The sequence below is a fragment of the Mytilus californianus genome, unplaced genomic scaffold, assembly GCF_021869535.1.
Source record: "Mytilus californianus isolate M0D057914Y unplaced genomic scaffold, xbMytCali1.0.p SCAF_8, whole genome shotgun sequence".
Taxonomy (NCBI): Eukaryota; Metazoa; Mollusca; class Bivalvia; order Mytilida; family Mytilidae; genus Mytilus; species Mytilus californianus.
Window position 1 is genome coordinate 49569128 of NW_026262734.1, and position 122819 is coordinate 49691946.

Below are 122819 nucleotides of genomic sequence, written 5' to 3' on the forward strand. Positions count from 1 at the left end.
CCAGTCGTGGAAGCAGACAGCTACTATACTATCTAATGACAATCTATTTTATGCCATATATGTGTATTCATGTTCATGTTTCTAGTGCTGACATTTTATCTAGTACTTCGTTTTATGTTATCATGCCAGTCCTTGTCATAATTAATTTAATGTATGTTTGTTTAAAATGTTATTGTTATGCATACTCATGTTTATCTAAGGTTTTTATAGGTATTGATTTTATTTATAAGTGGGGCAGGAACATAAATATACAACGGGATTGCATCTTTTTTCATAAGTGGGGCGAGTTGGCATTACTGAATTCATCGTGGTTTATCTATTTGTCATGAGTGGGGCGAGTTGGCATACCTTATTTCAGCGGGATTTTAACCCTTTTCATAAGTTGGGCAAGTTATCCAACCTATTTTCAATGGGATTTTACCCTTTTTCATAAGTGGGGCGAGTTGGTAAACAAGAGTGGGGCGATTTTTTAGAAAGTGGGGCGAGTTGGTGAAAAAGTGGGGCGATTAGGTGTGGGGCGATTTGCCAGTGGGGCGATTTGTCATGGATTCTGTTTACTGTACTGTTAAACTGTACACTATAGCACTGCCAGTGGCGGATCCAAGGGGGGGGGGATGGCTTCCGGGGCTTGGAACCCCCCTTTTTTTTGACGATCAATGCATTTGAATGGGGACATAGAGTTGGAACCCCCCCTCTTTATCCTGGGTTAGGAACCAGAGACATATATACACATGTGTATATATGTCTCTGTTAGGAACCCCTCCCCCCTTTTATAAATGGCTGGATCCGCCCCTGACTGCTTCCCTCTGCCAGACGTGGATCAAGGATTTTGATAAGGGGGTGCAAACTATGCATAGTTTGAATGGGACATGTAAAAAGTCTAAGCATTGATTAACCATACATATATATGTTTAGCGCCTCGTATGTAGTATAACGTAGTATAACGAAATCCGAGATCTATATTTTAATTAGATTGTATTTACTGATGTGAGTAAGGGAATTTAGATAATGAAATTTAACAAAATCGGAGACCTAATAATGAGATAAGATAAACTGATTTTTTTATACCACCAGAAAAGTAAATCTATGTAAAATTCGGTCGTATGTGTTAATAAGAATTCAGATGATTAATAAAAATAATATGAAGAATTAATGAAGGGTATCCATTTATTTTGCCATTTCTTTCTATGTTAATCGAACATCATTAAAAACATTGCACCCGGGTGTCGCTGATAAGGGTAATCGGCCATTAGTGTCCTTCATTCTTGGGTATGTCGGAGCATGGAAGTATTATATTGACATATCAATATAATACTTCCATGGTCGGAGTATCCGTACAGATCGTCTTATCTTGGCGTACGATTTCAACACGGTCGTATCGGTGTCCCATTGATTATCGATAAAAGGAGCGATCACTTTTTGTCTGCGGAACTTGCGAACGATCTGTCGGTGCAAACCGAACGACTCTTGACTCTCCAACTATTTTCTGATCTTCGATTTTCCCAGAACGTATTTTTGTTCTTTGTGTACGGCTTTGTATAATTTATTCACACCAGTAAGCGATTCCGATTATTTCAGATCGTAATAAATCTGCTTTAAGTATACGTCATTGTATTGTTAGCTTATCGATTCATAAATGTTTCAATCATGTCGTATTTCCACTGAAGCTTTGCCAAATATCGGTCTTCCAGATAATCAGTCAATTGTTCACGGCTGTATGCGATTTTACTTAAAGCCACGTACACGTCGGATGGGTTTCCGAGCAAACAGTAAAAGAATATATGTCTTATCCATTTATTTATCCCTTAAGGTAAATCGGGTGTCTTTGATTGTAACAATGCAGGAAAAACCGGTCTAGATCTATCATGAAATGGGCAAATTTCGAGAGAAGAATGTAATTCATTTGTAAAATTTTCAACTAAATGAAAAAAATAATGTGTTTTATAATATTTTTACCACTGTTTCAAAAACAGAATATTTCTTCTTTGATTCAATTTTTTCAACTTTGCCATTTAAGGGGAGATAACTCAAATAAAGTTACTTTTATGAAGGAATGTGTTATAAATTTACCTATTTTGTTTATAGCAAGAAATCGAGTCTGGTGACCCCATTTTTTAATTTTTATTTTATGGAGTCACATCAGAGCTATCTTCTCATATTTTATCTTTAATTCTATGGTTAAGTTTTCTTTTAATCACACAAAATAGAAGTTTCCATGCATAATATATACAAAATCTGACAATTTTGTACAATCTGTAGCTTAAAGAGAAGCCCAGTGACCAATACGTTTTATTATATTTTTGAAAAAAGCACGATATAAACTACATTTTGACAAATTATTAAGAAATTCTATGGATTTAAATTTCGACCTCCCATCTACCTTAAGACATTCCGATTCTTATAGATACAGCTCAATTCCAAAATAACGGGGAAAATGTTGTCCAGATCGCACGTTCTTTTGATCCCCGAGATCATCGTTTTCCCGGCGAGTTGACACATGAAATGCATGCCATGGCGTCGGAACATGACGGCAGGAAAAGTTCTTATTGTTCGAAAATGAATTCCTTCGGTAAACGCCTTCGATCGATTCTATCGCTTAATTAATGGACGGCGGACGCAGTAACTATTCGGGTTCGAGTGAGACGAACGTCGTATCCAAACTTTTGTAATTTTCTGGCGTATTGTTGAAGACGATCTCGATCGTCTTGCATTGAAATACATTTCCCGTTGCAGTTGATTTTTCCGTAAGAAAACAGTAAGCAATTTCCTACTATGTTTCGATGTTGCCAGATGAGCGCAGCAAACACTCCAGGATCGTATCGTACGTTAGTTAATCTCTTGGTCAGGTGTCGTAGATCGATCGTACACCTCAAGTCTGCTTGTGCGACAACGTAAGTCAAGTGCATTCTAAACGATCTGCCAAGTTCAACGAAAGTGGAAAAAGCTATAGGACATCTCCTGATCAAAATCGACAACAGTTGTCAAACTTTCTTTTTCTCCGTGTTTTGATAAACAATGTCTTCGGTGTGTTCGACTGACTCGGAGAATATCTTTCTCTTGTAAATAATGGACAACAACAGGGGCGGATCCAGGAATTTGGAAAGGGGGGGCGAAGTATGTAAATCTTGCCGAGCGGAGCGAGGGAAAAAATTTGTTTGACCTTTTTTGGCTAAAAAACATAAAATAAGTGTAAAATGCACTTTTTTAACGCTTCCTGGCGTGGGGCATGTATATTTTATAGTTAAAGTGTAAGGGTTGGACATTTTTGATGCCGTATTTGATGTGGTACTTGTCAGTAAAAAATTGACATGGAAAATTCTCGTTTGTTGTATGTTTAGTTAGCATAACCTCACGGATTTCTTGTTGTAAACAAGATATACGCCGGGCTATTCAATGAAATTTACAATACGACCGACACGATTTTTATCCAAATGTTTGGTTGAAATGTTTCACCCAACAAGGGAAGTTAGGGGTTCCAAACAACCAAAGGCTACGAATGAGTCTGAAATGACAACGAATTTATGAATGACGGTCGACAAATGGAGACATAAAGGCCACACCCAGCAGGCAGGTTGCAGTCGGGCCTTGAAAAAAGTATTAATTTTATCAGTTCGACGAAACAGACATTCCGCTCAGAATTGGATTTACATGCAAACCCCCGGCCTCAAAAAAATTACGCCCGTTTTTCTATTCATCATGTTTATTTAATGCTAAATAATTCTGTTGGAAATTTTTGTTTCTTATAGCAAAAAAGTGGACAAGATTATTGTTTTTAATCCAGATACTGCCAGAATTTTTGTTTAAGGCAAAAATCAGGGTCAGAATTTTTTCTCTCAAATATCAGACTGCCCCCTCAAATCAAATGGTCCGTACCTTAGACTTTAAATCTATCTAGAGCTTATTGACTGGGGATCATTATTCAGCTATGTTAATAGGCTGGGGCGTGTGGGGTTAAACATGTTTTCGTAGGTAAATAATATTGCTGTGGAACTTTTTTTTCACGAGAGTGTAATAGAGTATTACTTTCTGTTTGGTGGAATTGTGAAATAGAAGTCAATAAATACGTTCTTGCTCAATCCTTTGTCGCTTTGAAGGTGTCATGCTTGTCATTCTAAGCCTAAGCAATGTGTTACTTTAATTTGAATTTCAAAATGACTGAGTGACGTTTTTCGACGCACTGGTCAACTCCACCGTAGCGAATCACATGATTTTGACATAATCAATAATATATTACAGTAAATACGAGCGAAACATATCTTTATAAGTAAAGAATTGTCGCATAAAATTAAATACGCGGGAAATGGCAAAGTTCACGAAGTCTAGTCTAATCATTTTACAAAAAAAAAAAAAAATAAAAAATGTGCAAGCAAAGGGGGGGGGGGGGGCGTACGCCCTCTACGCCCCCCTCTGGATCCGCCACTGAACAAGATCAACGGGTGTCTCGTCCAGCAGTCTGACGAACTTCTTTGGGATTTTATGTTTATCACGTGTGCCCATGGAGATGGTTTTAGATAGACTGAGTACATGACTTTGACAATCGTGGTATAAAAAGTAAATGAACGAACACGATTTGATGACCAACTCGACTTTTTCATTGGATGGTTGACAGTCATGTGTATAGTGTTCAGTAAGTCAGACTTAATTGATCGACAAAAAGGGACGAGAAAGGGATAGCAGAAGCTTTTCTTATTCTTATATTAAGATCTAATACATTCGAGAACCATGTGCAAGAATATGTCACATTTCCAAGCGAGATAACCCAATCTGTTTATATTGAACAGTAGATAATTAACGATAACTCTTAACTCCTTCCAATAGATGTCGTTGCATTTACTAATCTTGTTAAATACAACAGAGACTAGCCTGGGGTCCTGGCTAATCTTGTCACGTGCAGCTAGATCGGGCCGGGATGCCAGGCTAAACAGAGACATGTCTCTGATAAAAATTAATTAGCGTCTTCACGGGAGTTATAAATTACGATACTTGAGTTAGTGGTCTTTATAGCCAGTCAAGGTCGTTAAAAACTTCCATTTGTTGTGGTCTTTAAAAGGACTATGATCAAAACCTCGTCGAGATTATAAATCAATGTACGAAGGGGAAATTATTTTGTAAAATTAGGGAAAAAATCCATAATTTTTGTTAATTGATCTTGAATGACATTTTTTAACAAACATGTCATAAAACGTATCTCATGAGTTTTGATGTTCATATATCTTAAAAAATACCATCTAGGAGGTTATATGACATCCTTGTTACCAAGAAATTTAAAATTTTCATTTGTCCTTATGCAACAGAGCTGACAACGAAATTGGTACCGGACCGTAGCTTATTGCAGTTTAATCACCATTAGTAATGAAATAATTATACGGCATAATATCAGCTGTATTTTTTTATAAACATATTAACACCAACAAACACAAGTTCGTCTTGCTTATATACATTCATTCATTTCAGTACAATCATTCATTTATGCCTTGGACAAATAAGTTTGCTTTAAAATGATCCTATATATGTCTTTGAAGAAATTACTTACAAGCAAGTTGTTACATTTTTTAAATGTTTTATGTAAAAACGGCTTAACATATCTCAACCATCTTTAGTTAGGTAAGGCGTAAGCAGACAAAAAGGTTCAATAAATCAAATTTAGACAATTGGTGAAAATTAAAGATATACATTCTAAGACTAAATAATTGAAGAATAAGTCATTCAACAGTTAAAATAAATTTTTATTGATATTGATAAGTAGAGCTCTCTCTCTCTAACTGATAAGTGAAAATTTATCAATTGTAATAACTAAAGACATCATCATGAAGCGAGTTAGGTCGCAAGCGCTTTTATAGTGGGTCTCCCTTTTTATGTGTGTTTAGGAGTAATTCTTATTTGAAAGTTTTCTTTCATATTTCAACTTATTTTCACCCATCTAAAATTTTCTAACTGCTATCAGTGCGATTTGATACTAACAGTATTTATATCTGATGTCCCTCTGTCCTGATTTTCAACAGTGCAAGAAAGGTATAAAATTTGCCTGAATTAAGTCACGGATAAAAATTCACAGGACAATAAGGGACGACATCAAAAGTTCAATGTAGGATAAACAAACTTAATTCACGTAGTTTTTTTCACTGACCCTCACCCCCTCTTAACTTAATTTGGGAAAAATGGATTGACCAATAAATATACAGATATAAGTAAAATCGATGTCAAATAAACAAAACTTGCAGCCATTTTTACCACCCCCCCCCCCCCTCCAAACTATTTGAAATAAGTTTTTTATCCTACATTGAATTTTTGATGTCGTCCCTAAATCAAAGCTCATTTATGCGATTCATAGTTTGTCTTTGATAAATAAATCGCCTTTAAAAAAGTAATTTACATTGTTCATGAACAATTGATTATAAAAACTTGGGAAACATTTTTCTTGTTAGAGATTTTTTTCCAAACAGCAAACCGTGCATACATTCATTACCCGTACATATGTCACCAATTAACACAAGTTGTATTGTATCAGATTCAATTTAATAAAACAAACAGTGGCATCCTGTTGAGCATATATAAGACATCGTAATTGGAGATAAGAAAGACAATCAAGTGACAGGGTGCCTGCTGATAATAAAATTCATTTGACAATCTATCAATTTCGAACTTTTTTAATATACCACCTTTTCATTTTCTTTAAATATTATCGAAATACAAATGATGGAAAAATGTTTTACGGGTGAAAAAAATATTATTAAACAGCAAATCGTTTTTTATTATTTAAATGTAAATGTATACTTTATCATTTATCATTAAATACGTTTCACCAAATATGAATAAAAAATATCTTTATAGTCTCTACTATATGAAATTATACGAACTATGAACTATCATGAACAAGAACCCTTATAGTAAAACTCCATTATGTCCTTTGAACAGATGAGCTATCCCGACGAATACAATTTAATATAATTAAATATAATTTTATTTTGTATTCAATATTTATCGTTTCTATTTGAACAATAAAAAATAGCCACAGTGAACACTTTGAATTTGAACTTATTATGTATTATTTCATTTATTTAAGAATAACCGGAATTTAGTTTACATGTATTACAGTATGATCTCGCTAATGTACGTTGTTTTCGTATATTACATTTGTGTTGGTTATTTTTTTTCAAAGACAACTTTTCAAAACGCAGGAGACCTAAGAATTTCTTAATTTAAACTGACTTTTCTGACATCAAAATATAGCTTAATGACAGGAGTATTCAACCGTATGCGTTAATAGTATTTCCACCGCATATTAAGTGTGCTTCGATTTTTTTAGTTACTGCTGTCTCGTTTCTTTTGAGGTAATTCATCGATATTTACTGATGTGAGTAAGGGAATTTAGATAATGAAATTTCTAAAAATCATAGACCTAACAATGAGATAAGATAAACTGGATTTTTTAATACCGCCAGAAAGGTAAATCAATGCAGAATTCGGTCGTATGTGTTAGTAAGAATTCAGATGATTAATAAAAATAATATGAAGAATTAATGAAGGGTACCCATTTATTTTCCCATTACTTTCTATGTTAATCGAACATCATTAAAAACATTGCACCCCGGGTGTCGCTGATAAGGGTAATCGGCCATTAGTGTCCTTCATTCTTGGGTATGATAGGCAAATCGGATACATGAAAACTCGAAAAAAAACTCAGTTTCCTCGCAATTCTTTTTCTGTTAGTTTTTAAGTAAGCGAGTGAAAAAATATGTCTTGGGTTTTCATAATAAAAAAGATTAAAATAAGTCTTTATCTATTGTAATATAAGGAAAATATATAAATGAATCATATATTAATTGACTACTACATGTATAAACAGATCATACTGTATTGTTATAGAAAACAAAAAAGTCATGACAGTCATTTGTTCACCATTCTGTGAAATGATCCGGGTTGCATTCTGGACAGGTTAGAAATCCCAACTGATTCATGTGGCCCGATTTATAAGGGCACGGTACGACAGAAGATAATTCGGGAATAAAGTCGCCCATCATTCCGGCAGCCATTTTTTTGTATTCGGAAGGTCTCAAACAAATTCCATTCTTGGTGGGTACGACATCGGTCTGATTAGGCGGTAACCAGTATTGTCTTATATTTACACAAATGCTGTTTGCCTTGAAACTGCAATACACATTTCCTCACAGATGTGTCGAATAATCTTTCCTTTCATTTAACGCCTGGTCCGAAATCTCGAAATTATCCACCAACATTTTCCATCGGATCTTTCTTCTCTGTGGCCTGAACAAATCCATCGTTTCCTAACTGAATGTTATAACGTGCGTTCGATTGATAAATGGAGTTTTGGTGAAGGGACAATCGTGTTTTATAGATCGAGCCCTTATTTGCATTGGTTGTTTCTGGACATGACCATATTTGGATGTAACGCGTTTGGTGTGACTCATTGTTCTTATTTTGCGAGACATTCGCTTAGGCAATTTAAGGAATGACGCTATTCCATCCTATTTGAGAGATGTGTTCACCTAATAAGGTTAATGATGTCTATGACTCATACAAGGTGTGGCCCCCTTAAAAGGCGAGATTACTTCGTTACTTCTGGGCTGCGTCATCGGTAAATATCCGGTATGGACTTCCGGTGAAAATTATTTCTGATTTCTTGAACTTTAGAATGAGGGACATACCAACTGATGACCAAATACAAATTATGACCCTGATGACTATAGTGTATATAAAAATGGTGATGGATTTTACTATGGTGACGGATTACTGTACATAAAGATGACAGAATAATACTCATTTGAGGTTGTCCCAACGTGGACGGAAGAAGATTACCAGAAGAAGGTGACGTCACAAATAGGCGGGGAATGCCTTATATGCCTTATATGGGAGCGCCTTGGCGCCTTGAATTTTCGACTTGACTAAAACTCCACACATCCTACTTGTTGTATTACCAGGCAATTCGAAGCTATAACTTACCATCACAAACGACTTGCTGAGTACATGACAATACGACTAATATCGACGACGTAGCAAACATGATCATAATGTCACACTCGCAAGATATCGAAAGAAAATAGTTAGAAACTGAAGCTAAGACAAAGAGGAAAAGGAAACAACAAAACGTGTGATAAATCTTCAGATTGAAACACAACTCCCCTTAAATTTCTTGTGGAATTATGATTGATATACCCGACTTGAAAAAAACATAATCTTATTTTTTTATTTCAATGCGTTGTTAAACAGGGTAATTCTTTTCAATTGAGTTAGAAATATGTGAGCAACATAGATTCAGCGTCTACATAAGGACCTCAATCGTCATTTAGTCATTAAGAACATTTAGTATCCTTAATTTACACCAGACGATACAGTGTAATTGACCACACCAATCATCAACAATATCCGATTCCTACGTATTATTTTAGTGAGTGGTTGAATCTTAAATATCCCAGTGAACTTGAGACGAAGGATACTACCGAAACAAGAATCCTTTTCCTTTTCCCCGATATTTAATCAGATAAACAAATTCAAACTTGAATCTGTGACATACGTGATGATTTCAGTTTTCCAATTGTCAACTACCCATTTCCCAGTAGTAGCATACCATTATACATACCTCATTTGAAATGTCACGTTCGTTTACGTTCATACTTTACAGATTTCAAATAAGGGGTACGCTCCATACACAAAAACTGTTTTGTATAACAAAAATACCAAGGCAAATTCAAAAAGGGGAAGTTTATAAAAACTGACTAAATCAAACGTTATCAATCAGCGGAACAGTTTAAAAACAACTGCCATATTCCTGACTTGGTGGGTTAATATAAAAATAAGAAGATGTAGTGTGATTGCCAATTGAAACAATCATTCGTTTTTATTAAACCTGGTGTTATAGGTCGCTAAATCTCCCACTTGTATGACAGTTGTTTATAGCTCCGTTATATAGAAAAAATTGGGTGAGCAACCCAAATAGACATAATATGTTAATGTAACAATATTTGGGACAGCCAGACAAAGCTGTAAACATACACAAACATACAGCACAACTGACTAAAACATTCAAACAAACATACATATAAATCTTACAAAGACGCCAACAAAAAGGTGGTTTAGTAGATAGTAAATTTTACAAAAAGTTTTGACGCTGATAATAAAATGACAAAGACACCGATATGTCGTTGATAGTACATACCGTATATAGTGAATACTTTGTCGACAAACTAGAAATTAAGTAAATATGAGTACAAGGGAATACGAAAAAAACGACACAGTAAAAACCCTCTTGTGTCCGAATTACACCTGAGGACCCATCTGAACCAGGAACGCCCAAAATCAAAAACCCGATAGCGGGATACATAATATCGAGACGCGTCGAAAGTCATAAGAAAAGAAACATAATAAATAGTAGATGTCTAGGAATGAGTCGGAGGAGGCTATATCTGTGGTTTTTTTATTCTCTTAGTTCAGGAGGATGTGTTAATGGGACCCAATCCGAAAAGTTTGGATTGTTAATGGAAAGAACAATCAATATACCTGTATGTGAAATTGAACAGTCTAGCTTCTTTGATCTCCTTGTTTTTATAAGTGTTTGAAGAAAGTCCGACTCATATGAAACAAAGAAAAGGTCGGTCATGAGAGGTGCACAGTTTGTTTCCATAGGAATGCGGACAACCTGCTGGAAAATTCTACCTCTAAATTCAACAAATATGCTGTCAATGAGAAACTCAAGCATACTGAGTTCTTGTTCTTTGATGTAGCATGCTTTATATCCCAAAACTGTTGTTGCTTTTATACATTATACCATATAAAACACCAAGTGAAATAAGCTGCTAATGAAAAACAAAACAGATATCCACTGATTACACTACATGTCGTAATGTGCGTCACCAGCCAAGTAGTCAGCACTTTAGTTCTGACATGGAATAGCACTGATAACATTATTTCTGTATACTATTTATTTAATGTTGAAAAAGGTAAAATAACAAAAATACCGAACGCCAAGGAAAATTCAAAACGGAAAGTCCCTTATCAAATGGCAAAATCAAAAGCTCAAAAACATCAAACGAATGGAAAACAACTGTCATCACGAACTGAGCAAACTGTGAACTAGTATTTCTTATATTAATTGAAAACGCAATTCCCTCTCATGCACAACATGTACATTGAGTGTAACATCTTGGTGTAATTTTCTGACCGAACGACGAAGACAAACTGTGAATTTGTATTTCTGATATATTGGAGACGCAATAACGTTTAATTTACAATGAATGTAACTCGCAATAATCTTTCATTTACAATTAATGTAACCCGCATTAACCTTTCATTTGCAATGAATATAAAGTCTTGGTGTGTTTTTCTGACCGCAATGAGAAAATAAATTATGAATTCCTATTTCTGATATTGTAGACTCAATGACTTTGAATTTACATTGAATGTAACATCTTGGTGTGATTTTATGATCGCACTTAGAAAACAAACTGGCTTTGAACTAGCTGTCAGTAACACCGAGTATTCTCAGATCTACCCTTTGTGTCATTTTTGTGGGATGTATAAACTCCCTGCCACGTCCGGTCTGTGTTTTTGTTTGATTTTTTTCTACTTTGTATCAATCTGATGAGTTAAGCCTTTTTCAAATGTTTTGTTTATAGCTTCATCTGCTTTCTTAATTACTATAACATTTTTCCATTTTTCTGTCACCTGGTGCTGACTTGATTGCTGTTTGAAAACTGTGTTGGTTTTTCTCTGCAAGCACTATCTTAAGCTTGAGTATAGATATCATAGTGGTATTAAAACAAGCACAAATGAAAAAAAAAAGTCAAAAACAATCTTACTATTATGCTGCTATATTCCCCAACACATGCAGAGGACACGGAGGAAACGACACGAACACCAGAAGGTCCCTAGTGTTACTATGTCAAAAGTTTCATTTTCAAAATTTTCCTGGCGCCCAGAATATCAAATGGTCATTCCGTAATATAGCTGTCGTCGGATGTCGTCTGTCATAATATTATTTTTGTTTCAGTTCTCAGTTTTTCGTATACTATAATGATTTTTAGATTAAGCTTTACCGTTTCTATGTTGTATTTTAACATTTTATCTAAGGATTTTAACAGATTCTACGGAATGGGTTTTGTACATTGTTTGAGGCCGAACGATAACTTGTGCAATGCATATGTTAATATCATAGCATGTCCCTTAGACCTGAGATTACTATACCACAATGTGTGGTATAGTAATCTCAGTTTAGACGTGTACTGGTCTCATTAGCAATCATACCACATGTCTTTATTTTTATAATTACCAATAGACAAGCTTTACAGATGAGGATCCATGATTTTGAAAAAGGGGGACCAAAAACTAGACTGTGACAACGCTTAGAGTGGAACAGGTAAAAAGTATGCATAAACCATAAATATATAGCCCCATCAGAGGGACAGGCACCCTGGACCCCTAAGCTGATTCCCCTCTGGCTTTATAAATCACGGTGTCTAAAATAAGATGCGAATAAATTGAATGACAACTCACATGCAGGCAATAAGTCTTGTCCATGAACTTGTCTCTTAAAAATTTTATACCTATATATACCTTTATATATAATTGTTATATTAAGATCATGTACAAAAGTAATTTGCTTTCCAGAGAAAAAGTGCTTATGTGAAAACAGAAAACAAAATCTGCCACCAACATGATTCCAACATCGGACAATAATTATGTCTGCCAATCCCAAATTTCCCAAATAATCAAATAAAAAAAAAAAAAAAAAAAAAAAAAAAAATATTTCAATCATGAAAAGGAAAGAAGAAAGTAAGTTTTTTTTACTTATTTGGCTCTGTCAATTCAACAAAAATGAATAAGAAAATGTGGGATACCATTACCATTTAAACTTCAAAAGAAAGGATATCAAAAAAGAAAATTTATTAAAATTACAGTGAAGTTTGATACCATTGTATCACTGATCTGACCAAAGCTTTGAAATTTCTAGTTCAATTTTACCAGCGACATGTTATACAATATATGTATTAAAATTTTCAGATACTAGCAAGGTACTAAAATATTGGTCGGTTTTTGAATTTTGTTAATTTTCGCGCCACAAATTTCAAGGTTCCCGCGAGATTTGGTTCTGTTTACATATCCGGTTCCGCAGTTTGTTTACACATGAGACAGAAAAAACAAGGTATCTTGTAACTTTCAAAATTAAATCAAGTGACAGTCTCAGAATAAAATTTTGACAATAAATATTTTCGATTATCAAGTAGACCCAGTAGTTAAAACCAAAGATAACGAGCGAAAACAACAAGGGCTGAGATTTAATCTGAATAAGTCTTATTTATAAAAAATAAGATGTATACAATTTTGCCAGTAAGACAACTGTCCACCAGAGACCAAATGACGTAGAATTTAGCAGCTATAGGTATTCGTACGGCCTTCAACAATGAGCAAAACCCATAGCAAAGTGTGCTCTAAAACGCCCCTTAATGACCAAATACAATTTGTGTAAAACAATTCTAGAAAACTACATGTGTAATGCCTGTTTATGTACAAAACAACAAACGAAAAACAAATATCATATACAGAAACAAATGACAACCACTGGATTACAATGTGTCTGTCCCAAGACCAAGTCAAGACCTGGTGGCATACAGAATGTGACGGGGGTTAAAAATGTTTGCTGGCGCCAAACCCTACCCTTACCTGGGACATTGCCATAGTGGGGTAATAGTACAACATAAGAACAAATATAAAAATCAGTTGAAAAGGGCTTAACTCATCAGATAGATACAAAGCAGAATAACTAACAAAAACACAGACTGGATGTGGCAGCGAATTTATACATCCCTCTCAACAAAAAAGACACAAAGTACTTGCAGTTACTAATAGCTACTTTGAGGCAAATAACAACTAATAAAAAATTAATGTATCTAGGATTAATATGTCAATTCATACACATTTAGTATATATCTGAGGAAAATTAACTAAATAAAGTTCAGTTACCGGACTCCCTTTAGTAACCTACCCTGTTTCACTTTAAATAAAATGTACATTTAAGGACATTTTTCAATTTTGGTTAAGCAACATAAACATTGATACATTTTTGGTTAAGCACTGTTTGAATCCAGAACATTAATGAAAAAAAAATGTATAAATTATTTTAAAAAATATATGATTTACCTGGGACTATCATACTAGTCCCAGGATTTACCTACCTTTCACCCTTGCATGTACCCAGTAAGAGTATTCAATATATATACAGGAGGGATTGTGCCTGATATTCATATGATGAAGATCAGACATAATCTTTTAATCAGTTTAATTGAGGTCTGGAGCTGGCATGTCAGTAACTGCTAGTAGTCTGTTGTTATTTATGTATTATTGTCATTTTGTTTATTTTCTTTTGTTTCCTATTCTGACTGTTGTTATTTATGTATTATTGTCATTTTGTTTATTTTCTTTTGTTTCCTATTCTGACATCGGACTCGGACTTCTCTTATACTGAGTTTTACTGTACGTACTGTTGTGCGTTTGTTTTTTCTACATTGGCTAGAGGTATAGGGGAAGAGATCTCAAAAAACATGTCTAACCCCACCGCATTTTTGCACCTGTCCCAAGTCAGGAGCCTCTGGCCTTTGTTAGTCTTGTATCATTTTTATACGCCCGTTTACGGGACGTAATATGGTATACCGTTGTCTGTCTGTCTGTCCGTCGTCAACATGTCGGACATTAACTCAAAAATGCATTAACCAATTTGAATAAAACTTTGGTTAATTGTTTATATCTATTGGCGTGAGCTCCCTTTCGTTTTTTATAAATTTTAGATTTTACGTTTCTGAGTTATGGGGTTTTATTCATTAAAAAAAGGGGGATTTTCCAGTTTTCGGACAATAACTCAAGAATGCTTTCACCAACTTGCAAGAAATTGTGGTGAATTGTTTATATCTATTGACATGAGCTCCCTTTCAATTTTTATAAATTTTAGATTTTACTTTTCCAAGTTATGGGGTTTTATTCATTAAAAAAAAGGGAATTTTCCAGTTTTCAGACAATAACTCAAGAATGCTTTCATCAACTTGCAAGAAATTGCGGTGAATTGTTTATATCTATTGACATGAGCTCCCTTTTGATTTTTATATATTTTAGCATGTTTAGATTTTACGTTTCCGAGTTACAGGGTTTTATTCATAAAAAAAGGGGGATTTTCCAGTTTTCAGACAAAAAATCAAAAATGCTTTCAGCAGTTCTTATGAAACTTTGGTGAAATGTTTATATCTATTGATGTAAGCTCCGTTTAGAATTTTATAAATTTTTCATTTATCATTTCTGAGTTATGGGGTTTTATTCATTAAAAAGGGGGGATTTTCCAGTTTTCGGACAATAACTTCAGCAGTTCTTATGAAACTTTGGTGAATTGTTTATATCTATTGATGTAAGCTGCATTTAGAATTTTATAAATTTTTTATTTATCATTTCTGAGTTATGGGGCTTGAATATTGTGTCCATTTTTGCCCCAACTGTTCAGGGTTGGACCTCTGCGGGCGTATCCAGCTTCGCTCAGCGAAGCAGTTTATTAATTTTAGTTTCCTGTGTATAATTTGGAGTTTAGTATGACGTCAGTTATCACTGAACTAGTATACATATTTGTTTAGGGGCCAGCTGAAGGACGCCTTCGGGTGCGGGAGTTTCTCGCTGCATTGAAGACCCTTTGGTGGCCTTCGGCTGTTGTCTGCTCTATGGTCGGGTTGTTGTCTCTTTGACACATTCCCCATTTCCATTCTCAATTTTATGTTTATCTAGAAATTTGTTTTGCATGCACGTGTATAAAAATTGCGGTTTTTATCCAACACAATCATAGGTTTGAACGTTGTTTTCAATTTAGACTTGTATACATATTTATAGCTTACTGTTCCGTGTGAGCCAAGGCTCCATGTTGAAGACCGTACTTTGACCTATAATGGTTTACTTTTATAAATTTTGACTTGGATGGAGAGTTGTCTCATTGGCACTCATACCACATCTTTTTATACATGTATCTATTATGTATCTATAAAAATGTCTTGCACCAGTGTTTATTTCCATGAAACTTCAGGGACAATAGATAATGAATAGAAAAGAAAGCATGCCTGAAACCTGTGTAATGTATGAGGGAGATAGCTCTGCTTTAGGGAGACTTTTTAAGAATACTTTTGATTGAAAACAAAAATTAACTAGACCATTTTTTACATGTTAACATCTAAATATGATGATTTTTATACGACCGCAAAAAATTTTGTGGTCGTATATTGGTATGACGTTGGCGTCGTCGTCGTCGTCGTCGTCGTCGTCGTCGTCCGGCGTCGTCGTCGTCCGGCGTCGTCGTCCGAATACACATTGGTTTTCGCACTCTAACTTTAGTTTAAGTGAATGGATCTTTTTGAAATTTGACGATAAGGTTAAATACCACAAAAGGAAGGTTGGGATTGATTTTGGGGGTTATGGTACCAACAGTTAAGGAAAAAGGGGCCAAAAATAAGCATTTTCTAGTTTCCAGACAATAACTGTGGAACGGTGTATGGATCTCTCTGAAATTATACTACAAGTTTCCATACCACCAAGGATGGTTAGGATTTGCTTTGGGGGGTTATGGCTCAAACCGTTTAGGAATTAGGGGCAAAAAAGGGGGAAAAACAAGGTTGTCCTGGTTAATGGACAAATACTTTAGTACAAAACATAATTTAAAGCAGTGTAAGGGAGATAAATCAAATACATCATTGAAATTATCTCCCTTACACTGCTTTTAAATTATGTATAAAGTAATGGTTAAAGAACAATAAAGATAATTTAAAACAGTGTAAGGGAGGTAATCCAAATACAACGTTTTGGTTACTTCCCTTACACTGCTTTTAAATTATGTTTAAAGAAATGCATATTTATAAAGGAAGACCAGTAAAAATATCTGCACATGTTGCATCTTTTTTTTTTACAAAAAAATCCATATGAAAGATTTGACACTATATTTTTAATTCTATTATAAAATAGATTAAGTTAGCACTATGGTAAATTTAAATGGGTAATTATGGTTGCCAACTCCATTGGAAATTTGAATTGAGATTATGGCCATATCTTGAGGGAAAGAATTTTTGGGGGGAAAAAAAGGGGGGGGGGGGGATAAAAAGAAATTGTGGGGGGTCAATTTTTTCTCATTTCAGATTTCAGAAATTAAAAAGAATTATTCTTCAAATATTATTTTTTTTTCAAATTTCAAATATTGAAAAATTTCAAGAAGTAATCTTTAATTGCACAGTATGGCGCATTAGATTTGTAAAATCTTTGATCACATTTATTTATTTGTTATGCCGAATCTAACAGTGTATTTAGATTTTTAATTTTGGGTCCAGTTTTCAAATTGGTCTACATTAAGGTCCAAAGGGTCCAAAATTCAACTTTGTTTGATTTTAGCAAATATTGAATATATGAGGTTCTTTGATATGCTGAATCTAAACGTGTATTTAGATTTTTGATTTTTGGCCCAGTTTTCAAGTTGGTCCAAATTGGGGTCCAAAATTAAACTTTGTTTGATTTCAACAAAAATTGAATATATGAGGTTCTTTGATATGCTGAATCTAACCATGTATTTAGATTTTTTATTTGTGGACCCAAATTGGTTCATATTGAGGTCAAAAGGGTCCAAAATTTAACTTTGTTTGATTTCATCTAAAATTGAATTATTGGGGTTCTTTGATATTCCAAATCTAACCGTGTATTTAGATTTTTAATTTTGGGTCCTGTTTTTTAAATTGGTCTACATTAAGGTCCAAAGGGTCCAAAATTAAACTTAGTTTGATTTTAACAAAAATTGAATTCTTGGGGTTCTTTGATATGCTGAATCTAAACATGTGTTTAGATTTTTGATTATGGGCCCAGTTTTCAAGTTGGTCCAAGATAGGGTCCAGTTTTTAAACTTTGTTTGATTTCAACAAAAATTGAATATATGGGGTTCTTTGATATGCTGAATCTAAACATGTATTTAGATTTTTGATTATGGGCCCAGTTTTCAAGTTGGTCCAAATTGGGGTCCAAAATTAAACTTTGTTTGATTTCAACAAAAATTGAATATATGAGGTTCTTTGATATGCTGAATCTAACCATGTATTTAGATTTTTTATTTGTGGGCCCCGCTATCAAATTGGTTCATATTGAGGTCAAAAGGGTCCAAAATTAAACTTTGTTTGATTTCATCACAAATTGAATTATTGGGGTTCTTTGATATGCCAAATCTAACTGTGTTTTTAGATTTTTAATTTGGGTCCCGTTTTTTAAATTGGTCTTCATTGAGGTCCAAAGGGTCCAAAATTAAACTTAGTTTGATTTTAACAAAAATTGAATTCTTGGGGTTCTTTGATATGCTGAATCTAAACATGTGTTTAGATTTTTGATTATGGGCCCAGTTTTCAAGTTTGTCCAAGTTGGGGTCCAAAATTAAACTTTGTTTGATTTTAACAAAAATTGAATATATGGGGTTCTTTGATATGCTGAATCTAACCATGTATTTTGATTTTGGACATTGGACCATAATAGGTAAATTAAAAAAATTCAAGTTCTTAGACCACATTCTTTCTGTGTCAGAAACCTATGCTGTGTCAAATATTTAATAACAATCCAAATTCAGAGCTGTATCAAGCTTGAATGTTGTGTCCATACTTGCCCCAACTGTTCAGGGTTCGACCTCTGCGGTCGTATCAAGCTGCGCCCCAGCGAAGCATTTTATTATATATAATATAAAAGATATGGGAAAATGTAGACAACTGTGCAAGGCCCTTTAGTTAAGGTTGTTAAACAGCCCCATAGTAGCTCATTATTATTCATAATAACAATGAGCTAACTAAAACAAGTTTTCTTACAAGTTTTAAAATTATCATTATTAACTATTTCATAATGCCGAGGCAGTGCTCATTGACTTATATATATGACTAACAATGTAAAGTTCCTCAAAATGTTGCAAATTAGATAAATTTCCCTAAATAAATAAGTTCTATCCTTTTTTTTTTTTACCTCTTTCACTGTTTTGAGCATATTCTAACCAGACAATATGTATGACTGGAAGTTTGAAGGTCACTCAGAAAGCACCAATATAGATTGCTGCAATAAACAAATGATTTCCAGAAAATACCAGAAAGTTGTTATCTTTGCTTCAAAATACATGTAGTATTTACTACATGTATTGAGTAATTTGCGGTATTGACAGGAAATTAACAGTCCACATTGTAGATCCATCTTGGTGCGTGCAATGCCATGCATTCTGATATACTTTCGGAATTCCTGCCGTATTGATACATGTAGATGTTGTCTGTGTGGTCTGACAGGTCTCAACTCATCAGATAATGCTTAAAAACAGCATGAGAAGTAAAAAATACATGGACATGATGAAGATAGAGAAGATAGACAAAATTATTTTTCAAGGGTAGTTACAAATGTAATTAAATTTGTGACATTTTGAAGTCTGGTAAATATAAGTGATTTATTACTTTAAAAATTCATGCCATATTGATATCATACATGTAGTTGTTGTCTGTATGGTCTGCAGAGTTCTTGAATTTTTTTTTCCTGGTCAGTTGGTCCTTGATGAAAATCTGCTAATCCTCACTATTATTTCTACTGCAAAATACCAAAATTATGTTGGTCCTTGAAAAATTTTTGGTGGTTAAAACCTAAGGGCTAAGGACCACGACTTTTCTAGAAGTCTCTCAGGTGATCACAACTGGTCAGATAATGCTTAAAAAATAAAAACAACATGAGAAGTAAAAAGTAAATAAAAATAGAAAAGATAGAAAATATCATTACTAAAAAGTCATGCAGATATACATGTACATGTACCCCAGTATATTTAACCAGGTGTCTGATAGTAAAACTTTACTATTTTGCAGATATTTTGGTCTGGTACTGGATGTGATATTTGTGCGTCCTTAGGACCATTCAGGTTTCTTCCCCCAATTATATGGTGATATTTAAGGTTAAGAGTCAGACAAGGGTTGATTAGGGAAGTCAGACTGAGAGTACTAGGGCATTAGAGACACAGATTGAATTAGAAATCCAGGGTAATGGACAGAGGAAGAGAATGTTATAGATAGTGAGGCAGAAAGTAAAGTAGAGATTCATATGGATAGGGAGCAGGTTTTAGATTAGATTAGAAAATGGGTTATCCACAAATTTTCTTATTTAACAAAAATGCTTTTTTTTTGTTTCAGATCATGGAAGACAACTCTGTCTGAGAAGAAAATGAAATGGGTTCTGGTAAGTGGGTTATTTTGCATGTGTATGCAATTTCTCCATTACTTAAGCAAATAAACTCAAGGAAACCCAATAGGTGTTGACATGTACTGCTTTTTTAGCTTGTTTCAGCAACATGCAGTTTTCATTGATATTCCATGTGAAAAAAATCAGTCTCTGTTTTAACATTGAAAGTGTGTTTGCTCTTTATATCTTTATATATATGTACACTTACTGAAGTGAAACAAGACCTGACAACAATTAAAAAATTGTATAGACTATACAATTTTTTAATTGTTGTCAGGTGTTGTTTCACTTCAGTAATGAAACCAAATACATGGAAAGAAATTACATCTTATATTCTTACAAATTAGGCAATTGTATACCCCCTTGAATTGTCATATCATTTGCTTACTTGGATTAGTCCAACTCGGGTTAGTAGAGTATGTCCAGTTTCAATTGAACCCCCAAGTTTGACCTTTTGAACTTACCCCAGTTAACTTGACGTCAAGCCTGGGTGAGGCAGGTTTATATTTAGTATAGTTACAAAATAGTGACAAACAAGATCAGTAAAGAAGAGTATGATACAATATAATGTTATTTTACAAAACACAGCCAAAGAAAAGGGTCTGTTAAGTGAAATTTATTTTTTGTTGTATTTTGTATTAACAAATATTTTTGTGTGTAAATACTGTCAGTGATGTTTATCAGTAAAACAGAAAAAGTATGATTTCTGTAATTTGAGTTGCTAAGAGTAATATGTAAATGTATTACGAAAATCCATTCCCTTTACGATGGCGCAGGAGGGTTTTAAAAATGAATATAATGGCCTGAAAAAATACTTGTTAGTCATGAAGATTTCAGTAGAACTTATGATCAATTTCTGGTAAGAACTGAAAATAAATAAATGATTCAATTATGTTACAAATTTGAACTGATGATAAAGTTGTTACATTATAATTGTCGACATAAAAAAAAATGAAAATTGACAACCTCTGCTTTATTTTTAAATCTTCCATTTTGAGAGTCAACTCGAGTAGAGTTTTCACTTTGATTCGGCAAGGATGCACATTAGCACTGATTCAATAACTAGTCAACCCAAGATAGACAAAATCGAAGTACATATAAAAAAGAAGATATGGTATGATTGCCAATGAGACAACTCTCCACAAGAGACCAAATGACACAGAAATTATCAACTATAGGTCACAGTACGGCCTTCAACAATGAGCAAAGCCCATACCGCACAGTCATCTATAAAAGGCCCCGAAATGACAATGTAAAACCATTGAAACGAGAAAACTAACGGCTTAATTTATGTATAAAAAATGAACGAATAATAAATATGTAACACATAAACAAACGACAACCACGGAATTACAGGCTCCTGACTTGGGACAGGCACATACATACAGAATGTGGCAGGGTTAAACATGTTAGCGGGATCCCAACCCTCCCCCTAACCTGGGACAGTGGTGTAACGGTACAACATAAGAACGAACTATAAAAATCAGTTGAAAGAGGCTTAACTCATCAGATGGATAAAAATACAAATACTACAAATACATGTACATGTACAAGTGGATGTGGCCGGGTACTTGTACATCCAAACATGTAGGCCTAACAGGCTGGAAAGTTTAACCATGGTGTTTTGTAAATAATCTATACAGTCATTTTGGAATTTTTTTCGTGCAAAAATCTGTTCATTTTGGAATATTGTGGATTTAGGAAAACTTCTACATTTGTGGATATTTGATTTTGTGTATTTGCAAAGTCTGTATACAAGGCTTTAGAAATGTGTATTTGGTTAAACTTTTTAATTCTTGATTTACCTAAATCCACGAATTCCAAGAAAATTGGTATCTCACGAATAATAATGAATCCACAGTAATGTGGCATGATTGGTGGGAATTTATCTTTTAGAAAAGTCAAAACTACATGATCTGAATTGTTCCTTGTCCTGTTTTGACCAGATTCCTGTTTCTTGCATCCATTTAAGGCTTTAGAATTGCTTTTTATGACACATATATTTACACAAAGTAGTGTTCGTTTTCACATTTTTGATTTTTCTAGAAATACCTGTGCACTTAGAATTTTTTTGACTTTTACAGTTTGATTTCATTTATTGTGAGTAGATTGTCTTGGGAATCTTTTTTCACAAACATTTGAATTTTAATCGCAAATCTATGGTTTTTTGTGGTGCTAACTGTCTGAAAAAAAAAGGTATGAATTAACAGATTGTCTCTCTTTGTATTGCAGCAGTTATCATTTTAAAATGCATGTAATTAATTGTTTTACTCATACTAATTTAAATTAACTAATTTTTATTGATGTTTAAATTGTTTTAGAAAACACATGGATAAGTGAATCACTATTTAGTAAAATTTCACCAAAGATACTGATTGAATATATACATGTATACATAGCTTTTATGATTTAAGTCTTGAATTTCAAAAGCATCACTGTGAATCAGCAGATAGATAAATGTAAATTTAACTGATTTTTATGCATTCTTGCATGTGAATTTAGCATAGTAATATTTAATTTTCAGTCAAGCAAATAATGTGGGTATTCATGTGTCATAAGGATACATCAGAAACCCATGACTTTGGCATATTTTAACATTTACATTTAATTTGAGGACTTTGTCCATACAGTGGAAGAATCAAACACTAACTGGCTCTTCAGTTGTCAGTTTCATTAAAAATTATATTGAGTTCTGGAAAATGTTAAGTGTGATCATTGACAGCTAATAGCATTTATATATATTTTGAGGAAACTGATTTCGATCTTCATCCAAAAAACTTTCCAATTTCAAATATTTTTGATTTTTGGATGTACAGGTTACCTCATGAATGAAGCGATGAATGAAAAATTTGTTACTAAATTGAATAGATATGTTTTTATTTGTAAATATCATACCTGTTATATACAGTAAACTAGTCCAAAATGATTTTGGGAATTTTGGGTAAAATTGTTACCTGCATAGATTTTTTCTCATAGGTACTTGAGGTCAGGACAACCTCTATATAAATATCAGTGACTGCTGTGGAAAGTAAAAAAGGAATTGATAGTAATTAGTAAATACATGTTATTTCTAGTATAGTAATTAGTAAATACATGTTATTTCTAGTATAGTAATTAGTAAATACATGTTATTTCTAGTATATGTTTATATTAACATAACAAAACTCGAAAATAATTGAAATTAAAAGAAAACAAAAAATAACAGATTTTGGAGAAGGGAGAGGGTTAAACAAAAATTGTCCTGTCCCCAAGTAAAATCTTCTTTATAATTTCATAAAATTGAGAATGGAAATGGGGAATGTGTCAAAGAGACAACAACTCGACCATAGAGCAGACAACAGCCGAAGGCCACCAATGGGTCTTCAATGCAGCGAGAAACTCCCGCACCCGGAGGCGTCCTTCAGCTGGCCCCTAAACAAATATGTATACAAGTTCAGTGATAATGGACGTCATACTAAACTCCAAATTATACACAAGAAACTAAAATTAAAAATGATACAAGACTAACAAAGGCCTGCAAACATTGTATGCTCACAAAGATATAATTGAGGCTGCACAACTGTAATAGATTTTAGACAACAACAAAAAAGTTGTCTCCCCCTGTACTAAGTTAGTTTCCAGGCAAAATTGTCCTAATACATTTACAGGTGCTTGTCTTTGAAAAAAAAGTACATATGTATATAGTTAATTTTTTATCAGAGACAAGTGCCTGTGAATACATTCATTGCTTATGTACTCCCAAAATATCCATCTTTGTAATGTTAGTGATGAAACATCACTTAGTAACTTTCAAGTGCTATCCCGATTTCCCAAGAAAACTGTCTTTTCCGGAATTCTTGCCACAGCTCAATCCAGAGTTCCTGAAAAAGGTCCTTCCACCCCTCATAGATGTACCCTTGACTTTGTCCATCTGTATATTTGTTTGTATATCATATCGAATATTTTTAAGGATTTGTAATTCGTATGTAACTTGATCACATGTACATTTGTATTTACTCAGTTTGCACGCCAATACTGTTGTGTTTAGCTTTTTGTAGGTCAAAAACAGAATATTGCATAGGGCATACAGCATGTTACTAAAAATACATTCTAGAAATCACCAATTTTACATTGTTCACGCAATAGTCGTTGATTAATAATATAACAATTGTAGCCTTTGGTTGAGGTCAATAGATGATATATCAACCTATGAAGCATATATATCGACCTCCTACTTTGTCCTCAGTCAATATGCTTCTCTTAGGTCGATATAACCTTGTGTCGACCTCATACAAAGGCTATAATTGTATAATATATACATTTGTCTTAGTTTGGTTAAGTTAAGTTCTCAGAGACCTATGGTCATCTTTCATTTGTGACATTGCCATCCCACCCACTCCCAGTCCTGTTATAATGTGAAAGGCTACTTAAGAACATTATGATCACTACAGTCTATATTTTACATTCAGGTTTTCTAATTAGGTATTTTTATAAAAAAATCTATCATGTTACCTACTGTTTTTTTTTATTAATTTTTTGTGTCACTTAGACCTACATATCATGCTTTAGCAAATATGGTTATAGTTCATTGGAACCCTGTCTTACAGATAATCTGACATATCTTCTCGATTGTCCTTATTAGTTATTTGTGATTAAGATGTTTTTATACGACCGCAAAAAATTTTTGTGGTCGTATATTGGTATGACGTTGGCGTCGTCGTTGTGGTTGTCGTCGTCCGAAGACACATTAGTTTTCGCACTCTTAAAAGTGAATGGATCTCTTTGAAATTTTACCATAAGGTTCAATACCACAAAAGGAAGGTGGGGATTGATTAAATTGCGAGTCGGGGGTTATGGTACCAACAGTTAAGAAATTAGGGGCCAAAAAGGGGCCAAAAATAAGCATTTTGTAACTTCCAGACATAACTTGTGTGTAAGTGTATGGATCTCTCTGACATTGTACCAAAAGGTTCCATATCACAAAGGGAATGCTGGGATTGATTTTGGGGGTAATTGCCTCCAAGTTTTAGGAATTAGGGGCAAAAAACAAGCATTTTATAGTTTCATGACAATAACTTGTGTGTAAGTGTATGGATCTCTCTGACATTGTATCACAAGGTTCTATATCACAAAGGGAAAGCTGGAATTGAGTTTGGGGGTAATTGACCAAAAAGCTTAGGAAGAAGGGGCCAAAAAGGGGCTAAAAATAAGCATTTTTCTAGTTTCCAGACAATAACTTGTGTTCAAGTATATGGATCTCTCTGAAATTGTACCGCAAGGTACCATACCACAAAGGGAAGGCTGGGATTGATTTTGGGGGTAATTCCCTCAAAATTTTAGGAATTAGGGGCCATAAAAGGGCAAAAAACAAGCATTTTTCTAGTTTCAGGACAATAACTTGTGTGTAAGTGTATGGATCTTTATGAAATTGTACTGCAAGGTTCCATATCACAAAGGGAAAGCTGGGTTTGAGTTTTGGGGTAATTGCCCTAAATGTTTAGGAATTTGGGGCCAAAAAGGGGCAAAAAAACAAGCATTTTTCTAGTTTCCAGACAATAACTTTTGTTCCAAGTGTATGGATCTCTCTGAAATTGTACTGCAAGGTACCATACCACAGAGGGAAGGCTGGGATTGAGTTTTGGGGTGATGAATCATAAGGGGGTTCAAAAAATTGGGGGGGGGGGGATTATTTTTTCCTTTTTTTTCTTTAGAATTTTCCATTTTAAATTGGTTATTTCTGATTTATATATTAGGCAAATAATAATGATATGGTTTGAAAAGGTAAATTGAAAATTTTTAAGTTCTTAGACCACTTTCATTCTGTGTCATAAACCTATGCTGTGTCAAATATTTAATTACAATCCAAATTCAGTGCTGTATCAAGCTTGAATGTTGTGTCCATACTTGCCCCAACTGTTCAGGGTTCGACCTCTACGGTCGTATCAAGCTGCGCCCCAGCGGAGCATTTTATTTTATAATTCACCGACGATCTTTTCATCCAGGATCAGCTTTAAGTTTTGATTTAGGGTAATACTGTAAATTTAGAAATTATTGCGAGGTTTTTATTTATGCGAATATTGCGACTGGGTGACTATCGCAATAATAAGAACTCGCATTAAGATGTCTGTTACATATGCAGATTTTCATGATATCGCAATAATTAATCTCACATTTTTGTCCACTCTTGAAAAATCGCAATAATAAATGCATCAAGTTGAAACAATCAGTTTAATATCGATGTCAAATTAGGGTTTGACCCAAATTTCATTGTTCACTGTTAATGGAAATGTGATAGTGTTAGCTAGGCATGGTGTCTTATTGACGCACATTTTTGTTTAAGTAAATAATCTAAATTTTATATAGTGTAATGACACAAATGAATGAGAAGATCACACTCATTATCAAAAGCTTAATGTCTTTATTAAATTTTGAACATGTAAACAAGTCATGGATATCTGATTTGGTTGAATGATTTTGACTTACATGTATACACTATAACTTTACTGAACTGCACTGGTGTTTTGTGATTTTTTATTAATCTAAGTTTGTCTATAAGGAGACACACCACTAATGTTTGGCCCCATTGCTTTCTATATTAAAATTTTCAATTTCAAGCATTCATACATATAGCTCTGTTATCTCAAGTTCAAATAAAGTGACAGCCATTTCATGTCAAACCCCTACCTTAGCTTACAGTATTGTGCTGAAAAAATCAACATACCTTTATTTGCATATAATAGTGACCTTCTGCTGTTGTCTGTTCTATGGTCGGGTTGTTGTCTCTTTGACACATTCCCCATTTCCATTCTCAATTTTATTCATGACAAACTTTAAAACCTACAGGCCTGGAGCTCAATTTTTGGAAAAATTTTAGTTTGATTCTGATGGCTTGTAGAGATGATTTTTACAGGCCTGAAAGCAATTTTACAAGCCTGGGTTGCTGGGCCTGTAGTTAAGAATGAAGACTGTTATAAGAGTATACTGGCTCCCAAAACTTTAGGAAGTGTTTAAACAGGTACTTCAGATCTGAGGGACAAGCAAAATTTCCCCTCCTTTTTAAATTTCGTTCAATTTTTTATTATTCAAAATTATTAGTCAAAACGTGTTCTTCAATGATCACCAGTCATTCAGCTTTCATTTGATACCAAAATTACCAAAATATTCTACATATTTTAAAAGCTACCGAGTATGTGAGAACTATTTTGTTTTAATTAGTACTAATTCCTGGTATGGCCTTTCTGACCTAGCCAGAATAAGGGGTGTTACACCATAAGAACTGTTGAAGTGTCCATTAAGGGAAGATGTACATGTTAGTTTTTCAATGATTTGTTGGGCTTTTGGCTGCTTTTCAGAGACATCCAATCTAAATAATTTACAAATTAATCTTTTAAATGCTCTAGTTCTGATATGTGTCACATTTCAGAACGGGATTTGTATTAAAGGATTTACTTTTAAATGAGCCAAAATAAGCCAAGTATGATGCAAATTGAAATGATTTTTGTCTCGCCTTGACGGAGTCAAAAAGCGAGACATAATTTGCTGTTTCCGGCATCGGTGGCGGCATCAACAATGTATTAGTTTGTGATTAGGTCTAGTTCATGGTAAACCACTAGTGGTAGGTCAATGATATTTGGTATGCAGTTGTATTAGCATTGGCACATCTCATTACCATGGAGATTATTTGGCCCTGCCCCCTCAGTCATGGTCTATTTACTTTGAAACTTTTGCTTAGTTTACATGTATTAGTTTGTGATTAGATCAGTTTAAGATGAACTGCTGATTTTAAGTCATTGATATTTGGTATGCAAATTTATAGGCATTTGCAAGTATCGTTTCCATGGAGATTATATAGCCCCACCCCTGATCATGGTTCATTGACTTTGAAACTTTTACATAGTTTACAAGATAATGTTTGTGTTTAGGTTTGTTTAAAGGGAACGACTTATAATAAGTCAATGGTATTTGGTATGCAGTTGTATTAGCATTAGCACATCTCATTCCAAGGAGATTGTTTAGCCCTGTACCTTCAGTCATGGTTCATTGACTTTGAATATTTGCATTACATACATGTTAAAGTATTGCAATTTTAATTTCAACATTTGCATTATCAAAATTACAAAAAGGCGAGACATATCTCTGTGATAACAGTTTATTAATAGATTGAGTTGTGGATGTGATGCTATATATTTTTAGGAAAACATATGGTATTCCAAATATTTGTTTTACCAGGATGCTATACATGAAATTTGTGGGAAGAAAATTGGAAACCTTTGGAATCTGTTACCAGGGCATGACAAAATTGCTTTGTCCTTTTGCTATACTTATTGAAGAAAAAAAACAATTTGAATTTGACTTTTAGATTTCTTGGTTTTTTATACGCCCTTTTACGGGACGTATTATGGTATAGCGTTGACCGTCTATCCGTCTGTCAGTCTGTCTGTCCGTTGTCAACATGTCGGACATTAATTCAAAAACGCTTTAACCAATATGCATGAAACTTTGGTGAATTGTTAATATCTAAAGACGTGATCTCCTTTTCGTTTTTTATAAATTTCAGATTTACCGTTTTCGAGTTTTGGGGTTTTATTCATTAAAAAAGGGGTGATTTTCCAGTTTTCAGACAAGAACTCAAAAACAATTTCATCCAATTTGCAAGAAACTTTGGTGAATTGTTTATTTCTATCGACATGAGCTCCCTTTTGATTTTTATAAATTTTAGACTATTCATTTCCGATTTATGGGGTTTTATTCATTACAAAATGGGGGATTTGCCATTTTTTGGACAATAACTCAAAGCATTTTTTATGAAACTTTGGTAAATTGTTTATATCTATCTTTGTAAGCACATGAGCTCCCTTTTGATTTTTATAAATTTTCGATTTTACGTTTCCGAGTTCTAAGATTTTATTTTATTTATAGTCTGACAACAGATTTACTAAGTATTGCGCAATAGCACAGTGTATTGCACAACAGCAAGAAATCTTTAATTGAATATAAATTCAATTCATATAACCAATTTCAAGTTCTTTGACAGTACATTTATTCAGAAACCTATTATATGTCAAATATTTAATTACAATTCAGACCTGTATCAAGCTTGAATATTGTGTTCTTTTTCTTGCCCCAACTGTTCAGGGTTGGACCTCTGCAGGCGTATCCAGCTGCACTCAGCGAAGCACTTTATTTATGCCCCCGCCGTAAGCAACCGTCCTTTTGTCAGTCTTTCCGTCTGCCTGTCCTTCCTTCTCGTTTTTCATTTCCCCTCTCCAATTTGAGTTTTCCTCATCCAAATTTTATGAAACTCATACACAATGCTAAGAACCAAAACTAGCCGACAGAGTTTGAATTTGGGCTGTGATCAAGTCATTTAACGTTCTAGAGTAATGCCCCTTTTTAACTTGGAAAACTGCAAAGCTTGAGCGGGGCTTTCATGTCCATAGACACATTCTTCTTATATTTTGTTTTATTTTGCTCTCTCATTGACAAACATTCCACATATTTCACATGTCAAATCAGAAATTTACAAGTCTGATTGAAATCCAGATCATGTTTCCTTGCTTTTGATTACTTTGATCTGACGACACTCCCTCTTCTTTCTGTTTTGTAAACATATTAACCAATTAAGGGAATTATTTCTTGCAAGTGTTGGATGGTAACTGTGACAAAATGTTAGGATCCTGAAAAAGTCTTCAAAACAAAAACTAAAACAGAATCTAATGTGTCAGGTCCTTGTAAACAAAGCATTGACACAGGAATGTGTATTGTAATCAGATCGGAAATTAATCTGATGTTTTTGTTATTGTGAAAAATGCTACCAAATGAACTTGAAAGAATTAAAACTTGTATTTTAATTCCTGCTTGAAATTCTGTACTAGATCATGTACAGTTATAAGAATATGCATTATTTAATATTGAATTATGTTTGATTGTGGAAGATTCATGATCACAATTACATGAATTATACAAGAAGGCATTAAACTCTGAATTTATGGTAATGTTTTTATGGTTGAATATTTCTAGCTTTTGACTCGTTTTATAGGAATTGAAAAATTTTGTCTCTGCTATTCCATGCTGAAGAATATTCTGGAAAAATGAAAGGGTTTTTAGATTCACTTAATTCGATGGAAATTACATACCCCTGTGGAATGATGATACCATATCATTTCAGAACAATTAAACTATAGAGTTGATTTGAAGCAGAAAGCAATGATTGAGTAATTTGAAAGCCAAAACCAGTACAGCAAAACTATAAATGTAAATGACTTAAAGAAATAGTTGATTATTCAAAAACCCAACCTTGAACTAGGTGAAGGTTGATCTTTGAAAACAATGGTAAAAAGACGGAACTTGTAAATAAACTGATCAAAAGATATCATTCAGAAAACAGGCCTATAGATATAAACACATTAAATGTTAAGAATTTTTTACATTTCTTAATCTTACAAGTACATTACAAAATTTTCGGTCACATTCTTGCATGTATATATATTAAAGTGAGTAATTTGGTTGACAATTGAATAAAATTCTAATAAAAATAAACTGATATATATTGCCAGAATGGAAATTTGTTGAGAAGTTAATTCTTTTTAAACAAAACACTTTGTAATTTGAATAAATTCTTTAGTCCCAAAAGTGGTTGTAATTTGGATAAATTCTTCAGTCCCAACATGGGTTCAGTTTAGAGAGTTCTTTGTACTTCAACAATGTCATGATAAAATGTGTTTTCATCAGACAGTCATTTTAGATAATCATCTGATGATAAAACCAAGACAATTTTTGCTTAACCATCATTGGATAATCCATGTGTAATACAGTATATTAAAGAAAGCTAAGTGGTCTATGAACATGATGAAAGACAGTATATAAAAGTACAAATCACCTATATGATCAGATTTGTTGACAGTATATGGGTATTGCAAGTATACATCGAGAGACAGCCATTTGTATTTTTGTATTCAACTCTAATTTTATGTAGTGCATAAGAAAAGTACTTTTTAAAAACAAATATACCAGAATATTTCTAGCTTTTGATTTGTTTTCTAGAAATTGCAAAATTTTTTGTCTGCTTTTCCAATCTGAAGAATATTCTTGAAAAATGAAAGGGTTCTTAGATTTACTTAATTTGATGGAATTATAGATCCCAGTGGAATAGTTATAATATATCATTTCAGAACAATTAAACTACAGAGTTGATTTGAAGCAGAACGACAAAACCATGAGTACTGTACAGTTAACCAATAAATGTAAATGACTTTTAGAAATAATTGATTTTTCAAAAAACCCAACCTTGAACTAGGTGAAGGTTTATCTTTGAAAAGTCAATAATTTGGTTGACAATTGGATACTATTCCAATAAAAATAAACTGATATATTGTGTCAGAATGAATATTTGTAAGAAGTTAATTTTTTTTAAAACAAAACCCTTTGCAATTTGAAAAAATATTCAGACTGGATGGTGGTGCATTAAAAGAGTTTTTTGTAAATGACATACTGAAATGTTTTTTTTTTTCAGTTGGACAGAGATTATGTCATTTTAGGTTATGAGAAACTCAGACAATTTTTGCTTAACAAACCAATCATTGGATAATCCATGTGTAATACAGTTTAGTAAAACTAAGACGTCTAGGAAAGAAAGTATATAAAAGTACAAACCACCTATATCGTCAGATTTGTTGATCATTTAAGCATAATTTTAGTATAAAGAATATCCACCATTTGTACTTTGCACTTTGATGACTTGACCATGTTGACTGTGCTTTTCTACAGCAGTTGATTAAAATTTCTGACCAGTTGATCAGTTTGGTTTGATAAAACAAATTCAACTTGGTCAGAATTTTGAATGAACTGCAATAGATGGAGATCATCATTTATAGTCAAGTCACAGTAATAATGCTATTATAGAGAATCATCCATTTGTATTTTTTTATTCCACACCTTGACCTTTATGAACTGCATAAGAAAAGTACTTTTTAAAAACAAATATAGTTATATACCAACTGGTAATATTTTTGATTTCGTATTGTGTTTTGAAAAATGTGCCAATTTGAACATTCAATAAAATTTGATAAATGTACCAGGTCAGTTCTAGTTCTAGTATACATATAGCTAAGCAGTCCTACATAATATAAATACTAGAATATATTGTGTTAGGTAGGAGGGTAGTATGTCTGACTTAGATTTCAAATCTCCTTTTATCCATGTGCATGTGTAAGTAAATACTAACTACCATATAGATGTCCCATTTTCTAATTCTGTTAAACATTCTAGAGACAGTACTTATTATGGTGACTATGTTACATGTGTTATACAACCTATCACCTTTTTAGCTCACCTTTTTAAAGGAAATGTGAGTTTTTGCCATCAATTGGCGTCCCTTGTTGGTCGTCGTCGTCGTCCGTCTAGTGTAAACTATTTCAAACATCTTCTCCTCTGAACTAATGAACCAATTCCAACCAAACTTAAGCTGAATGATCCTTAGGGTATCTAGAATAAAGTTTGTGTTTTATTTTCTGTTTCGTCAAAAAACATTGCCACCATGGTCTACCTGCCCTGAAATTATCAGCCAAATAGGGTATCTGATTTTTAGGTTATTTCCACTGAATTGATGATTTTAAGGAAATTTTGCAGTTTTTATACGACCGCAAAAATTAAAAATTTTTTGGTCGTATATTGGTATGACGTTGGCGTCGTCGTCTTTGTCTGGCGTCGTCCGAAGACACATTGGTTTTCGCACTCTAACTTTAGTTTAAGTGAATGGATCTCCATGAAATTTGACCATAAGGTTCTATACCACGAAAGGAAGGTTCGGATTGATTTTGGGGGTTATGGTACCAACAGTTAAGGAAAAAGGGGCCAAAAATAAGCATTTTTGTAACTTCCAGACAATAACTTGTGTGTAAGTGTATGGATCTCTCTGACATTGTACCACAAGGTTCCATATCACAAAGGGAATGCTCGGATTGATTTTGGGGGTAATTGCCTCAAAATTTTAGGAATTAGGGGCCAAAAAAGGGCAAAAAACAAGCATTTTTCTAGTTTCATGACAATAACTTGTGTATAAGTGTTTGGATATTTCTGAAATTGTACTACAAGGTTCCATATCACAAAGGGAAAGCTGGAATTGAGTTTGGGGGTAATTGCCCAAAATGTTTAGGAATTGGGGGGCCAAAAAGGGGCCAAAAATAAGCATTTTTCTAGTTTCCAGACAATAACTTGTGTTCAAGTGTATGGATCTCTCTGAAATTGTACTGCAAGGTACCATACCACAAAGGGAAGGCTGGGATTGAGTTTGGGGGTGATGAATCATAAGGGGGTTCAAAAAATTTTGGGGGGGGATTTTTTTTTTTTTTTTTTCTTTTTTTCCTTTTTTTTTTTCTTTTAAAATTTTCCATTTTAAGTTGGTTATTTCTGATTTATATTTAAAAGCAAATAATAATGATATGGTAGGAGATACACACCAAACAGGATGTGTAAGTTATTATATAATAAGTATTGTGCAATAGCAAGAAATTTTCAATTGCACAGTATTGCACAATAGCAAGAAATCTTCAATTGCACAGTATTGCGCAATAGCAAGAAATCTTCAATTGCACAGTATTGCGCAATAGCAAGAAATATCCAATAGCACAAAATTGCGCAATAGCAAGAAATTGTCAATTGTACAGTATTGCGCAATAGCAAGAAATATTCAATTGCACAGTATTGTGCAAAAGAAGATACTTCGTATAAATTGCTTATTTCTTGATCAATTTCAATGGGGTTTTATTCTTCAATTCTTGGGGTTCTTTAATATATAATAATATTCTAACCGTGTATTAAGTTTTTGGATTTTGGGCCCAGTTTTTAAATTGGTCCACATTGAGGTCCAAAGGGTCCAAAATTTAACTTTGTTTGATTTCGTCAAAAATTGAATTATTGGGGTTCTTTGATATGCCGAATCTAACGGTGTATTTAGATTCTTAATTTTTGGTTCCGTTTTGAAATTGGTCTACATTAAGGTCCAAAGGGTCCAAATTTAAACTTAGTTTGATTTAAACAAAAAAATGAATTTTTAGGGTTCTTTGATATGCTGAATCTAAACATGTATTTAGATTTTTGATTATGGGCCCAGTTTTCAAGTTGGTCCAAATGGGGGTCCAAAATTAAACTTTGTTTGATTTCAACAAAAATTGAATATATGGGGTTCTTTGATATGCTGAATCTAACCATGTATTTAGATTTTTGATTTTTGGGCCCCGTTATCAACTTTGTCCACATTGAGGTCAAAAAGGTCCAAAATTAAACTTTGTTTGATTTCATCAAAAATTGAATTCTTGGGGTTCTTTGATATGCTGAATCTAACCATGTATTTAGATTTTGGATATTGGACCATAATAGGTGAATGTCCAATTTAAAATTTTTAAGTTCTTAGACCACATTCATTCTGTGTCAGAAACCTATGCTGTGTCAAATTTTTAATCACAATCCAAATTCAGAGCTGTATCAAGCTTGAATGTTGTGTCCATACTTGCCCCAACTGTTCAGGGTTCGACCTCTGCGGTCGTATCAAGCTGTGCCCTGCGGAGCATTTTATTGGTTATTATCTTGAATATAATTATAGATAAAGATAAACCGTAAACAGCAAAAATGTTCAGCAAAGTAAGATCTTCAAATAAGTTTCATATGACCAAAATTGTCAATTGACCCCTTAAGGAGTTATTGCCCTTTAAAGACAATTTTTCACAATTTGTTCATCTAGTTTAATTGCTTACTTTAAAAAATCTTCTCCTTTGAAACTGCTGAATTAATTTCAGCCAAACTTGGGCTGAATGAGTTTAAGAGTATCTAGTATAAATTTTGTATTTTATTTCCTTGTACGTCAAGAAACATAGCCACTATGGCTAAAATGGAACATAGGGGTAAAATGCATTTTTTTGCTTTTGAAGAAAATATGACAGATACAAAGAACATTTAAATGGCATTTTTAAGCCACTCATTAATACCGGTATATATTGAAAAGCAAAAATAATCATTGATGAAAGATTAAAGCAAAAAAATTACAAGTGAGCGATTCCGGCTCTTGAGAGCCTCTTGTTTATATGACCTATATTTCAAGCTTGAGTGGTTTTATTGAAGACTTTGCCTTTTAAGGCCCATTTTTAGATTTGCCCATGAAAAACTTCACAAAGACCTTGAACTTTCACCTCGAGGTCAGAATATCCTGAGATATCAAATTTAAAGGCTGATATTTTTCTGATATATAAAATTAAGACAAAGTGATATTTTACTGAGACATCAAATTTATGCAAAGGTTTATATTTTTCTGAGATCCCAAATTATGACAAGATAATATTTTCCTGAGATATCAAATTGAGGTAGAAATGTTACTAAGGTGATATTTTCCTGATAAATTTAGGCAATATGATATGTTTTTCCTGATTTTATAATAATCACAATATTAGTGAAAATAATTAAAACCCCAGATTAGAAATTTGGATAAAAATCCACTGACACGAAACCTTCTTTTAAAAGGAAAAATGATGAAAATTGACCAAGAGAAACCAGCATATAATACAATATATTCCAGAAGACCGCTATTTATTGAACGTATTGATTATAATATTGCAAAAATACTGCAATAAAATATAGATGATATGGGGCTAATCAAACAAAACTTTTATTTTATGTTCCCTGATCTGTATCTACATTGATTATGGATATGTAATTTAAATCATTGGTTTTTTAAAAAACAGACGTCCCTTCAAACAATGGCATAATTGTCACGGGGATTTTGTTTGTTTCAATTACAATACAGTCGTCAATTTAATAAATAAATAATTGGTTAGTATCATGAGTATCTAGTACCAACTTTGTTATATTTCCTACTGGGAATATGTTTAATTAATGTGTATTGGCCCAAAGTTTATTGGCAGAATATAGGCTTTCTTATCAACTTCTGACAGAGGTAAGCGGTGTTTTTACTTCACTATATTTTCACTTTGTTTTTTGGAAGCACATCTGTGTGTAAATAAATTTTTGAAGACAACAAATAAACAAGTTTTAATGGGTATAATTGCAATTGTGAAGTGTTTACTTGAAATTGGCTTATTTATATTTGAACAATTTGATAATTCTATTGGTTATGAAACAATGTTCTTCCATTTATTTACAGATAAAGTTTTAGATTTTGCAAGAATTTTCACTTCATTAACTGCAGGCATTTCCACTAATTGAGTTGGTATTATGAATTGATGTTCAGCTAATGGAGGAAATCATACTGTTTGTTTTCCTCTGTTGTTGATCAGTAGACTGATTAAAAGCAGAGAATTTCCTTAATGTTCAATTTAAATAGTTTTGCTGTTTGGGAAATGACAGTTCACCCACAAAAATTAAATTGCATGAAATTTTACATTTTATAAGCAGATCCAAATAAAAAAAAAAAAAAAAAACAGCAGTTAAAAACAAGATCTATAAAGTCAATGAAAATAGTTATTAAAAAAAATTCTGGTCAACTGTAGATTTATTAAATAATTTGTTTTTCAGGAGTTAGTGGTATATGTGGGTACACAGATGTATCACACCTCAGATTGACTCCAACCCGTAAGAAAAACAGAGTCTCATCTACTAGTAGTACCACAAGGTAAAGTACAGTGTACTGCTGCAAAGTTTCGTAAAACTACATTTACTTTATATTACCATGTTATTTAGAAGGTTTGTCAGATTGTAGGAACAAACATTTTACAGATACTGATCACCGTGTGAAACCCTCATGGCACCCAGTAGTCAAGGTTGTTAAACACTTCCTAGTAGTATTATACAGATTGAACCAATCTCATTGAAATACAGACCCTGTGTGTAAGCTTTGCTAACAAGGATCTGACAACGCTCCATTTTACTTTCTGTTCTGGTAATCATTACATCAGCCAATGAAATTTCAGCTTTCAAATGTTTGAAGGTGTGTGTCAATCCGACAAAACCAGAGAATTCCAAATGGTCTTTTAAACAGAAAGTAGAATGGAGTGTTTTCAGATCCTTGTAAGCAAAGCTTGGACACACACGATCTGTATTTTAATGAGATTGAGCTTGGACTTGTGTTATTAAGATCAATGATTATTTGTTCTCCCTTAAAATCCCTTTTAAAAAAAAATCAGCTTTTGCAGATGTTGAAACTGCTGTTTTGTAGCTTGAAGTGTTTTTAAAAGAAAACAAACACACTGTAAATCCAACATCTCTGCTAGCTACTATAAACATAATATCAGTGATAAGCTATTATCATGTGATGTGATCAATTCTTACCTTGGCACAGGTAATGATGGGTGTTTGGAATAATGCAAAAATTCAAACACACCCTATATACTGGTGTAGAATCCATATAATGAACTTTAAAGTTTGGAATTGTCTTTACCTGTTCCTGGGCACACACATGTTATATTGATCCTAAGAAATGATTATCACAGAGTGAATTCTATACAGTGATACATGTATTTACACTTTTTTAGTCCAAAGAAGTACAGTTAGTTACATGCATTTTGTAAACAGCAAGGCAATCCTAGGCCTTTTCTATCACTAAAAATAAGTAATTACAGATGTCCCATATTTCTCTTCCATCAGTTTTGTTTTTGGGATGTTGAGTTTCAAACAATAAAATTTGGAAAAGTTATAAAGATTCTTGTAATTGTCTTTATATAAAAACTTGTGGTAATTGCTTTTCAGATCTAAAATGTACCAACCATGACGGTGATAATTTTCCTTTTACTATGTCGTGCTTTATTTAGTGAAAACTATATAGAGGTTAACGGTTTAATGATTGATGTGTTTTAAAAGACCCCCGTGGCCCCCTCAAACCTCCTCCCCTCGAAAAAAAAGAAAAAAATAAGAAAAAAAAATTAAAAAAATTAAAATATGGAACATGTGGAACACAGCTACATTCATGATATCGTTTTAGGGTGTGTTTGTATGTGTGCGTCTGTGTATTGATGGCTTTCAAATAAAATGTTTGACAAGAAATTTAGGTTAAATTTCTGGAAGTACTATGAACTGTTTCATGTTGCTGTGATGACACAGAAACTAATCCATAATTGCCTGGTTAAATTGCTCTAATTATTGGACATATATTGTCATGTAATACGTTATCAATGTCAGTCATAATCATGGCACCACTTAGTGTTTAATGGAATGGAATAAATTTTTTACAGTTTTGGTCTTATTTTTTCTTCTTTGCTCAAATGGAATGTTTGCTGATCAAGAAAGTATAAAAGTGCAGATGGAACTCCATGCACTTGTATTTTAATTAGTTATTCTTGGCTTTTGTTAAAGCCACTTCTAAAAAGAATTCTGTTGTTCTGTTGGCTAAGTTTAGACCTATTTTTGGTCTGTCAGTTGCTAAAAATTATTTTGTTAATTACTCAAGTTTTATAGGGGATAATGCTTTAAGTTAAAAAAAGGTGATTTTTTGGTGATTTATTTAATTTTCGGGGGGAGGGGGAAGGGGGAAGGGGGTATCATGAGCTGTCAGGAATCTCATATTAGATTATAAAGTAAGAGCTGATTTGAGACATGCACAAATAATACTGGTTTTTGTCGAGCCTTCGACTTTAGTCGAAAAAGCGAGACATAGCGATTCTACATTCCGTCGGTGTGGTCGGCGGCGGCGTCCACAAATATTCACTCTGTGGTTAAAGTTTTTGAAATTTTAATAACTTTCTTAAACTATCCTGGATTTCTACCAATGTTTGTTTATGATCATAAGATAGTATCCAGAAGTAAATTTTGTAAAAATAAAATTCCATTTTTTCCGTATTTTACTTATAAATGGACTTAGTTTTTCTGCCGGGAAATATTACATTCACTCTGTGGTTAAAGTTTTTAAAATTTTAATAACTTTCTTAAACTATCCTGGGTTTGTACCAAACTTGGACAGAAGCTTGTTTATGATCATAAGATAGTATCTAGAAGTAAATTTTGTAAAAAAATAAATCCATTTTTTCCTTATTTTACTTTTAAATGGACTTAGATTTTCTGCTGGGAAACACCACATTCACTCTGTGGTTAAAGTTTTTAAAATTTTAATAACTTTCTTATACTATTTTGGATTTGTACCAAACTTGGACAGAAGCTTGTTTATGATCAAAAGCTAGTATCTAGAAGGAAATTTTGTAAAAAAATAAATCCATTTTTTCCGTATTTTACTTTTAAATGGACTTAGATTTTCTGCCAGGAAACAACATATTCACTCTGTGGTTAAAGTTTTTAAAATTTTAATAACTTTCTTATACTATTTTGGATTTGTACCAAACTTGGACAGAAGCTTGTTTATGATCAAATGCTAGTATCTAGAAGGAAATTTAGTTTTTTTCCAGTTAACATTACATTCAGTCTACAGTTAAAGTTTTTAAACATTTATTAGATTCATAAACTATCCTGGATTTTACCAAACTTGGACAGAAGCTTCTTACAATCAAAAGATAGTATCAAGAGGAATATTTTTATTGATTTACTTCCTCATTTTTGTTGAGCCTGCGATTAACAGAAAAAGTAGGCGAGACACTGGGTTCCGTGGAACCCTTACGAATTTTTTTGTTAAGTGGTAAAGTATAAGAAAAGCAGTTACTATCAGTTTTATTTCAGAGACTGTATAATTGTTTTTTTAAATGAAACAAAAGCCCAGTTAACACCTACATGCAGACACATTGATTGGAAATTTTTGTTCTGTATTAAATATTAAGTAACAAAATTTTATCTATGATTGAAATTGATCAGTTTAAATGTGAAAACCATGTTGTACATTTTAATGATCTCCTATGGAGTCGTAATTAGATAATATCTAAATTAGCATTAGTATGAACTCATATACAGTTATTCTATGATTCAGAGCTGACATTAAATATTTCATGATACAATGATAAATAAAAATCCATAATTGATGAAATTGTCCTATGATTGACATAGCAATGCTATCACAGACAATACTGTTCGTGTTGACTCAAATATTGCATGATTCTGAACAGGAAAGTTTTGTTAGTCTTAATCCATTAATGACGAAATTATCCACTTTTAGACAAAGTAATGTTTCTACAGACTGTTTTTTTATCCAGGCTTGATCTCTTCCCTGATCCATTATTGACATGTCTTATCCTTGATAGAATCTCAGTCAGTCGTTTCTTTTCCAGCACTTTTCATTAAAGTGGTGAAATAAATTTCGAAACTTTCATGCGATAATTAGCATGTGATTCATGGCTTTGTAAATTCTTTAATGCCTCCTGGATTTGCAATTCATTGAGTTTCTAATTTTCTTAGGTATATTAGCAATAGTTTTAATGTGTTGTAGGATTATATGAGAGATTTATGTTTGAAGGCCAATATGTGTAGTCAGTTACAATCACCTCTTATTATGATTATTTTTTTGTTTATGTTTGTTATTGGGTTGCTGTCTCGTTGACATTTACCCCACATCTCCATATGTTTAAAATGATCAGGTTTTTTTTCCTTCTGGTTTACCCATTTTTTTGTAGAATTACTGTCACTGAGCTGACTTTTTGCAATAAGGCTGCATGCAGGGGCGTTTAATTGCCATGTATATATATATTTACATGTATATGTATATTATTTTTTTATTTTATGGAAAATAATCTGTCAAATTGTTGAAAATTGCTATAAGTATATGATATAGGTTTTTATACGACCTCAAAAATTTTTGCGGTCGTATATTGGTATGACGTTGGCGTAGTCGTCGTCGTCGTCGTCGTCGTCGTCCGAAGACACATTGGTTTTCGCACTCTAACTTTAGTTTAAGTGAATGGATCTCTATGAAATTTTACCATAAGGTTCAATACCACAAAAGGAAGGTTGGGATTGATTTTGGGGGTTATGGTACCAACAGTTAAGGAATTAGGGGCCAAAAAGGGGCCAAAAATAAGCATTTTTGTAACTTTCAGACATAACTTGTGTGTTAGTGAATAGATCTCTCTGACATTGTTCCACAAGGTTCCATATCACACAGGGAATGCTGGGATTGATTTTGGGGGTAATTGCCTCAAAATATTAGGAATTAGGGGCCAAAAAAGGGGCAAAAAACAAGCATTTTTCTAGTTTCATGACAATAACCTGTGTGTAAGTGTATGGATCTTTCTGAAATTGTACTACAAGGCTCCATATCACAAAGGGAAAGCTTGAATTGAGTTTGGGGGTAATTGCCCAAAACGTTTAGGAATAAGGGGCCAAAAAGGGGCCAAAAATAAGCATTTTTCTAGTTTCGAGACAATAACTTGTGTTCAAGTGTATGGATCTCTCTGAAATTGTACCACAAGGTTCCATATCACACAGGGAATGCTTGGATTGATTTTTGGGGTAATTGCCTCAAAATATTAGGAATTAGGGGCCAAAAAAGGGGTAAAAAACAAGCATTTTTCTAGTTTCATGATAATAACTTGTGTGTAAGTGTATGGATCTTTCTAAAATTGTACTACAAGGTTCCATATCAATAAGGGAAAGCTGGAATTGAGTTTGGGGGTAATTGCCCAAAATGTTTAGGAATAAGGGGCCAAAAAGGGGCCAAAAATAAGCATTTTTCTAGTTTCCAGACAATAACTTGTGTTCAAGTGTATGGATCTCTCTGAAATTGTACTGCAAGGTACCATACCACAAAGGGAAGGCTGGGATTGAGTTTGGGGATGATGAATCATAAGGGGGTTCAAAAAATTTGGGGGGGGGATTTTTTTTTTTTTTTTTCGATTTTTTCTTTTTTTTCCTTTTTTTTTTCTTTTAAAATTTTCCATTTTAAGTTGGTTATTTCTCTGTTTTATATTTAAAAGCAAATAATAATGATATGGTAGGAGATACACACCAAACAGGATGTGTAAATTATTATATAATAAGTATTGTGCAATAGCAAGAAATTTTCAATTGCACAGTATTGCACAATAGCAAGAAATCTTCAATTGCACAGTATTGCGCAATAGCAAGAAATCTTCAATTGCACAGTATTGTGCAAGAGCAAGAAATATCCAATAGCACAATATTGCGCAATAGCAAGAAATTGTCAATTGTACAGTATTGCACAATTGCAAGAAATATTCAATTGCACAGTATTGTGCAAAAGAAGATACTTCGTATAAGTTGCTTATTTCTTGACCAATTTCAATGGGGTTTTATTCTTGAATTCTTGGGGTTCTTAAATATGCTGATTCTAACCGTGTATTAAGTTTTTGGATTTTGGGCCCCGTTTTTAAATTGGTCCACATTGAGGTCCAAAGGGTCCAAAATTAAACTTTGTTTGATTTCATCAAAAATTGAATTATTGGGGTTCTTTGATATGCCGAATCTAACTGTGTATTTAGATTCTTAATTTTTGGTTCCGTTTTCAAATTGGTCTACATTAAGGTCCAAAGGGTCCAAAATTAAACTTAGTTTGATTTTAACAAAAATTGAATTCTTAGGGTTCTTTGATATGCTGAATCTAAACATGTATTTAGATTTTTGATTATGGGCCCAGTTTTCAAGTTGGTCCAAATCGGGGTCCAAAATTAAACTTTGTTTGATTTCAACAAAAATTGAATATGTGGGGTTCTTTGATATGCCGAATCTAACCATGTATTTAGATTTTTGATTTTTGGGCCCCATTATCAACTTTGTCCACATTGAGGTCAAAAGGGTCCAAAATTAAACTTTGTTTGATTTCATCAAAAATTGAATTCTTGGGGTTCTTAAATATGCTGATTCTAACCGTGTATTAAGTTTTTGGATTTTGGGCCCCGTTTTTAAATTGGTCCACATTGAGGTATAAAGGGTCCAAAATTAAACTTTGTTTGATTTCATCAAAAATTGAATTATTGGGGTTCTTTGATATGCCGAATCTAACTGTGTATTTAGATTCTTAATTTTTGGTTCCGTTTTCAAATTGGTCTACATTAAGGTCCAAAGGGTCCAAAATTAAACTTAGTTTGATTTTAACAAAAATTGAATTCTTAGGGTTCTTTGATATGCTGAATCTAAACATGTATTTAGATTTTTGATTATGGGCCCAGTTTTCAAGTTGGTCCAAATCGGGGTCCAAAATTAAACTTTGTTTGATTTCAACAAAAATTGAATATATGGGGTTCTTTGATATGCCGAATCTAACCAGGTATTTAGATTTTTGATTTTTGGGCCCCATTATCAACTTTGTCCACATTGAGGTCAAAAGGGTCCAAAATTAAACTTTGTTTGATTTCATCAAAAATTGAATTCTTGGGGTTCTTTGATATGCTGAATCTAACCATGTATTTAGATTTTGGATATTGGACCATAATAGGTGAATGTCCAATTTAAAATTTTTAAGTTCTTAGACCACATTCATTCTGTCAGAAACCTATGCTGTGTCAAATATTTAATCACAATCCAAATTCAGAGCTGTATCAAGCTTGAATGTTGTGTCCATACTTGCCCCAACTGTTCAGGGTTCGACCTCTGCGGTCGTATCAAGCTGCGCCCTGCGGAGCATTTTATTTAGATTTAATTTCCAGTAAGATATAAATATATATATTTAACTTTAGATTTCAACTGTGTGAGTGAAAAAAATATTGGAAATGGACCATACTTCCTTAAAAGATAGTTATTCCTGTGTAAAATTTAAAAAAAACATTGAAAAATCCCAATAATACTTGCAAGACTTAGATAGATTCATTCAAAGGAGTAAACTAATAAGAAAGTACTGTAATGATACAGTTAAGATATTGTACTTTTAACAGAGATTTGACTAATTGGTCTTTATGAAAATGCAAGGAACAATAAATTAATTTGTTGAATTGAAAACTAATGATATTTCCACCCCCAGATTTGGCTAGGAAAATATTGATTTTTGTTTGGATTAAAGCTAGGTAACCAAGATACCTTTAGTTCATGGGAAACTTTGAAAGATGATAAAGGAGATTTGATTTTTTCATGACAGAATTGAACTTTTCTTGGATTGTATTACAGTCTACATCTTTAGCCAATACTACTAATCCTGCTCAAGTCTCTAGCCAATTGATTTGGGTTAAAAAATTTGCCTCAATTTAATTTTGTTTAGTTGAAAATTATCTTAAAAGTCAATTTTCTCATATTTATTGATTATTGTGAAGATGATTTAAGTAAGTACAAACTACTAAGGCAACATTAGGGCCTGGATGAGATTTACAGAAAAGATGATAATCAGCAAAAATAACATAGAATAGAGAAACAAATGCCCAAAAAGTTAAAGAATAGATGATGATGATGATGATAATGATGAGGGATGGCTGCTTAACGTTAAAATTAATATGCATATTCAGGATGAGAATATATTAATGTAATATGAATATTAACCCTGCTTTGTACTAGATGGACACGCTGAGCCAGATTTTTACGTGCTAGTTCACAAGGTAACAGTCGGCAGGAAGACATGTCACCTTACCAGGACACATTATTCTGAATACAAGCTGACCAGTCTTTTCTCTTACTCCTTAATGCCGCGTGCTTAGGGGAGAAGCAGCAAATGCCAGTTTTAAAGTGTTTGGTTTAACCTGGCCGGGGTTCAAACCCACGACCTCCAACACCTGAGGCAAACACGCTACCATGAGACCACCAAGGCAGTTTAAAAAAATAGAGAATTGAAGTAACACCTATCAAGAGCCTACTACAGTGTGGGTAGGCATTTACATCAGTGTAGAATTTCTTTTCCTAATGTATACAAAAGAATCTGGTATTTTTCCTAGTTAAGTAGTTTTTAATATACATATGAAATATCAATTGTTTCCCAGGAAAACAGGTATGCCCTTTCAAGGATATCATGATATTCAAAATTTATTTTACATGTATTACATTTCTGTTTGTACTTGTAGAAATGTTATCTATGCCAAATTTGATGATAAATAACTAAACAGGAGTAAAAATAGTTATTATTACTTAAAACTGGGTCTATTGTTGGTTTGCACTTAATACTAGTTAGGGATGTTTGTGACTGCACTGCCTGTGGTAGTTTCGTATTAAAAGGTTTAGTCTTGGAAGCTAAATATTTCTTTTGTATCAAGTTTCAAACTCTATTATCCTTGATTCTAAGAGTTTTAATAATTTTGACAGATACTTGTCATGCTTGTATAAGTCTGCTATTAATACCATTTATTTCCTTCCTCCTTCCCCTTCCATAAAAATAAAAAAAAATAAAAATAAAAAAATAGAAGTTCATGAAGTTAGAGCAAGTAATTCTTTGAATTTCAGAACTTTTTTTGTTTCCAAAATACCAAATTGAAACATTCTTTGATAGAAGGCAGAAATATAATCAGTTTGATCCAATATGTATGTAAATTTACTTGAGAAATGTTCTAAAAGCCAAAATACAGTCATTTTTAGTCCAGATTATGTGTAATTTTGCATTGTTTGATAACCTTCAAATATTACAATTCTTTTTTGTATAAACTCAGAAATATGATCCTTTTGAATCCAAAATTCAGATATGTATATTCGCATATATTTTTGTTTTCAAAATAATTGTAATCTGATACTTATTTCACATTTGGGACATGTAAACAAACATTTTTTGTTTTGTTTTCACTTTGGTATGCATTGTTAAAAACTTGTTCGACTCACCAAACAATACGATATATTTCCCATCAAATGATGAATGACTTTTAAAATAGAAGTTTGTGTACTTATTTACCCAGCTTCTTATAATGTGTTCTTGACTCCTTTTTTTATATGCCTGTTTACGGGACGTATTATGGTATACCGTTCTCCGTCTGTCCGTCGTCAACATGTTGGACATTAACTCAAAAACGCTTTAACCAATTTGCATAAAACTTTGGTGAATTGTTTATATCTATTGATGTGAGCTTCCTTTCGTTTTTTAGAAATTTTAGATTTAACGTTTCCGAGTTATGGGGTCTTATTCATTAAAAAAAGGGGGATTTTCCAGTTTTCAGACAATAACTCAAGAATGCTTTCACCAACTTGCAAGAAATTGTGGTGAATTGTTTATATCTATTGATATGAGCTCCCTTTCAATTTTTATGTATTTTAGATTTTACGTTTCTGAGTTACAGGGTTTTATTCATAAAAAAAGGGGGATTTTCCAGTTTTCAGACAATAACTCAAGAATGCTTTCACCAACTTGCAAGAAATTGTGGTGAATTGTTTATATCTATTGACATGAGCTCCCTTTCAATTTTTATGTATTTTAGATTTTACGTTTCTGAGTTACAGGGTTTTATTCATAAAAAAAGGGGGATTTTCCAGTTTTCAGACAAAAAATCAAAAATGCTTTCAGCAGTTCTTATGAAACTTTGGTGAATTGTTTGTATCTATTGATGTAAGCTCTATTTAGAATTTTATAAATTTACATTTTACATTTCTGAGTTATGGGGTTTTATTCATTAAAAAAGGGGGGATTTTCCAGTTTTCGGACAATAACTCAAAAATGCTGTCAGCAATTCTCATGAAACTTTGGTGAATTGTTTATATCTATTGATGTAAGCTCCCTTTACATTTTCATAAATTTCTAATATGACATTGAACTTTAATTGTTTATAGTCTGACAACAGATTTACTAAGTATTGTGCAACAGCACAGTGTATTGCATAACAGCAAGAAATCTTTAATTGAATATAAATTCAATTCATATAACCAATTTCAAGTTCTTTGACTACATTATATTCAGAAACCTATAATATGTCAAATATTTAATACAATCCAAATTCAGACCTGTATCAAGCTTGAATATTGTGTCCATTTTTGCCCCAACTGTTCAGGGTTGGACCTCTGTGGGCGTATCCAGCTGCGCTCAGCGAAGCAGTTTATTTTGTCTGTCTTGATACAAGAAGTTGCGTTGATTATTTTAAGATTTTTTTTTTGCATCAACACACCACTAGTTAAACAAAAAACAGAGGTATTATATAATATTTTGCCTAAAAAAAACAAATAATTACAGATGATTGAGTCGCAGAATTTGTTATTCGGCTGAACAATATAATGTAATGTCATTAAGATCAGCAGACTTGTGCAATTTGCTAATTAAATTTGATGATACATAGTCATTTCCCATCGGATTATGTGGTATCCCAGTTGGATTAATTTGGTGATAGAATTCGGTCCAACAGACGTGACATCCTAATTATGATGCATGATGGGTAATCTTATTTGTAGGAGTGCATCCATAAATGAAGATTAATTTACCGTCACTCACAGCTGTGGCAGTCAATATTGAATTACTTCCCTTGTTTTTGTGGATGTTAATTCCATTAATTGTGGATTGAGACTTGACATGGGACTTAATTTGTTTACATTTCTCTTCAGCATTGTTTGAATTCCAGTATTATCAAATTATATCCCTTTCCTTAATGTTATTGCACTTTCGTATGAGTTTTATTTTCATAAATGTTATTGCCATTATAATGAACAGTTTGAAATTAATAATGAAACAAGTAGAATTGCATAATATGTCAGGAGGTGCATTTACAGTGCACATTTACATTGTTATGCATTCTTCAATTTTAAACTTTACAGTATTTCAGCATTTCAACACTCAAATAAAGAGCTGCGCCATGAGCGCATGATACGCCCTTCACCCTTTTAGTTTTTATGATTTTTCAATGAATAAAGTTCCATAACTCTGCAATGTCATATCAGAAATTTATTAAAAGAAAACAATAGGGAGCTTATTTCAATAGATATAAGTCACCATAGTTTCATGAGTTATTGTCTGAAAACTGCAAAAAAACCCACTTTTTTATGAATGAAATTTCCTTACTCAGAAATGTAAAATCTAAAATTTATAAAAATCGAAAGGGAGCTTGTCAATAGATATAAACAATCCAAAGTTTCATGAAAATCGGTGAAAGCATTTTTGAGTTATTGCCTTAAGTGTTGACGACGGGCAGACAACATATAGTATAACATAATACGTCTCTTCTTAGACGGGCGTATAAAAAAAGAGCAATAAGAATTTATTTTAATGAACTTTTACTTTAAAATAATTATTATATTATATGACCTTTTCTTAAACCAGATAACTGGACTTTTTCCCCCTTTTATCTCATAACTTGGCATCCGTTGTCCTTTGTCTTCTGTTAACTTTTACAAAAATCTTCTCCTCAGAAACTACTGGGCCAAATTTAACCAAACTTGGCCAAAATCATCATTAGGGTATCTATTTACAAAATGTGACTGATGACCCCGCAAGCAAACCAACATGGACAACATGGCTAAACATAGAGCATATGGGTAAAATGCAAGGTGTGTCTATTATCTTGAAAACTGCTATGAATAGAGAAAATCTGACAGAGACAAAAATATTGAGAATGTTGAGATTTACCTGCTGTCCGTTTACGTCAAACCTGTCAGATGACTTCTTATAGGATTTATAGCCCTTAAATGTCTTCTTTTGTTTTGTCTTTTATTTTGAAAAGTATAATAAATGCACAGAAGATTTTATTAGGAAAAATGATTAGCAATTAAGTCAAGTCAACATGGGTAAAATCATCAGATGACACCTTATTGGAGTTACTGCTCTTTAATGACTACATTTTTGACTTTTTGCCTTATATCTTAAAAACTGTAATAGATAGAAAGAAACTTTAAAAGCCAGAATGATCAACTAGTCGTTATCTACAGATAAGTCAAACATGATTGAAATTGTCAGTTGATTCTTTAATGAAGTTATTGCCCTGTTAAATGATGTTTTTTGCAATTTTTTGCATTTTTACCTATTATTCTGAAAACTATAATAGATACATTTGTAAAAAGAAACTTGATAGAGCAAACATGATCATCAGGATAAGATCTACAAGTAGGCTTCTAGGCTAAAATCTTTAGTCAAATGGTTATTGGAGTTATTTCCCTTTAAAGATGTTTTACCATTTTTTTGAGTTTTTATACGACCGCAAAAAAATTTTTGTGGTCGTATATTGGTATGACGTTGGCGTCGTCGTCGTCGTCGTCCGGCGTCGTCGTCCGAAGACACATTAGTTTTCGCACTCTAACTTTAGTTTAAGTGAATGGATCTCTATGAAATTTTACCATAAGGTTCAATACCACAAAAGGAAGGTGGGGATTGATTTTGGGGGTTATGGTACCAACAGTTAAGGAATTAGGGGCCAAAAAGGGGCCAAAAATAAGCATTTTCTAGTTTCCAGACAATAACTGTGGAACGGTGTATGGATCTCTCTGAAATTATACTACAAGTTTCCATACCACAAAGGGATGGTTAGGATTTGCTTTGGGGGGTTATTGCTCAACCCGTTTAAGAATTAGGGGGAAAAACAAGGTTGTCCTCATTAATGGACAAATACTTTAGTACAAAACATAATTTAAAGCAGTGTAAGGGAGATAAATCAAATACATCATTGAAATTATCTCCCTTACACTGCTTTTAAATTATGTATAAAGTAATGGTTAATGAACAATTAAGATAATTTAAAACAGTGTAAGGGAGGTAATCCAAAAACAATGTTTTGGTTACTTCCCTTACACTGCTTTAAAAATTATGTTTAAAGAAATGCATATTTATAAAGACCAGTATGGCGCATTAGATTTGTAAAATCTTTGACCACATTTATTTATTTGTTATGACGAATCTAACCGTGTATTTAGATTTTTAATTTTGGGTCCAGTTTTCAAATTGGTCTACATTAAGGTCCAAAGGGTCCAAAATTAAACTTTGTTTGATTTTAACAAAAATTGAATATATGAGGTTCTTTGATATGCTGAATCTAAACATGTATTTAGATTTTTGATTTTTGGCCCAGTTTTCAAGTTGGTCCAAATTGGGGTCCAAAATTAAACTTTGTTTGATTTCAACAAAAATTGAATATATGGGGTTCTTTGATATGCTGAATCTAACCATGTATTTAGATTTTTTATTTGTGGACCCTGCTATCAAATTGGTTCATATTGAGGTCAAAAGGGTCCAAAATTAAACTTTGTTTGATTTCATCAAAAATTGAATTATTGGGGTTCTTTGATATGCCAAATCTAACCGTGTATTGAGATTTTTAATTTTGGGTCCCGTTTTTTAAATTGGTCTACATTAAGGTCCAAAGGGTCCAAAATTAAACTTAGTTTGATTTTAACAAAAATTGGATTCTTGGGGTTCTTTGATATGCTGAATCTAAACATGTGTTTAGATTTTGATTATGTGACCAGTTTTCAAGTTTGTCCAAGTTGGGGTCCAAAATTAAACTTTGTTTGATTTCAACAAAAATTGAATATATGGGGTTCTTAGATATGCTGAATCTAACCATGTATTTTGATTTTGGACATTGGACCATAATAGGTAAATTAAAAAAATTGAAGTACTTAGACCACATTCTTTCTGTGTCAGAAACCTATGCTGTGTCAAATATTTAATCACAATCCAAATTCAGAGCTGTATCAAGCTTGAATGTTGTGTCCATACTTGCCCCAACTGTTCAGGGTTCGACCTCTGCGGTCGTATCAAGCTGCGCCCAGCGAAGCATTTTATTGCCTATTATCTTGAAAATTTAATAGATACAAATGTAGATCTATGAAAAAGCAAAAATGATCAGCAGGACAATATCGACAAATATGTCAACTTGACTGAAATTATCAATTAACTCTTTATAGAGTTATTTCCCTTTCATGATGATTTTTACTAAAAAATGACTATTAAAATGTTTACGATGCAGGTGAGCGACACTGGCTCTTTAGAGCCTCTAGCTCTTTATGACAGTGCCTAAAGCTGCTATTTAGGTCAGTTTGATATTATTATTTTATACATCTGCTCCAAGGGAGGGGGTTAATTCAGCTTTACTTTTGCCCTTTCCTCCATCAGTCTCATGAAATTTGGTATCATTAGTTTTATGTGAGCATGCATGCTGTACATTGTGATGTTTCCACTCCCATTACTCATCAACTTATAGTTCAATAAATACTTTCACCAGGGGTATCTGATTTAGCTCGTAATACAGTGAGCTTTTTTTAATAAGGGTTTGTATATATATATTGGGAAGATGGAGTTCCATTGCACAAATGAAGTTTGAGATATTGTAAATTCAGAAATTATATTGCGATGTTTTTATTAATTTGAAAAATGCGACAGTATCGGGTTCGCAATAATAAAAACTCACATTTCTAATTTCAGTTGTGAATTTCAATCACAAAATTAGATCTCACATTAAAATTTACCAGTAATGGGTGATTTGCAATAATAAATGCACAGATTAATTTTTTGAATTTACAGAAAATAAATCAGGTTACATCATCATGCAGCAATACCAATAAAATGCACTGTTGGACTTTGTTCTGATCATGCAGTATTACCATTGGGTATAGATAATCAGATTTACTTCCTTATTACGGACTGGATTAACGATTCCAACAGTCCTTTGTACTGATTGCTTCTTTCAGAATTGTCATTATGTTTAATGACACAATATTACTTTGTCAGCATAAAACTGAAGTTTGTTTAGCTGGTGTTTTAATATCTGATTCAGACTCCGTGAATTTTTTTTCATTTGAAACATAACATGTTTAAAAAGAAATAAAAACTTGAATCAGTGATTGATAAATTTCTGAGAATTTGAAACTTGATACTGGTGAATAATTCTGGTTGTGATATCAGATTACAGCTCATGTATGTTTGATTATGATATCACTTAGGATTATTTTTTTGTTTTTCTTGCATTGATCTTTTGTTAAACAGCTGCTTGTTGACAGGTGATGTCGGAATATTTTGACCGATAACTATTGTACAGGAAATAAGTATAGCTTATGATGTAAAAGTTGGCGCCTTAGGTAAAAAAAATTGGACCTTATTCATTCTGATTTGTTGTGAAAAGCAATCGCTTTCATACTGCAGGAAGCAATTTTCTGTTATCGATATTTGATATGAATTTTTAGTGTTTAGACAAAACACTGTCAACTGATTCGTTAATGACTTGAAAATAATACTGATGGTTTTATTAAAGCAAGTTACAATTTCAATCAACGGAATATGAATCTGCTATTGAAACAAGAAAATTGATGGAGGCATAAATGTAAATATTGAGTGACAATATCCACGGACACTCAGGAAGACACTTAATCAAACGATTTACGAGACAAATATTTGAATGATGAATGATGATTTGCAATTGGAAATTATTTACCACTGTTGTGTAATACTTAACACCCTTAAAATTAAGTAATAGTCATTTTTAAACTATTTTTACATGTCAGTTGTAACAAGAACGATGGCGTTTCAAAGTGTTAATTTCTGATCTTTCAAGTTGTAAATTGATGGAAAGAATGGAATATTTTATCGCATAATGGACTCTGGTTGCATGTTAGCAGGGTACCAAACTTTTAACTGTGACAAAATGTGCTAACTCTTTTTGACAATTCATTTGTTGCATCCCTAAGTCAGTGGGAGAAGGAGTTAAAAATTTGATGGGAAATGTCACTAGCAATTCATTTTGTTGAAAAACCTGACGTATGTAAAGATTGAATAAAACTGATCTAAATTGGAGAGGATTGATATTTTGCTTTTTAAAGGTTTTATCTCTGTTAACGAAGCACCGCAATCAAAGTTGAATAAAGCAATTTGTAATTAGAATTATACGTTTTGTATTCGAGTGTGTAACTTCATTTACTTTTTTGTCGTAGATAATGTTTTACAAAGACGTAGTAGTATTCAAAGAAACATTATTAAGTCAGACGGAATTATTTTGAAATTTGCATCAGCGTTTTAAAATATTTTCGTATATACAAACCAGTGAGTTGTACGTATGTCATAACTAGAACAAGACTTGAGCTAGACATTATAACACTTATAATACATCAGATACATATAAGTTTTGAACTATTGTACATTAAGAGAAGAGCGAATAATCCATTTGACTTGTTAAAGAGTTGTGTCAGTAGAGAATGGAGGTCAAACGCAGACACAAATGGAAAGTGTTGATCTGTTGTGGAATGAATGCTTGCTGCAGTCAGTGCAGGTAAACACTTGTCTTTTTTTATTTTAATGTTTTTTTTTTAATTTCATAAATTTAGAAAAGTGTTAAATTGTGTTAATTTTTTAATACAGCCTTTAAAAAGAAAGGAGCTATTGTTGTAAAAATAACCCCTATTTGCCTGCTTTTCAGAATATTACCTGTAATACTATGGAAATACATGTATCAGTATATTGGAAAGAGATGATTCCTAAATCATCATAACCTTTGACTCTTGTAAAGATATTGTTTAAAGGGAGGGCAAGCAATGCAGAATAAAATTGGCCCAAAGCTGTTGTTTTGAACATTAATGTGCTTTCAACTAATCTAGGAAATTGATTTTTGATATAAAAAAAATAAAATGAAAAAAAATAAGTAATGTACATTTCTTTGTTTAACAGAAAAAATATAAGTGAACCAACACCTGAAGTGGTGATTGTGCGGTAGGGTAAAAACAAGTGGATACCGCTAGGTATTCACAGTCATCTTGAAAAAAATGAATATGTCAACAATAAAGACAACAACACTCAAGTTTTTACCGCAAAGTATCTGTTTATTTGGTTGACATGTTTCGCCAACAAGCGTGGCGTCTTCAGGACAATATTACATATGAAATCAAACAGGGAAGTACAAATTTTGCGGTTGTGTGGTTCGCCGAAAGTAACTTAACAATAGAGGTTGTTATGACGACGTTATAGATATAAAGTTATTAACGATGTGGTTAGCTGCTATTCTTACACATCTGTGTAGTTGTTCTCATGGAGGTTTCTAGTGGTAATATTGTAGAAATGATGAAAGTTGATCATAAAATGTCAGTTCATTTCCAAATTGGACAACACCCCACTGGCCATCCCGTACCAATACAACAAGATGGCCAGTGGGGTGTTGTCCAATTTGGAAATGAACTGACATTTTATGATCAACTTTCATCATTTCTACAATATTACCACTAGAAACCTCCATGAGAACCAACTACACAGACGTGTAAGAATAACAGCTAACCACATCGTTAATAACTTTATTGACTAACTTTCACTTTTAACTTTACTAGATTCTTATTTTACTTTCACTTTCTATTTATATCTATAACGTCGTCATAACAACCTCTATTGTTACGTTATTTTCGGCGAACCACACAACCGCAAAATTTGTACTTCACTGTTTGATTTCATATGTAATATTGTACTGAAGACGCCACGCTTGTTGGCGAAACATGTCGACCAAATAAACAGATACTTTGCGGTAAAAACTTGAGTGTTGTTGTTGTCTTTATTGTCGACATATTTCTTTGTTTAGTTTGTTTCATTTCATATCTTACTTATAATAATCATATTCTCCAAATTTTGAAACTATATTCTTCATTTGAGAGGTAACTTGGTCAGAATCTTAATTTGTGCTGACAGCATAGTGATGTAGCAAAACATCAAAACAGCTGACAATTTGAAGAAAATAGAAATTATTTGCAAATGATTTAAAAATGACTTCCTTACAAAGTGAAAAAATTATTTACAACTGAAGGCAAATAATGGTACTGTACAAGTTGTGCTAAATCTGATTGTTTGTATGGATTCATATGATTATTACAGAAAAAATTCAGAAACACGAGGAATTTTAGTGAGAGATGTGATTGAATAGATAAATGATTAAATTTTGTTGTATTCAATACATTGATGAGTGCAAATCACAATATCATAGGGTCAAACCCAATAACATAGGGTTAAACCTGATATCATAGGGTCAATCCCAATTAAAACTTATCTATATATATTGTAATGATTATCTGTATATATTGTAATGAACTGTTTGTCATTGTTGTCTCATGTATCAATGATTTTATTGAGGATTAAAGATTTAGAGATTATCCAGAAAACACGTTTGACATTTATATCTAATGAATATTAATCACCTACATGATTCTTTCAGGAATATATAATAAAACCATGAACATGATGTAATTACGCAAGGTAATCCAGGTCATGATACTGTGTACTTCATATCCCCCTCAGACACTGGCAAGATTTTCTTAGGTATTGAGGGGGCATTTAAAGATACAATTGTATCATTTGTTTTAGTGTTTCTCCAAATATAGAAAATAAGGAGATGTGGTAATGATTGCCAATTAAACAACTGACCACCAAAGTTTAAAAGTGGATGTAAGCAATTAAAGGCAACCGTACGTCCTTCAACAATGAGAATAAAATGCTTCGCCAAGCGCAGCCTGATACGACTGCAGAGGTCGAATCCTGAACAGTTAGGGCAAGTTTGGACACAATATTCAAGCTTGCAGATACTGTCTGAATTTGGATTGTGATCAAATTTTTGACATAATATAGGTTTCTGACACAAAATAAATGTGGTCAAAGATCTTAAAAATTTGAAATGGGACATTTAATTTACCTAGTATGGTCTGATATTCAAAATCTAACAACATGGTTAGATTCAGCATATAAAAAAACACCCAAAATATTATTTTAGTTGAAATCAGTCTGATTAAAATCAAACCTCTCAGCGCTCCCTTTTTCTGATCAGAAAACGGGAGCGCTGAGAGGTTTGATTTTAATCAGACTTATGTCATCTGACCTTGACCTCATTTTCATGGTTTATTGGTCAATGTTAGGTGTTTGCGTTTTGGTCTGTTTTTCAAATACTAATAGCAATAGGTCAATTATAATTAGTGTATGGAATGATTGTAAGGTGTACATGTCAGTCTAGCCGGTATCATCTGTCTTTGACCTCATTTTCAGGGTTCATTGGTCAATGTTAAGTTTTTGTGTTTTGGTCTGTTTTTCAAGTACTATAAGTAATAGGTCACACTATATTTGGTTTATGGAATGATTGTATGGTTTACATGTCTGTCTAGCAGGTGTCATCTGACCTTGACCTCATTTTCATGGTTCATTGGTCAATGTTAAGTTTTTATACAATCGCAAACAATTTTTTGGGTTCGTATAATGCTATGATGTTGTTGTCTGCATCATTGTCGTCGTCCGAAGACACATTTGGTTTCCGGACAATAACTTTAATTTAAGTGAATGGATCTCTATGAAATTTTACAAGAAGGTTCAATACCACGAAAGGAAGGTTGGGAATAATATTGGGGGTTATAGTACCAACAGTTTAGGAATTAGGGGCCAAAAACAAGCATTTTTGTATTTTCCGGACAATAACTTGTGTGTAAGTGTATGGATCTCTCTAAAATTGTACTACAAGGTTCCATACCTCAAAGGAAAGGCTGGGATTGAGTTTGGGGGTAATTACTCCAAGGGGGGGTCAAAAAACATTGCGGGGGGATTTTTTTCCCAATTTTTTTTCTTCAAAATTTTTGAAATTTCAAATTTTTTGAAAAGTTTCAAGAAGAAATCTTCAATTGAAAGTATTGCGCATTAGCACAGTATTGCGCAATAGATTTTTAAGATCTTTGACCACATTTATTTTGTGTCAGAAACCTATGTTATGTCAAAAATTTGATCACAATCCAAATTCAGACAGTATCAAGCTTGAATATTGTGTCTAAACTTGCCCCAACTGTTCAGGGATCGACCTGAGCTGCAGTCGTATCATGAGCTGCGCTCAGAGAAGCATTTTATTGTGTTTTGGTGTTTTATAAATGCTAATAGCAATAGGTCAATTATAATTAGTGTATGGAATGATTGTCAGGTGTACATGTCTTGATTACCAGTATCATCTGACCTTGACCTCATTTTCATGGTTCATTGGTTAACATTATGTTTTTGTGTTTTGGTCTGTTTTTCAATTACCTTTAACAATGGGTCAACTATATTTGGTGTATGGAATAATTGTAAGGTGTAGTGTCTGTGTGACAGTTTTTATCTGACCTTGACCTCATTGTCATGAATCTTTAAAAATGTTAAGTTTATGTGATACTTATTATAAATATATAATTTTTATCTTTAAGACTTTCAACATAAAATCAATAGTCAGTAAAACGAACATTTCAGCGTGTGCACTCTTGTTGTTGTTGGGTTGCTGTCTCATTGACATATACTCTGCATTTTCTTTTAATCGTTTTGAACTGACTTGATGTCAGACTTCCAAAAATGATTATATATATAGCTAACAATTTTTAATTTAAAGTAACACTTCTGACAATCTGTATAGTAAGTCTATGTATGCATCACTTGTTAGGAAATTACTTGACACTTCTATATTGTAAAAGAAATCAGTCTGAATCCTTTCAATGAAGTATAAATAAATTCAATTTTGATTCTGAAGTAAAAACTCTAATTTAAATAATAACAATAATAGACTGTTTCAATTTCATTTTGAAGACAAGTTGTCAAATTAATACCTGTTCCAAAATTTCCCCACTTTTTAAAATTTTTAACTTTCAGTTTTAATATACTTTCTTTATTGGCATATGCACACTGATCTCCTAAAGAAGGTCACGTTTATAATGCAAAGACGCAATCTGCAACTGATTTGAGCAAGTTTATAGAGTGACAAAATTCAATACATAAAAACGAGTACAGGATAATGTAGTTTCCATGTTCTATTGACATATAATTCTACAGATGGTCTCCCTAATGGATCAGTTATACAACATGTAGACAATCGTGTTTAATTCCTGTGATGTTATGTGACAAAGATGCTTAGATTAAGTGTACAATTTGTACTTTTGGTTCTGTTTATTCAGTTTCCATGTATCTGTGAGGTCAGATTCTTGTTGTTTCAGATTGACTTGTAATATGTAACAGCACTTGGTTAACTGAAAGATAGTAAAACATAGGAAACATAAATTTGGTTGTTGTCATCTCTTTCTACAGTATCTGAATATGTAATGGGAATTTATTTTCAATTTTTGTCTCGCCTTATTTACTCCTGTAAAAATATGATCTTATATAATATGAACATATCTCTATGTCAACACTCAACAGCTCATTATCTATAGAGCAAATTAAACCATTGTTACAACATTAGAAACCCCCAAAAACAAAACAAATAATGTTTGAGATTGAAATTAACAGAGTTTTGTTTCACATGTAATTTTGTTGTTTCATGCAGCTATGAAATCTTAATATATTTGTAATAAGATATGCATTTCGTTTTTATATTTAATTATATGATTAAGCTGTTTTGATTTTAGGCTTAATTCCTCTTCATTTTGGTTTGGCCTTCAATGTTGTGGTTTATAATTCAATTCTTGTAGAATAAGTCAACAAATTTTTGATAGAGATTGTTGATCTCAGCGTTGAACTGACTTTAATTGTTTTGGTCACATATTGTTACACGCTTTACGTCATTTCGAGTAAATACAATTTACTGAAGAAAACATTGAAATTGAATTTGTCACTATTGTTTATTCAATAAAGAAGTTGTAATGAAGAAGAAAATCTTTGTTCTTGTATGAAAAGTCTTGTGGCAATCGGTTGGTCGGCTGTCAAGTGTTGGATCAAATATTGTCACATCTTAATCAATATCGGCTTATTTATTTTTCTGAACCAATTTCAGATTTTCAATTTAAGGTCATTGTGGTAGAGTTATATTAACCTTAAAATCTTGTTATTCTCTCTCTGATAACTTTATTCCTGAACTATGAAATTATTGGTAAAAGTAGGGAAATCAAGTTCTGTAGTAAGCTTCAGAGTTATTTGGTTCAAATTGAAACTCAAAGTAATTCTTTGTTAAAGGACATGATTGTTCTAGAATGCATGTCTTGGAAACATATTTGGTTCAAATGGAAACTCAAAGTAATTCTTTGTTAAAGGACATGATTGTTCTAGAATGCATGTCTTGGAATCATATTTGGTTCAAAATGAAACTAAAAGTAATTTTTTGTTAAAGGACATGATTGTCCTAGAATGCATGTCTTGGAATAAAAGTCCATTTATCATGTCCATTTATCATGTCCATTTATCATGTCCATTTATCATTTCCATTTATCCTGTCGTTTTATATTTTGTGTTTCATGTTTATTTTCTTTATCTGATTATAATTAGATTTAAATGAGTAATATTTATTTACACAATAACAATATTGTAAACAATACTTTGTATAAAGACATTAAAATAAAGATATGAATCATGATAAGTAATTATGCATCAAATTTCCTTTTAATAAAGACTTAACTTAATTCTTACAATTTAAAATCACTCAGTAATAATGAACAACAATTTCATTTTATAAGAGTCATCTCCCCTTACTCAATATCATGATTTTTAAAGCACTTATATAATTCACTTTTATAATTAGTGATTTGTGAAACTTATTCAATTAATGTGTCCTCTTCCCTTACTATTCAAATTTATAACAATAATATAAGTTTCATGAATCAGTAATTATATATAATTTATCAAGATTCACAGAATTTATTTTGATTTGGATCCCCGATCTCCCCTATTCCTTAAAAATTAACAGAATAATTCATAGAATTTCCTGTTATAAGGAGTAACTTCCCCTTACTTTTCAATACTAATGTTAGTGATTTATAGTTTTTTTATACGACCGCAAAAAAATTTTGTGGTTGTATATTGGTATGACGTTGGTGTCGTCGTCGTCCGGCGTCGTCGTCCGAAGACACATTGGTTTTCGCACTCTAACTTTAGTTTAAGTGAATGGATCTCTATGAAATTTTACCATAAGGTTCAATACCACAAAAGGAAGGTTGGATTGATTTTGGGGGTTATGGTACCAACAGTTAGGGAATTAGGGGCCAAAAATAAGCATTTTTGTAACTTCCAGACATAACTTGTGTGTTAGTGTATGGATCTCTCTGACATTGTACCACAAGGTTCCATATCACAAATGGAATGCTTGGATTGATTTTGGGGGTAATTGCCTCAAAATTTTAGGAATTAGTGGCTAAAAAAGGGACAAAAAACAAGCATTTTTCTAGTTTCATGACAATAACTTGTGTGTAAGTCTATGGATCTTTCTGAAATTGTACTACTAGGTTCCATATCACAAAGGGAAAGCTGGAATTGAGTTTGGGGGTAATTGCCCAAAACGTTTAAGAATAAGGGGCCAAAAATAAGCATTTTTATAGTTTCCAGACAATAACTTGTGTTCAAGTGTATGGATCTCTCTGAAATTATACTGCAAGGTACCATACCACAAAGGGAAGGCTGGGATTGATTTTGGGGGTAATTGCCCTAAATGTTTCGGAATATGGGGCCAAAAAGGGGCCAAAAAACAAGCATTTTTCTAGTTTCCAGACAATAACTTGTGTTCAAGTGTATGGATCTCTATGAAATTGTATTGCAAGGTACCATACCACAAAGGGAAGGCTGGGGTTGAGTTTGGGGGTGATGAATCATAAGGGGATTAAAAAAATTTGGGGGGGATTTTTTTTCCTTTTTTTTTCTTTAAAATTTTTCCATTTTAAATTGGTTATTTCTGATTTATATATAAAAGCAAATAATAATGATATGGTTTGAATAGGTAAATTAAAAAAAATTAAGTTCTTAGACCACATTCATTCTGTGTCAGAAACCTATGCTGTGTCAAATGTTTAATCACAATCCAAATTCAGTGCTGTATCAAGCTTGAATGTTGTGTCCATACTTGCCCCAACTGTTCAGGGTTCGACCTCTGCGGTCGTATCAAGCTGCGCCCCAGCGAGCATTTTATTTTAATTGGAAGTCATCTCTCTTCACCATTCAAAATTTTCAGAAAGAGTTACCTCCTCTTATTCTAAATTACTTATTAATTCACAAAATTTCCCTTTACTGGAGTTACCTCCCCTTACCATTTGAAATAATTTCTTTAGACTTTTATAGAATCTGGAGATTTAGAAGTTGTTATAACAAAAAGAAGCCTGTCGATTGTTGAAAACTTTGTTGACCTTTGGATGTGTTTTGGTGATTGTTGTTGTTAGATTGCTGACTTATAGATGTATACCCCAGACATCTCCTTTTATTCATTGGATTCATTGAATTTAGTTTTTGTTCATCTATACACTTCATTATATAAATGAAGAAACACTGCCGATAGAGGAGTGTTGAAACTTGGTATCAGTTTATAAATCTGGTATATAACTATCACTCACTATATTGGTTCTGGTTATAGAAGTGTCCCTTGGCTGTAGTTTGTTAGACTAATAATGAAGTTTGATCCCTTGAGCTTTACCATTAATATCACAGAGATTTACTGTTAATAGAATGGTATTATTGGGATGCACATCATTAACCATTGTTTTGTCTTGATCTTCAGTCTAAAAAATCGGTATTTTTAAGGTCAAATTATGATGTGTTAATGGTCAATGGGTTAATTAAAGCAAAGTATACTGGGTTAACAATACTCATGTGGGTGTTTGGTTATTTATGTAAATTATTTTTAATTAACCTCTATAGTAAAAATGTTATTTGGTTCAATAAATTACAGTAAAAGCAAAATTTACAAACCATGCTTTAATTTTTGTTGAAATTTCCTTTGTGCTTTTTTCTTATCTTTTCAAAAAGCAGAACAGGACATTAAACAAACAACAATAAATCATATGAATAACAAATTTCCATAGGTTTTGTTGTCTTTTACTCAGTGCTTTTCCCCGGACATATGCTTGGAATGGCCATAATAAATATATTGTTTTTTTTTGGGTAGGTCAAAGGTAAAATATGTCATTACACATTTCCTAAAATCGGTGTTTTAATATATGTTGTTACATAAATAAAAAATTGAACAAAATTTTATCTTGAATAATCTTCTTTTTTTTAAACCAGTTTAGCTGATTATTTTCTTAAAACACAGTTTGATTAAATCGTCAAGATTTGTTTTTATTACTGTTGTATTATCAAAGTTGCCTTGAACTACTGTTCTTAGATTCCATTCCAACTTAAACTTAATACATGGCCTTGTAATCCATTAGCATTGTTTACGCCAATAATGTTTTTTTTATTTACTTAACTAATGCTGTAATTGGTGATAAAATTCCTTCAGTAATTCAATTATCAGAGATTGAATTGCTATCATAATGAAGGCAGTCACAGATGACAGAAGACAATCGCTTAATAACAGGTTTACCTAGTTTGACATGAGAAAAAACATCCTGTAGCTCTGTGTGGCTTTTTTAAATCCATGATAAGTTATTATTAAATCTTAAACCTGTTTCTTGCAAAACAACAAGTTAAGACAAATTCTTTCACAGCCGTTTAACTAGTTTTTGCAACATGATTGATTTTTAGAAATAATCTAATTTCAACTTTGATAGTATTCATTTTAATGCCACTGCATATTACTTTTTAAAATGAAAAATACAAATTTGAGTTTTTTTTTTCTTTCATTCATATCTGTATTTATAGCTTACATATATATAATATTAGATTAATTGTAGATGATAAAATAAACATATTATTATATATATATGTCAAAAATTAGAAAAAAAAATTCAAACTACTCAAATTTGACTCGAACCACTCATCAATTTATGATTATTCAAAAACTGAAAACATAATCGATTACTAGCATTGATTAGTTTTAAAGTCATATGATTCTTCAAATTTGACAAAAATGTTGAATGTGTTTTATATACTGGAATTAATTATAATAAGAGAAAATCCTTTATTTTAACCAAATCTTCAGAAATGTAATGCTATTAAATTATTGTCTAATCCCATACTCTAATTTCCTTATATCTTTTTGGCCTTAACCATGACACCTTTTGTTAGAAATTTGTCAATCTCACAGCACATTGTGAAGGAAAAACATGCAAGAAAGAAAAGGTAAACAAACTTGGAAGAAAGATAGTATTCATCCATTCTGAAAGAAAAAAAATTAATACATCAAATCAGTTAACAACTGCTATGACAAGAGTTGAATAAACAAATGGGAACACATGGAAAATATATATAAAAAATACAAATATACATCGCTCTATCATCTCACTTATTTTTCACCTGCTCCATAATTCTGTGTTGATTGTTTTTTAGAAGATAACAATCTGTAAACTTCAGCACCAAAACCCATAGTTAATTAGCAGCCAAAGTTATCGATCAGTTCACTCTCAAAATAAAATATTTATTTGTTGATTATACATATTGGATTTTGTATTAAATACAAAGAACTTAGTTTAGTATATATGCATGCATAATGGTAATTGGTTCAATAATTGCTTTAACATGCTATATAATTATCAGAAACTCGTTTCATATGACTCGATCAAATTTAATGTAGGGATTTATGTATTACTGATCTCTTATAAACAGTATGTAAAATAAAACATGGCACCATCAATTTTGGAAAGAAAGCCTTTTTAAATTCTTTTAGAAAATTGTTAGTAGTAATTATTTGGTGTAATATATTGTGTTTTACTTGCTGTTAATTAAATTGTCAGTAAATTTAATTATACTGGAAAGATTTTCTGAGAAATGGGCTAATGGTAGAACTGCCAGTAATGATTTATTGTATTTTTCCACATAAGGACCTTTAACAGTTTCCTGAAAGAGCTAATATTGTTCACAGTCACTACACTTGGTGATAGACATGGTTGAATTCTGATAGATCTGAAATTTTTTAATTTCAAATGAGAAATAGGTTGCAGCAAAAATATTTCATGTGCTAACAAATTTTCTAAAAAGTAAAACTTGTATTTAGATTGTTATAGTGTTGATTTATAAAAAAAAACAAAGTTATTCTGATACATGTATCAGAATTTCTGAGGTAAAGAGAGTGTGATTTGATTGATGGCTGTTGATTGTTTTGAAAATGTCCAGTGGCAACTATTTCATACATTTTCAAGACAAAGCATGATTTGAATAATTTGTTCAGTTTAAGCGTAACTCATGGTTTCCACAAAGCAATTTTGATTTCAAAGCTATATATTATAAAATATATTAAATTCTCAACCATTTTGAAAAAAATTTGAATGGGCAAATACTGTAAATTCAGAATTTATTTAGAAGGTTTTATTTATGCAAATACTGCGACTGGAAGAGTATTGCAATAATAAGAACCCACATTCTTATTTCTAATACGTATATCTGTATGCAGATTTTCCTGAAATCGCATTTTTGTCAATTCTTCAAAAATCGCAATAATAAATGCACGTAATAATTTCTGAATTTACAGTGTTTGAAATTTTAGCTCAATTTTATGACAACTTAAAAAAAAAAAAAAAGAAGAAATTAGCCTGAAATCTAAATGAAATTTATTAGATTAAATTCTTGCTAGATATTAGAATTTTAAATGTTTATCTAATACTCCTCTGTCTGACATCAAGTATTGCTCAGTTGAGAGTTTTACATAGAACCTTATTGGGTAATAACCCTAAAGAAGATCTGATCTAGCATAAAGCCAGGCCAAACTTAATAAATTCATAGACCTGTTACATGTGGGTGGGCCGGTGGAGTCAAAGCATTATATGTGCTTTATATTTATTTGCCTTTTATTCCTTTGCAGTTTTTGTAATTAGCCAGCTAAGAGATGTATTCTGTAGGCGACTTCTTTTCTGCTAGATACTGGGTCATTATTCTATGCATTAATTAACTTCACAGATCAATTAGTATCCGATAGTCAGAGTATTTACTTTCCAATTATCACTTCTTTTATCTACGATCACTAAATATAAATGTCAATGACCATTTATGTAAAAAAAACGTGATCATCATGTACCACATATATATATAAGTATTGAATTTGTCTCTGTAAGATTTATTTGACCATAAAGTTAAAACAAAGTTTTGAAATTGCTCATCTAAACACAGAAAGCAAAATTTAAAGTTAGTGGTGTTATTTCTTGCGCCTTGTGGTACATGCAGTTATTCGAGTAGTATGGCTTCAATATTTAATCTTCATGTGTGGCACCAGCATCTAACAGGGGTGGCAAGATTACTCCATATTTTTGTAAGGCAGAAATTTAACAGTAAATATTTCATTATAAGGTAAGTTTAATCTCAGCTAACACATATTTAAGGTCAAATTTGTATATTTTTTATTAGTAAAGTTTTGATATGATTGACATTTATCCATCTACCAATTGTACTGTAAAATATGTACTTAATTTTGTTATTATTATAAAAATTGTGGCACCATTTGTATTGTATAAATGTAAGACTTCACATAATGAGTTCTGATTGTATTATTTGTATGCTCTGTACTTTCTGAAATACAGTTAATTTTCTTGTTTTTTTTCCTTTTGTGATCAACAAATGCATGATAACATTTTAGAATTTGAAACATTAATGAACAAGTTTACGTGAAACAGCATTAAAATAGAAATTACATTTTATAGTAAATCATATTTGTAGAAAATAATTCTCTCTAGAGGCACCCTTATATTGGGCCAAAAATAAAATTTAGATTGTTTGATGTTGCCTTAGTAAACTACCTGAAAAATTTTATGACAGGAATCGGTTCAAATTTAAAAAAATAATGTTTTTTCCTGCTCTTATAACAACTCAGTTTTCTTGTCTAAAACATGTACTATTATATAACTTATGTTACTGGCAAAAAAAAAAAATCCCTACCTACCTACTTAATGCATTGGTAGGCAACATCAAACAAATAATTGTTGAAGGGTGTCCTTGGAAGAGTCTTATAATATTCTTTAAGATAATTAAGTCATCATTTATTAATGACCATGTGAGTGTGAGTTTTTATAATTTGATTATCTCCCTTACTTTGAGAGTGGTTGTTTCCAATCAAGAGTGTGACAATTGATGTTGGGATTTGGCTTCTGATTTTTAAAGGGATTTGACAATTTAGGGTTATGTATATCCTTTATTTAATTTTTTCACTCTTTCATCTTTCTGAGATTATAAAGTTTCATAATCTAAAATACTTTTTTCAATTTAACACAGTTATTTTATTAAAAAGAAGAAGTTCAATTTCACCATATTGTACCTGTTATGCACATGTATTGCACTTTTGATTTGTGATTGTTATACACATGTAAAGCACTTTTGATTTGTGATTGTTATACACATGTATAGCACTTTTGATTTGTGATTAAGGAAACCGTCATCTTTGACCTGAAGAATGTTTAATTCAGTTAACCTGTGAGTTAAGTATATATTTATGTTCATCTGAAACAATATTTACCAATGATGATTTGACTCTGTAATGTCTTTTAAAAAAGAATTTGTTATGTAAAATTTTGATACAATTCTAGGTTGAATAGATTTTTTCTATAAAATAGAATATTTGTATGGAAATTAATTTATATCAAATGTAAAATGGAGATCATATGGTTATGTTTATAGTTACAGTGTGAAAATTATGAAAGAATCTGAACTAGTATACATTATTGTTTAGGGACCAGCTGAAGCCCGCCTCCGGGTGTGGGATTTTCTTGCTGTGTTGAAGACCCATTGGTGGCCTTGGGCTGTTTTCTGCTCTTTGGTCAGGTTGTTGTCTCTTTGACACATTCCCCAATTTCTCAATTTTATTATTATTAATATATACATATTTATTCATTCAGTTATTAATTCACACTCACAAGACTCAATAAATAGTTTTTAAAATCTGATTTACATGAATTAAATTTGTTTAAATATAAACCTGGAAATTTTCATGCAGGGGTTATTTTCATTTATTTTGCTATCAAAAGAAATGTGCCTAAGTAAAGTATATATCCCCAACATAAAAAGATTAAATTTACAAATCAACAATATTGATGTGAAAGCTGCTTTTATTTTTGATGTTGGAATTTAATTCCTCACAAAACATTTATGAACCGGTATGCATTGAAATTTTGAAATAACAACCTGCAAGCTCATCTATGTTCACAGAATTTATTTTCAAGTTTATTAGTGTCTTTGCAGACATTTGACTTATTTTTCTATCATGCTGTTATTTTTCCTGTGTAAATATTTTTTTCTATAGTCACTTAAAGTGTTATTAAACATTATTTGAGAACAAGCTCCTCAATTAAGAAGAAAAAACACATTTTAGACCTATTATAATTGTTTTCTGTTCAATTTAGATACTGAGAAAAAAGCTCTCAGAAACTCAATTTTGACATTAATTTTTTCGACGTCTTGTATTCTGATTGTGAAATCATTGGATACAGTTTACACCGTGAGACTTGATTTACAGGGTTGACACCACTCAAACTAATGACTGTAATTACACGTAAAACATATTACAAGTATCGACAACAAAATTCTTTACACTAGTATCTAGACGTTATAATTAATCGTAGAGAATGTTGCTGTTTAAGTAAAGTCAGTTAGTGGATTGAGGACAATTCAATTTCAAACGAATCGGAACACACTGGGTTAAACTTTGGCATACAATGTCCTCGCGACAATCTTTAACTAATGTTGCTGTTTAAGTGAAGTAATTGGATTGAGAACAATTCAATTTCAAACGAATCAGAAACCTACTGGAATTAACTTTGGTATATACAATGGACTGGCAAGATTGAACTATGATGTACTGTTATAGTAATGTCAGTTGGCAGATTTAGAACAATTCATTTTCAAATCAGGTAGTAGATTGAGAACAATTTCAAAGGAACCGGAAACCAGTACTGGAATTAACTTTGGTTTACAATGGACTGACGAGCTTCAACTATGATGTACTGTAATAGTTATCTAAGTCAGTTGGCAGATAGAGCACAATTCATTTTCAAATCAGGTAGTGGATTGAGAACAATCCAATTTCAAAGGAATCGGAAACCAGGACTGGAATTAACTTTGGTTTACAATGGACTGATGAGCTTGAACTATGATGTACTGTTATAGTAAAGTCTGTTGGCAGATTGAGCACAATTCATATTCAAATCTGTTAGTGTATTAAGATCAATTCAATTTTAAACAAATTGGAAACATACTGGAATTAACTTTGGTATACATTTGGACTGACAAGCTTGAACTATGATGTACTGTTATAGTAAAGTCTGAATTAGTGGATTAGAAACAATTCATTTTCAATCAAATCATATCACACTGCATTAAAATTTGACACACATTATATATGGATCATATTATTAATTAATTTTCCTGTTTACTTAATGTCAGTTAGTTGATTGGGAGCAATTCCATTTCAAATAAATTGGAAACCTATTGTGTTAAATTTTTGCATACAATGTACCAAGGAGCTTGAACTATGATGTTGCTGTTTTAGGGAAGTCAGGGAGTTAATCTTAAACAATTCTCTATTTCAAATGAATCCATGAAGACACAGGGCTAAACTTCAACGGACTGACCTGAGCTTTAGTTTACATAAGACAAATCTTTTAATTATTTCATTATTATAGTTTCGAAGTTAACTGTCATGATTGCTTTATTAATTATTGATTTTACTGTTACGAGAAGGAAGTGAAAAAAAAGTTGAATTTTACCTAAATGCACGGGATATTATTAATAATTGATGTTTCATTATATCATAGCAACATTATATAATCTTATTAAGCATAGATATGTATATAAAGTTGATGTTTTGCTGACCTTAAACCACAACTTTCAATGGATAAAGCTTTCTATGTTTCATTAATGGCTTTGTTTATGTTTAAACTTAATTCATCTGAGCTGCTGGATGACTTTAAAGCAGATTTATTATTGATCACGATAGAATGAATACTGAAGGGCGTGTCAGTTTTAAGAATTATGTATCTATTTAAAATTGTAGCAATAAGAAAGCCGAAAATTTAATCAAGTTAATTAAAAGGGATTTGTTGACTGAAACGTGTTGTCATTTGTTAAAGAATCGCGTGAGAGAAAATATCATTCAAGGATTCACCTGCGAAATTAGATTTTTAAAAGAAACCTTATTAAAAACAACTTAAATAAACAATTGATTTCATTGGAAGGAGGAACTTATTTGCACTTCAATGAGAAAGAGCAATAACCTGTAAGATTACTTACAAACATTGTCCTGGTAAGAAGTCATACAAAAGGGACAGGAATAAGTTGTAATGGAGGGTATATAATTATATAGTATGTGCCTACGAAGCATGTCTGTTTGGATGTTAGAGATTGCTAAAGTTTGGAGCTATGGAGATCAGTAAGTCTATAAAAAAAATTGTTTTTATATCTTCATTAAAAATTATACATTTAGGTGTTACATTGTAATTTTATTATTGTTTTTGAATTTCAAGTAACGTAAAATATTGAAAAATCTTATTCTGTTTTGTATTATAGCACTATATAATTAAGAGATGTTTTATACAGAATGCACTGAGAAATTAATAAAAATGGGAGACAACTCTTATAAAAAAATTAGAGTATCATGTTGCAGTGTACAGCAAATAGATAATGTTAATTAAAAGCAATTATTAAACTCAGTCTGACAACAAAGAGTAAAATTAGAAAAAAAAAATGGAAATTTTTTGCATAAATGAAAGTAACAGACATTAGAATGAAAGAATTTATGGATTAGAGAATTTACTCAAATACTTAAAATTCTCAGAGAATTTTACTGGCTTAAATCATTTTCATATAAATACCTGCTGTTAAATGAATCTTGTTTAGATAATTCCTCAATGTCTAATCTTCAATTGATATTATGTCAATCAAATTATAGAATTAAAGTGTTAGAGTAAATTATGTAATCCTGAAATACTTTCATACTGATGATTTGTTACTTTCACTTTCACTTTTGAATTTAATGATGTTTATTAATTTGCCACATGAGAGGGATTTTTTTTCTTTTGAGGTTTATTTTTATATTTCACTTAATTGTTGTTATTAAGAATTAACTGCTACTTTTTGTATGTGTTTTAAATGTGTAAAATGCATAAACTAAAGCATATTTTGTATGATCATATGCACAGATAAAAGCATTACAAAACATTAAAACCCTGTGAGAGCATGCATGAACTGGCTGGTTTTTTTTTTAACAAAGTACAAAAATAGTTATTTACAAAATAAAAGCTAGATGTCTGTTCTGAAACGTAAAACTTTATAGTAAACAAACATTCCTGAATCTATATATATTGACTGCAATAATAGTTTGATTACTTAATTGTCTTTTCATTCTAAATTTCGACAGATGTAGCTATTTATGGCTTTATCTCTTTATAAACCAGCCAGAATAAAAAGCGAACTTAACCACTATAGTAATTCCAGCTGTGAAGCAATCCTTCTACTTAATGTACAACTTGTGATCTTAGTTTAAATAATTTAAGCATTATAGTACTAAAGTACTGATGTATTTTATTAATAGGAATTAATAAGGATACAATATTTTTATTGTTTGTTTTTATGCCCCACCTACAATAGTAGTAGGGGCATTATGTTTTCTGGTCTATGCGTATGTTCATTCATCCGTCCGTCCGTCCGTCCGTCTGTCCCGCTTCAGGTTAAAAGCTTTTGATCAAGGTAGTTTTTGATGAAGTTGAAGTCCAATCAACTTGAAACTTAGTACACATGTTCCCTATGATATGATCATTCTAATTTTAATGCCAAATTAGAGTTTAGACCCCAATTTCACGGTCCACTGAACATAGAAAATGATAGTGCGAGTGGGGCATAATGTGTTTTTTTTTGTTGTTGTTTTTATGCCCCCGCCGTAACGGAGGGGGCATTAAGTTTTACCCTTGTCCGTCTGTACGTACGTACGTACGTCCCGAAATTGGTTTCCATTCTCTAACTTCAGTTTGCCTCAACCAAATGTTATGAAACTTATACACAATGCTTACTACCACAAAACACAGATCAAGTTTGAATTTTGGTGGCGTCACTTTAACCGATCTAGAGTTATGCCCCTTTATAAAAGGAAATATTGCAAAATTTTTAGTTTCCGTTCTCTAACTTAAGTTTGCCTCAACCAAATGTTATGAAACTTATACACAATGCTTATTACCACAAAACACAGATCAAGTTTGAATTTTGGTGGTGTCACTTTATCCGATCTAGAGTTATGCCCCTTTATAAAAGGAAAAATTGCAAAATTTTTATTTTCTTCTAAATATCAAGTTTATATAATATATTTTTAAAATTGGAGTTATCTTCCTTTGACCATGATTATAGTTGAATCAACTACAATCAGTGCTTTATACAATGCAATGTTTAATTTTGACTTCCACTGATAAAACACAGATCAAGTTGAATTTGGGTAGTGTCACTTTAACCATTATTGAGTTATGCTCCTTTATAAATAGAAAGATTGCAAAATTTTTTAGTTTCCATTCTGTTACTGAAGTTTTCCCCAGCCAAACATTATGAAACCTATACACAATATTCATTACCACAAAACTCAGTAAGGATCAAGTACAATTTTTTTGTTTCAGTTCTCTAACTTGAGTTTGCCTCAACCAAATGTTATGAAACTTATACACAATGCTTATTACTACATAATACAGATTAAGTAAGAAATTAGGTGGCAACACTTTTACCATTCTAGAGTTATGTCCCTTTATAAACATAAAATTGCTGAATTTTTTAGTTTGTCTCAACCAAATGTTGTAAAACTTATACACAACCGTTCTAGAGTTATGCGTGTTTACAAATAGAAAAATTGCTGAATTTTTAGTTTCTGTTCTCTACTTAAGTTAGCCTCAACCAAATGTTATGAGATTTACACACAATGCTTATCACCACAAAACTTAGATCAAGTTCAAATTTGGGTAGCGTCACTTTTACCGTTCTTCAGTTATGTCCCTTTATAACTATATGATATGCAAGCGGGGGCATCATCTGTGGACACATGTGGACACTATCCACATTTATTTTTTTTGGAGGGTGGGGGGGGGGGGGGGGGGGGAATTTAAATGATTTTACAAACTAGAAACTTCATCTGTTTTTTTAAGGAGGAAAATTATTATATTGACAAAATTGACAAAACAATGAAAAGAAAGGAAGACAATACTATGGAAGGGGAATGAAAAGAAGTGCAAACAACATCATGAATTTTAATAAAAAATGAAACAACTTAAATCCATTAAAACAATTCACAAAAATATCTAAAGATTGAGCAACAATTACACCCCACCCAAAACCAGGGGTAAACTCAGGACTCAGCTAGTCAGCTGTACAAATATAAGCAAATTGCAGTATATTAGCTACAAATTAAGATATGTCCAGAACCAAAAACATCAAGTCAAAAATGAACAACAAAAGAAACAGGGATTTTGTCTCAAAGAAATAAAATTGAAGCTGAACATATAATGAATTAAAGGCTTCTTTGACTAATAACAGCAGTTATTCTTAAAGATCCATTATCGCTTGTCAGTTTGCTTTGTACACATAGGAAGCTTGATAATGAAAAATGTGATGTTCCATTCAACACAAAAATTTATTTTGTCTTTCTTTACTCTTAGTTATTGCTTCTGTAATGGAGAACAATAAACCAATGTTTTTTTCTTATTAATTTGTATGTTACAAGGATTACTATTGATGAGAAAATTAGAAAAATAAAATGTTTAAAGAGTAATGCCTGGTTGACATGAATATCAACAACATTTCCTGAAGTAGATACGTGTACTGTCTCAGATAATAATAGAAAAATAACAATTAATCTATTTTTTATTTTATGCAATTCTTTAGAAAAAATAAGATTATTATTTTTGACTGCATGGTCCCCTGTTGAGATATTTTTTTCTGTATAGAGACAATTACCAGATATATATCAAAACTGTCATTGTGCTAATATCATATTTTTTCCAAATCTAGTCTCAATGATTTGTAGCATTCCACAAGGAATTATTTGAATCTGGTATAATTTTGAATTCTGGAAAATTGATGGATTGATTTGTGTTTAGTGCCACTTTTAGCACTATTGTTCTATTTTGTGGTGGTAGTCAGTTTTTATTGGTGGAGGAAGCAGGAGAGAACCAGGATAGATCAGTATGTATTTTTTTCCAAATTGATAATACTAAATAATACTTCTAATAAAGGTAGGAGTATAGCTAAAAGAAATGATTTTGAAATTTTGTCATTTGCCATGCACCTATTCAGTGAAGAAACTTCTAGGTGGTCCTTATGTGGTCATGCCATTTCTTCCCCTTATTATGTGACTGAAAATACAATACCATAAAAATTGATAATTTTCTGAAATCAATATTTTTATGCCCCTGCGTAGCGGAGGGGGCATTAAGTTTTACCCTTGTCCGTCCGTCCGTCCCTTCGTCCGTCAGTACGCCCCAAAGTTGGTTTACGTTCTCTAACTTTATGGAAAAATTGCTGAATTTTTGTTACCATTTTCTAACTTTAGTTTGCTTCAACCAAATGTTATGAAACTTACACACAATGCTTATTACCGCAAAATATAGATCAAGTTTGAATTTTGGTGGCGTCTCTTTTACCGTTCTAGAGTTATGCCCCTTTGCAAATAGAAAAATTACTGAATTTTTCGTTTCCATTCTCTAACTTAAGTTTGCCTTAACCAAATGTTATGAAACTTATACACAATGCTTATTACCACTTAACTCAGATCAATTAAAAATTTGGGTAGCGTCAATTTACCATTCTTCAGATATGTCCCTTTATAACTTTATATATATGCAAGCGGGGGGCATCATCTGTGTCCCATGGACACATTCCTCATTTATTTTTGCAAAATTTGAGGTATTTAGATTTGAATGGGCGGAAGTTGGCTCATGGTCATATATATGGCAAACAATGTTGACCTGAGCACACTATAGATTACTTATAAATAATACAAGATATTGCTTCCAAAGACATGTTACAAGATATTGCTTCCAAAGACATGTTACAAGATATTGCTTCCAAAGACATGTTACAAGATATTGCTTCCAAAGACATGTGAACAAAAAGATCATGTTCAGGTCTTATTCTATCGCTTTATGACACATTTTATTAAGCACACAAATTATCAAGCGTCACAGTGAATGTTAAAAAAAACTCTTACGTTTTGGCAAATACTACTTATATACAGGAGAGGCCTCAGAGTAAAGAAGGCACACCCTTAGCAATAACAAAATATGGAACACTGTTCATCTTATTAAACAAAATGCATGAATCATACACTTCAGCTATCAACCAATCAAAATCAACGATACTTATACAAGGTGTAATTATCTAAAATTATCTGAATTTCCAGAAACCTAATCTGTCTTTTTTTATTGTCGTTAAGTTCAAACCTAAATGTCATAAAGGTAATGATCTTATGCCCAAGCAATTTGATCGGTCCCTTGTGAACTTGATGAAAAATTAATGTTTCACAAGTTTTCTAGGATAATTAAGATTGACTTGTAGTATCTTATTCTGCTACTATCAGAGTTGATAGATTTGTCAGGTCGCCCTGTTACATTATAGATAATGAGGATTGTTTTTTCACATTTCTTGATTCCTGTCAATGGAAAGTTAATCAAATTCGGCAAGATTACGATTCTTTTCTGAGTAAATCATTTATAGAGATTTTTTATTTATATAACGGAACTCTAATAAACAACTGTCATACAAGTGGGAAGTTTAGCTAGCTATAAAACCAGGTTTAACCCACCATTTTCATCAGAAAATGCCTGTACCAAGTCAGGAATATAGCAGTTGTTTTTCACTTGTTCCGTTGATCGATAACGTTAGATTTTTTCAGTTTTTATGGACTTCCCCTTTTGAATTATTGCCTATGAGTTCAGTATTTTTGTTATTTTATTTTATACAGTGAAACATATAAAATTTAAAGCTTGTATGGACAAAATGTTTTCTCTAGATTGAATTATAAATTGCCTATTTTATTCAAGTTAATTAAATATGAGTCCATATATATATATATATAATGCTATTTCCAAAAAGTGTTTCACATGATTATGGTTTTTATCATATTGCTTGTTAATTTGATAAATCTGGCTAGAAATTTAAACAAAATTCACTTCTGATCATGAAGTTATCTCCCTTGAAAAGATTTTCTCAGTGCACTCATTAAAATTGACATGGGTTGTTGTGAATGTTTTAGGTATTCTTTGAAATAACTTTGCCATCTAAACAAATAATATAATAATAATTATTTGTAGGCATAATTTATATGTGGTACTTTATATGAAAAAGGATCACTATACCTACTGACAAGAAAGTGATTCAGAAGGACATTTTGTGATTCAATGTATTATGATTCGTTTGCTTATCATTCTTATAAATGGAAAATATTTCAGGGTTCAACGAATTCTGACAGGGTCATTGAATCTACGGCTTGAGTTTCAAAGCTTGATTTAGCTATAAAAAGTTATATCTTTAGACATTTTTAAAAGATCATTTTAGTTATGTTTATTTATTTGATATGTCATAACTGTAACTTTGCTCTGTTTATTTTTTTACAGGAGATGTAAAATATGTTATCTTGGAGTCTCTACTTCCATTCTACAATAAATTCATAATGATTAGATAAATCATATTATTAGAAATTAGTATCCCTCTTAACCTATTTTAAATAAAAGATCTGATGCATAAGCAACTCCCAAGTCAACTTTTATTAATACAGTAATAAAAGTTGACTTCTAGTCTAAGACCTTCTTTATTCCTTTTTGGGTTATTAGGCTGCTGCTAAGATTTTGTAATCAAATTGATCTTTGTCTACTTTAAAGGATGACTGTCCTTGGCCTTTGAAAAAGAATAGGTTTATAGTCCAGTTTGTAATTTACGACTATATTTTGTCTCATATTCAATCATTTGACTTCTATTGAATTTCTAAAGGTAACAATTAATGAAATAGATTTCAGTGCTTCAGAAAGTCGTTTATGGTTACATAGTCTTTGTTCATCTCAGAACACAATCAAAGTATTATAAAAGGAAATTTGAAGTATCTTCAGTAATCATGAAACTTAAGTAAGGGGGTCAAATTGTCTACATAAAGAAGAAAATAAAAAAGAATGGTGAGAGAGATTCAGGATTATTAGATAAGGATTTGCCTTAGGTCAGATATGTGACAGATGTTTTTATTTTTTTGGGGGGCAGAGGCGGCTATTCAAGTGCAAGCCTGCAAAACTTGATAAATTCATGTGTTACTCGATGTAATTTTGCAATACATTTGATCAACTATTCCTATAAACATGTTGCTATTGTATAATCCTGTTGCACCAGACTGTATGTTGCAATGTAGATATATTTTGGTTACTTTAGTCATTGGGTTGCTGTCTTATTGATATTCATTACACCACTTCTCCTTTTATTCATAATTAGTGCCGGGGCGGGGCCCGGGTAATACACTTTTAAGGCAATTGAAAAAGAGGTAGCATCAAATTTGATTAATCTTTATATGTTTTGTAGTTTAAAGAATTACATCTCCTAGCTCAAAGTATTTACAAATCCGTAATATGTAACAATAAGTAAATACTAAAATTTTATCATAAAACGATGGATTGACCTTGATAAAACATCCTGCTGTTTTTAACTCTGGGCATATGTGCATGGTGCATAAAACATGTGATAAATGGTTTTTTGAAATTCAATTTAAATAAACCACCTTAAGTAAACCTATTACTTCTATACCACTTGTTAAAGGTATAGCCTTTTTCTTTTCACTTTAAAATGTGATTATTAAATAATGACAGATAAAGTGATGTGTTAAGTGTTGTAAAGTGGAAGTCCTTGAATAAATTATAATTCACACTCAAACGGACTTGTTTAAAATTAAGTCCTTGAAGTTTCTTTGCTTGGGACAACTTGTATTTTGAGAAGGTCTGTCTTTTAAACAATATATTATGATTTAGACTGTATGAATTGATTTTACTTCAAATTATGTCTTAATTCACATGAAAGGGAGTTATATATTATTTTAGGATGCCCATAAATGGGTAAACTTTAGACTGAGTCAGAGTCTGAGAACTTAAGACTGATACATAGACAAATGCAAAAGAAACTATGTATCGTATTGCCTCAAAATTTGGAGGGAAGTCACACTGGACAGTTTGATGTATGTACAGTTTAAGAAAACTGTATCCAACCTAAGTAAAAGCTAGTTTAAATGCATTTAAGAATTAGATGAATTTGGTTTCAACCAGGAAGAAGAATAGATAAATAATAATCAAACCCTGTTCTACTTATTAGATATTAAGTCTGTAGAAGTGACTGAAGTGGTTTTTCAATGGGAAATTATCTGGTTGAACTAACAATCCAGACTTGTAACATAAATACAAATCATATGAGTGGAACAATTTAGGGAATCAACCATTTTCCACACAAACTGCATGAGATCTCCTAATATAGATTTAATTTTGTTTCAGGACTAAGGTAAATAAATCTGATCATTTTCTTAAGGAAAAATATTAGAGAAGATGCTTTTTGACATGATTCATGGCATAGAAATCATGAAAACTTAATTTCACTTTCAAAAACCAAAGAATAGGAGCTGCAGCACTATTATTGTCGTTTTTTTTATTTCTTTTGTAAACATACAGCAAAAACAATTAATCTTTTATCATACTTTTTGTGGCTTTAAAGTTAGCAACATAGTGAATATATAACATTCCAGTTGTTGGGCAGTAATCATTGAACAAACTAAATGAATAAATTTCATTTTTCATGTGTTTAAGCAAAACACAAAAATGTTTGATAATTCAAAATAATTCATGGCTTTCAACCTCAGTTTTGATGATTCAACACCTGATTATTAGTTTAAGTGAAAAAAATAACCAATTTCACTTTAATTGAATTGACCGCTTGGAAAAAAAAAAAACTAACTAACTTTATATTATTGCTTTTTGAATCAAAATACTTTAGTAGTATTAGCCATTCTCATCGAAGATGTTAATTGTTAACCAACACATCGTATTTGACCTGTTTAATGTTGTTGATAATTAACTTTTTCAATCTCCTCATTTGAATCATTCTCCAGTAAATTAGCTGTCGATGACTTCTATACCCATAATTGGCCAAATAACCAAGGGTATAAACATCTCCGAATTAGCAGATCACATAAATGTTTTATAACTTATAGTTGGTGTGATTTACCGCCATGTGTATGAGTTTGGCGTGGTAATGAGAACATTGAATATGAAATCAGTATGATTGGATTTTTATGTGGTCAGTTATTAGGAAGGAAATGACTTTTGGTAGTAATAAGAGAAAGATTTACATGTTTTTTATTCACTTGTTCCTAGGATTAGTGATTATAATTGATAGTTATTGCTGGCTGATGGTACTTCAGAGTAACAGCTTCATTAATGATAAAAGTACAATTTGAATTTATTGGTTTGCACTGAATTCTTGTTGTCATGGATTAATTCAGCTATTTCTACACCTAGTATTTGTTGGGTTTTTGTTGTCAAATAATTTTCTTAAAGTTTTGTATGAAGTCGATTCCAATTCAAGTTATAAATGATTGATATTCCCAAGTTGCCCTGTGTTAAAAATTTAATCTTTAGGTATTAATCTTTAGGTATACACAGAGTTGAGCATTGTCATGGATTAAATGAGCTACTACCACACTTGGTGTCTTTTAGCGCTTTCTTTCGTCCAATGATTTCCTAAAAACAATGTTTACTATATGAAAATAAATCTAATTCAAGTCTGATTCTTTTCTTAAGAGTCTACTTCAACTGAAAAGAATTGAATCCCTAGGTTTATGCAGAGTTCAAGTTATCATGGATTATTTGGCGTCTGTTTTTTTTCTAACCGCTTCCTAAAAATTTCTCTCTTCGATAGTCAATACAATTTAAGCCTGGCTCATTCCTATTAATACAATAATTTAAACACCAATATGTTGTTAAATGAAAATGGATACCCTGCATTCATCATGCATTTCAATATTATATGATCAAACTCGCTGAAAAAAAAAACCTCCTAAATTATTGAACTAATAATCATTCTGCATTGACAATAATATCTTAGTGTAAATTAGATACACAAATTCATTCTAATGCCCTCAAGTTGTATTTAAAGCAAACAAGACGCTTTCTGTACAATGAGAACTTCCATGTACCCATAGACCTCAGGTTCATGATCATGAGGTATAAGTAAATTAATGAGACAGAAATCCGAAGGCAAAATACGTTGACTTTTAAAAAAAAAGTGTATTTTACAAATTTTGGAAAAGTGTCTGCTCTATGGTCGGGTTGTTGTCTCTTTGACACATTCCCCATTTCCATTCTCAATTTTATCATGTTGAAGAATCCCTTAGTGAACCTCTTTCATATAAAAAGCTTCTTTTTAACTTCCTTTTTTTAATATTTCCTTTTGTGGGAATTTATTTTTAGATTCTGTGTAATCTTGATATCCTGATAGAATGTCATGCATCATATATATATAGTTTAATTAATATTGACGATTGACGTTCATTAGGAGTCCAGTGGTTTGATCATGTCTGTTTTTAGTCAGTAAGTGTGAAGTCTGTAGATGGCTTATTCAAATATTAATTTTCATCTTTCAATGTTGTCTCAGAAACTATATTTTAGATGATTAAGTTTATATTTCAGTGGAATAAAAATTAAGTACATTTCTTAGAACTATGAAATTGATCATTATAGTCACAAGTATTTTACAGTGTTTACAGTAAGCTATGGCAGATCAGGGATAGATAGTAGAGGGCATAGGACGCTCCCCTCTTTGAGCACCAAAAAAATGTCATGTTTGTCATGATTCATATGATTTAATTATTAGCAGAAAATCATTCAATTTTTTTTTTAATCTATTATATTTTCTGGAATTATGCCCCCTTTCAAAAATCCTTGATCGCCCCTGGTAAGACTTCAATAAATTATAATGAAATCAGCAATGAATATTTTCAAATTCTTCATTACTTAATAAAGCTAGGAATATAATCATGTTCATTTTATTGACATATTACATAGGGTGTTATTAGGAGTATAATCTAGTTCATTTTATTGACATACTACATAGGGTGTATTAGGAGTATAATCATGTTCATTTTATTGACATACTACATAGGGTGTATTAGGAGTATAATCATGTTCATTTTATTGACATACTACATAGGGTGTTATTAGGAGTATAATCATGTTCATTAAAAGAAATTGGTTATAACTGTTTATTATAGTAATTTTCAGTCAACTACCACTTAAAGTGACCTGTGGTGAGGGGCAATTGAGACTTATGCTATTGTCATGTGCAAAATGAGGTAAAGGAATAAAGGGGCTGTGGGATAAATGTCAATTAGATAGTAACTGTCAATTATGAATCAAAAAAGACTATAAAGTTATCTGGAGATAATCATATGATTAACAATAGGCATCTTGTTTACCCAAAGCACATTTTTCTGAGAAATAAAAATTGACCACCATAACTTATTTTTACTGTAAATGCTCTAAATTTGATATATGACTGAAACGCATTATATATGACAAAACTAAAAGCTAGCCTATATTATATAGTCAAAGAATAAATGTTAGCTAAATTGAAAAGAATACAACCATGTTTAAGACACACAGATATATGGCATTGTATTACAATTTTCTGATGACCGTTTATCTATCTTTGAAAGCGAGAAGATAATTTTTCAATAATTGAAATAATATTCAAATTAATATAATAAGTATGAGTTAAATGTAATTTGAACTAATAATATTAATGTTGGTCATAAATATTTCTTTGGGTCATTTTCCAAGAAAAATCCAATGTCTTAGAAATACAAATATAAGTGAACAAGAATATAAATTTATCTTTTAAATTGTTTTAAAAAACAATTGACAAATATATAAAGTAAAATGAAGTATTATAGATCACAAAAGAATTATTGGCCTCCAATTATTTCTGTTAGTCATGCAGTTTATGTTGTTTTAGTCTGATTGCCCAATATAACAGATCTACTATGAAAGCTTAGCCTTCACAGATGTTTTCTTTTTAATTTTCTGTTTTTGTCTCGCCTTGACGTAGAGACATAGGTATGCTGTTTCCGGCAACAGCGATGGTGACGGCAGCGGCGTCAACAATGTATTAGTGTGTGATTAGGTCTAGTTAAACTAGAAATTCTTTTGTACAATGGCATGCTTTTTTCTACTTTCAGGAGATGCCAAAGAGACCAAGAGGATATTTTGGGCAAGCAAACAGAAACGCATGTGACATTACATGACAGAAAGTTACAGAAAGAAAATCGTCATCACCGAAACTCAATCGCTGATTCTAGTTCCGATAAACATAAAAATAGCGATTCAGATATTGTACAAGACTATAGACATAGGAAAAACTATGGAAATGGTGCTGTTGTAAAATTATCCAAACCTCCGTTAGTGAAACAGAATTCAAATGTTAGTAGTAATTCTGAAACTATACAATATGAGCCTTGTATCGATCACCTCATTGTGCCTCTACAACTCGAAGAATCAAATCATGATAACTCCTCTGATGACAACCAGTCTATAAATAGATTTCAATCTTCTCCTCGACATGCTCCAAAAATTGTATATAGCCAGTCTGAAGATTATCCCCGTGTAGGTAGACTTTCCCCATTTGGATCCCCTTCATCTTCGCCCAGATTAAGACGACAACCAACAATGGAAACACGACGAGTGTCTGTCACTGACAATGATGGTTACACACAACTGAATCAGTATCAACTAAAGAATGAGATAGGAAAGGTAATGTATTAAGATTTAAAGAAATACTTGTCTTGTACATTAGCAAGTCAGTGCAGGTAGGATTAATAGTATGAGGCAGGTCCTACTTGATGAGCTCCCATACGTTATATTGGTTATTGTCCCCGTGTGAAGCATTGCAAGGGACATAGTATCTTTTCCTCCTGTTTTGTAAGCAATCTCACATATACAATACTTATATAAAATAGATTTTTATGAAATTTATATAAAGTTTTATATCAGCAATGTCTTGGACAATTTCGAAAATCAGTTCCAAACAACTAGTGTGGGGCATTGGAACCCTATTCTTTATTTTCATTAACTTAAGGATGTGGTCAGGTGAAATTTAAAAAATCTGGAATTCAAAATTGATACTATAAAACAGAAGAATATTAGTTAAGGATCAAAATACACTAAACATATTTATAGGTTATGGAGCTTCTTTTTGAGGTATTAGATTTTTAAAAAATGGAGGGAAAAGGCTGACTCTGACTATTAACTTATATTAAGCATTGGCATTATTTTGGTCTCAAATCTTAGAAAAGAAATCAAGAAACTGCTTAAATTTTGGTAAATGACCTTTTATGAGCTATTAAAGTCTTATATATATGAAAAGAAAAGTGGGTGATATGGGTCAAAATATTTTTCCTTGTGTCGTAGGAAAAAACCCAAGGAGTCTGAACATCTGACAAAAAGTCTTAACCTGACCTGACTACATCTTTAAGACATGTCGTTATGCTTTTTGGCAATCAGATAAACAAATGTACAGGGAAATTGTATGCTCACTTTTGGTGTAATAAGATACAAATTTTCAGAGATTCTTATGCTCCTAGCTGTGGGATAAATGTGAATAAGATATAGTGTTACTTGGGCAACAGAAAAACAAACCTAAAATGATATTTTGAGACTTTCATAAAATTAACAAGAGGCATGGTTTGTCCTAACCACACATATTTTTCTGAGAAATACAATTTGATCACCACACCTTATAAACATTATCAGTCAGATCACTAGGGCCCTGTTACATCATGAGATTTTGCATAGTTGCAAATCTCTTATATGTCTTTGATAATAGTTCATGTTACATATCGACAAGATCAAAGAGTTGACAGCTTGGAATAAGATTTAGTCTTACAGAATTCAAATCTGCAATTTTATGTAATTTAGTGGATCAAAGGTTTTGCAGTACATTGTAAAGCTGAGCTTATCTTACACAATTGGAAAAACAGCAATATTTTTTTTAATTTCAAGATCAAAAGGTACATGTAGGTTGGTCTTCCAAATTTGAAAATCAGCACTATTATGTAAGGACGTTATAATCACTCCCATCTTTCTCATTACTGGTGTATAATTTCAGATACAAAAAAAAGTTAATTAGGAAAAAAAGTTTTGGTAATGTAATTCGATTTAGATTAATTTGATGTGAGTTTTCTCTGTTAAAGAGTTATGCCCCTTGCACTGATTGAAGAAGGTGAAAGTTCCTGTTTGATTTTCATGTTGAAGTTTATAAAAAAATATTTGAAGGCTTTAATTTAAACAGTAGAGTAATTGTAAAGGCACAACTCTTTTTAACACTTTTTTTTTCATTTTTGTCAAGCCTGCGACTTTTGTCGCAAAAGCGAGACATAGCGATCCTACATTCCGTCAGTGTCGGCGGCGGCAGCCACAAATATTCACCCTGTGGTTAAAGTTTTTGAAATTTTAATAACTTTCTTAAACTATCCTAGATTTGTACCAAACTTGGACAGAAGATTGTTTATAATCATAAGATAGTATCCAGAAGAAAATTTTGTAAAAAAAATCCTGTTTATCCGTATTTTACTCATATATGGACTTAGTTTTTCTGCCAGTTAACATAACATTCACTCTGTGGTTAAAGTTTTTCAAATTTTAATAACTTTCTTAAACTATCCTGGATTTGTACCACACTTGGACAGAAGCTTGTTTGTGATCATAAGATAGTATTCAAAAGTAAATTTTGTTAAAAAAAAAAACCTGTTTATCCATATTTCACTTATAAATGGACTTAGTTTTTCTGCCAGTTAACATTACATTCACTCTGTGGTTAAAGCTTTCAAAATTTTAATAACTTTCTTAAACTATTCTGGATTTGTACCACACTTGGACAGAAGCTTCTTTATGATCAAAAGCTAGTATCTAGAAGGAAATTTTGTAAGAATTTATTTCCCGTTTTTCCGTATAATACTTATAAGTGGACTTAGTTTTATTCCACTTAACATTACGTACAGTCTGCAGTTAAAATTTTTAAAACATTTATTACATTCATAACCTTCTTGGATTTTTACCAAACTTAAACAGAACTTCTTACAATCAAAATATAGTATCGAGAGGAAAAATTTTAATAATTTTTTCCCCATTTTTGTTGAGCCTGTGACTAACAGCAAAAGTAGGCGAGACATTGGGTTCTGCGGAACCCTTACAAATTTTTTTTTTTAAGGGCTGACATATGATGCACTAAGTAAAAAGATAAGTCATGCATTTTAGCAAACAATTCTCTTAAAATAAAAGGGATTTTTTTAAAGAATTAATAGGATATATATAGCTCATTGTTTTGTTACGAAATGAATTTTATATCTAATGAGTGGGCATTTCTGAATGAAAGTATTAAGACATGAAAATCAATGTGACATTCTTTTGTGGGAATATTTAGGAAAAATCATAAACATTTATAAAAGCTGATCTTTTTAATGAACTATTATGATATTTGAAATATCAATTGAAGAACTTTTACTAAAGCAGTAATGATCTTTAATAATTAATTTTTAAAGGCTTCAGTAGGATGTTCTATGTTTCATTTTCCAAAAGTCAGATGTCATGTATTGTTTTCTCTATACCTGTAAAAGTCATTGTGTTTTGTAATCTTGAATTGCAAGACACGCATAGTAACTTAGTCTGATTTCTATATATAAAGATTAGCAAATGGCATTGAAATAGCAGTTCTTTTTATATTTTAAATTTCTAAGGATGTTTGGTTCATTTGTATCATGCAACTGATAGGAGATTTTGAATAAATCAACTTTTGCCATGTTTTTTTATATGACAGCAAAAAAATTTTGCGGTCGTATATTAATGGTATGACGCTGGCGTCATCGTCATTGTCCGAAGACACATTGGTTTTCGCACAATAACTTTAGTTTAAAAGGATCGATCTCTATGAAATTTTACCATAAGGTTCAATACCACAAAAGGAAGGTTTGGATTGATTTTGGGGGTTATGGTACCAACAGTTAAGGAATTAGGGGCCAAAAATAAGCATTTTTGTAACTTCCAGACAATAACTTGTGTTTAAGTGTATGGATCTCTCTGAAATTATACCACAAGTTTCCATACCACAAAGGGATGGTTAGGATTGGCTTTGGGGGGTTATGGCTTAAACAGTTTAGGAATTAGGGGCAAAAAAGGGGGAAAAACAAGGGTTTCCTGGTTAATGGACAATTTAAAAGCAGTGTAAGGGAGGTAATCCAAAAACAAAATTGTACAATGTTGTATAATGTTGGATTACCTCCCTTACTTTGCTTTTAAGTTATCTGTTTAAGACTTTTATGATGTATTTAAATGGGTAATTATGGTTGCAAACTCCATTGGGAATTTGAATTGAGATTATGACCATATCTTGAGGGAAAGAATTTTTTTTTTTAAAAGGGGGGAGGGGGCAATTTTTTCTCATTTAAGATTTCAAACAAATTAAACAAATTTTTTTTTTTTTTTTGCAAAAAAAAAGATGGATGGGGGGAGGGGGGGTGTGTGTCAATACGCAACAGCATAGTGTATTGCACAAAAGCAAAAAATTGAATATAAATTCAAATCATATAACCAATTCTAAGTTCTTTTACTACAGTTATTCTGTGTCAGAAACCTATTATGTGTCAAATATTTAATTACAATCCAAATTCAGACCTGTATCAAGCACGAATATTTTTGCCCCAACTGTTCAGGGTTGGACCTCTGCAGTTGTATCCAGCTGCGCCCGGCGAAGCAATTTGTTATATGTAATTTAATGTATTTAATGAGTTTGTTGTCTTTATAGGCCAAAAAAATACAGTATTTTCCGAGTCCCTCCCTACTCTAGGTTCCAAATAATCCTATGTACCCTCTAAGGTTTCAAATAATCCTACCCTAACCATTGTATGGACCTATTTTGGTTATGCACTGGTAAAGTCCCATTACTTTTGGTTAAGCTCCATCAAAAGTCCAGAACATTTCCCTATACATAGTCTCGAATGTACATAACCTTGAAAATATTTTGTAAATAAATACTAGAAGATAATGGAAACTGGGAATGTGTCAAAGAGACAACAACCCGACCAAAGAGCAGAAAACAGCTCATTCAGGTCACTACTTGTATTTATGCTGATTTTTGGTTAAATATTTAAATGTCGATGGTCTATTTTTGCCAGATGGTCAATTCCAGCTACATTTTGCTTCTTTTTTTCTCTCTCTATTAGTCTTTCATGACTGCTGTCTCTCATCATTTTAAGTCCTTTCTGACATGTTTCTGTATTTTCACCTGCTTGGGAATGATAGATCTATTCCTTGTTCATTTCAAGATTGATATTGGCACTGAAATTTATATTTGACCTCCATTGACCTCATTTTCAATCATAACAGTCTACATTTCATATTTCTGCAGGGTTTTTAGATTTAATGGATCATTCTTTAATGTCGATTCATGAAGCTTTAATATTCATCAAGAACATTTTATATGTCATTTTAATGATACTATAGTTATGTAGACAAAGACAATAAAATATCATTAAAACTTCTGAGTAATAAGCTCCATTGTAGTTCTTCTTCCTGCTCTTGAAGGGCAAGAAATAAATACATGCCGTGCTTATAAACCTAGTTATAAATGAGTAAATAGGTCAGTATGTCATAAGTAATTAAATTCCTACAGTTCTTAAACAAGATCCTTGAAACTTTACAAAACATAAGCACACCTACAGATGTGCATCTCATATTATGGAGGTTGTTAAATGAATTAATTCTCATTTTCCTGTATATTTTTGGTTTGCCAGATGTAGTCAGACTTTTATGAGGTAGATGACCTGAAAATTCTTTAATTTACACTAAATGACCATATGACAATTTTATTTATTACATTGTTTGCACTGAAATACTGTGATTCAATCCCAGTGAAATAAAAACAGTTAATTTCACCCCTAGGACGTCATACACCATCTCAATAAGTGTTGTTAAAACGTCGATGACGTTGCATCAAAACAATTGAGAATGCATAGAAAATGTAATAGTTCCTTTCATTTTCCACTTTATTTTCATTAAAATGTCCTTTGTCAATGTAATAAAAAGAATACCTAATCCAAGAAATTCAAATATCGAAAAATATTCAACTTGTGACCAAACAACACTGATAATTAACTCATGTGACTGCTACTCACATTCATGAATTAATGTGTTGTTCAGTCAATCGTTGAATAAAAAGTAAAATCACAAAAAAACTGAACTCCGAGGAAAATTCAAAAAGGAAAGTCCCTAATCAAATGGCAAAATCAAAAGCTCAAACACATCAAACGAATGGATAACAACTGTCATATTCCTGACTTGGTACAGGCATTTTCTTATGTAGAAAATGGTGGATTGAACCTGGTTTTATAGCTAGCTAAACCTCTTACTTGTATGACAGTTGCATCAAATTCCATTATATTGACAACGATGTGTGAACAAAAATAAATATTTTTCTAAATTTGATTTCTTTCATTAGTTTTATTCTATAAATATACAAATACAACTGATATAATAACTTGAATTATTTTATTTTAACAGGGTTCTTATGGAATTGTCAAATTAGCATACAACGAAAAAGATGATGTACATTATGTAAGTTAAGTAATTATAGAAATTTTTTAAGACATCAATGTTTTAAACAAAAATTGGTAAGGATAGCCTGATGTGATCTGAACTGTTAAATGCTAGCCAGCTACATAGAAATAATTGGTTTCTGAAACCTACCCAATCTTGAAAACTTTGAAAATAAAAAACTGATAACTTAATTTATTTCTTAAATGAAAAGGTAGCTTAAACTCTGGTGGATAGTTGTCTCATTGGCAATTTTACCACATCTCTTTATTTTTATACAGTGTAAATCTACCAATATGATTTATATATGGTAAGAAAGTTTGATATATATGTGATTCATACTCTTCAAAGGAAACTGATGGACTATGATTGAAAACAGTTACAGGAATTTAAACTGAAGCTTCAGCTGAAATGAAAATAAAAATACATTTTTAATTGTAATTCATATAAAAATAAGGAGATGAGGTATGATTGCCATTGAGACAAGTATCCACCTAAGTTCAAATAAAGTAAATGTAAGCAATTATAGGCAACTGTACAGCCTTCAATAATGAGAAAAACTCATACCGTATAGTGCCAGGCTATAAAAGGCCCCAACATGAAAAATATGAAACAATTCAATTGAGAAAACTAACAGCTTAATTTATAACAAAACAATTTACGAAAAACAAATATGACAGACATGAACCAACAACAACCACGGAACTACAGGCTCCTGACTTGGGACAGGCACATAGAGAATGCATCAGATCGATTCAAAGCAGAAAAACATCAAACATAAACACTGATTGGACGTGGCAGGGTATCCCTCATATATAGATATAAGAAGATGTGGTATGAGTGCCAATGAGACAACTCTCCATCCAAGTCACAATTTGTAAAAGTAAACCATTGTAGGTCAAAGTATGGCCTTCAACACGGAGCCTTGGCTTTAAACGTTTTAATAGGAGCCAACCTTCACCCTACCTGAAACAATAGTGTAACATCACAACATAGAAAGACACACTATAAAATATCAATTGAAATGGCTTAACTCAATCAAAAGACATATAAACAAAAACAAGTGAACATACACTGAACGAATAAATTTGATCTATGACACAATGTAATCACAAAATTAATAAAACAAGGGGGTTAGATGTAAAACAATATAAGAAAGACAACCGTAACCTTGGACAACCAAATAAAATAAAGTACACCTAACAACAAAAAGGACACTAAGTACAGATCTGAGAGTACTCACAGTTACTGACAGCTAGTTCAAAGCCAATAACATGTATAGTTAAAGCACCAAATGCAAACAGTGGTACATTGCACCAATTAAATAAAATTCTCTTGGACTCAAAAAAGTATTATATAGTTTAAAAAAAATGTCCTAATTAACTGTCATAGTAATACATAAAAGGATTTATAGCTCCTTAAAGAAGAACCTCAGATGGCAAGCCCATTTTAATAGCATCTAGATAATATTTAAAAGGAATAATATTACCATTTAGGTTTGCAATAAAGTTATGTTGCATACAGAACATTGACTGAGCTTAAAAACATTGCAATATTATATCTGCACATAAACATTATCAGTGTCATATTCTTATCTTCATGATCTTAATTGCATGTTTGATGTTTTATGTAAACAGGCATAGTAAATTCTGCAGTATAATGATGCCTTTTATAATAATGCTGTTTTGTCTGGAACCTAAGAGGCCAAAAAATTGGTTTTTATGTTTAATGTTTTCCATCAAACTGTCTGTGCAATCCACTGCTTTAGGAAGCAGTTAGATAGTATGACTATAGGGAGTCCTCAATTAATTCCAAAGTCAAAAGTGGAAAGGTCAAGATCACAATATGACATAGGAGATTAAAGTTTGAAGACAGAATAGGTATCCTGTCTCTTCAAAATCACAATCATTGGTCTTGTCATGACTTTGGAGATAACAGCATATTAACACTGGAGTTCCAATCTTGTATCTTAAATTCACGAAACATCATTCAATGCTTAGCCTTGATCATGAAGAGATATTAATCCTTTTTCTATATTATTGAAAGGTTAAAAGTCAAGGTCACAATATAACCAATGGTAGAAGATTCACTGAATAAGCTAAATAATAGACTTCTTTATCATTCTTAGACTGTGAAAAATATTTTTAAATTTTAATGTCAAAGGTCAAGATTACCTGAATACAACATACAAGAAAAAATAAACATTTAGATATGAGGAAATACTTTGCATTTGGAGACAGGCATTCATATGATAATGGATTCATAAACTTGTATATGTACTGTTTTGTACGTTTCAGACACAAACATCCTTAAAATTTATTCAACTAAAAGTATAACAGCTAATTACCTCTATGAGTACCTGGGACTGACAGTTAATTACCTCTATGAATACCTGGGACTGACTGTTAATTACCTCTATGAGTACCTGGTACTGATAACAGTTAATTACCTCTATGAGTACCTGGGACTGACAGTTAGTTACTTCTATGAGTACCTGGGACTGACTGTTAATTACCTCTATGAATACCTGGGACTGACAGTTAATTACCTCTATGAGTACCTGGTACTGATAACAGTTAATTACCTCTATGAGTACCTGGTACTGATAACAGTTAATTACCTCTATGAGTACCTGGTACTGATAACAGTTAATTACCTCTATGAGTACCTGGGACTGACAGTTAGTTACTTCTATGAGTACCTGGGACTGACTGTTAATTACCTATATGAAGACCTGGTACTGATAACAGTTAATTACCTCTATGAGTACCTGGTACTGATAACAGTTAATTACCTCTATGAGTACCTGGTACTGATAACAGTTAATTACCTCTATGAGTACCTGGGACTGATAGTTAGTTACTTCTATGAGTACTTGGGACTGACTGTTAATTACCTATATGAAGACCTGGTACTGATAACAGTTAATTACCTCTATGAGTACCAGGTACTGATAACAGTTAATTACCTCTATGAGTACCTGGTACTGATAACAGTTAATTACCTCTATGAGTACCTGGTACTGATAACAGTTAATTACCTCTATGAGTACCTGGGACTGACTGTTAATTACCTCTATGAGTACCTGGTACTGATAATAGTTAATTACCTCTATGAGTATCTGGGACTGACTGTTAATTACCTCCATGAGTACCTGGTACTGATAACAGTTAATTACCTCTATGAGTACCTGGGACTGACTGTTAATTACCTCTATGAGTACCTGGTACTGATAACAGTTAATTACCTCTATGAGTACCTGGGACCAAATATCAATAGCAAAACCGAACTGTAAAATTATTTTTCATTGAAATTTAAGTGTTTATCAGATGTAACTCCGTTGAAACCCACTGCAAAACATGAAACTGAAAATTTTATTTGTCATATGTATGGAACCTTCACAATAGCAACACTTTTGATAATTTGATAATTTCTATTTTGTAGCAAAATTTTTAACAGCTTTAATCCTCTTATTTTTTATGTTTTCAAATTTTTGCTGTTCTCTCAATTTTGCAAATAACACAGTTTTTTGTTTTCTTAAAAAAAAAAGGTTAGGTTAAAAATTTAGCACTTAGATTCTTCTGTTAACATAATGTTATAATATAGTCTTCTTTTTTAAGAATTATTGGCTTGGAATTAACCTTCAAGTCAAATTCAAGCAGTCTCATTATATAAATTTTGTACAAACACTGAGAAAAAAAAACTATGGTTTTAACACTGCACTTAAAATAGAAATGAACAAAGAAATGTAGTTTTTACCCACTCAACTTATATACCGAGAAATAAACACAATATACTCTGTTGTATTCGGAACTAAGGCCCACGTTTCTTATTGATTTTTTGAAAATTTTTCTAATATTTTTCTGCTTTTAGTTTTGTCTTTTGTGCAAATGGGTTTTAATTTGTGTATATTTATCTTCATGACTAATTTATTTGAACGAAATGTTTGTATTGAAATATTGGACTTGTTTGACCTAAACCTTGTCTTTAAGTGTAATATATATATATATACATGTTATATTGCTTCAAAATTATTTTTTGGATCAAATTTATCATTTTTCTGTAGGACTTGCTTAGGTTTAAACACATGTAAAACTGGTTTTACCCACAATACATCTTATACCAGTACTAAGTCAGGCTGTCAGTATCTGGACCATGTGTAGTTCAATGTTGTTTGTCCAATAATTTTTATAGTTCCTGTTATTCGTTTTATGTATCATTGGAAAAGTACCTAGCAACTGTAAATTCCTGGAAACAATTAGTATTACTTGGAACAATTTCTGTTTTATTATTTCACTCAATTTTGATTTGTTGACCGTTCATGTTATGATCAAGTATTACTGCTACAATGCAATGATTTTATTAAGTCTGATTTATTTCTTCAGCACTTTTTAACTTACAGTCATAAAACTAGGTTATTTTGAATTTTATATCAGTAAATGTCAATGTCAACTCTAAATGTTAGTTGTAATGACCTTTATAAAAAAACAAATTCACATTAAGTTTAAATTTCTGTAGAAATTTGAATAAGAAGGGATTTGTGAACAAGGCCAACTTAATTGTTGCTGATAGTATTTGAGGAATGACTGTAATTCTTTTTCTGTCTATGAAGAAATAACATCAAAAATGTTGTGCATTACTCCTTATTTAAAAGTGTGCATCACATGTTTCAGGTAATTTCTAATAGACAGAAAAATATTAATGTCATTCCTTATAATTTAATTCTAAATTCCATTTTTAAGGAGTGAAACCATGAAAAAATGTTAATGATGTCACAGTCACATGACAGAATTATGTCTATGAGCTGATAGACAAAAAAAAAATTTACAGCCAATCAGAAGACGTGTTACATCCAAAATTAGATTATTTAACAATAGTCAAACAAATGAACCCACAATATTATAAGGGAGGATTCAGAAGAATTTTTAAAATCCATTCCTATCCAACAGTTCTATGAGAAAGCAGAATTATCAAATCAACAATTTTGGCCTTCATCAAAGGTTAGAATATCAAAATAAATTAATCTTGAAAAGGTTATTTTCTGAAAGAATATTATAATAGCTATCTTCTCATTTTAGTTAAAAAGTCTATCTAATTTTTTTTTTTCTTTCTATTTACATACAAGTGTTTTTTCCATGCATAATCCTTAATATCTGACAATTTTCTATGAGACAACTACTGGTATCTACCAGAGGACAAAGGACGTGAGTTATAGCGATAAGCAGGACATGGTAAGGTGTTCAACAATGAGCAATATGCATTTCTATAGCAAAACCTCAGACCCCTAGAAATTGTTTTTCTTTTTTTTTAATAAAATCATAATATTTATTAATGAAAGAGTATAAAGAGTTACATAAATTTGAAAGTTGCCATAAAAAAAAAGATTTCGATTTCACTGTAAATATGAGATGACAATATATAAAAATATTGCTCTCAAACTATAAATAATTGTATATTGATTCTGTTGCATGAAACGGCAATGATTAACACATTAAGTAATCCTATATTTCTTGTTTAATGAGATTGATAAATACAGTATCATCAACATTACATTCAGGTAGATAAAAGACAGATTTCAGTTAAATAAAAAAAGAAAGATTTCAACAGAACATTAAGGTGGATAAAAGAGAAATTTCAGTAGAACAGACAAGCCCATTAAACAGATTTCAACAAAGCAATAATTGTTATGTCTTTTACATTATAATGTTGAGTTATTGATTAAAATAATGGCAATGCTTAATAGTATTATACCTGTGTATCAATGTACTCCATAACTTTGGGATGTAATAAAATCAACTTTTGAAAATTATGAAAATGTTTGTCCATTATAAATCCTTTGATGATGTGTAGACATCATGGATTTTTTTTGTGATGTCAATTATTGATGCAGATTGAAACAAAAGCAGAAAACATGTTACAATAAAGAAAAACACTTGTTTTCTAATTTTCCCACAAGCATGACAAGTGGGTTCTTCAACATGAATATTTGTTAAAGTTTTTTTTAAATGGCAGTTGTATCCAGATACCTTCACATTACATTGACACTATATCATGGTTTCAATGCCTCATATTTGAAAGCTGATTTTAACTACATTTAATAGAATGTGGCACTATTCAAACATTGGCCTCTATAGTGCATGTGCAGACACATGATGATTTTCTAACAGACTAAAAACACAAAATGCATACAATAATTTGTTGGTTTTTTTTTTTATCTTTTTACAGGCAATGAAAATACTTTCCAAAAAACGATTGATAAAGAAAGCTGGATTCTACCGTAAGTTATCTCTAAAGGTGTATAATTTCATGAATATTTGTTTCATGTTAAGATGTTCTCATTTAGTTTCAAGGCACAAATATGTACAAAGGAACTCTTATATGATGTGACATCAATAGATGAAAACTGATGCAGGGATATATAAGGGGGAAACTCTGGGGCATTGACACCCCCCCTTTTTTTTTTAAATTTTTATACGACCGCAAAAATTCATATATTGGTATCACGACGACGTCATCGTCCGAAGACACTTGGTTTCCGGACAATAACTTTAGTATTAGGTAATAGAAATCTATGAAATTTGAACACAAGGTTTATAACCACAAAAGGAAGGTTGGGATTGATTTTGGGGTTATGGTCCTAACAGTTTAGGAATTAGGGGCCAAAAAAGGGGCCCAAATAAGCATTTTTCTAGTTTTCAGACAATAACTTTAGGAACACTGTATGGATCTCTCTGAAATTGTAAAACAAGTTTCCATACCACAAAGGGATGGTTAGAATTGGCTTTGGGGGGTAATGGCTCAAACCGTTTAGGAATTAGGGGCAAAAAAGGGGGAAAAAAAGGGTTTCCTTGTAAATGGACAATCACTTTTAAGTACAATATTAAATTTGGATTACCTCCCTTACACTGCTTAAAAATTAACTACCGTAGAAAGGCTTGTATAGTCCGCGGTTTTATTCTCCAAAATTGGACCTTCCAGAAGGGGTGCGGACTATAGAGTACAATAAGCAAGAAATAAGAGAAAAATTTCAATTTCGCGGGCGAGGTGGTTTGTTTACGTTCTGCCATCTTTGTTATTTCTATTGTAGAGGGCGCTCTTATCATTTTTTAAACGAATAACTTTAACTCATCCATATTAATAAGTTATTTCTATTCAATATCAAATTAATACTGAAAAATATAAAAACTAAACCTTTCATTACAAATTTCATGTTTCTTTTCAATGCATTGGTTGAAATAAACTGGTATCTGCTTGATTGAAACGATACAAACATAGTGAAAAAGACAACCGTAAATCAGCTTAGAATTTGTAAACTACAAAACGTAATCGGTTATTGTTCGTTCCGTTTTGGTGTTTCATACTGACTAATATGGTTTGTATTAGCTTAAGACCCTTCAAACATTAATGTGATAGATATATTAAAGACTGTTTTACAAAAGGATGGAACTGTTTTACTTTCAAAGTCGTATTATAGTGATATCTGTTATGTACGGATTTCGACTCTCACCGGTTAATTTCTTCTTTTACACATGCTTTTTAAACTTCCTGTTTAAACATACACAAGTTTCTAAATTGTTTTTTAAGTGAATTAAACTTATTTTAACAATCATGAAGCGTTCTAGAATCATTTACAAGCAGTTTCAGCTTCTGTTTGATGATGGAAAACAGGTTCTTCCAAGAAAATTCTGCAAAAGGACCGCACAGGATTTGAAATTACCGGAGTTTCATTAGACCTTTTCTAACAGTTACAAAAAGTTTTTTTACCTAAAATTTCGTGGGGAGAAGGGGGTGCGGACTATGTACAACTGCGAACTATACAAGCCTTTCTACGGTATAAAGAAATTTTGTATTGTCTTGAGGTGATTAGCTGTCAATTTATTTTTAGAAGTTACTAATAAAAATGCTGATTAAAGATATATTGTATTTAAATGGGTAATTATGGTTGCAAACTCCATTGGAAATTTGAATTGAGATAATGACCATATCTTGAGGGAAAAATTTTTTTTTTGGAAAAAAGGGAAGGGGGAGATGAAAAAAAAATGGGGGGCAGGGGGTTAAAAGATTTTGTGGGGGAAAAAAAGGGGGGTGGTGAAAACATTTTTTTTTTTTGGGGGGGGGTCAATTCGCAACAGCATAGTGTATTGCACAAAAGTTCTTCGACTACAGTTATTCTGTGTCAGAAACCTATTATGTGTCAAACATTTAATTTCAATCCAAATTCAGACCTGTATCAAGCTCAAATATTGTGTCCATTTTTGCCCCAACTGTTCAGGGTTGGACCTCTGCGGGTGTATCCAGCTGCGCTCGGCGAAGCAATTTATTTTTTAGTAAAATAAAAATATCATGCATAAGAACAAGAACATTTTACTAAAATGATTTAAAAAAAAGAGGGGAGAGGTCTATGCCACAAGAACCTTTGGGGAGATTATTGTAGTCAGATTAGTTATCACATTAATTTTGTCAATCCAATGACATTTCTGTGAGTCCATCAACAAATAGTTGAATTTCCATTATTCTACTCATTTGAATATAATGTCATTTTATACAGTTTAATTACAAGTTCTTATCATATAGATTCAGTATCACAATCATATGAAAAGTTCAAAGTTCAGGGATTTTATTTAGAGTACATTTTATAAACATTGTAGGACGCCCCCCTCCATCAAGAGATGGAAAACCTGTAAATAAACCTGTGACACCTCTAGAGAAAGTTTACCGTGAGATAGCCATTCTGAAGAAGTTGGATCACCCCAATGTTGTCAGATTGGTGGAAGTTTTAGATGATCCTGATAAAGATAATTTATATATGGGTAAGTTTGAGTCAGTGTAGATATAGCAGCACATAGGAATCACATCTGTTGTCTTGTGATTTGGTCTGTGTGACTTTTCTAAATTTGCAACTCCTAAAAAACAGACAGACAGATTTCCAACAAACTTGCACTGTTAAGATTGAGCTACAGGACATGAAAATTGGCACATCATATGCAGTTTTGATTTTTGATCTGATTTATTTCATTTTTTTTTTATATGAAAACATGGACATTGCCATTTTACTTATATTGTTTTGAGATGGCAAGCAACACAGACTTCCTTGGAAGACTATATTTTAAAGATAATATATTATATACTTAGTTTTCATTCCATAGAGTTCAAAGTGGTATTGGAGAACTTGTATGGCATTCATTATAGTTTATAGTAGGATTTTGAATAGCAAATACCTGGGTAAAATGGCATTAAGCCCCTTTATACTCTATACCTAGTACATGTAAATGAATTGAAGACTGGCACAGTAATTTTGTTTTTTACACAACCTGAAATGTTTGAATGTAGATAAGTCTTACAAGTTTTTGTTCAGATGATTGATGATATTCTGAATTGCATGAAAAGTGACTGAACAGATTTTAATTGACTGCAAGCTTAGTGATTTGTCTTAATAGAACTGAATTAACCACATTTGGATGTATGGATGGATTGCTGTTAAAAATCCAGTGTCAAATTAATTGCCTATTTAGGACACGAACATATTAGTGAAATATGAGTAGGAGCCCTGCTTTTTCTAGACCTGTCATGAAATAGAAGTTCCTTCATAATATAATTTCCAAATGGAAGAAATATTACAGAAAATTGTTCCTTACGAAATAAAGGTTATAGAATATTTGTTCCAGCAGGAACATATATTATGGCATTATTTTTAACATAGTTTCCAGGGGAACTAATTCTATTAGGCTGATCAAATATATGTTGACATGCTGAGCCAGATTTTTATCGTACTAGTTCACAAGGTAATAGTCTGCAGGAAGACATGTCACTGTATCCAGACACATTATCATAACTCTGATCCGACCAGTCTTTGCACTTTCTCATTAATGCTGCCTGCTTAGCTATAACAATTTTACAGTCTTTAGTTTGACCATACTGAGGATCACACCCACTACCTTCCACACTCGAGGTGAACAAGCTACCAGGAGACCACCGAGGCAGTTGCCAGATTTGGAGAACATGAAAATAGACTGAAAGACTAAATATGACTAATGAGATTTTTATACGACCGCAAAAAAATTTTGTGGTCGTATATTGGTATGACGTTGGCGTCGTCGTCGTCGTCGTCGTCCGAATACATATTGGTTTTCGCACTCTAACTTTAGTTTAAGTGAATGGATCTTTTTGAAATTTGACCATAAGGTTAAATACCACAAAAGGAAGGTTGGGATTGATTTTGGGGGTTATGGTACCAACAGTTAAGGAATTAGGGGCCAAAAAGGGGCCAAAAATGAGCATTTTCTAGTTTCCAGACAATAACTGTGGAACGGTGTATGGATCTCTCTGAAATTATACTACAAGTTTCCATACCACAAAGGGATGGTTAGGATTTGCTTTGGGGGGTTATGGCTCAAACCGTTTAGGAATTAGGGGCAAAAAAGGGGGAAAAACAAGGTTGTCCTGGTTAATGGACAAATACTTTAGTACAAAACATAATTTAAAGCAGTGTAAGGGAGATAAATCAAATACATCATTGAAATTATCTCCCTTACACTGCTTTTAAATTATGTATAAAGTAATGGTTAATGAACAATAAAGATAATCTAAAACAGTGTAAGGGAGGTAATCCAAATACAACGTTTTGGTTACTTCCCTTACTCTGCTTTTAAATTATGTTTAAAGAAATGCATATTTATAAAGGAAGACCAGTAAAAATATCTGTAAATGTTTTCATCTTTTTTTTTTACAAAAAAATCCATATGAAAGATTTGACACTATATTTTTATTAATTCTATTATAAAATAGATTAAGTTAGCACTATGGTAAATTTAAATGGGTAATTATGGTTGCCAAATCCATTGGAAATTTGAATTGAGATTATGACCATATCTTGAGGGAAAGAATTTTTTTTGGGGAAAAAGGGGGGGGGGGGGGGATAAAAAGAAATTGTGGGGGGCCAATTTTTTCTCATTTCAGATTTCAGAAATTAAAAAGAATTATTCTTCAAATATTATTTTTTTTTCAAATTTCAAATATTGAAAAATTTCAAGAAGTAATCTTTAATTGCACAGTATGGCGCATTAGATTTGTAAAATCTTTGATCACATTTATTTATTTGTTATGCCGAATCTAACAGTGTATTTAGATTTTTAATTTTGGGTCCAGTTTTCAAATTGGTCTACATTAATGTCCAAAGGGTCCAAAATTAAACTTTGTTTGATTTTAGCAAAAATTGAATATATGAGGTTCTTTGATATGCTGAATCTAAACATGTATTTAGATTTTTGATTTTTGGCCCATTTTTCAAGTTGGTCCAAATTGGGGTCCAAAATTAAACTTTGTTTGATTTCAACAAAAATTGAATATATGGGTTCTTTGATATGCTGAATCTAACCATGTATTTAGATTTTTTATTTGTGGACCCCGTTATCTAATTGGTTCATATTGAGGTCAAAAGGGTCCAAAATTAAACTTTGTTTGATTTCATCTAAAATTGAATTATTGGGGTTCTTTGATATTCCAAATCTAACCGTGTATTTAGGTTCTTAATTTTGGGTCCTGTTTTTTAAATTGGTCTACATTGAGGTCCAAAGGGTCCAAAATTAAACTTAGTTTGATTTTAACAAAAATTGAATTCTTGGGGTTCTTTGATTTGCTGAATCTAAACATGTGTTTAGATTTATTATGGGCCCAGTTTTCAAGTTGGTCCAAGATAGGGTCCAGTATTTAAACTTTGTTTGATTTCAACAAAAATTGAATATATGGGGTTCTTTGATATGCTGAATCTAAACATGTATTTAGATTTTTGATTATGGGCCCAGTTTTCAAGTTGGTCCAAATTGGGGTCCAAAATTAAACTTTGTATGATTTCAACAAAAATTGAATATATGATGTTCTTTGATATGCTGAATCTAACCATGTATTTAGATTTTTTATTTGTAGGCCCCACTATCAAATTGGTTCATATTGAGGTCAAAAGGGTCCAAAATTAAACTTTGTTTGATTTCATCGAAAATTGAATTATTGGGGTTCTTTGATATGCCAAATCTAACCGTGTTTTTAGATTTTTAATTTGGGTCCCTTTTTTAAATTGGTCTTCATTGAGGTCCAAAGGGTCCAAAATTAAACTAGTTTGATTTTAACAAAAATTGAATTCTTGGGGTTCTTTGATATGCTGAATCTAAACATGTATTTAGATTTTTGATTATGGGCCCAGTTTTCAAGTTGATCCAAGTTGGGGTCCAAAATTAAACTTTTTTTGATTTCAACAAAAATTGAATATATGGGGTTCTTTGATATGCTGAATCTAACCATGAATTTAGAATTTTTATTTGTGGGCCCCGCTATCAAATTGGTTCATATTGAGGTCAAAAGGGTCCAAAATTAAACTTAGTTTGATTTTAGCAAAAATTGAATTCTTGGGGTTCTTTGATATGCTGAATCTAAACATGTGTTTAGATTTTTGATTATGGGCCCAGTTTTCAAGTTTGTCCAAGTTGGGGTCCAAAATTAAACTTTGTTTGATTTTAACAAAAATTGAATATATGGTGTTCTTTGATATGCTGAATCTAACCATGTATTTTGATTTTGGACATTGGACCATAATAGGTAAATTAAAAAAATTCAAGTTCTTAGACCACATTCTTTCTGTGTCAGAAACCTATGCTGTGTCAAATATTTAATAACAATCCAAATTCAGAGCTGTATCAAGCTTGAATGTTGTGTCCATACTTGCCCCAACTGTTCAGGGTTCGACCTCTGCGGTCGTATCAAGCTGCGCCCCAGCGAAGCATTTTATTTTTTTTGTCAAAATGTCAACTGAAAAAAATGTCACATTGATTAGACCTCATATTTTGATTGTTTCTTCGTAATATTTCTTGAAATTTTATTAACTTATTTCAATTTTATTTCTGTTGATCAACAGACACATGAATATGGGCACACAGCAGTTTCTGAAATAACAGTACATAAAATAAATGTGTTTAACAGATGAAAGACTGCATTAATAATAGTTGATATAGGGTAAATGTTTATGTACAACTTATTGAACTAACAACCCACAACAATAAAAAATGAACAATTGTGCATTGTTTATATTAAACAACATTTATTTTTGTTTTTTCAGCCTTTGAATTGGTAGAGAAGGGGTAAGTTGTATTTAGATTGGCAGTATAAATTCCAGGAATTTATCTGGAATTTATAAATTTGATAAAGGCCAATGTAATTCAAAGACAAATACATGTATTGTATCAAAAAAATATATACAAAAATGGTCTAAAAAAAAAAGAGAAGAAAAATCAAGTTGTGTATCCTTTTAAAAATAAGGAGATGTAGTATGATTGCCAATGAGACAACTATCCACCAAAGTTTTTGCACTTTTAGATTGAGAGTTGACAGCCAGATGATTGAAATAATTAATGTTGAATGTTATAAAAATATTGTGATAAATGAGAACCTACATGTATCACATACTATAGGAATATAACTCAGTCATCAAAATCTATAGAAAGTTGTTTTTCATGAAAAATTCTATGAAATATATAAACAGTACTTTACAATAGATTATCTCTGATTTTCATGTTTTTCACACATTTCGGTGAGAGAAAAAGATTTCTCATCTCTAGAGAAAACTTTGTTCTCTGCAAATGATTGGTCAAAATTTAATTATGACATAAAATTTCCTTGGTTTTTTCTGAATTTCCTATTGTGGTATCATGAAAAAAGGCGACCATGCCTGATGACGTCACATATGAAGAACACGTTTTTATGCAAATCTTTGAAATTGAAGGATAAACTTTGTTTAGAAATTGTCTAAAAATCATTAGAGAAACAGATGCCACCACTATAACTCATGTACTAGGATATTTCTCCACTCACAATAGTTAAATATTAATTATTAAAAAGCTCTGCAAGCCTGGCGCTTTAAATATTAAAATTTAACTGTCTTTAGTGGAGAAATATCGTAACACACTTGATGCAGTGGTGGAATCTGTATTTCTTAAAAGTCATTACTTTTAAACTTGACCTTGTGACCTATGGAGGGAACCTTCCCAGTGCCCACATAATATAATTTGTTGTTTATTTACAGAGAGGTTATGGAGGTACCTACAGATAAGCCTTTATCAGAAGACCAAGCTTGGTCGTACTTCAGGGATGTCATTTTAGGAATAGAATATTGTAAGTTTGTTTGCCTTAGAATTAACCCACTTGACTCTGTACATTATAGAAAAAAAATTCCAGATGAATTTATTAATAGAAAAGCAGACCTGCCGACTATCCTGATTTATGGGGGATATCCCCCATGAGCGATGTTTACCTAAATTTTGAAATTCTTTATTATATAAACTAAACTCCTCAAAACAGACATTTAAATGAGTTAAAAGGGCATTGGAGTACCTACATACTCATTCAAACAATATAGTGGTAGATTAAAAACCCATATGACAATAAAAGAGGAGCACCCTTTTGTGCTTAAAATCCCCCATAGAGATATTGAAAAGTTGGCAGGTATGGAAAAGTAATTTTAAATCTCTTCATTGTGTGATTACACTCAATCTTAGAAATATTTATGTGAAGTTAAGAAAAAATGTAGTAATGCATGCACCCTGTTGTGTAAAGAATGAGAAACGCCCACTTTAGGATATCTAAGAAGTTTATATAACATTTTTCAGCAACTAAAACATTATCAATATGGAATTTCTGCCAGCCTTTATTTCAAAATTTATTATTAAAGATTTTTTGGGGTAAGTTTATATATCACATGTTTTTATAGCAAGATTATTTTGATTAAAACAAATACTGTAATAAATTTCTTTGATGAACATATTATTTTAGATTAAATATGATCTAACTAAATCCTGAATGACTTAAGGCTCTCTTATATGGTATACAGATTCATATTTTCCAGTATGTGAACATTGTAATTTAAAAAATATAATTACAAGGCTAACTTTGAAAATAGATGTTAATCTGTATTTGATTTGTTTCAGTGCATCATCAAAAAATCATTCATCGAGATATTAAGCCTTCAAATCTGTTATTAGGAGATGATGGTCATCTTAAGGTATGTGAGTTGTAAATTAAAGGAGGGGAATTTTTATTTCTTTTTTCTGATTTAGGGTAAAAATTATGGTTGAGATACAAACAAACTTGAAGCATGGATTTATGGGAATCTAATCTTATTATCTCCCTTGTTGAATAAGTAAATTTACTACCCTTGTTTTGTATCAACATCTTTTCTTAAAGGTTTGTACATGGATTCACAGAAACTTCAAATAGTAAATTAATATATGTAACGTGTGGAAACAACACATGTTTATGCAAAATTAGACGTTTTTAAATTATTTTGAAAGATTACCATGGTGATAATAATAAAACATATGAAAAAGACAAAACTAGTTTGATTCATAACATGACAAAAAGATTACACATTAAACTGCTGAACATTCTATCTAGTGAAACAAAACTAAAACCAATGACTGTCACTTAAATTTTTGGTCCTACTACTGTAAATTCAGAAATTATTGCGTGCATTTATTAATGTGAATTTTTAGAAATGGACAAAAATGTGAGATTAATTTCTGGAAATGCTGCATACAGATATTATTTATCAGATAACAAAATGCGAGATCTTATTATTGCGATACTCACCCAGTGGCATTAATCACATTAATGAAAACCTTTCAATAATTTCTGAATTTACAGTATGTTAGTCGGGTACTATATAGATATAAGAAGATGTGGTATGAGTGCCAATGAGACAACTCTCCATCCAAGTCAAAATACTCATATTACCCAGATAGATGAGAGTGGATGTTTTATTTGAAAATAAAATTATGTATTCAATTTACTATCCGAGAGTGGATGTTTTATTTGAAAATTAAATTATGTATTCAATTTACTATCAGAGAGTGGATGTTTTATTTGAATATAAATTATGTATTCAATTTACTATCCATTCTTTAAAAATAAATAAAACAGTTGAAACTAGTTGCAATAAATGCATCTAATAAACATGTTCATTATTCTTTCCTGGACTTTCAGATAGCAGATTTTGGTGTGAGTAATGAGTTCACAGGAACTGATATATCACTCAGTAACACTGCAGGTACTCCAGCCTTTATGGCCCCAGAAACTTTACGAGGTATTTGTTTTATCTGCATATTTTGAAATATTTCTGAAATACTAATAAAGTAAGCATATTCCATATATATGTGTAAAAGGAAATGTTGGATATACATCAGTGAGACAGTAACCAAACAATACAAAAAAAAAAACAACAAAAAAGACATCAAGAGGTCAACAGAGGGGTCCGATTTATTTTAAAAATAATAATGCAATGAAACTTAGCTTGAGTTTATGTGTTTTAAAGAGTAAGAACATATTACAAAAAAACTAAAAAAAACTTTTTCCTTTGATTTAAGAAATGTACTTTAAATAGTCTTTTTTTATATTTTCAGAGGAGAAAGAAAACTTTAGTGGAAAGGTAGGTTTAATGTTTGGATGCAGTTTTGAATTGAACAGTACCATTGGATTCAGATTCAGATTCAGATTCAGATTCACAGTTGTGGGGTCTTATTGAGAGGAGTAGATACTAGTTGTTTTATATAAGCAGTGAACCAACTTTCAAACAAAAAATGTTATAAACTGAACAGATATATAATGTTTAGAAAAAACTCATCAGAGATACCAGGCTTATAGTTTTGATCCCCAGACGTGTGTTTTGTCTACAAAAGACTAGGAGGGATATTTGTGATAAATACTAGTTGAGAGAAGGTAATGTTTCCTGAGCTGCTAGGCAAAGGATATTTTTTTTTAAGACTGGTATTTCTCACATGTATATCCTTCCTAACCATGCTATATCTGTTTAAGTGCACATCATATAAAGATAGTAAATATACAAAATGTGTAAACGGTTGGAAGTTAATTTCATTATTCTTTTGCTATCAAGACGTTAGCTTAACATCCGAATTTGGTAAAATGCACATATGATGAATCATCTATATGAAGGGTAAAAGAAGCATATATGATTTGGCAAATACCATGACAGAGATGGTTAAACAGAGATATCATTGCATATACCTCTAGAATGATTGAATTTGAAAAAAAAATTGCCTGAATAAAGAAAATATAAAGAAAATAACACTAACTATCAAAACCCAGGATACTTATATAAGGTTTGAATAGGGTAAAAATAGAAGTATGCTGAAAATTGTTTGAAATCCATAGTTGTTGCTGTCTTCATAAATTTTATCTTTTGAAAATTTGGTTTAGGTTGTCAAATATTTTGTTGTCTTTTGTCAACTTTTCTAGACTCCAGGGTTATTTAGATATCTTCATATGGTGTGAGTGATTGCCTATTGTTAAAGACAATATGTTGACTTTTGTCTTAATTTGACAGACTTTTGTTTCTGATTTAATTTTCATTGTTATTAACTCCATATCTCCTTTTCAGAGTCTGTAAAATCTCGATAGAATAGTATTATTGCAATGGTGACTCTTTCATGATATTTACAAGATGTATATGGCTTTTTAAAAAAAAAAGATTAAGGATGATTTTGATTAAGTTAAAAATAAAAATAAGCACAAAAACAACTAACAAAAAGACTTACATTACAAAATACTGATCTAATGGTACTCCCATTTAATGAAATCTAGTACAAAATTAACTACAAGAATTACATGAAGTTTATGATTATATATTTCAGGCACTAGACATATGGGCCATGGGTGTCACATTGTACTGTTTTGTGTTTGGACAGGTAAGCTAGAATACACAAAAATCAAAACATACCAAGAGTAGAAATATTTGTTAATATATGCAGTATGATTTTAACTGAAAAGAAATAATTTCATTTTCTGTTTGATTTTAATGTTTAAGAGAGGATTGTCTAAAATTACTAATTTACTTAAAGCAATTTTGAAAAGAGCTATGCTGAACACAATATTTATGACTTCATATTTGGTCAGCAGCCTGACAATGTTGCTTTATTACTACAGGCCTCTACAATAACTTTTTTTTCAACTTGTCCAGTAGGACAAGTACATACCAAAATTTACTTGTCCGAATGAAATTGTAACTTGTCCAAAAAAAATCTTTATAATAACCTTTTTTACATTTTAAGTTGATTCAAGGAACAAAATAAATTAAAACAATATAACAGAAGTTAGTTTTATATCTTTTGATATACTTTTCAAAAATATGAGTCGAGAACAACTGAATCTAGCCATGTCACAGGACTTTAAGGTTCTAGTGTTCATCAATGCCACATTAGGCACCGTCTGATAGGCCTGTCAATGTACACTCATTGGATTTGTATCCTGTTTTTTTTTAAGTTGAAAAAAGTTTATTCAAATGCAATCAATAAAAAAAGAAGATGAGGTTTGATTGCCAATGAGACAACTCTCTGCTAGAGACCAAATGACACAGAAATTAACACCGTATTGCAAGTATTGTTTTTTTTCTACATATGATCAAACATGATTTTGTGAATTTTATGGTAAATGATTTCTTCATTTTTATTTAAAAAATATTTTTGTTAAAAAAATTAATGGTTTGGTATTTATTATAAAGCAACAGAATCAAGATAGGAAAACGAGGTACTAATTTGTCTTGGTCCCGAAATTTCTCCTGCGTTGCCAAACTGTCTATTTATCATGTCTATTAAATATGTCTCCTACGGTGCCAAACTGTCTATTAAACTTGGAGCCGAATCGTTTCCAAGCTGGTGACGAACTGTCTTGTAAAGTTATCTATCTACAAAGCGCATCATCGCTGATTCGGATCAGTAGGAATGGTTTCCGATAATAGTATGCCTTTTACCTATTAAAAAGTACCTGACAAAGAACCAGTTTTAAATTATCGATTGCAAGTAAACATGTCAAACTAATACTTGTTTTTATCTTCTTTTCTTGTTTTTTGTTTATAATTACTTTGTTCATCAAAGTTGGATTAAATTTATTTTACATGTTTTTATGCAGAATAATTTTACTTGTCCCATGGGACAAGCTTGATATAGCTTTTACTTGTCCGACCTTTTTTTCCTCTGGTACTGGACAATCGGACAAGCGTTATTGTCGAGCTCTGTACTATGATATAAATAAGAAGATGTGGTATGAGGGCCAATGAGACAACTCTCCATCCATGTCACAATGTGTAAAAAGTAAACAATTATAGGTCAATGTACGGCCTTCAACACGGAGCCTTGGCTCACACCGAACAGCAAGCTATAAAGGGCCCCAAAATGACTAGTGTAAAACAATTCAAACAGGAAAACCAATGTTCTAATCTATATAAAAAACAAGAGAACGAGAAACACTTATGAACCACACCAACAAACGACAACCACTGAACTACAGGCTCCTGACATAGGACAGGTGCATATATGAGCCTTTTTTGGGATCTGTATGACACCTGCTTCCTGTTTTCCACTACTTTGCATTCTTGTTTGAATTTAAAAATATATATGATTGTAAGTATAAAGGGAGATAATTTATGTTTATATGAAATAACTATATAAAAAATCAGGAGATGTGGTATGATTGCCAATGAGACAACTATCCACCAAAGTTCAAATGAAGTGGATGTAAGCAATTATAGGCAACATACGACCTTCAACAATGAGAAAAAAATCATACTGTATAGTCGGCTATAAAAAGCCCTGACATGAAAAATATGAAACAATTCTATTGAGAAAATGACAAAACTGATGGCCTATATTTAACAAAACAATTTACGAAAAACAAATATGGCAGACAAGAACCAACGACAACCACTGAACTACAGGCTCCTGTCTTATGACAGGCACATAAAGAATTTGAAAATATATATCTATGAGTATATATTATCTGGTATATGGGTAAAGTTTTTTTCTTTTCGTTTTTTTAATGAAATATCAAAGATTTATATCGTTTTTATTTTCAGGTTCCATTTAAAGATGAATTCCCATTAGCTCTTCACAACAAAATATTAAAGGACCCAGTCAAGTTCCCTACAAAGTAAGTTGGATATGAAGTATATTAAGTATATTCTCTAATGACTTGACTAATTTACACCAGAGGTGCCACATGTGGAGCAGTATCTGTTTACAGTTTTGACACTAATTTCACAGTTCACTGAACATGGAAATGTGATGGTGCGTGTCGGGCATGATGTCTAATGGACACATATCCTTGTTTATTAATATTAAAAAAGTTTTTATTTAGAAGATACCAAATTTTGTGTTTATGATTGAAACTAGGTGTTTTTATTTCAGAAAAATAAAATTTTATGAAAATATGTATAATTCATATATATTTTTCAAGTTTCTAAATACTTTAAAAAAACTAAAACGGCTTACCATGAAAAAACTTCCACTTATACATACTTATACTTTATATACAATATATATATATTTTTCCCCAGTATAAAGATAACAGATTCCCTAACAGATTTAATACAAAAGATGTTAAATAAAAATCCAGACAACAGAATTACCCTGCCTCAGATAAAGGTTAGTAAACAAAATAAAAATATATTTTACAAATTATGCTCCTGCAAGGAGTTGTGAAGAAGTTACTCAGGGAAAAATATAACATTTAAATTTATATTCAATTATATAAGTTTCAAGGTCATACTGTATGTTACTCAAAAATATTTAATCTTCTGGCCACCATATCTCTTATTTCCACTTTAAGTTTAATTTGAATTAAGGTATGTCTCTTGTTTTATTTGAAATTTGTCAACAAGTAGCTTATTTGAAAGATGATTTATTTGAGGTTTTTGGCAAAAAGAATTTCTTAAGTGTTTAATATATTCATTTTAGTTAAATCCATGGGTAACTAATGGAGAAACTTGTTCCCTGCCAACAGAGGAGGAAAACTGTACACTGGTTACCATCACTGAAGAAGATATAGATAATGTTGTTAAACATGTGCCAAAATTAGATACTCTTGTAAGTAAACCTATCAAGTGTTCATATAAATGCAACTTTTAATAAAAGCTAGGGCCACACAAAAATAAATGCGTTTAGAGTTTTCTTTAAAAAAAATAACGTTTGTAGGTTGTAAATTTACCATTTTTTTTTAGATCTAATCCAGAAAATAGCATGTCATCACCAAGTTTACTACCGGCATAATACATACTGTTAACCTGAACTTCCACCATTTAAATTTGTCAATGAACAATGTTATAAAGATAGACACACTTTTTGTGCCCCACCTACGATAGTAGAGGGGCATTATGTTTTTCAGTCTGTGCGTCCGTCCGTCTGTCTGTCCCGCTTCAGGTTAAAGTTTTTGGTCAAGGTAGTTTTTGATGAAGTTGAAGTCCAATCATATTGAAACTTAGTACACATGTTCCATATGATATGATCTTTCTTATTTTAATGCCAAATTAGAGTTTTTACTCCAATTTCACGGTCCACTGAACATAGAAAATGATAGTGCGAGTGGGGCATCCGTGTACTATGGACACATTCTTGTTTTCATTTCTGTCACATATGTTGATGAATTATTGGTTACAACAACTGTTGGTGAAAAGTTTTTGTAGAAATTTTCATAAAAAACTTAATGGTTGGTCAGGAAACTGAAACACATACCTTTTTATATAGATTGTTGATGGGTTTTCCTTTCACATAACACTGGCTAAATCTATTGAGAATAAAAAAGAACTGTTAGAGACAATTGTAAAATTAGGGTTTAAGGCATGCATGAAAAATATCTCTGAACCTGTAACCAATACAGAAACAAATTTTCAATAACAGACCCAGAAAGACAATATGTGTGTAGTATGCAATTAAAACTTATGTTTACATATATTTTATACCTCTTTATGCATGTCAAATACGCAGCTTTTGCAGTGCAAGGATGAATAAAAGGACAAATGAATAATTTTGACATAAAAGTTTATACCGTTCAGCAGATTTGTTGTGTAGTGTAAAATTCAGTTATTTTGGGTCAAAAAGAATTTGCATACATTTTTTTTAAAAGGAATAAATATTTAATTTGCAGATTTAAGAGGGTAGGACTGCCTTTTACCGTCAGACATCAAACGGTCATTTTCAGCTATCCTTAGCATCAAATTGGTTAAAATTTTATAGTGATTTGTCAAAATATCCTTATTGTGATTCATCAGAGGTCTCAAATAATTATTCGTTACCGTTATTTTTTGAAAAAATTTTCACATGATTCGTCAAATTCAGTCGATTTTTTTTTATCTTCATAAAGAAAATGTATATTTCATTGTCATTCACCAAAAATAACCGTTAGCGTCATTTGGCAAGATTTTTTTTACTGTTATTTGTCATGACAGTACCCCCATTACGACCCTCATTTAAGCTGTTGCATCTTAAATTGTATATGAACCCGAAAAGTTTTTCTGGGTGTTATATTGAAAATGTGTTGCCATATAAAGTAAATGTTCAAGTCTAGTCCCCGAGGGTATCACAAGCCCAGTAGTCAGCACTTTTGTGTTTTCATGAAATATTATTGATGTAAATTTACTTTTTTAGAAAATGTTGAATTAAGTTTTGATTTTAGTTATTTTTTCTTTGCAGATCTTAGTGAAGAGTATTTTGAGACAGAAATCCTTTAAGAATCCATTCAAGGACAATGGTGAACATAAGAAGACATCCAGGTCACATTCTGCACCGGATGCATTTGCTCAAGTCGTTAAAAGGTACCAGAATAATTATGAAATGAAGGCACAAAGTCGTTCAAAATTTAACTTATCTGCTTTTTATCTGAGAAAACCTTTATCATTCATTTGACCGAAGGTCCAATTTTATGAAAGAGTAATTTAACAAAAAAATGAATACAAAGTATTGTTATTAGTTTGGTTCTAAGTTTTGTGGATTCTAAGATATGTTTTCAACAAAGAATTATTTTCTGCTAGACATTTGTTCACTGCTAACATAAATATGCTGATTACTGAACCTATACAAAATTTTCCCTTTAATAAGAATTTCTGTTTTAATGAATGCAAAATCATTTATAATTTTTAACAGTTGTGCATTTATGAATTTTGGTTAGTGACACAAAACTGGCTCCCTTAATTAAGCAAGACTATAAATTTGTTCAGTGTTTCACCTTTTTATACGACCGTTGTATATTGGTATCCCGTCGTCGTCAGCGTCGTCCAAAGACATTTGGTTTCCGGACAATAACTTCAGTAAATGTAAATAGAAATCTATGAAATTTAAACACAAGGTTTATAACCACAAAAGGAAGGTTGGGATTGATTTTGGGGGTTATAGTCCTAACAGTTTAGGAATTAGGGGCCAAAAAGGGGCCCAAATAAGCATTTTTCTAGTTTCCAGACAATAACTTGTGGAACGGTGTATGGATCTCTCTGAAATTATACCACAAGTTTCCATACCACAAAGGGATGGTTAGGATTGGCTTGGGGGGTTATGGCTCAAACCGTTAAGGAATTAGGGGCAAAAAAGGGGGAAAAACAAGGGTTTCCTGGTAAATGGACAATTATAAACAAGTACAATGTTAAGTTTGGATTACCTCCCATACACTGCTTTTTAAATTATGTGTAAAGAAATGTTGTATTGTCTTGAGGTGATTAGCTGTCAATTTATTTTTAGAAGTTACTATTTAAAAAAGCTGATTAAGGAATATTTAATATATTAATTTTAGCCATGATTATGTATGTCATTTTCTATTTTAAGACTTTTATAATGTATTTAAATGGGGAATTATGGTTGCAAACTCCATTGGAAATTTGAATTGAGATTATGACCATATCTTGAGGGAAAGAATTTTTTTTTAAAAGAAGTTTTGAGGGGGGGACAATTTTTTCTCATTTCAGATTACAGAAATTAAAAAGAAAATTTTTTTCTTTGAAAATTTTTTTTTTTTTTTGGGGTGGGGGGGTCAATTCGCAACACCATAGTGAATATAAATTCAAATCATATAACCAATTCTAAGTTCTTTGACTACAGTTATTCTTTGTCAGAAACCTATTATGTGTCAAATATTTAATTACAATCCAAATTCAGACCTGTATCAAGCGCGAATATTGTGTCCATTTTTGCCCCAACTGTTCAGGATTGGACCTCTGCGGTCATATCCAGCTGCGCTCAGCGAAGCAATTCATTGTATAAAAGTATTTCATATTATAAAGATGCAATGTAGATGGGTTGCCTTCCCGCTGTTTCCCTGTTGTATTTTACTTGAGTCAAGTTTTGTCCAAGAAAATTAGTATTAATAACATAATTATTTTATTTACTTGTAGTGAGTATATCATGCTTAACCATAAAGCTATTTTATATATTTATCAAAGTAATTTTAATTGATATCTTCAGATTTTATAATCATATCTTTCTTAATTCAGAAAAATGTCAGAATCCAAGATGGAATCTAGTGTTGAAGAGGTGTCCTGACAGAATTACTTCCCTTGAATCTACTGGGTTACTTGTGCTGATTAGAAGACAGGTTGATGGTTGTGATATTTGTTTTACAAACAACTATTGTTTTATATTAAAATCTTTGACTTTTATTTAGATTTTATATATCTATCAATATTTTATTGTTGAACAATTACAACTTTATTGTATTCAGTACCTTGAGGGTGTATTATATTTTATATAATGTCGGGTGTATTTAATGTATGCAAATTAAAATTCTTCATTTTGCAATTTAACATTGTTGATGCACAACTATTCATATTAAAATGTTTTTTATATTAATTACACACTTGTACATATTTTCTACTGGGTAAATTTTAATCAAATTTCAACATTTTATATAACTAGATAGTAGAAAAAAATTATAGTTAAGTAGCACTTTTTTATATTTTATACAGTATACTAGGATTATATATTTAAATCTGATACAGACCTGCAATTAGATTTAGCTTTTTAATATTTGTGTGTAATAATTTCTCTTTTTATTACTATTTTTATCTGGCTCTACCACTAGTGCTAGTTAAAGAATTTTTCTTTTATAATTGTGTTTGTACTAAGTACTGTGACAATTTGTTTTTCCCATTTTTATAACACTATATAACCAACACACAGCTTGGAGAGCAATAGAGCAGATTGTTACCCCAAGAAAACATTGTTAACCGAGGTTGACAATGTTTTACAAGGGATAACAATCTGCTCTATCACCATTTCTGAAATGTTATTGTTTTATTTAATTTTGATATACTGAATGTTCTGTTATTCTTATATTTTAAACATGACACATGAACAGAAAGTATCTTAAACATGACACATGAATAGAGAATTTCTAAAACATGACACATGAATAGAGAATTTCTAGAACATGACACATGAATAGATAATTTCTAAAACATGACACATGAAAAGAGAATATCTACAACATAACACATAAACAGAGACCATCTTGATTTTTATACAGAGGTCTCAACCATTTTTGGGCAGTTCAATGAATAGCTGTGACCATTACGCATATTATTAAAAACATATTGAATGATACATTTTAAATGAGTTTTGATTTTTATTATTCAAAATATTTCACAATTTAATATAACGGGTATTGTGTTAGCATTACCTCAAGTATTGAAAATAGTGTGTTGACCTCTGGCCAATCAAACCAACTATTGTAAAATTTAAATGTGTTTTGTTTCTCTGCCAAGCATACTGCATTTAGGAGTAAGAGCAAAACCTGGTTGGTTCAGAATTAAAAGACATACACAAGAATCAGGGACAGCTAAGCGGAGGTAGCGTTATCAGTGACCAACAACGGAGCACTTTTGGACTGATAAAATTTAACATTGTTGTATATGGAAAAAACATGACAGTTGCATTAAAATGATTTGTCAACATTTTATTTGTACAATCATAAACTATTGCCATGGCAGGTGAAAAAGTTATTAGATTTATCTTTATTTTGATGTTAAAAAAATTATTTTATGTTATTTTAAAGTGGTGTCCCTAATGATTTGAAAATTTCCCATGAAAAGATACGTTTTTCCTACATAACTTAACCAAATTCAATGATGACGAGTGGTAGTAAAAAAATCCTATAAAATTCATTATTGCAGTGACATTATTTCGCCATGTCCCATGTTATTTTTGTATAATTCTTCTTTCTGAAGGTGCAAAAAAAAAATTTTTAAGTTTACATTTGATGGTGTCCCTGGAAGTTTGAATATGGTGATTATTTCGTTATCAAACGTCAGTTCATGTATGCGTATATTGTAAAGAACTGAAACCGATATCTATGCATACCATATTGGGAAAGACGGAAAATGTTTGATATAAGATAGCGTCGAAACTTAAAAAAAATAAATAATAATAATGTTAATCATTTTTCAATTATTGTTTAAAATAAATTCATGATGACGAAAATGTTAAATTGAATTTTAGTCCTTTTAAATTTTAAACATTATCCGGATAATTTAAATATATAGATAGAACTTAAACACATTTTGCATGATTAGAAAATTGCTAATGAATTACAAAGAGCTTATTTGCAGTACACACCTAATGACAAAGGAAACAATGTGAATTTGAAATTCTGTACTAAAAGTTGGATGATGAATTAATTAAAATTGCAAAGCATAGCATTTGTGTATTGCTATTAAAGTTTTGTAGGGATCGGGAAAAGTAACATTTAATTGTTTTTCTTTCTCGTAAACACTTATTATGTATAATACATATTTTATTTATTGGAAGGAAAAAGATATGTACAAGTATCGTTTATTGTGTTCTTATCTTAATCATATTAAGGTGTGAGTTTAAACAACAACCACCCGTTGTTTTATCATCTGTCAGCTATTCAATTAATGAAAGATGTAGACCGACAGTCATGCTGATTTTGAATATCATTTGACAGTACTAAAAGTTTAATGTACACTTAACGTATAACTCCGTCAACTTCTGTACTCAGGGATGTTTATACATGAACATATATAGCCCCGTCTAACATGTCTTGTGTGCATGAGAGATTTAACTAAAATTTTGAATGTTGAAATATTGGAATGATTCGTTCATTGTTGAAGACCCTACATCAACTGTCAAGATGAAGAACGGGAATAAAAGCCCTGTCCATTGATAATTTTCTATGTTTTCTATGTATTGTGTGCGATTTTGTCCCATGTACATTTACGGAGTCCATATCCTTTTATTTTCTATCCAATATGTTAATTGTGCATCTAGAACATTCAAATGTCCGATGATATAAAAAAAACTTATTCAACAGTTAAATTATAATAATAAATTCAAAAACAGTTGGGCACTCTCTTTGACATATCACTTGATATCTGCAACAGGTTTTCTGATATTTCAAAAATAATATTACTTTGCCTTTCAATATCAGTGTAATCATTTCCATCAGACCAAACTTTTTCTATGAATGAAAGTAGATGTGGGGTATAAGTAAATGCAGAAGTCATGAACTTCTAGTAAATGAGATAGCAACCCAACCATGCACATGCATAACTTAGACATCTAGAGAGCAAAATATAGCCTTCTCCAAAAGACAGGCTCTTATAGGGCAACTTAGATACTCAACAATAGACATGCCTTTATAAAAATGTCAAGATCTAAATCGCCCAGAGTCTATACGTTCAATGTGAATTTAAAAAAAAACTATGTGGTGTTTGCTTACATCCTCGTTTTTCAGTCTCTGGTGGATTGTTTTCTAATATTGACAATAATACCACATCTTCTTATTTTTCTTAAGGTCTGTTATAAACACAAACATTCTCCAAATAACGAAAACAAATAAGATATGACATACGACAACTACTTACAAGGTCCCCAAATTTGGACAGGTACCAGTACATGTATTTGGAAATGTGTTCGAGTTAAACTTACTTTTGTAGGTCTCAACCCTCCCCCTTTTGAATCTCAGTATAGATTAACAGAACGTGCATAAAAGAAAATACAAAACAGACAAGTTCTAGAAAAGAACTTAACTCTGGTTTGTTTAAGTTTATGCCACACATCTTGTTTTTGGTACCGAAAATTTGCTATCCTATTCCTTTTTTTCACAGTAAATCGTCTAAGTTCTAATTCGCCTGCTATTGGTGTCTATATAAAAATGACCGTCCCACATGAGTGCATATTAAATATTTTTGAAAATCTATTTTGCCTTTCTGCTTACCGGGCTATGTGAATACAAAATTGTTTTGGATAGACATGTTTTTGTTTATGTCTAAAATTCAAAGAACCCTCATACAATGGCTGTATAAAAAGTTGTATATAGCAGACCTATAATGCCTTTTCATGAACTTATTTAGCGATTTTGCAGGTAAATATATATGAAAACATTTGTTATCTTCATCAATATGAATTGCTTTTTAAACTTGCTTGAGGAAGACGGAAAACGATCCCGGATACACATGTGAAGATGAAGCTCTATAGTTTATTGAAAAATTTAGATTCACACCGCATATGTTTTCGAGATTTATGAGTTTCATATGTTTTTGCATATTACTCCCATCTTTTCTTTTCAATATATAGGTTTATGTTAAGAATAAACATCATTATCTAAATGTAATACAGATACAGCGTTTTTTTCTTTTAAATGATTTCTCATTTTTTCATACCGGGGCATTTTATAACATAACTTTTTATAACATGTATAATTGGGTTTTACTCATTGTTAAATGACGTACAGTGTCCTATAGTTGTTAACATCCTCGTATTTTGTTCTTTCAATTGACGGAAAGTTTTCATCATACCAAATCTTTTTTATTTATAAGCCAATATATCCATTTGTTGATTTAAGATGATACATTTCAAATGTAGGCCATAAAAGCGCCGGACACGAAGATGGTACCAGAAAAAAGTCAGGTTAGAGATAGTTTGTCTCTGATTAACAATGTGAAAAACTTATTTCAAAGTAATATTTTGTGTTTTCTTGAACATTAATAATTGTAAGTATAAACAACTTTGTAAACAAAATTAATTCACGGTAAAAGAATTCATAATGATCTAGTGATTATTTAGAAAATAGGCTGCGAAAAAAATTGTTACTACTTGACTGGCTTTATGGTACCAAGAAATATATCCTTTGCATGAATAAAATTTGATAAGTCTTCATTTTTCTATTCTAACGAACAATATCCCAAGCTGTATAATGAATTTTTGTGATAAAAAGAAAGTACTTCAATAATTTAAGTTTCTCTAATATATTCAAACGATAGTAAACAGTTTTACTATTTAATTGTGAATTTTTGTCCTATCAATTGTGTGACGGTCAGGTGTGGGACTTTGTGCCATTTACTTGCAACTCAAGACTGAAAAATTACCTTTAGTTATGACCTCATAACATTGTAAAGTCAATCGTTTACGGTTACAGAGGCGTATAAAACAGATAGTAAATACCCTTTTTTCAGATTTTTTTTTTTACTACATGTATAATCAAGAAAGACAAAGATTCTCTTGAAAGAAAGATGTGTAATTATGCCAAATGAAAATTAAACTATGAACTTTTTTGACATAGTTAGTCGTGAATTCTTTCTACTACAGCCCAAGTACAATGTAGCAATGTTGCATATTTAAATATAATTTTGCTTTCCCTTTAAAACCAAGTGTCTTGCTGACAGCAAGGATCTAAAACTATGCAAATCCTTGCTGATAGTTAACATGTTAAAGGACTCCCACTGATTAGTCAATTAACACATATCTGATCATATATAGACCATTGCGACACATATCGAGAGTTGTCTTATCTTGCGATCTGGACACCAGATGAGTCAAGGAGATTAGAAACCCAGTCCAAAAGAATTATTTCTTAATTTGAGTTATCTCCCTCAAAAGTGTCCACAATTCTTGTACATGGTTTGTGTAAGTAGAGTAATATGTCTTCCTTCAGACCATAATTTTGTGAACTAGCATGTTTAAGATCTGACATAGCCTTTTGGTCTTGTGCAAAGTATATTCATTATCTCATTAATGTATTGTTGTCCTGAATATACAAGTAAATTTGCTGCTGGACATTAAGCAGCCTTCAATCAATCATGATTTAATATTTTTGCATTTTTGGGTAAAGATTACAAGAAACGCAATCAAATCCCTATGGTACTGACTTGATATCTAAATCTTCCAAGGTTTACCACTACCTTTCTCAGTTCAAACAAATAGTGCAGTGAAATGATGATTATTAAGATCTTATCAAATCAATGTCAAACAATTCATTAATGATATGTCATACTTAGATATTCAAGTTACAATATGATGTGTATTTAAATTACAATAACTTTTTCCTTATGAAAATTTTCACAAGTAATCTATTGTGTATGAATCTGATAAAAATAGGCTCAACTACCGATGTACAAGCATGAACAAAGGAAGATAACTCAAATTTACAGTTTGCCTTGCTAACAACATTTCAATGTTTTATTTTAAATTCGCAAAGTTGCAAAATGAAAGTAATCTTTACCCTTCAGTGCTATCAAGCACTTTGATTATTAATTCTATTTTATATGATTTGTTTTTGTATGTCTTATTACATGATGTGTATTTGAATTATTAAAACATTATGTCTTAAAAGTTTCATTTTTGTGTGTTATATTTTGTAGCATATAAAGTACTTTTTGCATGAAAACAGTTCTTTTATAAACACTATTCAATGTGTGTGCAGGAACATAATTTTAGAAAATCATTTGGTGTCGCCAGCTGATAATTATATACTTAATTTATTCACAGCCTCTAAGCTAAAGCTTTGATATCAATATTATATATTTCTTTAGAATCTCATTTTTCCAAAAGTAGTTTTATATCATATCTTTCAGAGGCCATTTTTTGGGGGGGAAGGGGGGGTGGTTCTAACTGGGAAAAAAACATTCCAAATAAGCTTTGCAGTTTTGAGGAAGAGCAATTTAATGTTCTGTATCTTCAATCATGCTATTATTAAAACAAATATACAATGACCTCTAGATGACCTTTAGATGACTTTTAGATTTTGTGTTATTGGGTTGCTGTCTCATTGACATTTTCCCCACAACTCCTTTTATTCATAGAAATGTACTTTTTGACAGTTCTATGGGGCAAAGGTACAGAACACATAGTTGTGTCTAAAATGAACTATTTGTATTGGTAAAACTTTTTGTCTACAAGCACTCCCAACAGATTTAGTTGCATTTCTAATCATTCAGGCAACTCTGTACCAATCAAATAATCAGGTTCTAATAAAATGTACACATGGTTCAATTTTGAAATGTGCAACATGGTATTTAAATTAAATCATTGTTGATTGTCAAGTAGAAGTTTGTCTAATTGTAAGAAATCAGCAAATATGTTTATATATTGATACTGTATGGAAATGCTGTTTTCAGTTCGCTGAAAAGAATAGTCGTTTTTATGAAATTGAAAATACTTACAATATCTTTAATAACAGATTTGTAATGATATCTAACAAATTTAACCTTTTTTATTGTAATGTTATAATATAAAAATTTTATGAAATCCAAATATTTTAATGTCTTTATTTATTATGTTTTATGATTTATATAATATTTCTGTATATTTAGTTTTTTGTTCTACATGTATTTTAATGTCTTTCGGGTATTTTATTGTATATATAAAGTCAATTTATTCATTATAGATAAATTTTATATTTCATTCCAATAAAAATTTTAAACTTTTTAGATGTTCTGTTGTTCGTTAATAATGAAGAATTTCCCACAACTATAGTGAAAACCTTTAATTTATATACTTCTGTCAGACCCCTAAAAATTTGAAAGGACGAACCTCTTATAGAAGTTGTTTGTATTCTACATTGAATTTTAGTTCTCATCTTGCTTAATATAAAACTTTGGGATAAAGACTTTGGTAAAATGTACTACTTTGATTCATGGATTCATTTATTTTCATTGGTACCAATTTTTGTGGATTGAGGAAAACTTCGTAGATATTTGATTTCATGGTTTTGCTAATGTCTGCATACAAGCCTATAGAAAATTTGTACTTCATTAAACATTTAAATTTGTGGTTCACCTGTACCCATGAAAATTTGGTTTCAAATGAAAATTAATGACTCTAGAGGAAATGTGAACATTTGCAAAAAGTTTATATTATAACCCAATTTCGCCTTGGTTAACAACTCTTGTATGGAAGAGATTTGTCAGCCCATTGTCATTTAATCTTGATCTCATTTTTCACCCTTCACTGGTGCTATGTTATCAGAATGAGTTTTTTCCTCTTTTAACTGTTCATTTTAAGATAAAAGGTACATGAACTTGTTTTAAACATTATGTCATATGCCTTTTACCTCATGTTTTTGCATCAAGAATCAGGTTAACTTTCTCAGTAATTATACATATGTCAACAATGTATGAAATTTATTTATTTTAAGGGAAACATGTCATCTCACAGATAAAATCTAACCTTGATCTCAGCTTTACTGACCTTCAAAACTTAACTTCAGTACCGCACCCAATTTGATATTTAAGTATGTCACACTTGAAAAGGCAGTTGCTATCTTACTTGTTCTAAAAGCCACAACTAACATGCTCTGAGTCAGGTTGTTAGAACGACCATACTTCTACCACTAGTAGCTAAGTTCCATGTTGATTAGAGTGAGTTATCTTTCCTTTGGCTATATACATATTGAAACTAAACTTGGCTTATATCATCCTTATGTTGTCTCACTTTCAAAATTATATCTATATAAAATAAGGAGAAGTGGTAGGGTTTGGAATGAGACAACTATCCATCAGTTCAAATGACATGGATTTAAACAATTAAAGGTCACTATTCGGCTTTCAACAATGAGCAAAACCTATATCGTATAGTCAGCTATAAAGGCCCCAGACATTACAAAATGTGAAACAATTACAACAAAAAAATAAACTGCCTAATTTATGACAAAACAATAAACAATAACAGATATAACAGACAGCAACCAAAAACAGCCACTGAATTACAGGTACATACAGAATGTGGCAGGGTTAAATATATTTATGAGTGCTCAACCCTCTCCTAACTTGGAACAATGGTGTTACAGAACAAAATAAGAACAACCTGATAACAAGAGTGCACACGCTGAAATGTCTCGCCTTCTTTACTAACCATTGATATTATGTTGATAGTCCTAAGCATAAAACTTTTCAACAACTATCACATCAATTTAACATGATCCAAAAAAAATGAGGTAAAGGTCAGATAAACCAACTGGTCCATGAAATGAGGTCTAGGTCAAGTGAAAACTGTCTGATGGACATGAGGACCTTGCAAGGTACGCACATACCAAATATAGTTATCCTATTACTCATAACAAGAGAGAAATTAACATTACAAAAAATCTTAACTTTTTTTCAAGTAGTCACTGAACCATGAAAATGAGGTCAAGGACAATTGACATGTGACTGACGGAAACTTCGTAACATAAGGCATCTGTATACAAAGTATGAAGCATCCAGGTCTTCCACCTTCTAAAATATAAAGCTTTTAAGAAGTTAGTTAACGCCGCTGCCGCCGACGGATCACTATCTCTATGTCGTGCTTTCTGCCACAAAAGTCACAGGCTTGACAAAAACAGTTGGAAATAGCTTGACTCATCAGATCAGCAACAGGCACAACAAACAACTATGCACTGTTGCTTAATCTAAAATTCTGGTGTTACATGTTACACAAAATTTAGTGGGTATTATGCTACTACATGTATTGATTAATTTATATGGGTTGTTGAATGTCAGCGGTAAATATTACATGAATATTTCTGCAATTTGTACAGCACCTTTTGAAACCAAATGGTAATGAAACCATTCTGTTATGGTCCACTTTTTGGTATTATTTTTATTTTATTATTGTACTGAAATCCTTACCAGTTTAAAGAATTAATTTGAGTGTTTTCTTGATGAAAAGTATATCTGTTTTAAAAGTTTCCAATTTTGCTCCAATAGTATAGGTTCAATCTTGTAATTGTCAGAGACACAAAGCTGCATTAAAAGATTAAAAGAGATTCTCATCAAATGGTATAGAATAAGATATAGGGAAATATGATGTTTCAGACACATCTGTTGACAATTTATTGTCATACATAAGTTGTATGCCAAGTTCAAGATAGATGGAGGACATAATGTTTTCCTTTCATCTGTTGGTTTGTACATCAATCCTGCATCAGGTTAAAGTTTTGGTCAAAGCTATACTTCCTATCTACTGTTTTACTAACTTTCAATATGATGAAAGAAAGTGACTTAACTTCAATTATTTCAATACGTATTTTTCCGTTACCAGTACATCTAGATCTGTACCAAATAATTTCATATTTGGCCTTTTTTTGTCAGTGAGCCATTTTGAATCTGTCAGACACCTACTTCCTGTTTTCAAATATACTTAACCCAAATGATGCACCACATCCTACCATTATAGTAGTTTCACAATTTTTTGTTTTTGCTACAAATTTGTAGAAATATAGTATATTTTAATTATAACCTTGAAATTAATGCAAATTTTACAAAAAAAAAATTCATTTCAGTGGCGACAATGGGGTTTCAACAACAGAAGTCAAAAATCAAGTCTGAGATAAGTCACTTTCAAATTGGTCTTTAAACAATAATTTGATTAGGAAACTGAACTAGAGGCTCTAAAGAGCCTGTGCCACTCACCTTGGTCTATATGCATATTCGACAAAGGACACTCTCCAACATTGTAGACGAGAATAGAATTCATGACAAAAATCTCTGTTTTGTTGATCTTGTATTGCTGATCATCTAGTCTGTTTAGTTTCTCTCTATCTTTTTTAGTTTTTGTTCAAAACACAAAAGAGGGTAAACAAAAATCCTAATTTAAGGGCAATCCCTTCTATAAAGAGTGACAGTCTACTAATTATATGACTTGTTAGTAGATCTTGTATTGCTGATCATTTTTGCTTATTTAAGTTTCTATCTTTCTAGTACAATTTTATCATACAAGGCAAAATGCAAAAAATTGTAAAAATCTTCATTAAAGGGCAATAACTCCAATAAGGAGTCGTTGGACATTTTCCACCATATTGTCTGAATTGTAGATCTCGTCTTGATGATCATTTTTGGTTATTTAAATTTCTATCTATCTATTATAATTTTAAAGATATAAGGCAAAAACGCAAAAAATTGGTAAAAATAGTCATCAAAGGGCAATAACTCTAAAAAGGAGTCTACTGACGATTTCAACCATTAGATATATTTGTAGAACTTGTCTTGCTGATCATTTTTGCATTTTAAAATTTCTCTCTATCTATTTTTCAAGATAATAGGCAAAAATGAAAAAAAATGGTAAAATTTGTCATTTAGGGGCAATAACTCCTAAAAGAAGTCGTCTGACAGTTTTGACTTCAACAAACAATTGGTAGAGCTCAACATTCTGAACATTTCTGTTCCTGTTAGATTTTCTCTATTTATAACGGTTTTCAAAATAACAGACAAATACTTGCATTTTACCCCTATGTTCTATTTTTAGCCATGTCGGCCATCTTGATTGGCAGGCAGGGTCATCCAACACATTTTTAAGACTAGATACCCAAATAATGATTGTGGCCAAGTTTGGTAAAATTTAACCCAGTAGTTTCAGAGGAGAAGATTTTTATAAAAGTTAACAGACGACGATGGACGTTGGACAAAACGGACGACAGATGCCAAGTGATGAGAAAAGCTCACTTGGCCCTTTGGGCCATGTGAGCTA

The 122819-nt window shown here is 31.7% G+C and overlaps 1 protein-coding gene and 1 long non-coding RNA gene across 8 annotated transcripts; one reads left to right on the forward strand and one right to left on the reverse strand.

The window, feature by feature from the left end:
- Nucleotides 1-13099: 13099 nt before the first annotated feature.
- Nucleotides 13100-112465, forward strand: LOC127712138 (calcium/calmodulin-dependent protein kinase kinase 1-like). 4 transcript variants are annotated; one of them, XM_052218399.1, is made up of 18 exons: nucleotides 13100-13156; nucleotides 20199-20244; nucleotides 36748-36844; nucleotides 80868-81438; nucleotides 87238-87291; nucleotides 93496-93547; nucleotides 95919-96080; nucleotides 100376-100397; nucleotides 101339-101427; nucleotides 102240-102313; nucleotides 103294-103393; nucleotides 103710-103735; nucleotides 104958-105011; nucleotides 107174-107247; nucleotides 107654-107741; nucleotides 108054-108182; nucleotides 109785-109906; nucleotides 111572-112465. In XM_052218399.1, exons 2-18 carry the CDS (start codon nucleotides 20235-20237, stop codon nucleotides 111618-111620), a joined length of 1773 nt encoding a protein of 590 aa, XP_052074359.1. In that variant the 5' UTR covers nucleotides 13100-13156; nucleotides 20199-20234; the 3' UTR covers nucleotides 111621-112465. The 4 variants fall into 4 exon arrangements, with proteins under 4 accessions (XP_052074359.1, XP_052074360.1, XP_052074362.1 ...); XM_052218400.1 differs by lacking the exons at nucleotides 13100-13156; nucleotides 20199-20244; nucleotides 36748-36844 and adding an exon at nucleotides 52839-53126; XM_052218402.1 differs by lacking the exons at nucleotides 13100-13156; nucleotides 20199-20244; nucleotides 36748-36844 and adding an exon at nucleotides 68526-69017.
- Nucleotides 88738-90615, reverse strand: LOC127712141 (uncharacterized). Of its 4 annotated transcripts, none has more exons than XR_007986964.1 (4): nucleotides 90494-90615; nucleotides 90380-90424; nucleotides 90179-90202; nucleotides 88738-90112 (listed from the first exon to the last, which is right to left on the reverse strand). It is a non-coding gene; the product is annotated as an uncharacterized LOC127712141 (long non-coding RNA). The 4 variants fall into 4 exon arrangements; XR_007986962.1 differs by having other exon boundaries at nucleotides 88738-89785; nucleotides 89819-90112; nucleotides 90380-90615; XR_007986965.1 differs by lacking the exon at nucleotides 90179-90202 and having other exon boundaries at nucleotides 88738-90100.
- Nucleotides 112466-122819: the final 10354 nt, after the last annotated feature.

What these genes read in the sequence shown, in the direction of transcription:
- LOC127712138 (XM_052218399.1), top strand. An exon ending in TTTGAATTGGTAGAGAAGGG is followed by an intron (nt 100,398 to 101,338) that starts GTAAGTTGTATT and finishes GTTTATTTACAG; the next exon opens with AGAGGTTATGGAGGTACCTA. An exon ending in GGCCCCAGAAACTTTACGAG is followed by an intron (nt 103,394 to 103,709) that starts GTATTTGTTTTA and finishes TTATATTTTCAG; the next exon opens with AGGAGAAAGAAAACTTTAGT.